The sequence below is a fragment of the Alosa sapidissima genome, chromosome 17 (genome assembly GCF_018492685.1).
Source record: "Alosa sapidissima isolate fAloSap1 chromosome 17, fAloSap1.pri, whole genome shotgun sequence".
Classification (NCBI taxonomy): Eukaryota; Metazoa; Chordata; class Actinopteri; order Clupeiformes; family Clupeidae; genus Alosa; species Alosa sapidissima.
Window position 1 is genome coordinate 16206634 of NC_055973.1, and position 123025 is coordinate 16329658.

The following is a 123025-nucleotide window of genomic DNA, read 5'->3' on the forward strand; positions in this document are numbered from 1 at the left end:
TTCATCACAGTTCATCCATTGCAACTGGATTGATGAAAGGTCACTTACACCTGTAGGCTACATTGTATTTGGGAAAAGCAAAAGGTATCAGCATAATGTTATTTATTATTTTTATTTTTTTTATGTATTTATAAACAAAAACATCTCTGTCAGTTCCATGCCGTTTTCAACAGCTATCAAAAACAAAGGTCATTTTAGGATGGATGGATTTTTTGTGAATGTTTCTTCTTCTGCATAAGATTTTAGTCATCTTTAGTTCATGTACTTTATTGTGAATGCACAAATTAAGTAACAGTAGTCTGAAACGTTATAGGGGGGGTGGTCCCCGGAGAGGAAATGAACATTTTCCGTAAAAGTCTAGTGGGGCTACATACCCACCAAATTTCATGTACCCCGGTGGTTCGGTGTCCCGGGTATCGTTGACCAAAAATTCAGGAAGTAGATGACGGGAAAAATTCTTGAATTGTGTGCATGTGTGCGTGTACAAGTTTATGTTTATGTGTGTGTGTGTGTGTATGTGCGTGCTTGTGTGTTTGCCTGCGTATGTGTGTTTGTGCATGTGCATGCATGCGTACATATGTCTACTGTGTGAGTATGTGTCATACGTATGATTACTGTAAATGTATGTGTGTGCGTGTGTATCTGTTTATGCACATGTGTGCACATGGAATGGGTTAACATGACCCCTGGAGGCAAACATACGTAAAAAATTGGTCATCCTAGGCCCTACAGTTCTCAAGATATTCACAGAGAACTGTGTCTGCCCTACCCTCCTTTCGGGGGGTCCAGTCCAGCGGGGGGGCTACAGATCAAAACGAAAAATGACGGTTCCATGCTATCCATGTGGGGGTACATGCCCACCAAGTTTTGTGTACCCCGGTCTTTCAGTGTCCCGGGAATCCTTGTTGGTGTACATCACTAAATGTACACATAAATTATTTTATTGTAAGGCCCCCCATAAACGAAAGTACACAAAACTTACATTTTTGGCATACATTCGGAGGGTGTCATAATGATCCTACACTTTTAATTTCGTGCAGTTTTGACCTTGTCAGCCAGAGATGTTGTGATGAAAACACCTAATTTTTTGCTTTTTAATTTTTAATTAGGTGGCACTATACATGTGGTAATGGGATGGGTTGACATGCCCCCTTAAGACCAACATACATAAAAAAGGTGGACCTCCTAGGCCCTATGGTTCTCGAGATATTCACAGAAAACTGTCTCCGGCCACCTACAGGCCAGTTGGTGTATAGTAACATAAATTAATTTATTGTGTGGCCCCCCATGAACGGAATTCCACAAAACTTGGCGTGCATACAGAGGGTGTCATAATGATCCTACACTTCCAATTTCGTGCAGTTTTGACTATGTTAGGTCACAGATACCTTCAATTACAACACCTCATTTTTACTTTTTTGTGTTTAACTAGGTGGCGCTATACATGAAATGAGTGGTTATGGAATGGGTTGACATGGCCCCTTGAGATCAACAAACAAAAAAAAAATGGTCCACCTAAACCCTACGGTTTTCGAGATATTCACAGAAAACTGTGTCTGCCCTACCCTCCTTTCGGGGGGTCCAGTCCAGCGGGGGGGCTGCAGATCAAAACGAAAAACGATGGTTCCATGCTATCCATGTGGGGTTACATGCCTACCAAGTTTCGTGTACCCCGGTCTTTCAGTGTCCCGGGAATCATTGACGGAAATTTGGGCATGCGAAAAAGAAGAAAAAAGAAAAAAAAATCTGACTTCGCTGCGCGGCGGTCATAATAAGATGTTCTAAATGGAACGCGATCGTATTTAAGACATTAAGATCTCCAGTAGATGTAGCACTACGACACACATTGACATTGAAATGCCGCCGACGTGTGTAAGATCAGATCAAATAAGACAATGGAACGCGAAGCTGTTCAGATCTTTTCCAAGCGTCTTGGAGACGTAGGCATATGTGTGCTGACTGGGCTATGTCTATATAGTTCATACCTGTCAACACTCCTGTTTTTCCTGGGTTTCTCCCGTATTTCTAGGTCATCTCCCAGCACCCTCCCGTTTTGTTATTTCTCCAGGAAAACTCCCGTAATTTACATGGCCATCAAACTTCATTTTAAAATCATTGATCCATTCAGGTTGCCAGATTGTGTATGAAATACCCCACTATACAAACACGATCACTTAGTTTCAATTTCAACCGTTTTGTCATAGGCTAAAACCTGGCAACCCAAAACCCAAATAAGGAAGCGGGTGCCGACTGCGCAGTCTGAGTCTCGTCGTAAGCAAGCGGCCTAGTTTAAGCCTACTACAAAACTAGCTGCTGTGAAATTGTTGGGAATTTAATTGATTAACACATCACATAAACTGTTATTGAGTGTTGTTGATACACTGAACTTGTGCCCTCGGAACCAAATCTGACAGCAAGCAGCTTTGGAGTTTTGGAAGTAGGCTGCAGGCAGGCAGCTGGTGGATACATAACTGGCATGCGTAAGGTAATAGTAAGGTAAAAGCAACGACCAAAATGCAGTGTTGAAACACGTGTATGAAACGTATTAAATATGCAAACACAGATCCGGATCCACTGACCCCCCAACCCCCCACCCGAAAAAAAATCTCCCGTTTTTGGAAAGCTAAATGTTGACAGGTATGATATAGTTGATGACACCTAATTAGTAAGTATCTGATTGGGGAAACGTTTAGCCTATTATTTTTTTCAGTCCGCGGTTCCATTCAATCTTGCTGCAATTTATCAGACGTGTGAAGCACCGGGCATAACTTAATTTCGCGGCTACGTGGACCAGTAGGTTAATTGTTGAGGAGTCCCATAGTTTGAGAAAAGCTGCAGATCATAGACAGAAAAAGCATAATGCTCTGAGAACAGTAGCCAAAGGTCTTTTTGCAGAAACAACAAGTGCCATGGTGCGCGCACCCCCGCTTTCACTTTGACTCCCTGCATTTCTACATTGTGACAAAAACTTTGGTTTAGGCCTACTAAATTGGCATAATTGGCTGGATGACCGTTCAATCAAATCAACAGACCTATTTGTGTCTCTCTGTGTGTGCATTATGGTAGATACGGTTCCAACTCTTTACGGAGCGTTTATTTCCATTATTTTACTTTCATTTTAATCTGACAAAAAGTGTGGGGGATATAATCGTGTTCCAGCAAAAGTCTGTACGCTATAACACCCACATCCCCCACGCTTGCTACGCGCCTGGTTTGCACTTCCGATTGGCTGGGGCTATATCAATCTGGGCAGCACTGCCCTTATGTGGCTATATCGCCTGCACGCCGGGTAGGCTACGCCAAGGATGATAAGCCGTAGATAGGGCTATGCAACGGATATCATTTTTGAGACTCTCTTGGATGCTTTTTCTGTTTTGAAAAATCGTCCTATTTTAACGGTAGGTTAACTAAAGATATCACACACATTCACTTACAGGGTGTAGCCTTCTCAACATTCTAAAAAAAAAAGGAAACGGGAAATTAACCTTTCAACATATTGTTGGTATTCTTGGGAATACTGGATGGATTCGAACAGGATAATTTTGTAGCATAAATCTACAATCTGAAGTAGCCTATTTGGCTTTTGTGCAGACAGTGTTTTTTTCCCATTATAAACTTACTATCAGGGTTGGGTAGTAACGGATTACATGTAATCTGGATTACGTAATCAGATTACAAAAATCAAGTAACTACAATCAGCCCAGATTACAATAAAAAAATTGTGTAATCAGATTACAGTTACATTGTTGGGGATTACCAGATTACATTTTATCATGCAAACAATGCAACTTTTTTATGATAGCCTAGCTATCTTTTAATTTGACAAGCAGTTTATTCGGATGTTCACTTTTTAGACTTTTTAAAGATATAGTTAAGAACAAAATTATTCATACCCCTGGCAAATATTGATTGGGATAAATGCAGAGACCAAATGTCCCTCACGGGATCAAAAGATATACTTACTTACTAACTTACATAGACTACTATTGGGGCAGGTCTCTCGGCACACTGCCTGATCTTTTCCTCCTAATCTTAATGTAGCCTCTTGTTTTAGTGTTACCATTTACTTTGAGAAAGTCACCAGGTCCCCCTGGTTGAAAAACATCCCAAAATAATAATTTTCTCACCCCCACAATTGAAACGGACATGGTGTCATTTGTGTTTAATGCTTCCCTTTTTTATGCCAATCTCAGGCTATGTCCCTGGGTCAAATAAATCCAGCGAAAGCTAAATTATTTGTCCAGGTGTGCCCTTATAAAGGTTAAGCTGAGTTGTGCATGTTTGGAGAAGAGTGGAGAAGAAAAATAGAATGAGAATTCTTTCATCAATTCTGTGGTGGTGTCTTTTACTTAATGGGCATATTTATTGAAGTAATCTAAAAGTAATCCTAAAGTAATCAGATTACGTTACATGTTTTTGGTAATCCAACTGATTACGTTACTGGTTACAAAAATTGCCATGTAATTTGTAGTCAGTAATGGATTACATTTCAAAGTAATCTGACCCAACCCTGCCTACTATCATATGTGACTGCCAGTTACTGTTTCCTGCTTCTTTTATCTATTAAAAGGCTATCATGCATTGAGCCATAAACAATGGGAAATAGCCTACATCTTAATTATTAACCTAGGCCCTACTTATTATGACCGCTGCGCAGCGAAGCGGCGGTCATATAGGTTTAGTCAGATTTTTTTTTTTTTTTTTTGCATGTCCAAATTTCCGTCAAGGATTCCCGGGACACTGAAAGACCGGGGTAGACGAAACTTGGTGGGCATGTAACCCCACATGGATAGCATGGAACCATCGTTTTTCGTTTTGATCTGTCAAAACATAGTCAAAACTGCACGAAATTGGAAGTGTAGGATCATTATGACACCCTCTGAATGCACACCAAGTTTCGTCGAATTCCGTTCATGGGGGGCCACACAATAAATGAATTTATGTTACTATACACCATCTGGCCTGTAGGTGGCCGGAGACAGTTTTCTGTGAATATCTCGAGAACCGTAGGGCCTAGGAGGTCCACCTTTTTTTTGTATGTTGGTCTTAAGGGGGCATGTCAACCCATCCCATTACCACTTATTTCATGTATAGCCCCACCTAGTTAAAAATTAAAAAGCAAAAAATTAGGTGTTTTCACCACAATATCTCTGGCTGACATGGTCAAAACTGCACGAAATTGAAAGTGTAGGATCATTATGACACCCTCCGAATGCATGCCAAGTTTTGTGAACTTTCGTTTATGGGGGGCCTTACAATAAAATAATTTATGTGTACATTTAGTGACCGTACACCAACATGGATTCCCGGGACACTGAAAGACCGGGGTACACGAAACTTGGTGGGCATGTAACCCCACATGGATAGCATGGAACCATCGGTTTTCGTTTTGATCTGTAGCCCCCCCGCTGTACTGGACCCCCCGAAAGGAGGGTAGGGCAGACACAGTTTTCTGTGAATATCTTGAGAACCGTAGGGCCTAGGATGACCAATTTTTTACGTATGTTTGCCTCCAGGGGTCATGTTAACCCATTCCATGTGCACACATGTGCATAAACAGATACACACGCACACACATACATTTACAGTAATCATACGTATGACACATACTCACACAGTAGACATATGTACGCATGCATGCACATGCACAAACACACATACGCAGGCAAACACACAAGCACGCACATACACACACACACACACACATAAACATAAACTTGTACACGCACACATGCACACAATTCAAGAATTTTTCCCGTCATCTACTTCCTGAATTTTTGGTCAACGATACCCGGGACACCGAACCACCGGGGTACATGAAATTTGGTGGGTATGTAGCCCCACTAGACTTTTACGGAAAAATGTAGTTTCGTCCGCGGGGACACACCTTAAGCTACTGTGTAGTGGGTCCCATTTAGAAGTGGCTACTTCATTCGCGCTTTCCTTGACTCATGGAGCTGCGTGAATGTTATTACAACTTTTCGCCACGATATGGCAGTTTAAGTCCGCTTGATACTGTAAGGCGTAAGCCATTGGTTTCCAAAGGAGATTTTATTTGTGTCGCCAGCATAGCCTATTGACAATTTATGTTGTAAATAGGCCTACCTTATAATCCTTAGGGAAGCTAACAGCTTTCTATTAGGATCTAGTTTGTTAGTTACAGTTTTGTCATAACTCCCTGATGCATTTTTGCATTTAGAATAGCCAGAGCGTGTATATCTCAATCGGAAAATTAAACAATATCGGGTGCCTATGGACTTTTTTGATTTCTTAAAAGATTGAGCTTGGTCTAATGAAAGCCAGACTAGCCATGGACCTCAGTTACACAATGCAAGGGAACATGAATCAGCCTATATTTGCACGAACAATAACGGACAAAAGCTCTTCAACTTTGACCCGTTAAAATGTGTATGAACAGTCTAGCGACGCATTTCATCAAGGCCCATTTGGACATGTCAGTTATTTGCACCACTGGTTAGATGTAAAACAGCATTTCGTTTCAGACTACTGTTACTTAATTTGTGCATTAACAATAACGTTTCAGACTACTGTTACTTCATTTGTGCATTGACAATGAAGTATTACATGAACAAAAGATGACTAAAATCTTATGTAGAAGAAGAAACATTCACAAAAAATCCATCCATCCAAAAATGACCTTTGTTTTTGATAGCTGTTGAAAACGGCATGGAACTGACAGATGTTTTTGTTTATAAATACATTAAAAAAATAAAAAATAAATAACATTATGCTGATACCTTTTGCTTTTCCCAAATACAATGTAGCCTACAAGTGTAAGTGACCTTTCATCAATCCAGTTGCAATGGATGAACTGTGATGAACTGCCCTACTTGTGATTGTTTAGAGATTTTAAAGGTTTTATAACAATGCTACATCTTCTTTGGCTATTCTACAATCTATTCACCTTTTCAGCACCAGTAGGCTACTTTCTGTGCAGCCGCACACACACACTCAGGCATGCCAAACAAGCATACACAAAAGTTTCAAGAGTGGGGGATGGAGTAAAATATGGAGACAAATTGAAGTGTGATTTATTTTCGCGTAACGGATGTACAGGACTGAGCGGCGGTCATATTTTGTACCGCTATGCGGTGCATCTAGTTTTGACTGAAACTGTAAAGTAATGTTACAGTGTGATCCTAATAACTTTTTGTTTTAGCACACTTGATTTACGAGGCTCAATGTATCTCCACAATAATTCAGTGGAAATGCATGGATTCCAGTTGCTGCTACTGGAAGAAACTGGAATCCATGCATTTCCACTGAATTATTTTTTGAATCTGATCCCTTATCATACCAGTTCATTCTTACTCGTTGCTCGACTTATCGTGACTAAATTCAAGATGGCTGCAAACGCTAAACTTCGTGAAGATACTGTCTGTATAAATCGTCTTGTAAGTAAACTACCAGTGCTTTTTCAAAGTTCTCAATGTCTCGTTTTAAATGTCAGGGCCCTCGGAAGTCTACCAATGAAGTGTGGAGATACATTGAGCCTCGTAAATGGGTGTAAAACAGTGATTTATTTGCATGGCTAGCCCGATGCCGAAGCACCACTATTGAAAAAGCTGTTGGTAGCATCGGCTAACTAGCGCCAGATTTTGGAGTGCAGGGGACAAGCCGAGATGGGCTATGAGACATACGTTCACACTCGGTATCATGTTTCAATACACTTTAGGTCAATATCACACCGGAATTCTCCTTTAACTGGCAACATTCTAATCACATACATTGTTTCACCTTTAGGCCTATACTGCTATTATGCCTAGATAGATAGATACATAGTGGAATGGTAGATATAGTAAATAATATGATAAAGATAGAGCAATTTAATAAGGAATCCCAGATAGCAGTAGACTCCGGACAGACTCCGCCTTCAAACTGGCAAATCCGTGTAACTGTCACCTCTGTTTTACTGTCGTGATGGAGACATTGACCCGGATCAGACACCAGGGGGCGGGAAGCACAGTCACAACTGATACGGCCAGCCGTCGTGAAACAGAAGCGCGAATTTTTAGTTCTACGAGTTCAACTGCCTTACTGCTGCCAGAGCTGAGTTAGACATTAACGGAAGCGGTTGGTGAACACCAGAGCTAGTGAAAAGAAGAGTTCGTTTGATTTGTTTCAGGTAAGTCTATTTGCTTCAAGTATATTAGAATGAAATACATTATTTTTGCTTTCATATAATGTGAATGGCTCCTTTTGACGTTTACTTTAAACTGGTCTTGGACAATTAGCTAACGTTAGCTTTTGGGGTAAACAAGGGTTAATGAAATGTTCATTTTATCCATGTAGCAGCTACAAATTAATTTAGGAACGCTTTTTATCCGAAGCGACTTAATTTGGTCAATTTACTTGTTACTTCAGGGCTAGTCTCCCTTAGAGCAACTTAGGCTGAGATTTTAACCCACAATTTCCAGGCTAGCATGCTAGCCTGATTCCTTAACCGCTGCCGCATCCTCTGTAAGACAGAAAATAATTTAGATGTGTTCTATGTAGTGAGATACGTGTCTGTATGTTAAAATAATGATTTTATACAGTTAGGCGTGTATCCAAGTATCAAATGAATCATGCCTTCTCCCTCCGCCCCCGTCTCTTCAGCACCAGGACCGAGGCGTTCAAGTGGCGTGACTGGCGTGCCCTGTCTGCAATCCTCCCTTTCAGTAAGGTAAGTGTTAAGTCTTGTAGCACTGTTTAGCCTATGTTTCTGACATTTAAAACTCAAAAACGAAAATATATTACATAAAGGTGTTATCAGGGATTAAACTTCTCGTTTGTACGACGGACAATCGTCATTTGGAAATTCGAATCCCTGGTGGTGCACTCGTAATCAAAGATAACTTCTCTCTAAAAGCTGAATGTGGAAAGCTGGATACGTGCTTCATGGCTTCACTCTAGAATCTTTCGCCCTCAGCGTACGCCATCTTGACTACATAGCGGGAGGGAGCATTTTCAAACTTGTGGTAATCGTGGTTGAGAAAACTGAAGCAGCAGCAATGGATAACACAATTTACAGAGTTACAATATAGTTATAACACAAACAGTGACCGATTCTTTGTAGTGCTGCAGCGATTGGTCGACTTATTCAACGTAATCCACCATGAAAATTTACAGAGCCGTATAGACCGGTTTCAGGTCCCTAACAATGGAACGAATTGGGATGTTGGCGAGTTATCTATGTTGTGAGATACGTGTTTGTATGTTAAAATAATGATTTTATACTGTTAGACGGGTATCTAAGTATCGAATGAATCATGTCTTCTTCCTCCTCCCCCGTCTCTTCAGCCCCAGGACCGAGGCGTTCAGGTGGCGTGAATTCGGCGTCCCTGTCTGCAATCCTGCATTTCAGTAAGGTAAGTGTAAGTCTTGTAACACTGTTTAGCCTATGTTTCTGATATTTAAAACTAAAAAAACAAAATATATTACATAAAGGTGTTATCAGTAGGGCTGTAACGATATACGATTCGGACCCGAAATCGCGACATTCATATCCACGATACTGTGTCGCGGTGTGAAAAGGCAGAATCGCGACACACCCTTTCTAGTGCACTGCTTTGCAGCTTATGCGGCCGCAAAAGCAACCCACATCTCCCGCTTTACTTATCGGTAGCCTACGTTGTCCAAAAACAAATAAATAAATAATAATTTCACACCTCTCCTTGCTTTCATTGTAGACTATGTGTGCAACTTTACCAAACAGTATAGAAGTAAACCCCCTCTCCTTGCCCCGCTCTCTCGCGCTCCCTCCCTCCCTCTCCTGCTCAATGAACACGCGCGACTTAAAACATTCACAATCGTGAAAACAAAGACGCATAGAAGACGACTAGCTAAATTACTATTAAATCCGCTTAGCATCATTAGCTATCATTGCTGCACATATTTGTTTAAAACTCTTGCATTGAAGTTGACTGATCATCTCAATACCAACGTTTCCCAAAAGGGCCTGTCCCAAGGAGAACAAGTATTATCTTGAAACTTAAACACATGGGGAAACTGAACAGTCTAATCAGTAGACTTATGATAGGCTAAGCTAGGCAACTATGCTACTTTGTTTACAACATTTCCAGGCTTCAACCAGACAGCTGAATTGTGTGTAATAATAAATAGTAGGCCTAGGCTATAGGCTAATCTGCATAAAGTGTGCTGTCATAAATATCAGTCATTCAGAAAAATATCAAGTCAAGTCAAGTCAAGTCGGCTTTTATTGTCAATTTCTTTACATGCACTGGTCATACAAAGAATTGAAATTTCGTTTCTTACTTTCCCATGCAGACATAGACATGCTTTAAATACAGACATAGACATACTATGGACATAGCCATAGACAATAAACATTAAATTAAAGTGCAAGACTGAAATATAGAACATGTATGTATCAAAATAGAAATATAGGACATATATATAAAAAAAAAAATAGAGGTAGTTGTGTTGTATATTTCTGTAGTCTTAACAGTTACATGAAGTTTAAACTTGTGCTTGTGTGACCTGTATATTTACATTGATATGCAGTATGCAGTAATTCAAGTATATCAGGCTTGATGTGAAGCAGCAACACGTTTGGCTGCGCAGTCACAGTGCAGTTCCACATGGCGGTGTTGGGGGGGGGGGGGGGGTTTGGTAGACAGGATCCTAGTTTCCTAGGTTCCTGGTTGGCTGGTGGGTGGGGGGGGCTGTCAGTGATGGGAGAGTGGGTAGAGTGTTCAGCATCCTGATTGCTTGGTGGATGAAGCTACTTGCCAGTCTGGTGGTGCGGGAGCGGAGGCTCCTGTACCGCTTTCCAGAGGGCAGGAGGCTGAACAGTTCGTGTGCAGGGTGGGTTGTATCCTTGACAATCATTAGTGCTTTGCGGGTGAGGCGGGTGGTGTAAATGTCCTGCAGGGAGGGGAGTGGTGCTCCAATGATCCTCTTAGCTGTGTTAACAGTGCGCTGGAGGGTCTTCCTGTTCTGATCTGTGCAGCTTCCGCCCCACACTGTGATGCTGCTGGAGACGATGCTCTCGATGGTCCCTCTGTAGAATGTAGTCATGACAGGAGGCGTGGCACTTGCCTTCTTCAATTTGCGCAAGAAGTAGAGGCGCTGCTGGGCTTTCTTCGCCAGTGATGCTGTGTTGGTGGTCCAGGAGAGGTCGTCGCTGATGTGCACCCCCAGAAATTTTGTGCTGCTCACTCTCTCCACAGCATCTCCGTCGATGGACAGTGGTGGCAGTTGTTTGTGGCCTCTCTGAAAGTTGACAACAATCTCCTTGGTCTTGCTGACATTTAGCAGGAGGTTGTTGTCTTTGCACCATTTAGCCAGCAGGTCTACTTCTTCTCTGTAGTGAGCCTCATCGCCCTTAGTGATGAGGCCCACCAGTGTTGTGTCGTCCGCAAACTTCACCAGATGGTTGGAGCTGTGAGTGGTTGTACAGTCATGTGTTAGCAGTGTGAAGAGCAGTGGGCTGAGCACACACCCTTGAGGGGCCCCCGTGCTCAGGGTCAGAGTGCTTGAGGTGTTGTCCCCGACACGTACTGCTTGTGGTCTCTGCAACAGGAAATCCAGCAGCCAGTTGCAGAGGGAGGTACTGAATCCTAGCTTGTCCAGTTTGCTGATGAGTTGTTGTGGTATTATGGTATTGAATGCTGAACTGAAGTCTATGAACAGCATTCTCACATATGAGTCTTTATTGTCTAAGTGGGTGAGGGCTGGATGGAGGGCAGAGCAGATTGCATCCTCCGTGGATCGTTTGGCTCGGTATGCAAACTGGAAGGGGTCCAGGGTGGGGGGTAGGGTGGCTTTGATGTGTGACATGACTAGCCGTTCGAAGCACTTCATGATTATGGGCGTGAGTGCTACAGGACGGTAGTCATTGAAGCATGATGGTGATGATTTCTTTGGCACGGGTATGATGGTGGCAGTTTTGAAAAGTGATGGGATGACTGCTTGCTCCAGAGAGGTGTTGAAAATGTCTGTAAAAACATCCTTCAGCTCTTCTGCACAGTCCTTCAACACTCGTCCTGGTATGTTGTCTGGGCCTGCTGCTTTGCGTGGGTTAATGGTGGCTAGTGTCCTCTTCACGCTGGCAGAGGACAGGTACAGGGGTTGGTCGTGGGGGGGAGGTGGGGTTTTCTGTGGGTGAGTGTCATTTTGTGCTTCAAAACGGGTGAAAAAACTGTTCAGGTCATTTAGCAGAGAGGTGTTGTTCTCACAGCTCCGTGGCGCAGGCTTGTAGTCAGTGATGGCCTGTATGCCCTGCCATAGGCTCTGTGCATCTCTGCTGTCTTTGAAGTGTGTTGTTATTTTGTCTGTGTAATCCTTTTTTGCCTTCCTGATGCCCTTGGACAGGTTAGCCCTCGCTGTTCTTAGGCCAGCTACATCTCCAGCTCTGAAGGCTTTGTCTCTGGCCCTCAGCAGTCTGTGGACGTCTCCTGTCAGCCATGGCTTCTGGTTGGCCCGAGTGGTGATGTGTTTTATTTCTGTAACATCATCGATGCATTTGGTGATGTAGGAGGTCACAGTGTCTGTGTATTCCTCAATGTCAATGTGGTTGTTGTGGGTGGCAGCTGTTTTGAAGATATCCCAGTCTGTTGTTTCAAAGCAGTCCTGAAGTTGTGAGACGGCCCCCTCCGGCCACATTCTCACCTCCTTCAGAACCGGTTTGGTGACTTTTGCTCTTTGTCTGTATCGGGGCATTAGTAGGATGCTAATGTGGTCTGATTGCCCGATATGGGGGAGGGGTTTGGCTTTGTAGGCTTCTTTCTGTGGGGTGTAAACAAGGTCCAGGGTGTTTTGTCCTCTTGTTGGGAAGTTTACATGTTGGTGAAATTTTGGTAGTACAGTTTTGAGATTGGCGTGGTTGAAGTCTCCAGCGATGATTGTGAAGGCATCCGGGTGTTCACTTTGTTGTTCACTGACGGCCCGATACAGCTCATTCAGTGCCATGCTCCTGTCACTGTTTTTGTTGCTGGGGGGGATGTACACCGCGACCAGCAGAATCGCAGTGAATTCCCTGGGGAGGTAGAAGGGTCGGCACTTAATAATCATAAACTCCGCCAGTGGAGAGCAGTGTCTGTGTACTACCGTAGCGTCTCGGCACCAAGCATCATGTGTGTAAACACAAACTCCTCCACCACGTCTTTTGTCTGCTAGGGCTCGGTCTGCTCGATAGCACGTTAGCTGCTCCAGGTGTATAGCAGAGTCGGGGATGTTATCGTTGAGCCATGATTCAGTGATAACAGTCACGCAGCAGTTACTTACTGTCTTGTTTGCTGATCTTAGCAACCGAATGTCGTCCATCTTATTGTCCAGTGATCTTACGTTTGCCAGGAGTATGGATGGTATTGCTGGGCGAGTTGGGTTGGCTGCTAGCCTTGTTCCGACGCCAGCTCGCTTGCCTCTCTTCCTTGTCCTGGCACACCGCTTGCGGTGACGCCGGCCAGGTGAAGCAGACGGGTCCGTTGTTGTGGTAGGCAGGCGAAGTATTCCCAGTTCAGCCAGCGTCTCTGTTTTTATGTCCAAAACATCGATACTGTTGTTTTCCTCCCGTATCTGCAACAGTTGCTGTCAGCTGTACATGCGTTCCGACGTAGTTTCATGCGATAAACATTCCGAAAAACACATTTTAACAACAAAAAAAACACTGCACGTTCAGGAGAAGCAAGGAGTCGCTGCATCTACATGCGCCACTCAACCGGATAAAGGATATAAAATAAAAGATCTTCTGGTGTTATAAGGGAGGCTATTAAATTGTTATTTAATAAAATGTCTAGACCCCCCCCCCCCCCCCCCCAAAAAAAAAAAAAACGGAACGAATTGGGATGTTGGCGAGCTATCTATGTTGTGAGATACGTGTTTATATGTTAAAATAATGATTTTATACTGTTAGACGGGTATCTAAGTATCGAATGAATCATGCCTTCTCCCTCCTCCCCTGTCTCTTCAGCCCCAGGACCGAGGCGTTGAGGTGGCGTGACTGGCGTGAATTCGGCGTGCCCTGTCTGCAATCCTGCCTTTCAGTAAGGTAAGTGTAAGTCTTGTAGCACTGTTTAGCCTATGTTTCTGACATTTAAAACTCAAAAACCAAAATATATTACAAGGTGTTATCAGGATTAAAATTCTCGTTCGTATGACGGACAATCGTCATTTGGAAATTCGAGTCCCCGGTGGTGCACTCATAATCAAAGATAACTGTCTCTCTAAAAGCTGAATGTGGAACGCTGTTTTTTTTTTTTTTTTGCTTAAATTGTTTGAACAGGGATAGAAATAGACATTCCACTTTGTCTTCTAATTTGTACCCTCCATTTTCACATTTTTCAAATTTAAAGACTAAGACTGTGTCTCAAATCGCGTACTTCTGCACTTACAATACCTAATTTGAGTGCATGAGGGTGTTCACACTGAAAATTCCAACGACACGAAGGGCGCTGCAAGTTCCCGGATGGTGCACTCATAACGGTCAAAAAGCTGAGTGTGCAACGCTGGACACTTTTCGCCCTTAACGGACGCCATCTTGGCCAAATAGCGGAAGGGGAGGGAGCGTTTTCAAACTCGTGGTAATTGCGGTTGAGAAAGCTGAAGCAGCAGCTGTGGAAAACCGACTTTACGGAGGTACAAGCAAGTTATAACATAAACGGTTCATGTTTTGACACAGTATGACCATGTCACTGTCGAATTGAGGACGCCAATAAAGTTATATTAAAATGTTTGCGATCGTCATTTCCGTGAAGTGCACGGAGTTAGTGTTTGATATGAGACAATACTATTTTGTTAAAATTTGCGCACTCCGCCAGTAAGCACACAGTGCACATAGTGTACTACACAAAAGTGTACTCACATAAGTACACCAATTGAGACAGACTCTAAGACTTGTCATCTTTCTCAAACAAGATTTTTACATTTCCAATCTAGTGGAAGCATTACACACTGCATCACAAATCATTCATTCTCAAATTCAACTCTAATCATTAACTATCTTGATAATGCTGAGTAATGTAATTTTTGTACAGGAAGCATTAGCCAAGGATTGTCATGTGTGCTGATTGCTTTTCTTGTCTTAACAGGGGCAGTAAGGACAAGATCCACCCACCACCCAGTGGATGCGTGCATATGGGTGATTCTCGCGAAACCCCAAAATCTTATGGTACTAAGGATTTGATGGTCAAATATGCCATAAAACCCACTGATTACACTATTTAACAATATACGTACATGTGCTTTATCTTGCACACAAGGTAATTTCTCCATATTTTATTGTTATTTTGTATTTTTTATGCATTTTATGAGTAAATTATCATTACCGCAATGTGTCCCGGCTCAAATCCCAAGTGTTTGATCATTAAGAAAATCTTTATCTTTTACTTTAAAATAAAATAAAGTTATACATATATCGTTTTAAGTCCATTGCTTCATCAAAATGTGTGTTTCAATAATATTAACATTATAATGGTTATAATATTTAAAAAAAATGTTTTGTCGTCAGTCATAGTTTTCATTACCGCAATACTTTTGAGCACTGCAATAAAACCCTATAGGAATTTCAACATGAAATGGAATTTCCCATCATGCATCAGTAATAACAGAAGATCAAAGATGGCGTCAAGGTAAGCATGTCTTCTTTTGTCTTTGTGTTGAAATTCCATGATTTGTCTCAAAACGGTCTAAATACAACACTAATGATTCTCATTACCGAAATTAGTAATAGTTTTGTGATAAAAAACTATTTTCTTAATTCAAATTTGATTAGTAATAAGGTAATAAAACACACAATGTCATGGAGGTCATTTTTTAGCTAGGTCATGCTAGCTAAATCTAAAATTAGCATTTTTGTGTTCGGTCATCTCATTACCGCAATGCACTTTATCATTACCGCAATAGTTAAAGCCAATTTCGGTGATGATAATTTCAATTTCGGTAATGAAAATATTAAAGGAATTTGCATTTTTCAATGTCGTTCATGACATTAATTACTTTTTAATAAGAGACAACCTCAATGTTTTGGAGGGATATTAATAAGATCAATATCATAAAAGTTTTTTAGGTTGTTACACTGTACTTAATGAAGTAGATACATTGTATCAGAGACCCTGTTACCCTTTTTTCCCCTTTGAATCTCATGAAAGTTGCTAGTGTCATATCATAGTAATAAGTGGCCTACATCACGTGTAGATTACTGCCATAGACTTAAAATGTCACATTACTGAGTCATGGAAAGTGCATGTTTACAATTTAAAGATTGATTACTATGATGTTCCTTATCTGTGTTTTTCTTTCCATGATTGAATTCATATGACCAGGTTGGCAAAAAGTGCACAAAAGAAAGCTGCAGCAAAGGAAAGTTTGAGGAAGCACAGGGAAAAGATATACACCAACCCAGAACTTTTAGAGGAATACAGAAGGAAGGAAAGAGAGAGGTGATGGATAAGGATTAAATGGTTTAGGTGGTGTTCGCAGTCAACGAGTAGTTTTAGAAAATCAGTGTGCAATTTACTCGAGTGTCTCAAAATGCCAAAACCTAAGGCCTTAAAGGAACCATATGTAAGATTGTGGCCAAAACTGGTACTGCAATCACTTTCAAATTACTGTAGAGCGGTGTATCCCCTCCCCCCATACTCGAGGTTGCCAACCCGGATGCCGAAACACTACTGACTTTGTGATTAGTAGATAGGTGGAGGGTGGCGCATCAGGCCAAAACACAACATGACATGACAAAACACAACATAAACATTAGTTGAGGGCTGCTACTTCACTTTTTAAATGACAATATACTGGCCGGACTACAGTTGTCAGTGATTTGAGTATTTGAAATGAACATTGTCTAGTGGCATATCAGGGTCATTTTATGATTAATGGAAATACATGTCTTTGTGAAGTTGCACAAAATGAAATAAGTGAAGACACCATTGAAGTGGGGACATGGGTCTTGGTGCAGTATGATGGGGATTTATTCCCAGGCACTGTCACTCAGGTGTGTAAAATCTGAACCCAGCAAAGGAAGGTATTGTTATATTAGTCCAGCACAATGTAATTTATTAAAATGCACTCTTTTATGCTTTCTCCAGATTTCAAATGGCCAATATGAAGTTGACACAATGACTGCTATTGGAGAGAACAAGTTTTACATTCCAACTGTGAAGTTTCCAGGTGATAAAGTGTGGTACTTCCAAGATGATATCAAGGCCATCATCCCCAAGCCGCTACCAATCACATCTTCTGCTAGGCATTTCTGTGTCTTGCCAGAAATTTGGAATAAACACAGCAAGAAAAGTCCTTCTAAAATATGAAGAAACTGTCAGTTTACTTGCCATAGTCTGTTACACAGTTATGGGATAGGCCTTTCCCTATTTCCCAAGCTCAGTGGTACCGGTGTCACACTGTTTTGATGTTGGTTTGTTTGTTTGTTCTATGAAATTAGTGTGACCTAATGTTTGTTTACGTTAATGGGCACATTTTGGTTATGAATTGATGGAAAATGGGATACCAATGTACTTTAAATTTGTAAAAAGTAAGTGGCTTTAAGCACTGTTTAAAATGTAAAAAAAAAATCTGACTATTAAAGGAATAAGCTATACATTTGGACAAGATTCAGCAGGGTTTTTGTTCTTATTCTCATTTCCGAAATATCAGTCTCATCTCTGAAATATCTGTCTCATTACCGAAATGAATGTTTATTTTTTAAAAAATCAACTGTTAGAAAACAGCATTAATTTCCATTTTCAAAATTAGATTATTCCAAGTATTCTTCCTTCACCTCTGCCACATTTTTCTGTTTAAAGTTGTGAGTTTTTACTTAGATATTGTAAAATACAAGTTGCAAATCACTCATCATATTGCGGTAATGAGACAAATGAGAGAAATTCTAAAAATATGTTATATTTAACAATAACTTTTAAAAATGTTTTATGTTGACCTTGGTATTAATGTTAATGATCCATTTAAAAAAATGCATAAAGAATTATATTTCTATGTTATATTTCATGTAATGATCTATTGCGGTAATGAGAAGTTCTGATGGACTTAGTCTTGAAAATATAAATAAATATATATTAAAAAGCCTAATATTGTGAGAAAAGTAATATTTACAACACCTTTACACTTTAATTCAGATGTCTCAAAAGGAAATTTATTCATACATATCTTTTGAAAAATTCTATGTCAGAAATCTTTCAGTTGACGGTTTCGTGAGAATCACCCATATGTGTGTGTAATAAATTGAGAGGGAAAGTGTGTGTGATAAATGAAATTTAATAAAGTAAGTAAAATTTTGAATTTGTGCTTCTTTTCTGAAATACATTAGTACAAGGTTTTGATTTTTAGATAATTTATTCCAAGATGTTGATCATTTAACACTCAATATACATGATTAAACTACTGGCTACTGAGTTCAACTAGGGGTATTGGATGTTACTGTTTAAAAAGCTTTATTAGTAATCCTTTATACATTTGACAATCTTAACTTTTTAAAGCTTGAAATTCTGAACAAATACTGTAACTCCTTGATTTGTTAGTGACATTGACTATATAGTACAAATGGGTGCCAGACGTAAAATGAGCTGGCCCGCATTTGGCCCAAATAAGGGCCGCAATCGCCACTATCAAACACTCATCTGGTCCGGATCTGGCCCAGATCATTATGATAAAGTGCACATTTGGCCCAAATAAGGGCCGCAATCGCCACTATCGAACACTCATCTGGTCCGGATCTGGCCCAGATCATGACGATAATTTGCACATTTGGCCCAGATCCGCCAAATAAAAAACACATCCGGTTCAGAGCCGTCCCAGAGCTGAGCCAGATCATGAAAACGGATGCGGAACGGTATTGGCCCGTTGTGCCAAAAGACACCGGCCCGGGTCCGTTTTGCGGATCCGGGCCAAATACATTTTGCTATCTGGGAATCCCTTTAAAAAAAATACACAAGTATTTGTCTCAACAATGTTTTCGTTTATTAATGCCATGTCTTTATTGGCTGTGTATGTCCAGGCTAACAGTCTCTTGAGCAAGAGCAAAGATCAGTGCACCTGAGTGCAGCCTTTTTGCACCTGCAACGCATACAGTTGTACACCCTTTTTTGTAGCCACAATGGACCAGTTCATAACAGCCATGGGAGGCCTCTGGAAGAGTGGTCTAGATTAATGGCTGTCATCCTTCACCCATACTTTGGCCTATAGGACACTGACTGGATCTGCTCCCTGTTATCTTAATTCAATTATCAAGATATTATATCCCTAACCACCCACATGCGGTCCTCTGATGAGCATCTGTTGTGTCGACCAGCCATAAACGCTAGGTCAAATTCAAGACTCTTTTCCTCAGTGGTTCCTCGTTGGTGGAACGAGTGCTCTCCATTCCTGTGATGGTTTTGGGTCTTTCAAGAGGGATCTAAAGGCATATCTGTTCAACATGCACTTAGTTTATTAAACCTTTTTTATGCGTTATGGTTTTTATATTAAAGTATTTATTTCTTTTTATTAGGCTATTGATTGAATTGACATTGTTGTATACTATTGCTATTTGCCTCAATGTAGTCTTAAATTGTTTACTGCTACTTTGTATTGTTGTTATGTGTATGCCACTTTGGACAAAAGCGTCTGCTAAATACCATAACCATAATCATAACCCAGCCCCAATCAGAAGGGTTTGGTATCAAGCACTAGCAGATTTTGACTCTTCAAGAAATTGGTTCCCCATCTCCTCAATCGATTCACTGTTATCAGGGACCTAACATGCTTCCTGTGTTGCTCATGATGATGGTTTTCAGGTTGTGGTGACCTTCCATTTTCAAATTCAGTAATTATTCTGGCAATTTCTGGGCCAGCCACCATCCAGCATTGCAGATTCTCTGTTAGTCCAACTGCTCCACCAGATCTTTTGATGAGTGCATTGTTCTGTTCATGACACTGGTCTATTGCCATGGCTGAGAACTTGTTGCATGTCTAATGCACAACGAACCTCCCAGCATAGAATTCTTTCAGGATTGCTGGGTGTTTCTCTGAAATGGTTGTAGTCATGGTGGTCTGTGTTGAGCTTGGTGTTTGATGTTTGCTCCATCAAAGATCATAGACATCAATGCAAAAAGTGATGGTGGGACAGAATCGTTCTGACTACTGGGATGGAATGAGCTGTCAAAGTGAAACTTAGAATCAAAAATCTCTTTGCGCACCACTTGTGCTGCTCTCACCAAATGCATAGCATCACTGTCATGATCATGGTCACAGGCCTTCATGAGAGCATCCCTTAAGTCTGGTTATACATCTTACCTAGATCTATACATCTGTTATAACTTTCTAAATTTGGAAAAATATGCAATAGTATTGCCTCATGTGCTATGTCTTACTATAGGCAACCTTTTTAGGGGTCCGAGCAGCGTAGCTGCAGGACCCCTATTGTTTCTGTACCGTTCATTTTTGGCCAACATTCTGTAAAAGTCATACTGCAGCCTAAACCGTAACTCCAAAACTCTTCAAATTTTCAGGTATGGTTACCAGTACCCTCCTCTGCCCATAACCCAAAATTTGGGGCCTGCACCCAAAGGTGGCGCTGTTGGAAAAAAAAGGTTAATTATGCTAATTTCTCCTTACCAGATTGACCTAGACTCAAAATTCTTTCATTATATTAATCTCTAAACTCAGATGCTTTTTTTTGGCCCTGGTCTTATGGTCTAAAAATGTTTACTTTTGACACAATTTCATGGAAAAGCCAAACATTATAAAAAGTTTCACACTCTTCAAAAATAATCAAATCTTCACCAAAATTCTCACAGACAATGTTTAGACCAAGCCTCACAAAAGTTATCGGTCAGCATTTTTATATTTTGTTCCATTTCAGCAGTGCCGGCCCGAGCCTTTTGGGGGCCCTAAGCAGAATTTGATTTGGGGGCCCCCTCCCACAACGCAGAGTCACCTGTGCTTGGCGATAATTGACAACTTCACACTATAATGTCATATTATAAATTAATACAGTGAGGTTATGTATTAATACAGTGACTGATTATGAACTACTGTCCCCCTGGACACACATGCATAAGGACTCGGTAGGCTCATTCAGTAATCCATCCTTGCTGACATGCCAAAAATGTTTTGGGGCTCCGCTCTACACTTCTGGCCCCATGTGCTTGGTAAACCAATGTATTAGTTGTTATTTACACCAACCCTGTCACCTTTTAATCTTAGAGGGTACTAAAATCACAGATTTATTTGAAACATTCATATTCAAAGTGAAGCACTAAGGGTGGTTTGCTGAAGTTGAATTGACAAATAACAAAATACAACAGCATTTGTATTTGTTGTAAACAAGTACATCCGTTTAATTATTTGTTTTTCAACAGATTTGCAGAACAAATCCGCAAATGTGCATTAAATGATCAATCTTCAACTACAAAATAAAACCAAAATAGACAAACATTAATAATCAAAAATAAAATGTCCCAAAAAATAGATACTTATTCCTACTTCGTTCCTGGCTTTCAGGTATCTGCAGCTCTGCAGTGGACGAACCTGCAATGATTAAATAAATACATAAATAAATAAAACAAAAACTATGTTAAATGTGTCATGTCATATTAACAGGCTATGTAACCATTTGCCATCAAGAAAACCTCACCTTCTGTGTCATCAGCCATGAAGGCAGACACTTGATGAGGTAGAGTTAAGTAGTGGTAGAGATGTGTAGTACTTCAACAGTGTCTCTGAAAAAAAAAAAAATATTGCATAAGTGCATATTTGATCGAGCAGAATGAGTTTATTTTGCTATCATTACTTACACTCATCAACAAGCAATTCCACATGTAACAATTCATATTCTATTGGCAAATGAGGCATAATCAAAAGTAACGCTTAACATGGTGATCTACTGCAGCCTAAATATTAGGGTAGCACCGCTACATCACTTGCCACTATCTTAATCAAATGTAAGTTTATTTCCATCACAGAAGTCTCCCCACCCAACATGGTATATTTTCTCAAACACTACCATCTCTCTCCAAAGATCTTAGAGCAGAGCGCCCGTACTGTTCCATCTTTGCCTATGAAGCTGGAACGTTACCGATGCCCAGAGTCGCGCTAGTCAGTGGGTTGGGACTGGGAGCCTGGGCTTAGCCTGCTGTTGCTATCAGACTTACCACTATGTCACATATTATAGAACAGTAATAAACTATCAACACTTTCAGGTGCGAAATCAGAAACAATCCCTCTGTGGTAAATTTGCCTTCAGCTCCGTTTTCATGTAGCTACTGTAGTGCTAATGTCCACTTCAGTCAGCTAGCTAACTTTAATTTACAACATAAGCCCACCTATGGCTAGGGTACATGCTTGATTGAACATCCAAAACAATCCCAATATCCTTGACATCTGAAATACACCTAGATAAATATATATTAATGGGAGACATTTCTCTGTTGATGGCAGGGATTTAGCTCTGGTGATGGCTTATATTAGATCATGACAGCTAGCTAGCTACCTCAAGCACAAAACATACTGTAAATAATCATGCAAACATACCTGTATCTTGCTCGTTTTTCTCCTCCTCTGTCATTTTCTTCTTTCTGTTTTCGGCACCAGAGGGATACGTCCTTTTTTGTGACTTTTCTTAACATTACCATCTCTTCCGATTTTTGAACTTGATGCAGTGTCTGCACGAATTGTCTATGCACCCGAGGTGTCTAGTTTATGCGCGTGACTCAAAGGCTGGCAGACACGGTAGAGGTAGGCAGACATATTGATCATGAAATCAGAATTTTCTTGTTTTGAATTATTAATTGTTTCATTTATTCATTCATTGATGTCACTTGTTTATGTTATTTATTATGTAAAAAAAGAGAAAGAAACTCGATTGGGGGCCCCCTGGTGGCCAGGGGGCCCCAAGCAGCCGCTTAGTTCGCTTATGCCTCGGGCCGGCCCTGCATTTCAGAGATATAGGCCAATAAAGTTAGACCACTTAGGCCATTTTTCCTAGATCACCTATATTCCTATAAACCGTTAAGTCCTAGAAACTTCACATTTTCAAGTATTGTTACTAGTACCCCCCACTACCCATAACCCAAAATCTGGGGTACTGCACCCAAAGGTGGCGCTCTTGTCAAAAATCCTTATTTCTCCTTACCAGATTTACCTAGACTCAAACTTCTTTCATAATATTAATCCCTAAACTCAGATGCATCTTTTTGGCCCTGGTCTTATGGTCTAAAAATGTTTACTTTTGACACAATTTCATGGAAAAGCCAAACATTATAAAAAGTTTCACACTCTTCAAAAATAATCAAATCTTCACCAAAATTCTCACAGACAATGTTTAGACCAAGCCTCACAAAAGGTATCGCTCAGAATTTTGATATTTTGTTCCATTTCAGATATATAGGCCAATAAAGTTAGACCACTTACAGTAGGCCATTTCTCCTATATCACCTATATTCCCATATGAGTAAATTGTTTTCCTTGGAGAACAACCATACAACCATCATTATGTGGATAACATTAAAAGTGCACATTTTCAGATCTGTACTCTTTTTTTATAAAGCCCTTAGTTCTATTGTCAAATGTATGCTAGGAATTTCACCATGTGAATGTGACTGCCAAATATGTAGGATTGTCAGTGGCTCAGTGGGATAATGCCTAGTGCTGGTGTTTGTTAGGTTGAGAGTTCTAATCCCCGGTAGTGCTTTAGGCTCTAGTTCGAATACTATTGGTTATTGAATATTCACACCATTGAACAGCACCTGAATGACATCAGGCAATCAACATACACAGTCATTAGTTGCCAAGAATCAGAATGCCGAGATACTCTGACATTTAGGGGAACTTCTTTGTTTACTATTTCATCATTAAGTCATATTTATATTTCATCCATTAGTGTTCTTCTCTACAAATGTCTAATTGCCCCAGAATTTCAAAAAGATTTCAGGTGTATCTTTCAGTAAAGCCCTTCATTTTATTGTCAAATGTATGCTTGGAGTTTTTCTTGTGTGTTTACCAACACACATTTTCACCATGTGAATGTGACTGCCCAATGTGTATGATTGTTAGTGGCTCAGTGGGATAATGCCTTGTACTGTTTCTTGGTTGAGTGTTCGAATCCCCGTTAGAGCTTTAGGATTTGTCATTTAAGATTCACACCATTGAACAGCACCTGAATGACATCAGTCAATCAACATTCACACTCATCAGTTACCAAGAATCAGAATGCCGGTACTCTCTATTACATTTAGGGGAACTTCTTTGTTTACTATTTTTCCTTCATCATTACGTCTATCATATTTATATTTCATCCATTAGTGTTCATCTCTACAAATGTCTAATTGCCCCAGAATTTCAAAAAGTTTTCAGGTGTACTCTTTTAGGGAAGCCCTTCATTTTATTGTCAAATGTATGCTTGGAATTGTTCTTGTTGTGTGTTTACCAATACACATTTTCACCATGTGAATGTGACTGGCCAACATGTAGGATTGACAGTGGCTTAGTGGGATAATGCCTTGTACTGGTGATCCTTAGGTTGAGAGTTCAAATCCCACTTGAAGCATTAGTGTTTGAATGCTGTTGGGTTGTGGAGGTTAGCACACTATAACATTACAGCTACTTGTCAATATGGACTTGTAGTGCAAGGCAAGTATAACTGTATACTTATAGGCTCTTTATCTTATTGACTCCAACACAGAACCCACCTACCACCACAAATTCACACAATTCAATTCTCTGGGAAACACTGCCTTCCATTATCAAACCCTTCATCTTATCCACGACAAATAAATAGTCCTGTAGAATCAAGTATTGTTAGAATACTATTGGGTTGTAGAGATTAGCACACTAGAATAGAGTACTGTTAGAATACTGTTGGGTTGTGGTGGTTAGCATACTACAATAGAGTATTGTTAGAATACTGTTGATGAAAAGACTCCCTAAGTTTTTATATATATATATATATATATATATATATATATTATTATTATTATATTGTTTCTAATTTTTCGAATGTACACTTAAATCTGCACAAAGTCCTTGAGGTGAAAGTGCTGTGGAGAAATTGCAGGATTGTTTGGCTCTGCCTAGTGTTAATTTCGTCAGACCAGACGAGAGGAAATATGTTCGTCAACGACCTTTTTTTTCATGACTAAGACGAGACGATGACGAGACGGCAGTAATGTCCTGAAACACTGACTAAGACTATCTTAAGATGCATTATTGTTGACGAAAAAAGACGAGACTAAAATGTTTTGCATGCTCGACTTACCAGTGCATGTAAACATACTGACTGACAAAAAATCAGAATGAGTAATTATAACAGACGAGTAGCCCTGTGGACACACAATATTGTTGGAAAATTGAGATGTGTGAAACACTATTTGACTCAAATGGTAATCAGAAATAATTTGTTAAAAAAAGACTAAAATGTGTTGACTAAAACTGACTAAGACTAAGATACCTTTAGTTTTCTTTTGACTAAAACTAGACTAAAATGACGAGACTTTTAGTCGACTAAAACTTGATTAACAAAAATGATATTTGAATGACTAAATATGACAAAGACTAAAAAGGACATTTTGTCACAAGACTAAGACTAAATTAAAAATAGGTGACAAAATTAACACTAGCTCTGCCACCTAACCACGCCCAGTTTACCTGCTGGAAAACCCTGTAGCTCCAAAGCAGGGGCTCAGACCAGGATAAATGGTTTGCTCGCCCTCAGTTCACTCTTTTGTTCATCTCAACCCAGCACTCCAGTGTGTCCTGCTTTGTGTGCGTCTTTGAGTTAACGTAAGTCATCACTTTATGACCTTCACTATGACTTTTGTGATGTTTATCAGTTTGTAGAGTAGCTCTGCCATCATGTGTAAAGTTAAGGTCTTTGTTTGTTGGTTTGGTGTGTTGGAGTCCCATGTGAGAGATGCATGTGAGAGATGATTAGATGATGTTGGTTGACTTGGGATGTCAAGTATTGTTTAGTAGTACCTATAGCCATATGATTTCAGTTTATTGTTGTGAGTTGGGATCTGTACTGATTTACCCCATTTCACTGATTACTCCATTTTCTGTTTGTTTCCTCTTTGATGCAGCACACATACAAGTAAAGAACAAAAGAACAGATGAATTGAAACTCAAATAAAGTTCACTTGTGTTGCACCGAAACCTGCCATCTCCGTGTCATCACTCCATACCATTGAGCCTTCTGACCGAGGCTCTACCTGCGCTCCACACACTCACTCTACCTCAACCCACATCGCCCCCTTTAGTTCCTTCAGTTTGGTTGTGGAGGTTAGCATACTAGAATAGAATACTGTTATAATACTGTTGGGTTGTGGAGGTTAGCACACTATAACGTTACAGCACAGGGTAATCCTAATTTTATGGATCAAATTTATTCCAATCCAACTCAAAAGTTTTGAACAACACAAAGGTTTTATCCTGATCAAAAACAATAATAGATTATGTGATCTAATCCAATTTCAGGATCCTTGTTTCTCTTTGAACACGGCACGGCCACCACTGCTAAAAAGTCGGCCACCCTGCCTTCCCCTCCAGCCTCTTTCAGTGAAAAAAAAATTTTTGCTGCTATTTTCGATATTAGGAAACTGACTGTATTGGAACATTAATACATTTCAAGAATGTGGCAGCAGCTTGCCCTCAGCTAGCCAGCAGAGGTGGGAGTAAGCCACACATGTTCAAATCACAGGCAAGTCTCAAGTCTTAACCTTCAAGTCACAAGCAAGTCTCAAGTCTTAACCTTCAAGTCTCAAGCAAGTCCAAGTCATTTTTCTGACAATGAAGCAAGTCAAGACAAGTCATAGCTTGGGTCAAGCAAGTCAAGTCAAGTCATAGCCAAATCATACAAATTCATGATGATTTACCCATGTTTTCATTTTAAAATAAGCTACAATAGGCTAGTTATGAACTGCTGGAGTTTTATTTGTAACAAATAGACATTGCATCCATTCAAGCCACATACATCTGAACGGTTTATGGAATAAGATGAAATGTAGACCTATTAGCCTATATTTATTATAATAGCCTATTGTTTCAATATGCCTCAAATATTAGGTAAGCTACATCAAATCATGATATATATTCAGTTCAAGTTACATCATGATAACAGTTCAAGTTACACCTGTCCTGACCTGTCACCAGGGACCCAATAATGTTGAAAAAGTGAACTAATCAATCAATCAAGCGTAATAGATTCAAAGCCAACTCTTAACATGCCTCAGATTTGACATTAGGTTTCAAACACGACTAACTTCTGACAGATGAAAATCAACGTGGTGGTGGTTATGCTGCTAATTTGCGCACTTGCAGACTGTTGTTCATTTCTCCTTTGAGTTGTCAGATACATCATCTGTGAAGCCAAACATTATTATGTTTTGGTATTGTTGCGTTTTGTGTCCACTCTGGTGTCTATGGGGCTCCCGTAACACAGTAGAGATCGCTACTCTTGTAGGTGTGGGTGCGCTCGTCTTTGGACTGTGAGGATTTCACAGGGTAAAAGAGGAGGTACAGTATGCGTTTTGTGACTACTCTGGTGTCTAAAGGGATTCCCTTTAACACAGTTGAGACTGCTACTCCTGCGTGTGTTCGTCTTCGGACTGTGATAATATCACAGGGCAAAAGAGGAAGTATCTTTCAGTGTGTGTGTCTAATGCGAGGGCCCCTTTTCAACGGGTTTAGGATGTACGATAGGGTTGACTTGATTGAGATGTTTTCTCTATCTGAATCATATTCCCTAATTTGGGGTTTGGGGGCTAAGGAAGGTGGACTACTTCAGAGTCACTTTCTATCTCTTAGTCGCTGTTCCCTATTCCCTTGGTTCGTACTTCAAAATGTGGTTAACTTCACTAAAAGAGGAAGAAAATCAGAGCTGTATTTGCAAGAGTTGTTTGTCATCATGATCTGAGAGAGGTCAGAAACTCACTACAGACGTTCGTCTGCCCGTCCAGATTTGAGAGAAAATCAACTACCCTATTATTAGGGGATTCTTGTCAAAATTAAATTAAAGCTCCTTTTTATAACAGTTCTTGTAACATATAAGAACTTCAATTGACCACAACGGATCTATAACCATTTAGGTCCTATCTATAAATAAACTTGTATTTATCAGACAGATTTCCATATCCTCGCTTGGGTGTGTGATGTGCATTTAGACCACAACGGGTCCTAGACCTTAGTTTCACAAACAATTTTTCACAACAAATACATTTGCTAACAAAGCCTATTTGGTTTTTTGTCTGCCCTGGAGCATAGGACTTTCCTTCCTAAATGCCTGGCTGAGTTCACTACTCCTGTGTATGTCAGTGCGTGCGCAGTATATTTTTTGCCCATATATAGTGTCTTAGAAAGTAGCCATCAAACGGACACCTACTTACCCGGAGCGAAGTCAAGTCTTCGGGCGTGGCCCATGTTGCAAGGCGTCCGGGGTTCTCAGCAACACAGGAGAGGCAGAAAAATACGAGAAAACGCTAGACAGTCTTTTTACAAACCCCTAATCAAAGGTTAGGATTTTGACTTTTATTAAATACAAAGAAAGAAAACTGTCTAAGTCTAAAGGCTAAATGCTCAATCTAAAAGGCTAAATGCTCGATCCAGCTGGTGCATTATGTTCTTACATTCTGTCCTTAAATTTTGTTCAAAGCACTTTTCATTTAGCTTAACACACTTTAAATCTAACACAACCTTTTTATATCTAAGCAAACACATTTTATGTTTCAAGTAAATATTCCTTAAGTCTGAGCAAAACACTTTAAGTTTTATAAGCAAACTTTCTTTTATGTTTAAGAAAAACACTCTCTAAATTTAAGCAAAATTATAACAGATTATTCTAGCAAAAACAATTTATGTTAAGAAAACACACTTCAATTCTAAGCTTCTAAGTTTTTAAACATAAGTCTAACTTGTTTCACACTGGTTGTCTATCATTACCTTGCAGCATTTGCATAGTTTTATTTGTTTTAGAGCAAGCTAGATTTAAGCAGTTATATGACTAAAAATCTTTTAATAGTAAATTATGATTCTGATTATAAATTATGATCACATCTTCATATTGTAAGTCAAGCTACAGTATAAACGTAGAGCCTTCCATCAGTGTTTCCCATACATTGACTAATCTGTGGCGGGGCGCCACAAATCAAAACCGACCGCCACACATTAATCTTCTATGTTGTACTATTTAAATTAAAGATAAGATAAATTCCACGGTCCCCGCCGTGTTTCCTACCTACAGTACTCTGGCTGTCTCTGACTGTCACATATGCTTTTGGTTTGCACGTAGCCTGTTGCCCTTTAAAGTGTACGGATCTTGTGGTCTCTGCGTCTTACTCTGGCTGACTCTGACCAAGGTCACGTAGCTTTTGGTTTGCACGTAGCTGAAAGTACATTCACATATGCTTCCTGACAGGTCACGTACACAGAAAATTGGACAGTGTAAATGGTACTCTATAGGAGTACATTTTACACCCTTTTTGGTGTATATATGGGTCCAAGTTTCCAGTGTTCTCCCAACACTGGATACCAGAGTTAAAATATTAACACTATAACAGAGTTAAATTCCTAACACCACAAGTGTTCAAATGCACTCGTTCAGAGGCATCATTTGACACTACTTTGAGTAACTTCAACACCTGTAATAGTAACTTCTGCAACAGTGAAATAATAAAATGAAAACTCCAATTCAGTGTCCTTTCAGCACCTGATAAGGTAAAATGTACCACTTAATAATATTTATCTCCAAAATATAAAGAAATACAGATTTTGAGTACAACATACTCTTATGCAGAAATTATGCAACACTGTTAGGTTTGTACGCTCAAAATAACATTTAACACCTATGACTACAAAACAATATTAACTCATTTAGAAATTATTTTACACCAATAGATTTAGACAACTCACGGTTCAACATATTTTATTTCAGACCTGTCAAGACAGTGTCAAAAATCGTTCGTCAAGCATAATGCATGCCACCAAATATTTTTAATTTTACACCTTCAGTGTTTCTCATACGTTGACTAATCTGTGGTGGGGCGCTACGAAATCAAAACCGGCCTATTTAGATTAAAGATGAGATGAAATCCTTTCATTGAGCTGTGCTTTTTACGCACTCAGCCATTCCTTGCCCTGCCTGCTCTCTCTCGTAACGAGCCTGCTGCCCCTCCTCTGCATGTGCATTTAACAAAATTGTTGAAGGATTGTTGATGCCATATAGACGCATTGCATAGAATACGGCGGGCTAAATTGCTATTAAATCCGCTTAGCATCGTGACCATGCTGCGCAAATTTGTTCAAAACTCCTGCATTAAAGTTAACTCTGCTAAGGTCTTATCACAACATAGTACATTGAGGAGGCTAAACTACAGCAAGTTAAGTTAAGCAATCAAGCAGTATCTCAAAGCTAACGTTAAAATACTGTTTGGATGTTGACTTACAGCTGCTTGTCAATTTCGTTACTCATGCAGGGCTCATTTTATTGACACTCTGACACAAAATCCCGATGTAAATGGAAGAGTGTTTTCCAAGACTCAAAAGTGCTTGTCCCAAGGAGAAGTAGGCTACAAACCGTTATTTGAACTAACTATGTTATGAATTCACACATCAGCAGCCTTTTAACTGTGTTAACTTAGTGCAAACGTCTTAAAGTGACAGGCACTCAATTAGACCTATACACTACTGAACTTTGAATGCTACCTCTTACTAAGAATGCATTACTTTGCACTTGTATAGTCTTTTATTTTGGAATTTTAAGAGCAATAAACATATATTGCAATGTTAAGGAATTCATGTTTTTTCATTTAGATATGTAAATCAACATAATAGCTATTAATCAGCATAAATTGCTATTAATCAATTAATGGGGAAATAATCGAATCGGACTGAAAAAATGAATCGTTAGATTAATCGATGTATCGAAAAAATAATCGCTAGATTAATCGTTTAAAAAATAATCGTTTATCCCAGCCCTAATTACAATGTTTGGATTAAATCCACAATCCAGTTTGAAACAAAGCATGACACACAGGCTGTTTACATTAATTTAAACCCAAACATCGCAGTTGGTGCTAACTGCAGCATCATAATGTGATTGCCTATGTAGTTAGGCTGATAAGCAAAACAATTGTGCATTTCATGACTAAAGCAATACACCCATTACACCCATTTACGAGGCTCAATGTATCTCCACAATAATTCAGTGGAAATGCATGGATTCCAGTTGCTGCTACTGGAAGAAACTGGAATCCATGCATTTCCACTGAATTATTTTTGGAATCTGATCCCTTATCATACCTGTTCATTCTTACTCGTTGCTCGACTTATCGTGACTAAATTCAAGATGGCTGCAACCGTTAAACTTCGTGAAGATACTGTCTGTATAAATCGTCCTGTAAGTAAACTACCAGTGCTTTTTCAAAGTTCTCAATGTCTCGTTTTAAATGTCAGGGCCCTAGGAAGTCTACCAATGAAGTGTGGAGATACATTGAGCCTCGTAAATGGGTGTAAAACAGTGATTTATTTGCATGGCTAGCCCGATGCCGAAGCACCACTACTGAAAAAGTTGTTGGTAGCATCGGCTAACTAGCGCCAGATTTTGGAGTGCAGGGGACAAGTCGAGATGGGCTATGAGACATACGTTCACACTCGGTATCATGTTTCAATACACTTTAGGTCAATATCACACCGGAATTCTCCTTTAATAGATATATAGATATATATCACTCCAGAAAACCTGATTAGACCTGTCCATCCAGCATCTTCCAGTCCACCACTTCTTTCTTGATATCCTTTAAAACAAATAAATAAATAGGAGACGTTAACACATTAAAAAAAGAAACCTTTGTGCAAACGGCAAGTTCCTTGGCTTTGATCATATATATATATATATATGGGCTTTGATATAAGATTGACGGTGAGCTAACTAACGTTATGCTAGCATGCTACCTTAAGTTAAAATAACCTGGAAACTTCACAGTAGGCTAGCTTCGTTAACCCAGTCTCTTACAGAAACGTAGATTCTACAACATGACCAACGTTTATATTCACCAATATTTGATGGCACAAACGCAGTGTTTCCACTAGATTTTTTTTTAACAGTGGCGGCGGCTGCAACCCCCCCCCAAGAAAAAAAAAAGGTTACAGCTGGGGTGTCACTCCTGGGATGTTTTTTTTAATTCTAGTTGTTAATCAGTTGTTAATTGTTTGGGGGCAGCCGTGGCCTACTGGTTAGCACTATAGACCTGTAACCGGAGGGTTGCCGGTTCGAACCCCAACCAGTAGGCACGGCTGAAGTGCCCTTGAGCAAGGCACCTAACCCCTCACTGCTCCTTGAGCGCCGCTGTTGATGCAGGCAGCTCACTGCGCCGGGATTAGTGTGGGCATAGGCTGTATACCAGTCGTTGCTTTTTTACTGTGTCGATGCGCATCTAATGTAACAGCGGTGTCTTCGCGGAGACATCCACTCTCCAGTTCCATTTCTGCTGTTGTTGCGAGCGAGCTAATAGGCTACGATATGGGAAATACTTTCAATACGATCAGCTTCAGAAATTAATGGGTTTTCCTTAGCCTGTGCTACATCTTTCCACCAAGTTGTGCGAAAATGTTAGTTTTTATGATGTTGACAAACATGCGTAGCACATGGAAGCTCTTGATAGCGCATGCCACTAACGTCTATAAAAACAATATATTCATGGAATAAAACTAGACAGGTACCTCGTTTTAGCATTGCTGTTTATTGTTAAACTGCAATTTTCAGCAGCCAGCAGAGTGCATTTAGCTTCCAGACATTATTTTGTGTCTCCCCTAATTCTGAAGCAGTGGCCGCTAAATGAAGAGGAAACACTGAGAAGAAAGTTAATGTTTTAAATAGGCTACATCAATACAATATATAATACGTGAAATTGTTAAATTGCAATGTGAGCGGCAGCCAGCAGGGGAGGATACGTCGGCAGGATTATTTAAAAAGCAACTGTACATTGTGCGTCTGCCCTGATTCTGATACCGTGGGAGTATTAATTAAACTGTGGCGGGCCGCCATGCTGAAATAAACGTAGAGGAAACACTGACGAACGTCAAATTAATTCAATCATGGCGAGCGAATCCCAACATTTATCAGAAAAAGAGTTTGGTCAGATTTGATATGGCGTGCTAAAATTTGCTAGTGCGCTAACGTTAAAGTTAACTTACCATTCAGCTAGTTCTAACGTTAATAACGTTAATGCGGGAATTCCACAACACCTCGTGAACCCAGTACATCCTTAGCACAAACAAACATGCACGAAAGGAACGTTCAAAGAAAGTTACAAATGCTGGGCAAAGAAAACTCTTCAGACAAAATACATCTTACATTTCACCTTACCTTTCGCCGAAGTCAGACAGCCGTTGTCGGGCAGCCATTGTTCTCAGGCGACTTCACTTATCCAGACAGAGACGTCCGACGACGTAATGACGTAATATGCGAACCCGAAGGACTCAATCAGATTATAGACACCCTGGGAGTTCTTGCAGTAAAAAATAAACTCTGGACCAACACTGACGAAAGAATGGACACCGCTAAAACTACAGTATATAAAACACACTGACAAGTGTACAAAATCCTCAATATACTCCACAGTGTAAAAAATTATACTCTTTAACCTCATACTCTAGGAAAATAACACATCATTCTCAGAAACTGTTTAAATGTGAGTACAGTGACATTGTCATCTCTCATATGGCTCTTGTGCTGCTGCCTGTCTAGCCACAACAAAAGCCATGATTTCAGGAAGTGAGATTAGTCCGGCAGCCATGGGGTCAGACCTGGTTTTGTCGGTTAAAGGTTTTTTTTTTTTTTTTGCAGAATCTTGTAGACTAGCTGTATCTCTTTAAGATTTAGGAGGGTGCACCAGTGTACAAAATATATATAAGTATATATACCCTTTTGATCCCGTGAGGGAAATTTGGTCTCTGCATTTATCCCAATCCGTGAATTAGTGAAACACACTCAGTACACAGTGAACACACAGTGAGGTGAAGCACACACTAATCCTGGCGCAGTGAGCTGCCTGCAAAAACAACGGCACTCGGGGAGCAGTGAGGGGTTAGGTGCCTTGCTCAAGGGCAGTTCAGCCCTCAAGCTGTTTTTGGGAGCTTTGTCCTAGTGCCAGCAATCTAGACCATTGTTGATGATTTTTGTACAGCCACAGCATATTCTGTGTTATAGCTATGAACACATACAATCGCTCGATTAAAAGGTGAGACTTTAAGCTCTCGGTGGGTGCAAACCGTGTATTTCTACACGCCTCTGTTCCTGAGATATCCCAAGCTAAACAGTGGCTAGTTTTCATCAAAATCGCTGGGTTTTTTTTTAGAAATGGAGATATAACGTCTTTCGTGAAATATGAAGTGTTGCCTGTTACTTACTTGTGTAAACTTTCCGGGAAGTGATCAGCGAGATCTGGCGAGACTGCCACCTAGTGATAAACCAACGAAAATGGCCTGGTTTTGACCTGACGTGCATGCGTCACTGATTCGACCCAAAGCGACAACCGAGTTACTGTATGATAAAATGTCCAGATAAAATGTTTTCATGAGTTTTCGATCGTCATATATTTCATTTCCATTCATCACAGAGTTCCCAAAATCACATATAAGGTGTGTTAGATTGTCTAGTTTCGTAATTTAAAAAAAAAAAAAGCTAAAAGCGTAATATTAAGTTTTTGGCACTCAACGCATGGGAAGGAAAAACGTAATATTACGTTTTTGGCACTCAATGACTTAATATTTAGGAGGGTGATATCTATTGGGTAATGTCCTATATTAACCATTAAAGCCCTACAGTATGTGCCGAAATCATGGAAAAAAATAGGAAAAGCATATCAAAAGCAAATCAACTCAAATAGAGTTTGCAGTGTGGTAAAATGTTGGGAAAATGTAACCCTTTTGCAAATAATGAAATAATAATTTCAGATATCGCCTGTAATAATTCTGAATATGTACACTTTCCCTCTAGTATTAGGTATTAGGATTTTCACTCTTTGGCAGTATTTTCTGATTTACGAAATAACTAAAAGAGATATCTAAAATTCCCTGTGTAAAAGACTTTTCATCTAATATGTAAACACAATGAAAAAGTAATTTTGAACCTAGCTTCATCCAATGTTGTTTTAGTTTATGCAGATCAGCACATATTTAATTAGATGATGCCTAATTTGCATATTTAAACTTTATATAACAGATAAATTGTAATACATTTTTTTCCACTTTAATGTAAGTAATCAACTGGGGAAGTTTCATAGTGATATCTGTTAGTTATTCTTTTTACCTGTGGTGCCTCGCCTTATATTCAACACATTGGACAAGAAAGGCTTAATATCGAGAACTGCCCAAGGGATATCACTGGGCAAGAAACAGCAAAAAAAAAAACAAGAAACAGCAAAAAAAAACTTTAACCGACAAAACCAGGTTAACCTGAATTATGGCATTTGGCTGCCGGTGTTGGCAACTGGCTCCCATGTTAACTGGCTACGTTGATGACGTTTCATGATTGATGACGAGTCTTTGACATGTGGCTGCTTGCAGATTTGTCACTTTCTGATATAAACTAGAGAAGAAACACAAATATGCATGACATGTTTAAAAGTCAAAATTGTGTGTAGTACTACATGCACTAGACCATGAATATGCCACCTAAAAAACACCTAAATAGCCTAAATTAACTCCACGTGTGTATCGAACCATGAATAAATTGAACTGTGGGCTTGATAATCAGACGTCTACCTGCTTGCGCCACGAACCAGCTGACGGCACTTATAGAAATTAACATAGCTGATCATGTCATCTGGCTACCATGTTATCATGCTACCATTGCCCAAGCCATTTAGTAGGCCTTCAAAAGTATCATGGTTAAGTTTTACAAATGTTTCACTGAGGTTAGGCTGTGGCCCTACCTAAAGTGTCTGAGAGGCACATGAACGCCAGCAAATAAATAAAATAAAAATATGTTGTCTAATTGTATATCATTTTGTCCAGCCTATTCTTTTAAGAATTCAGTTCATGAAACACAGACATTGAAATGCACACTGCAATGGGCAGGAGAAGTCTATAACGTGTCCATATTTTACACAAAATTTGCGCACAGGGAGAGTCAAAACTCTTGGAGCTGTATTTTGCACAATGGCGCATGGCATAATACTCGTTTTCCACCCGGTGCCAAGTTTAATTCGGTATTTTGCACTTTTATTTTTCAAACAATGCGCCCAGGGGTGTGGCAATTAACAACCTAGGGAGTGGCCTGGCGCATTGTCTAAAAATCGCTATTGTAGGCTACACCTGGTCAGAAGTCTATGGCGAGTTGATTTTATTATTTATTATTTTAAGAGCACATTGTCAACAGTCATATTGGCAGGTGCACGCACCATCCTTCTACCATTCATGAACGCACAGCACGTCCATGCAAAACATTACAAATTGCACGATTTCAATGGGAAATATAATTAGAATAACAATATTACGAAATACTGTACATCTCATGATGAGTAGTTATTCACCATCATTTGCAAATTGGTAATGACGGTTAAAAGTGATTAGGGGAGAGGCGAGAGACACGCATGGAGCACAGCTGAAGACCCACTGTCAAAAGATATAAACAACTCCTCTGCAGGATAATCATTTGAGCAATATTAGGGTAAGTGTGGCTTTTTCCAGCCTATGTTTTGGATGGTAACTCATTGTCAGTCAATAGTGAAAGTAACTGCATATAACTGTCTTGTCTTTGACTGACACCATGGTGAAGTTAGTTTCACTTTGCCAATGACTTCAAATAATAGAGGAGTGCAAATGCGTGAAGGCTATGCTAGGTTTTAGTAAAGCATGGTTTAGTGGAATGACTAGGCTATTCCATACATCTCGCAAGCAGCTCCTTCAAATGCGCAGTTGAATGTCAACATACTGATGAATTTATTTGACATCGCGCTTTGCGCCGTTAAAGTGAATGACAGATGTCATTCTCATTGGTTTAAATGAGGTTATACGCCCCAAACACACATGACTGATTAAAAAACTTAGGAACACCTTGTTGCGCCATGCGCTCGACGTTTGATAACGAAAACCCTCCCAATGTGGACTGGACACATCCTACTAAATTTGAATAAGCTTTTGACGAGTGACGATGAGCTTTTGACTGTCATGATAGGGCCCTTAGGCTTATAGGCTATTAACGTTAATGTTGCTGACATGTAAACATGGGGTTGATCGTTTTTTTTTATAGTTTATTTCTCAATCCACAAACTCTCGTGCTTCTCCAGTGGTGCAACAGTTATATAGATTGCTATTTCATGCACTCAACATGGGGTTCAATCCTCCCCCATCAGTTTTTTTTATTTTTATTATTATTCATTTATTTTTAGATCAGCAATGATTCCTCAATTTAGGCAGATAGACTAGGTGGTGTAGAATTCTGGGGTATTGTATTCTGATGTGTTCATATGTTACTTCTGTGTGTAGTATACAACAGGGAGAGGTCCATATTTTTGTACATAACTGTGCCTTAGGCCTGTGTACCAGCAGGAAGGTCATACAGGCCGATGTTTAGGAACATCCGAGGAACATCAGTGATAACATGGGCCGAGAACACGGTAGGTAGCCACATAGGCTACCATGATCAGCCGTGCTACAACTTGCTACAATTATTATACCATATAGCTGACTTCTTTTAATTGTATAGCCTAAGTAAAGTAAATTTCACTGGGATTTGTCAGCTAGTTCGTGGCGCAAGTAGCCTACGTAGATTAATGGTTATCATGTAGGCCAGGGGTCAGGATTTATCTTTTTGTAGCATAATCCGCGGTCTGGTTGATATGTCAATGTAACCAAAATAACACCGTTAGTGTGTTCTAGTTTGGTACTTGGTATGCCAGATTTAACTGATGCATAAAACTTCAAACCTGAACATTTCCCAAAGGCACTGCCCTTTGCAAGTACAAGGTAAAAGTAGGCTATATAGACGTCAGTCAGAGAAGCAGACTCGTTTTCTTTTTGTGTATTTTCTTTTAAAAAATGTAGCTACTGAACACTCAACGGTCACATTGGCATCATATCAGTTGTTACATTGAAGCATTGCTCGTGCTAATAAGTCATTCAGTGAGGAGGAATTTGTGGTCATTCAGTGAGGGGGAATTTTTGATGTGTCAGATATCTTCGTTGCTTGCTACTCATTCCTGAAAATTATCATTTGTAGCTTCTGCCAACTGCCTATTTAAAGTGTAGCCTAGGCCTAAGTCAATGTTGTAGTGTGGGCATCTTTTTTGTTGTGCAGCTCTTTTAAGTTGTGTGGATTTTTTTGGCTCCTGATGCTGGACTGGTTAGCCACCCCTGATGTAGGCCTAGGCTAAGCAGTGTAATTTAGGAGGCAGGTTCAATATTTATTTTTTTGGTGGCATATTCATGGTCCAGTGCATGTAGCATACTACAGACAATTTTGACATTTAAATATGTCATGATGCAAATTTATATTTGTTCATCTCCAGTTTCCATCAGAAAGTGAAAAATCTGCAAGTGGCCACATCTGTCAAAGAAATGTCATCACTCGTGAAACGTCACCAACGCAGCCAGTTAACATGGGTGCCAGTTGCCATGTAACACGGGACTAGATATCTGTCAAAACAAGATAGGCCTACACGCTAGGCTATATACTCACAGTGGCTCTAACGAAATGTGCATTCTCTGTTGGGATAGTGATGACAGACAAACCGAGAGGGATAAATGACAGGAGTTTCCCATTATCTCATAGCCTACTAATCGTGCATTCTTTGTTCATAGTCTAACGTATTATACTGATCTGTCGGATTTGCACTGAGGTGATTCTCAATAATACGGAACAATATGCATTATCAGTTCAATCCGAAACACATCTTTATAATTTCAAATAAGGGACGATTCCGTGTTTTACGGAACGGTTGGCAACCCTAGTCTCCATGCAGGGTAGGCTAGTGTCAAGCAGTGAAGTGATAAGTTAGCCAATCACATCACCTAGCTGAGTTAGACAGAAGACGAGCCCTGCTTGCTCTGTTAAAATCAGTGTTGCCAACTATTTCAAATGGAAAGTAGCTAAAGCCAGCTCCAAAAGTCGCTAAATGTAGCTAGATGACGTCACACAGGTCGTGACCCCCCCCCCCCCCCCCCCCCCCAAAAAAAAAAAAAAAACGGTGATGCCCCTTAATTCCCCTTTACATCTGTTTGCTTTACACCAGAATGAGCATTAAAGGTGCGATTTGTAGGATTGTTACCAAAACGTTCTGTAGGCCAAAATCAAAACACTGGTGAACGTTCTCAAGACTACCAGACGCGAGCCTCTTCTGGGTTGCCAGATGTAATGAAGGCTTAGCTAACGTTCGTTGACCTGCAGCTGCTTTAACGTTTCTCCAACCATGACCCAGCTACACATTACGAAAACAGTGAAAACAAAAAATACCTCTCTAACCAACGTAACATATTTAGCTGAAGTTAGCGATGCAGATGAAGTTTAGCCTAGGCTACCTGTTGTGGAGAAATATGGCCAGCTCTGCGTCAGACTTGATATTCTTCGTTTGATGAAGACGTCACCATCTCAGGAAGCTCCTCCGATGTCCACTTAATGTGTTTCTTGTTTTAATTTTGGAAATTTGCCTGCCTCTCGTAGGCGTTCATGACTACAACTGACAAATGTTGACAGTTGGCCTTTGCTAATTTGGCAACCCAAATAGGAGGATGCGCTAGCCCATTATTAATACGCTATTCTAGAATTAATCGTTCAAAACATAAACGAAAATTCCAAGAGATTCCGCCCCGTAACTCATTTTTTTTCATGGGTTTTACGGGGTTTTACGGGTTAGAGTAATGTTGTCAAATAAGCCATTACTTCAATTCATCGTGTTTCCTTACTCTCTGACAACATATGGTGATAATTTTTGGAATGGTTACAGTTTATTTTCCATTATTTCCTACATACTGGACCTTTAAGTGGCTGAAAATCAATAATTTCCAACCTATTCCCAACTGCTGCATTTGCTTTGCACAGCTTGAAGTCTGATTATAACTTCACCATAGGCCACACACAATTTAACCTTACAACAATGGCTATATTTTGGATTTATTTAGTTACTGTAATGTCACTCGGACAGACCGACAGAATTTTTTTCCCCTTAAGCCCTCCTTACACTGACAGACTTTGGAAAGATTTGCAAAGATTTGGAAAAGATTTTTGAAAGACTACAGTCTCAGACCCTCCCACATCTAAAGACAAGTAGTAGAGTTTTAAATCACAGACTATGATTTAGCAATGACTAGGGATCTTGCAGGGTCACTATTTACAGGACTGCAACTAGATTCTTTTAAATTATTACCCATCGTGCAATAGATAAACAGGAACTGAAATGATTACTACACAAGACTTGCAGTTCTATGTAATATGTCATGTTTCATGTTTTCGTAAGTTTCATACAGTGATGCTGGTCTACTGCTGTGAATAGGCTAAATACAACTGTGATCATGGTTATAGCCTACAACTGTATAGTTAACTTTGGCCTTAGTGCCCTGACATGTGGCCTTTGTGCCCCCCACCAAATATGCCCAACTGAAGGCCAAGTGGTCTTGCCCCTAAAATGGTGAAATTCCAAGCCTGGTTGTGACGAACTGGCGATTACGAGCATGTTGTATTGGGAAATGTCATTTCCTTTGCTGTAGACTATTCCTGATGTATGGGTATGTACTGTATTACCCTTTACCCCTGTGCCCAAATACCCACGCCAGTCTATCAGGAAGTGCCAGTGTGTGTATTGGATACTTATGCGCATTAATAAAGCTGCCAACCAAGTCTGAGACATACTCGAGTCTGCATTCTTTATAAACGCCACAATATGAAAAACAATATTTTATACTGGTTGTTTTATGCTCTATGCTTTATGCTGACATTGTTTTAGATGTGATTGAATCTGTAGCAGTTCCTAATTTCTGCCTCTTTTCTCTAGAAAAAGAAGCCCCTGCCTCAGGCCTCATGATGGGAAAGAAGTCAATGATATGTAATGCTTCATATAACTGTACTATAAAGAAACTAAAATGTGGCATTGTAATCACCTTCGTTGTTGCACTCCTTGGGATTATGTTTATGTTTTCACATATCTGGTCAAGTGGATACTGGTCCTCTGAGTCACAAGGCCAGCATTGGGTAAAGAAAATGAACTGTTCTGTTTCCAATTGTCTTCATACAGTATCAACAGAAACATTTGTTGGTATCCAAGGATGCAAAACATTATATTTTAATGCCTTCTTGGAGCATCGGACTTCTTTTCCAAGTGTCAGAGTCTTAGCTATTGTGTGGCGGGCTGAAGAAACTCCTCATTACTGTGTTTTGTATTGTGAAGATATGTTGTTTGTAGTTTCCGCAAAGAAGACAGTTCACAGCACCCATTATTATTTCCCTTATGGAATGGCTGATTTTCTCTGCACCATTCCAGGGGATTGCAAACCTAAGCATGCATCCCTCACTACTGCTGGGAGTGATTATGTGAACAGCACCTTCATAAGTGTTCTTAATCAGGAGCCAAGAGACAGTGACTTCCCAGTGGACATCACCATCTGTATCAGTACCATGTTTAATGGGTACAACAATGTCCTCCAGTTCATCCAGGCTATGGAGATCTATCGTCTACTAGGAGCCCAGAAGGTGGTGGTTTACAAAAGTAGCTGCAGCCCAGACATGGAAGAAGTGCTGCGCTACTACCAAGATAACATGGGATTTGTGGAAGTCCTCCCTTGGCTAATTGGTGCCCACATCAATGTGTCCTCTCATTGGTTGATCTCAGAGTCCCCTGGTGACCTCCATTACAATGGACAAATCCAAGCACTCCACGACTGTATGTATCGTAACATGTATAGTTCCAAGTATGTGTTTTTACACGATCCGGATGAGATCATTCTTCCATATCTGGATAAAAACTGGAGGGACTTCCTAGAGAGATTGAGGGCCAAGTATGGAGAAGTCATCTACTACTTTGAGAATAATGTCTTCCCTGTTGAGGAGTTTGATGACAGTGGGAGATACTACCTGAAGGAATGGGCTTCCCTTCCGGGTGAGAGCTTCCTACAGCACACTCTTCGAGAGCCACTTCCAATGTTTCCCCCAAGGACAGGGAAACTGATCATCAATCCACGAACTGTGTTTGAGGTGAACGTGCACCTAGTGGAGAGAAGCAGCACTAGTACTGTCAAGGTGCCACCCTCCTTGGGGAGAATGTATCACATCCGGCGCAGGAAAAACACAGCACTGAAAAGGAATGATTTAATTGTGGATGAAGGGTTGTGGAAATGGGCTCCACAAATGATCAGGGAAGTGAATAAAGCGCTCAATCGAATGAACTTGTCTTCTCAGAAGCATCAAATGCATTAAAATATGATGCTTATGAATATGCAGGGCATGGGCTCAAAATCCAAAAAGGGCACATGGAACAATATGTGTTAACAATATAGGTCATCTTTATATGTCTTTATATGTCATGCATTTCTGCTAGTTAATTGGTTTATGTATATTGGTTTACTCTTGAGGAGAGGAGTTACTGCTGTTACCTGTATTCAGGCAACAGGGAACTCAGTCTGCTGGGCAAAAGTTGATGTTAAATGTATTTGTTCATCTTGTCTGTCCACCTGCCGGCAGCTTAAAATAAATATTCTTCTTGTACTGGAACCATCTGGGCAGCCGTGGCCCACTGGTTAGCACTCTGGACTTGTAACCGGAGGGTTGCCGGTTCGAGCCCCCTATAAAAAGTATATATACTTATACTTATATATCTTGTCCAGTGATTACCTCTGCTGCTAACTTCACAGTGCGGTAAACAGCATTAGGGAATGTACGCCTTTATTAGTAATCTCAGTGCATATAATATTAATTGTAAAAATGTAAATACAATACAGAATGACAAATTTACAGCAACATCATCACAAACCTTAAAGTAATATGATTTTTTAAAGTATCTATTAATCTTTAAAACATATTGTAATGTGGACCAAATAACACTCTATTCTACTCTACTGAAAAGAAACCAAAGAGCTGTTGAAATATCATAATAGTATTATGCTGACATCTATTGGTGGAAAATAGCATAATAATTACACCAGTTTGATGATAAATGGTGATTGTTAATTATTATTATAAATATAATATTGGGGAGTTTAGTGCAAAACGTTTAGTACAAAAGTGGCATCTTTCAAGAAAAGTAACTATTTCAAAGTAAAACAAATATTTGTTTATATTGTTTTCTTGTATTGGTCACTTCATCTGACTTGCAGAAGGGAAGTGATGTGCCAGAGCTGTTCTACGGACTCTTCTGAGCCAGCAGAGTTCCCCCTCCACTCATGTGATTCATTCCATCACAGTGAATTCTTCTTTTTGTTTGGACCTCCTGAAAGAGAAAGCCAAGTTTTTACCAGGAAAGTGAAACTAAAGCAAAGCAGAGACGTGGCTTTCAAAAAGAAAATGCCAGGAGAGGTACTACCTCTCCATCTCTATTCCACTGTAAAATACAAATACAATATGAAATGAAAGACTTACTTGGTTAAAGGAGGGTTTGTGGACACAGTGAATGTAGGGCTTGGGTTCTGGCTCGATTTTCCCAAAATAGGTGTTATAGCACGCTACACAATCGATTAGTGGCTAAACAAAACATATGAACAAGCATTATTGAACAATGCAGTTTTTGAAAAAAAAATTAAATAACTGAATGGCACTGCCCACTATACTCACTCTGTTATTTCTGAATGGACACTTAGTGGGATCAGCATTGGCAGTTCCTTTCGCACAGCTAGTCACTTTCAGGTAAAAGTTATGATAAAAGAACCTCACACCAAAACGGATCTAAATACCAAACATATATAAATGATTGTTAGACGTAAAAAAATGAAATTATCACAGTATCAGAATCCTTCTGCTATAGAAGGCAAAAGGATTAAACATAAAATGAAAACTTACATCTATATCTGATGTGTCAAGGCTTTTGAAGAAAAGGAAGTGGTTCTTGATGGCTGAGTGGCTGTTGAGTTGCTGCAAAGCCAGGTCCACTCCATTCCTGTAAAGATCAGGCAGCTTACTGTAGGCCTGCTGAGCTTCAGTGCAGCCCAGCACTCCAGCAGCCAACAGAAGGACAGTCAGGATATATGCCATGTTTCCACCAGACTCGGGACTCGAGTTCCCACTAAGTCTCCCACTGCGCATACTGTATAAAACAAAAGTGCCAAACTAACTCTGTCCCCTGACTGAGAGATCTGCTGTACTGCAGGAGATTGCGCAAATGGTTTTATGGGAATAGAGGAGGACGGTCGATAGCTCACATGTTTTCTTTTGTCGCCACCCCCTGACTCTTTTTTTTTGTTGTTTTGGCGGCGGGTAGCATTCTTTCAACATGAAGTTGCACAAGTCCAGACTTGTGATAGTTGCTGCGCATGATTTGTGGTGAACTCGAATACTACCAAAAAATAAAACAACTACAAATAACAGTTTGAATACATGCTTTTATTAGTCGGACAGAGATTACATAAGTTCCACAGAAGACAAATATTGGCATGTTTCACTGATTTAAAACAGTCAGCTCAACACAGTCGTTGTCAAGCACCTTTAAGCCACTTTTTCGTTTAACTCCTCGTCTTGTGTATTCCATTTGAAATTCTTGACCAAATTAATCAGATACACATGTCTTACAGTCAGTAATGATCAGACAATCAGTCAGCATCTCTGTACAGCAGTATTATATAATCTTCAGTTATTCCTCATTTTGATGTTCAATTCTCTTTCAATACAGCCAAGAGGGTTGGGGATCCATTATTATAGCTCAAAGTGTTGCAATGATCCACTCGTGCTTTCTTCATTTCCTAATAGTCACAGACAAACAAAAAATTAACTCCTGAGCAATTATACCATTCTTTGAAAAGGACACTTTAAGAGTCCTTATTCCTTTAAGTAAAAAATTGGGCTGAGGGATGGGCTGAAGTACCTCTGTCAGTGAAGGCTTGTGTACACAGTGTACATAGGGTTTGGGTTCTGGGTCAATTTCTCCCTCAAAGGTTTTGTAGCAAATGGCACAGTCTATAAGTGGCTAAACAAGCAAAATGCACAGCCAAAGAAAAACAATCATTAGAACAATTTTAGCTTTAATCTAATGTATTAACTGGAACTATTTTTTTCAGCTTGTCACCATCTAAGTTCAAAGACATTTTAACAAACACACTTACTCTGTCATTCCTGAACACACATTTCTTTAGATCAGGATCCACAGTTCCTTTGTTACATTTGGTAGCTTTCAGGTAAAAGTTGTGGTAGTAGAAGTTCACATTAAATCCAGCCTTTTAAAATAGAGTAGCATCAGACTTTACCTCATAACATGAACATTTGCATAAGTTATTTCATTGGTGATACAATTGTATGGTAGGCTTTGATATAAAAAAAGGGAGAATCTGTTTAAAAAAAAGCCAACAGTTCAGTTTGTTGTACAACTTCTTTGGCACTAACAGCGATAACATAGACAGCTTGTTTACAATTGATTCCATTGTTGCGAAGCCTGCTTCCAGGCTCAACCATCGTCCTACTGGTTGTCATAGTTACCATCCATAAGCATGGTGGTGATTAAACTTTTTTTTTACCAGATCTACTTCATAGGTGTCCCATTATTCAGAATGAATAGCCAACCCACCACCAATAAGAAAAGATTATTTCTTCTCTCAGGGTGATAAGTCTAAAAAAATAAAGTATAGCAAATGAAGTTGACTAAATGAAATGCATGTTTTTTTACAAACCCTGGTCAGCTGAGTTCCACTTACATTTATGTCTGACATGACGAGGCTTTTGAAGAAGAAGAAGTGGTGCTGGACGGCTGAGTGGTTGTTGACGTGCTGCAAGGCCAGGTCCACTCCTTTCCTGTAGGGATCAGGTAGCTTACTGTATGCTTCCTGAGCTTCAGTGCAGCTCAATGCTCCAGCAGCCAGCAGAAAGACACTCAGGAGAAACGCCATCTTTCCACCAGACTTTTGACTACTTTAGAGCAAGTAGCACTGTCTCTTGGACTACACGTTGGCTAAACATTAACTTTTAACCTCAAAAATATGTGGAATTCAAGCCCCTTCCCAACCCCTGGGAAGAGTAAACACAGATGTTGACAGTGACACTGACTCTTTACTCTAGTCTACGACTGGAAAAGTTACTGATGACAGATGAGGTGCTCCAGTTTAGTATAAAAAGGACTCTCGCATGGCTTGATGTTATACAATCATTCTCAGGAAAACTTCGGTAACACTTTACTTGACAGTATCGACATAAGAGGGACATGACACTGTCATGAACATATGACACTGTCATGACACATGAAACCCAACCCTAACCCTAACTTGTTATGACAAAAAACGAATTACACTTAATAACAGAAGTGTTATGTCATAAACATTTATGACTTGTTTATTTTATTTTTTTTGTTTTTTGTTTTCCTTGCTTGGGGAATCACATCATTTACATCAGTTATAATTTAAGGTCAGAAAATAACAGTTCTTAAAAAATAACAAGTATTTTGATGGTTGAAGCCGTACATTACATCTCATCAGGTCTCTTGTATAAGTACATTTCTATATGCATTCCCCCGTATATGAATGCATGTGAACATACATTTAGACACGCACACACACCCACACACAAACATACATACATATATACACAGCCAGATATCGATGCAAGCCCATATACGGAAATGCATAGATGTGCAAGTACAATCTTACATTCTTGTATGTTTACGCCAGCACACGCAGTATATACATACATGCATGCATGCATACGGAAATGCATACATACACAAGTGGCTACATACAAATATATATACATAAACACTCATTTACAATATCTCATATATACATACTGTACAGGCCACAAATCTATCTACACATGAATGCATACATACCTAGACTATACTTCTTCTAAAGACATTGATTATATTAACGTAAGATATGGGATGTGTGTTCATCAGATCATTATTACATTTGAAACATAGATCACAGTCAACATTTATCATGTGATCTAACTATAGCATGCAATATTACTATAGATTTGTTTTTTAATTTTGTGCCAAATGTTTGGGGTACCTGTGTATATGGAGTTAGACATTTGTTCTAGACTCAATAATGTTTCAAATGTTTGTAGCCATGTTCTTTCATTAATGTTGATAGTGGTCTTCCAATTGACTGCTATGACACTCATCAGGCCAATAGATACAGTTTTTTTTCTTGAAGGGGGGCCAGTACATATTGTCCATATAATTAAAAATGCATAATTTAGGGTCTAGAGAGATATTTTCTTTAGTAATCATAGATAAGTTTAATATGACATTCTTCCAAAATGTTTGTCATTTAGGGCATTCCCAGATCATGTGGAAGTACGTTCCTTTCACCTTGTTACAGTGCCAACATTTGTCATCGTTATATGAACCCATAAGTGCAAGTTTCCTTGGATAGTATATTCTATTGACAAACTTAAAATTTATAGTTTTATTGCGTGCAGAATTGGATATCTTATGCATTTTCTGCCAGATTGATTGCCAACTGTCTGAATCTATATTTGTCTTTAAATCTTTCTCCCAAATCTTTTCTAACGATGTAACAGCATCACTTTTCCAGTTGTTTATTATCTTATAAATTTTGCTGCTCAAGTGTGTCCCCTTTTTCATTATTACCATACAATGTTTTTCTATATTGGATAGTTCTGGGAGTTGTATGCGTTGTCCAAAACTTTTTGTAAGTTGTGATCTAATTTGAAGGTATAACCAGAAGTCTTTCAGCCAGCCTTTGTTTGTAAGTTCAAAATTGTTTTTCAGTTGTTCAAAGGACATTATGTCTTCAGAAAAAAGGTGACCAAGTGTACAGAGCCCCTTTCTTTCCCACTCCTGATTTTGCAGTGTTTTCTTATCAACTGTAAAGGCACTGTTCTCCCATATCGGGGTATTTGGGGAGAGGTATGGTTCAAATTGTAGCATGTTCTGTAGAAGTTTTATTATTTCACATGAGAATTTTATGATAGGATTATCTATATTCCTCAGATATTTGGTATTGAACCACAATGATTTTAAAGATAATTTGTAGTTGTCTGAAAAAATGTTGAACTCTATGTCCTCTCAAATTGTTGATTCAGTATAGCCTAATTATAAGCCCATTTTAAGGGATATCTAGCGTTTATGGCAATATAGTACTTCTCTAAGTTTGGGAGGCCCATTCCACCTTTGTCGCGGCTGAGATATAGTTTGTGTACACCAATTCTCGCTCTCTTGCCATTCCATATAAAGGAAGATAGAATAGAGTTGATTTTCTTAAAATAAACTTTTTCAAAGGGTAAGGGAAGAGCATTTATGACATACACTAAGCAAGGAAGAACATTCATTTTGATTGTATCTATTTTTCCCCATAGCGAGAGAGGTAAGTACTTCCATCGATCTAAATCATCTTTAATCTTCTTCAGGATGTTGGTCAAGTTTGTCGAAACTATGGTCTCAAAGTCGGGATTTAGAGTAATACCCAAATATTTGATACCCTCTGGGGACCACTTAAAGGGCAGATTTCCAAGACAGTCTTTATGACAGGATTTGTTAAGTGGCAATGCCTCAGATTTACCACAATTAATTTTATAGCCGGATATTGACTGAAATTTTTAATTAATTCTAGAGTGTATGTAAGTGAGGAGGCAGGATTTAGTACAGTTAGTAAGATATCGTCGGCATACAAGAATAGTTTTACAGAAAAATCTCTAATAGGAATTCCATAAATATCTTTATTTTATCGAATTTGGCAAGCAAGTGGTTCTAGAGAAAGAATAAAAAGTAAAGGTGATAAGGGGCAACCTTGTCGAGTGCCTCGATGTAAAGAAAAGCCTTCTGAAAGTATTCCATTTGTGGAAACCTTTGCAATTGGGTTACTATAGAGCAATGAAATGTATTTAATAATATTTTTTATGACTTGTTTATGACATGTTCATGACAGTGTCATGTCACTCTTATGTCGAAACTGTCAAATAAAGTGTAACGGAAACGTCACATTCAAATATAGGTAGAGTCCAATGCTCAGAGATACTGTACACCCTCCTCTGAATCCAACAGAAACATTACTGGGTGATGCACAATTGTATTCAGATCATGACATTGACATTTAAATTGACTTCCACCTCAAAAAGTATTACCCCAAAAATCCCAAGCATTTTAAGTCAGGAACTACCCTACACTGATACTGCTTTGTAGCTGAAGATGGGACTTCAGTCTTAAATAATAAAATAAAAAAACACATCCTTTGTGGACACATCACGTTTATTAAATAATTGCCGGTTACCAATTATATGAGAATAATTGTGCATCATTTTGCAACAGTATGTCATATTCCCATCACTATGCCAATGGTACCTTTGTACCTGCCATTGTTAGTAATTACTGACAGTGTAACTACACTACCCTTCAGAATTATTGGGATCTTTGGTAAAGTTGACTAAAAACAAGTATAAAAAATAATCTTTTGGTGATTTATTGTACTCCCACAATGAAAACAATGAGGAAAAATCCACCCTTGAAGGGAGGCAATTTTATTCTGAGAAAAAGGAAAATGTCATGAAGAAATAAATATATATATTATTTTTTTAAGTATATATTTTTGGGCTTTTTATGCCTTTAATGACAGGACAGTGGAGTGTGACAGGAAGCGAATGGGAGAGAGAGCAGGGGTGCATTTTCCTATCTAATTTCAACTTATTTAAGTTAATCAGAGTGTCTCTGAACTTTCAGAAGTAGTTCATGACTTTCTTTTTTACTATGGTATGAAAATAGTCACAGAGGGTAAATCCTCTAGTCATTTTTCAACCCTTGGGGATCAATAAAGTATCTATCTATTTATCTATCTATCTATCTATCTATCTATCTATCTATCTATCTATCTATATCTAACATCGGAAAGACAACAGAATATACTAAATTTAAATAAAAAGAAAGTGTGTTGTAATTTGTAAGTCAGAGAATGTCTATGAAAACTAGGTACTTGCTTGGTCAAAGACCCATGGTTATCTTGCCCCCACGTACAGTATGGAGGATGGCAAGATAGGCAAAAAAAATCCATAAGAACCACTGTTGGAGAGTTACATACAAAGGTATCATCTTGGGGTCACCAACTCCCCCAAAAAATCTTCAAAAGTGACCTCAGTGCTAATAGATTATTTAGAGGGCATGCCAGGTAGAGGGAGGAGGTCCAACACCTACAGTAACATTGTGGTGCACTGATAACAAGCTGGCTCTCAACACCAAGAAGACCAAAGAGCTCATTGTGGACTTCAGGAAGTCTAAAGCTGGCACACACACACCCATGCTCATCAACGGGACTAAGGTGGAGCGTGTCACCAGCTTCAAGTTTCTGGGTGTCCACATCTCTGAGGACCTCTCTTGGACCCTCAACACCTCTACCCTGATCAAAAAGGCTCACCAGTGTCTCTTCTTTCTGTGGAGACTAAAGAAGGTCCATCTGTCTCCTCAGATCCTGGTGAACTTCTAACGCTGCACCATTGAGACCATCCTCATCAACTGTCACAGTTTGGTATGGCAACTGCTCTGCCCATGACTGGAAAGCACTGCAGAGGGTGGTGAAAACTGCCCAATGCATCACTGGTTCATTTTAGTCCCCTGACCTTAAATCCATAGTAAAACAGTGGGGTGAGCCAAAAAGGGGAATGCACAAGTGTGGACCTAGCCTGGCTAGCGCCACCACTTCTCAATGAGACGTGGTCTGGGAACCAAACGTTCATTTTCTCGTATTTGAAAAAAATGCCCAGATCCGTTTATTGGGTGCCACGGATGTCTATCAAATGCGTCTGTGTATAGCTCATCATCATCTTGCTTTCCCCCCTGTTCTGTGATTGGTTCCCTATCTGAGGCAAAAATTAGGGCGGTAGTTTCCAGGCTGCCTTAGCAGCGTGAATCAAATCGCGCGCAAGGCAGCATGGGAACACCCAGGCTAGTGTGGACCTAGGAATCTGGACGATCTGGGGAGATTTTGTAAAGACAAACGGTCTTAAATCCCTTGCTTTGTATTCTCCAACTTTATGGGGTGTCATAGGAGAATATTACAAGCTGTTTTATTGGCAAATGGAGGCTTAAGAAGGTGGTAGCAAGAGGTGGCAATAATTGTGAGCGACATGTTTTTGTGAAAAATATTTATTTCTTGAGATTTTCATTTTTCTCAAAATAAATTTGCTTCCTTTCAAGGTTGGATTTTTTTCTATTTTTTTCATTGTGTGATTACAATAAATCACCAACAGATACATTTTTTATACCGGCTTTTAGTCAACTTTCACAGCAACTTTCATGGCAATTGGATAAATAAAGGCTGAGATATCAGTTCATTTACTTTGTTACACCGCCCATAGAGGCCAAATTACACCAATGTCATTGTGCGTTCCCACAATCAAGTGCCAAGTCCCTGTACCAAGTTTGCCTTTAGTACATCAAAGTGTTGTTAAGATATTAGCTGTCTTTCTTTATTACAGCACCCCTAGAGGCCAAATGACACAACTTTCCTTGCACGTCCTCACAATCAGCTACCATGTCCCTGTACCAAGTTTGGACTTCATACATCAAAGCGTTGCTGAGATATGAGCCTACTTCCTGTATTGCAGCGCCTCTAGAGGCTAATGATGCAGATTTCCTAGTGCGTCCTCACAATCAGGTACTAAGTCTCTGTACCAAGTTTGGACTTTGTAAATCAAAGTGTTGCTGAGATATGAGCTCACTTCCTGTATTGCAGCGCCCCCTATAGAGGCTGAATGTTGCCAATTTCCTAGTGCATCCTCACAATCAGGTACTAAGTCCCTTCCAGTGCCCTAGCCTGACGTAGTCATACTCAATTCTAGTCAGAATGAGTCTGATACTGCTCCATTGGGACATAATTATGGGGCGTTTCAACCGATACGGGGGGGAATGCCTCTGCACTCAATTGGATAGACCTAACCAATCAGAGCCACGAAATAGCTTAATGTGAGGTGTAGGAAGAAAACACACGAACCATCCTTCTTCTTCACAAATGCCTTAACATTGTTTTCTGGTGTTTTGTAAAAGTTAGTGCTGTCAATAACTCCTAGCCTACAACACTCATTAGCGAATTCTAAGAGATACGTAGTAGGGTAGGCTATTAGGAAAAAACTGATAGCCTATATCCCCTCCATTTTTAAAAATAATTCTGTTGAACACTGATATGCTACAAACATGTTAAACAGCTGGGAAAGGCTGTCGCAAATCCTTAGAACAGGTGGTCAATCAGAGATTTCAAACAAACGAGGGAACATGTCGCAATGCAATAGCGCTGTTTTCCCTTGATGAAAGTGAAACCACAAGTTTTCCCACATCTCAACTTTGGCCAAAGTTTTCAGAAATAATCGTTTTCAGTGATAAAACCTCATTAAATAATATGCATTTTCCATATGGGGTCTTAAAAGCCATGTATCCTTCTAGTCACAGCATTTTTGTTTCAAACATAAGCCTAATCTAAGCGTGCTCAGATGATGTGATAGACCAGGCGCTGTTGCTCACCTGTCCATCATCGCAAAGCCCGATTTGATTGGTCCGCCCGATCTAGGGCGAGCATACTTGCTCCACAATGGAGCAATGCCAGACCGAACTTCCCGACCTCAAATGTTGTGGGCGGGACTAAGTTCGGAAGCCTGGTAGCCTGGTACCAGCTACCAGGCTACCAGCGCCCCCCTATAGAGGCCAAATGATGCCAATTTCCTAGTGCGTCCTCACAATCAGGTACCAAGTCCCTGTACCAAGTTTGGACTTTGCACATGAAAGCCTTACTGAGATATGAGTTCACTTCCTGTTTGGGCGGCTTGACCGCCAAATTTAATGGGCTGTATTGAGTGAACACTACTGAATATCGAAACACCTATAGGTAACTTTTGTGAGGCTTGGTCTAAACATCATCTGTGCCAAGTTTCGTAAAAATCGGAAAAAATGTGTAACCTGTGGAAATTTAGTTTCGCTTTCGATAAAATCCAATATGGCGGAAGGTCCAACATGGTGTTAATTGATGTTGTGGGGTACGTCGAACTGGGCAGGCATCATCCAAGGATTCCAAATATTCCTCAATGTTCAAAATCGGGCATACAGTACAGTTACAAAGTTAATCGCATGGATGTAATGCCAACTTTGACCCATTGGTGGTGCTAGAGCAGTTGAAGTGCTGACATGAAACTTGGTGAAATGAATCATGGGACTGTCCCCAATCAGTGTGCTGAATTTCACAACTTTTTACCTTCGGTGCTAGACCCCCAATTTGTATTCCAATGTCCAATGACTATCCCTGCCTCTCCTTAATAAGTTTGTATTATTAAACTATGGTGAGGTTTATACTATAAAAAGGGCATAATATTATCAGAAAATGGCAATTAAATAGTCAATTGTAATCATAGACTGTATATATAGAACTGTCTATGATTCTATATATACAGTCTATGATTGTAATGATTAGCATGGTAATTGTCAACGGAAATTTCATGACCGCCCTACAGGTGATTGAGACCAAGGAGTAGTAGACCTGATTCTTCAGGATGTTTCGCAACAGACTCTTTAAGCCTCTTTAAGTCTTTGCTGGCATGTCTGCTACTCACATCAGTCTCAACAGTAGCACAGGTCTCTCTGTGTCGGTCTCTCTTGTTCACGCTCACACACACACACACACACACACATACATGCACGCACGCATCTTCATTCTTGGAAATTTGCAAAAAATGGGGTGACACAAATGCAGGGAATTAATACAAAATTACTTTATTTTATATCCATGACCTACACACATGTGCACAGATAAGGTAAGCCAAAAAAAGATAAATGTTTGATTGAAACAGATACAATATGCATACAGTTCCACACAGGACTTCTGTAAGAGGTTCGAGATTTCTGTTGTAGGTTTAGAACGAATGTGTCGGACATCAAAAATGCCTTATTTTGACTTTCTTGAGATAATGCACATGTAGACACAAACTTGTGCAGACTGTGCAAAAAAAAAAACATGATCACATCACCAACACATCTTTCCCATACATGATACTAGCAGTTCACAAAAAAAGTGAATGAAAGAGTTCAGACAATGCAAAGAACAGTTACATGGCACTCTCAAAACACTTTCAGTAAAGACAATACAGTCAAAGCTGGTAATACAAACAACAGCAATAAAGGCTTTGTGGAGGAGTGCAGACACTGCCAGAGCAGGGGAAGGCAAACCATAAAAAGAACTTGGCCTACAAAGGAATCCAGTTGTATGTCTGAAGATAAAAATCTGTAGTTTATAAAATTATATGTATAGCTCTTCATTAATAATTTACTCAAAAAATATAACCTCACAAAGAGTCCAACTGATCCTCAGATAAGAAAAGGATACATGATATTTTAATGTACTGTGATTAGTTAAGAGCAGCGTTTCTTCCTATGATTGTGCAGTCAGTTATGTTTATTATATTACTTTAAAATCATCAAGTAAGCAAAACTAAGTTATATGTGGAATGTTAAGAGCACTTTCTGACCAGCTGAAGCACTTGGAAGAATTCAGAGAAAGTAAGCCTTGATATAACTTGTTCTGAAAACATTCAAATATATATACAGAGGTTTGTCTAAAATACATGGGAAAACTAAAAAGAGGACACAACAGACTGACAAGAAAGCAAGAAAATGAGTTAAGCTTACTTCAATATGTAGCCCGTAACAGCCAACAGCAACCACCCCACCCTCCCCTCCCATCTATGGGCCATGTCACCCTAAATCAAGGGGATGCTGAGGAAACCCATACCACCATTACAATTTAATTTTGTGACATCATTCCTATGACTAAGAAGCCCAGCACATCATCTGAAAACAAAAATTCCCACAGACCTGGTTGAATTGGCACTTAAATGTGTTACGGGATAATACACGATGATTTAAGAGAATTACAACAAGCTGCAAGAAGTCTTGTCAAGATGACGTCTAGTTCCACCATTTCTAAAAGTGTGAGACACCAGCAATGCTCCCAAACATAATATGAATGATTTTATACCCAAACTGAAATACACCAATACACCAGTGAGTGTGTGTCAAACTGGTCTCAACTGGATGCTCATAGAGTCCTGCTCATAAAGCAGGACAGGAGAAACAGGGTTAGGCAGCATTAAGCCTGTGGTTGCTACTACACTGTAAGTGCAGTTATTAAATCTCTCTGACAGTTAGAGTTATTTAGGGGCTCAGTAACTGCCACACAGGTAAACCAATTAGCTGGCATCCACTAAAGCTACTGAGATACTGAGAAGTGATGGCCGATTCAGATAGAGAGAGGTGGATGTGACCACTTACCGGTCCACAAAGCCAGTTGTTCACTGTTCATGTTCACTGGAACACAATGTAGCGTTGCATGAACTGAGTGAGCCTGAAAACCAATTACTGCAGTGACATTACTGCAGTTATGCTGCAGGCATAGATTGGCAACACTGAAATATTCAGCACAGTGATAGTCAGGGATCATACAAACATAGTAATACCCATGTGATCAAGATACATATACCTACAGTACAGCATTCTCCCTGGTACAATAACAATATCAGACAACAGAAACGAGCGGGGGAAAGCACACCTACTTTCGTTCCTATGTGTATGTGGCTAAATGGAACACTAGTGAAGCACAGATGTTCCAATGCAGCAGCTTCACATTTTCTGAAATGTGTAGTGACGTATACAAAAATAAATATTACAAAACATCTGAAATCATTGACCTCTGAGTCACGTTACGTCGCAGGACGAGGGGGGGAATGTCCAGTTACGATTATATAAAATTTCCACCATAGGGAACACTAGTTTTTCTTCTAATAGGAAGAATATTCTCTGAGCCCAGTGGAAGACACTGTTGCCATAGACAACCTCCCATGTGAAAGTCATCACCATAAAGGCATCCTTCATTTGGAAAGTGGAGAAAATGGACGGATGCTTTCTAAAAGACCAGAAGCAGAACAGGCTTTGGTAAGGGAGAGTCTACTTCATGTGTGTCTGCCTTCTGGTGTCTGGAAATGTTCAAGGAGAGATACAAAGGTGATTACCCATGAACGAGAGAGGGTGAAGGTGGGTGGTGCGTGTGCATATATGTGTGTGTGTATATGTGTTCTGTGCGTCAGTTCAGATTGGCTACAGAAAAAGCTCCCTAAGGCACTTCACATTGGCCATTGGAACGGAGTGGCGGTTGGACACATTTGATGTGGGGAGCTGGCGTTGGGCGTGGCTCACACAGGCATGTGCATCTCTGTGTACTCGTCCTGGCCCTCCCGCTCATCAAAAGTGGGCTCAGCATCATCAGCATCCAGCTGAGGGTTACACAGACACAAACAGACATTCTTAGCATTGTCAACAAAATATCTATACATGCTGTATGTTATATACAGTTCTGGAAGAAGATAAGAGACCACTGCACATTTTTCTGATGTCATCCTACGGTTGCTAAGTGACATTTGAATGAGTTGACAGTCATCATTCAAATTTGCAGTGGTCTCTAAATTTTGAATATGACTGTCAACTAATTTGAATGTCACTCACCAACCGTAGGATGACAGACAAATGTGCAGTGGTCTCTAATTTTTTTATATATATATATATATATATATATATATATATACACACACGTATATACAGTATATATACACACAGTATACACACACACACACACACACACACACTGTTCTATGCTCTATGACTGTTGTTGATAAACTCATCCTCTCACCACCTGGGATATTTTTAAACCCATTCAGCCGTCATTTGGTGTACAAGTGCCATTTGTATAAGCAGTGGTATATGTGTGCGGTCAACTCACACACTGCATCTCTCTGGCAGTGAAGATTCGTGGAAGGAGGAACATCTTGACGGGGACGGTGAGGATGAGGACAAAAGGGAAGGCCAGCGACGCAGCAGTGGACATGACTGCCCACAGCACAGCCAGACACACCACCTGCACTGCTGTGAACAGGTGCATGCGTAGCGTTCTCACCTGCGGGAGCAGAGAAGGTGATGATTACACAGTCAGATCACATAGTTAGTTATTCCTCTACCACAGCCTCAGTGAAAGGGTAACACTGTGTTCTACAGCTTGTCCAAACAGAAAGTGAACATTAACGAAAAAATCAATTTAGTTACACTGTTTTGAACTGGAATGTCCTGAACAGTACGCAACATGAAGCAGTGCTGTGCAACGCAGCGTTTTGTGAGAACTTTTGTCAGACTCTCCGTTTTTATTTTCTTTCTGTCGCTCATGTTGCTCTGCTATTTTAAATGTGAAATATGACGCAATAGAAGGGAATATTTAACAGATTCAGTGTAGACAGATAACATCGAATGCTACCAGACAGTCGCTCGCTTGGATCCTGTTAGGGCACACTGTTACAGTGGTCCATGCTGGTGCTTACTATCATATGAAGAGCTCAGGTATGTTATTATGCTTTCACCCTTTGCCTCTACTGTGTGTGTGTGTGTGTGTGTGTGTGTGTGTGTGTGTGTGTGTGTGTGTGTGTGTGTGTGTGTGTGTCTGTGTGTCTGTCTGTCTGTCTGTCTGTCTGTCTGTCTGTCTGTCTGTCTGTCTGTCACGACTCAAGGAATTGTCCGTGCTGTGCCGAGTTCTCACCTTGCGCACATACATGTGGTCAGGATGGTACTTAGGAGGCATGAGTAGCAGCTGGATGCGTTCAGTCAGCTGGATGCCATTGAGAGACATCACGCCCATGTAGAGGAAGATCCCAAACAGAACAGCAATGGGGATCTTACGCAGGAGGTCCCCAATCACAATTGACAGACCTGAGTAACGGGGAGGGGTGAGAGGAGGGATAAAAAGTTAAAAATAAAAAAAGGTAAAAAAAAAAAAGGTAAAATCATCATACCAACAAATTTTGTTGTTCAAAGTTCAATATACTTGCTTATACACAGCACAATATATACCCTTTCAACTGCATAAACAAACATGTGTGTTCCTAAGGCATTTCCGGTGGCACAGCAAACAAAATTGAGCTAGTGGTAACGTCGGAACAAACAAAAATAAAAAAAGTTGTAACGTCAACATTCTGTAGAGCATTACGGTAACGTTTTAATTTCAGTATTTAATTTATGTATTTTCATATCAAAGTATCTGCATTGGTTTTGAACGTTTCAACCAGAAACCCTCCAGGAGCTGATTGAAAGGGTCTATATGCTTTAAGCTAGGTCCTGTGCTGCAGCACGCTGAAGTAGTGTTACTCACCCACTAGAATGGCCACCAGAAGCCCAGTCACCCTCTGCTCTTTCACCTCCTGGATGCGTGGCTTGTCTCCAGGGGCCACTGCCTTGCTCATGACGGTGAGTGCGTTGACGTGGGTGACGGAGCGGACAGTGGCGGCGGCCATCCACGGCAGGCCGAACAGGGCACAAGTACCCCCTAGAGCCACAATCACCAGCAGGTCCAAGTGAAAGCCGGAGCCCTTCACCAGCATCCGCTCCTTTTTACTGACTATCAGGCTGTAACATGGGAGAGAATGGAAGACAGAGAGAGAGAGAGAGAGAGAGATGGAGAGAGATCAAGCCAGAGTGAGATCGATGGTTTCATATTAAAATGACTTGAGAGTATGAGGTATACAAAGATACAGTATTGTTTAATAATTCACATGCCTGACCACATGACAACACATCCTGCAATGTTGCAGAATAAAAAGCTTGCTTGGTTCTCAAGCTGTTACTTCAGTTACTGTGTTCACTGGTTATGTCAACCATGCGTCATCTTGGTGCTATGTAGAGAAAGAATGGCTTTGACTCAGAGCATTAATCCTAACTTATCACCCGGAGAGAAGAAATAATCTTTTTGATTGGCTGGTAGGGTGGCTATTAATTCTGAATAACAGGACACCTATGAAGTAGATCTGGTAAAAAAAGTTTAATTACGAATGGAAACTATAACAACTATAGTAGGACAACGGTTGAGCCTGGAAGCAGGCTTCACAACAATGGAATCAACTGTAAACAAGCTAACTGTCCATGCTATCGCTGTTAGGGCCAAAGAAAGTTGTACAACAAAAAAGTCGGCTTCTTTTTAAATGAAGCCGCTTGTTTCCTTTGCGTGCTATAAAGGCATGACTATTGCCTATAGTGGCAACCGGGTGATAAGTGGGATAACAGCCTTCGAGGTGTCCTGTTATACGGAATTAATAGACATGGGCGGAGGCTCCACTGCACATCGGGGAGTTCTTTGCCCTCGTCCATTAATCCTGTAACACGACACCGCTGCGCCAGTTATCCCTTGCATAACATCATTAAGTCATTAACATTACGTGGTGATCTGTGTCTCCATGAAAATGAGGATGAAGACTAGCAGAGCAGGAAGGATGCTGGCGGCCATCATCCAGATGGGGAAAGGGTCATTCATGCCAAGAGGATTCACAAACCAGCCACGCTTGGATGGGCTGGTCACAGATAACCCATTGGGCACACTCAGTTTCTGTGAAAGGATGAAAACCATTTAATGTTTAAAAGGACAAGCATTTTAAAAATCTGTAGGCTTTTTATGTTATATTCACAACTTTTTATTTGGCTATTTGCATCTTTCAATCTTGCATTGTTTTAAAAGATACTACACTGTATCTGTATCCGCTTAATTGGGAAGTATGCGGTGTGTAAGCCTCACCTGTGTAAAAGTGTCCTGAATGCTGTAGTCCACCAGCACCATGATGAGGATGGCAATTGGGACACCAAAATCTCCAATCACCCTGCGAAGCTGTGAAGAGGCACACAAAAGGGGTAATCATCAAACCTCCACGTCTGAACAGGTTCAATGGAACTCCACTGTGTTAGGACACATCATTATGGGGCCTAATGTGAATGTTTATAAGTGTGCATATGACCTCATATTAGCATATGATCTTAGACCTTTGCCCCCAATCATTCACATTAGGGCCCTTAATGTTTTGCTTATATGGCCTTACCCTGCCAGGAAAAAATGCGCTGTTCTTAAACTTGCGCAGGTAGAAGGCGATGAAGAATGTTCCCGACATGAGCACCAGGGAGAGCAGGGCTGTGTTGGGCTCTCCGCGGTTACTGGGGGTGAGGGTGGTGGTGTTGTTGTCTGGCAGCACACTCATAGTGATATTCTCTGATGTGCTGTTGCCATCGGTGCTATTGATGATAGTGCATCGCTTCAGTGGATGGTGCAGGAATATCTGAAATATGGGAGGATCAGGCTTACATTTTACACTTAACCATAGTGGAGGTTTTCTCCCATTTCTCAGTAATCAACCAAAGACAAACAGCTACTCAACAACTAGTCAAACCCAGTGTCCAGTCTGACCTTTCCCAGTTTGGAGAATGTCTCATAGATGAAGATGAGGGAGATGAGGATGGAGAAAATCTCCTGAGTGAATCGCGACACAAAGCGGACCAGGAAGCTCCCCTCAAAGGCCACCATAAGCACGACTATGATGATGAGCCAGAAGCCGATCCAAACGCGGCCTGTGAGGTACTCCACGTTGTTCGCCTTACAAAACTGCAAAGGGGGACAAACAAGAAGGACTTTCTAAAACTGATAATTCCGGTCCTTGATTGTGATTGGCTGAATCGCGTTCGATGCCGTTGTAAAATGCAGCATAAACATACACCTTGACCGCATTTCTTTCTATATTACTGCGATACCATAACTTGATACAAAAGTTAAAGTAGCTGAGTCTCGACGTTGCTTGACAACCATTCAGATAGAGGAAATATATTTCTTGGCGGAAGAGTGATTATCTATGAATAAATCGGTTCCATTTCTAGTTGCTGTGCCTTTACTTTATGAAACTTAGTATTTATAGTAACAGTTTTAGAAAAGCAATAAGCCACTCGAGTGCGTAAGTTACACCGAGCGTCGTGCCTAACAACGGCCCTTAGCTGTTGTAGAATCAGTGTAACCTACGGCCTCTCGGGGGTTATTGCTTAAATAAGATGACCTCACCTCATCTTCCCATTTAACTCAAGTTGAAGGTGCCCCCCACCAGTACAGTTTCCAGCACTACCAATGCTTATTACACTAACTGAACGTCATGAATACGCAAGGGGAAAAAAAATGCACATGGAAGAAAAAAACTGAACCTAACCAACCCAGGGAGAGAGGTCAGCGGCACTCACCGAGAAGAAGGCCTCCTCAAACACCAGAAGGGGCCCGGAGAAGCCCACCACCAGCAGTGGCTGGGCTCCCAGCAGGCAGAAGAGCACGCCCTGGATGGCCGTGGACACGATGAGCTCCGACACGCCGATCAGGCCCTCCGTCTTCTCCCCCAGCAGCCCGCCGAAGGTGATGGCGGGCGAGAGCGCCGCAAAGTAGATGAAGATGACGGCGGCCATGCACTGTGCGTTCAGCGCATCCTTGAAGTCACTGATATACTTGGGGTAGCGGCGGCGGGCGTCGCGGATTAGGCCCCCGAACGGCCTGCCCGAGCGTTGGAGAGGGTCGTCGCTGGGCTTGCCAGCAGCCAGGAGGGATTCTGGGAAGAACGACAAGGTAGGGGGATAAGTACAATCACAGAAAGCCATGATATGATTTGTTTTCACAATTAAATGTTATTTCTCTCACACTTTGATATGTCAAGACAAACTGGAAAGTTAACATACAGTATACCAGAGACCCAGAAACCAGGGGCGGGCTTTATGTGATGACAGATAGAGCAGTGCAATCAAAACAACCAATGGCTGCACAGATGGCGACAGGGTTAAACAGATACAGACGTGTATTCAACTGCTACAACTGCATTTAAAAACTTTGTTTACAAGATCTTTGTTTACTTCCGAAACAATATGGTAAGAGTTTAATGGACCAATTTAAGTTTAATTTCACTGCTAGTTATACACCTGGTAGTCACAAGTCAATGAACCCTTTCCTGACCCACTCTCAATCTAAACTGAGATGCGGTCTGGTGTCAACGAGGCGAGGCTACTGTCCCACCCCGGCATGCGCACCTTTCTCCTCCGGGCTCTTGAGCTCTTTTGCCAGTAGTTTCTCCTCCTGTTCCTCGCGCTTGCGCAGCATCTCCCGCTGGAAGCGCGCCACTGAGCGCAGCAGCTCTTCGCCCCCCACCTCCGAGGGCGGCAGCACGATGCTGCAGTCCAGGAAGCTGTTGATGGCGTTCAGGAGGTCGTGTCTGTCGTCCGCCAGGTAGGCCGCCTCGTGAAAATGCTGCGGAGAGGATAACAGTATCAGTAACAGTACAGTACAGTAACAGTATCAGTTTCATTTAATTTGTGCTTAAAAAATACAATCCTATCAACACGAGTATTTACACACAACAATACTGAGAGATGTGAGCACAATGCTATTGTGTCCTTGGACCATGGGTTCATGTATCTACACATCATGCACCTTGTCAGACATGAGTGTTGAAATGGAGCGACCGATCTGATGGTAATCCATGCTGGTGCTGGGCGGCCCGAGCAGGACGAAGAGGAAGCGGACCGGCACCGGCACCTCCAGCACCGAGTCCAGCTCCTGCGCCTCCTGCAGACGCACAAACGCCATGGTGGGCTGCTCCAGGAAGTCCACCGCACCTAGGGGGAGAGAGACAGAGAAACACTGTCAATCTGGAGGTGTCAGGCTTGATCTAAAGATTTCTCAATGCTTGCCTTGCAGGACAGTAAAAGTACCTAAAGACAGCTTCCTAAATACATCATAAAAGGGCGTGACCATAAAGCAACAGAGCTTTTTAGTTAAGTGGGAACATGTTATTTGGGCCATATCTAATAAGATCCACTGCATTATGGAAGAAACTCACCAACTAGTACAACTGTAGCCTCAGCATTTTCAGGAATTTTCTCCAAGAGTTTCAGTTCATGCTTTGACTTGGACCTATGCATTCCAATAACTGGGATGGAGTCCCTCTGTATGGGTTATAACCATAAGAAAACTCAGCCACAGTTTTGAGACAAAGCAAAAATTAATCAAAACACATGACAGCAATGCAGGCTCTGACCTGGGCGTGCACCTCGTGCTTGTCCATGTCGATGCGCAGCTCCCCCTCGAGGCCGGCACCGGTCATCAGGGGCTCGGTGGCGGAGGGCTCTGCCTGGGAGAGGTGGTTGCTGCTGCTGCCGTGGTGGTGGTGGTGGGTGCTGATGAGCGAGCCCAGGCTGGCCGCCGAGATGTTGCGGGGGAAGGAGGCGTGCTCCTTCTCGTCGCTCGGGTGGCTGGGGGAGAGGGGGAAGAGCATTAAGCGGGTGAGCTCATGCACTAGCGTCTGCATAGGGTGCTGCTCGGGTCTACGGGAGGGGTGAGCCATGAGGGGGGGGGGAAGACAGCGATGGCAAAAAAAGGAAAGGACCAGGAGGGAGGGTGAGAGCACAAGGTGAGCAACAAATACAACACTAAGACATTTCACTCATTTATTCTTGGAGCTGAACCAACCTTTTTGCCTCATTTAAGCAAATGACTAGTGAGAGCATGCTGTTCTGAGAGTCGACACTCCATGGCCTGTATCTCTTACATAACACGGCAAAGTTACCACAAACTCCCGTCCTGATCACATCGGTAGAGTGCCAAATGCTTTTGGCTTCTACTTTTGAAATTTTGGCTAGAGTTAAGTTCTGTTTCCGTTCCCCTAACAGCCCATCTTCTCCATTACTCTCCATAACTAATCCATAATTAATGAGGCAGCCGTGCCGTGTTGTACCGAGTGTGACGGCATGGTGTGGCGCAATGTGGCACGGCTCACCTGTGCTTGAGCAGGAGGGCCCTGAGAACGTTGGCGCGGTCCTCTGCCTTGATCTGATCCGAGATGATCATCTGCTCCACCACCTGGTGAGCGATGCCAGGGAGGGTCTTCTGGTCCAGATCAAGGAGCACGGCACCTGGGAGGTCACACAGAGGCAATGTCACACGGTCGTTCGGTTATCGGTGACTACTACATTAGTAATGATGAGGGAAACGCATACGTACAGTATAGCTAGTTGAGGTACAGATCACTTGGGGAGAGTGAGAAAAGGCACAGTCGTTATAAGGGCTGGTCAAGTGTCTCACCGTGAGAGATAGTTTTGCGGAGCTCCAGGAGACTGCGAAAGGACAGGGAAGCCACATGGGGTTTGCCCCAGCGGTCCGTCTCCTCCTCCACGTCCTCCTCAAACTTGATCCAGCGAGCAGTCTCCCTCCACTGCATCTCCTGGTTCTTGTCCATGATCAGTTCATTCAGCTCCACAAACACCTGGAGGACACAACACACACCGAAACACACACAAACACACAAACACACACACACACACACAATGTCAATCTCTGTAAGGACAATACAGAGCAAAGGTGGGGATTTGCCTCAAGATCTCACTTAAAGGCACTGAAACCAGAGCTTGAGGGAACTGTGGCATAAGCATATGCAGCGGCCATGCCACATTTGGATCCAAGTGCCCACAGGGACCTGGGTTTGAATCCAACCCATCGTTATTTCCCGAACCCACCACATCTCTCTCTCCCAGTCACTTCCTGTCACTGTTCACTGTCCTATTTTTAGGCAAAAATATACAATGCTAATAACTTACTAAAGAAAGCTTATAAATCACACACATTTCACATGTCTTTGAAATAAAACCAAAAGAAAACCAAGCCATGCACATATTACAAATTGGATGTAAATTAGTTTGAACTCCTTAGACTCAAGATTCATTCTTTAGTAAATATTAACCATTTACAAAAAGGCAAACCACATTAAACATGCAGCGCAGCATGTTTGCACACCATCCTTTCCATCAGCATTCTAAGCACAGGTGTAGGATCTGCAACACTGCACACCGTTACCGCCACCGACTTACATTTCTGCACGACCCTTGATGCTAACGGTCAAGATCATCGCACGCACATAAAGGCACACTGGATATTTCCTCTTAAACACTTCACAATAAAAGGACCAGTTCCACATGCCACAGCACACACACACACACATCCTGACCAGCATTAGTGTCCTCAAAAACTCAAAACGCAGACAAGCACAGGCACATCCTCTAACTAACTGCTAACCTTCTGGTGGCGGGTCAACTGACTGGAGAAGTCCAGCAGGACCATGCCGTCGGGTCGAGACTCGGAGCGGTACAGAACCGATGGGAAATGGAGGTGTGAGCTTCTGAGCTTCAGGGTCCGCACACTGTCCCTCGTCTGCTGTCAAGGGGGGCCATAGACCTCTACACACACACACACACACACACACACGCTCACACACACGCTCACGCTCACACACTCCCACTCTATGGTGCACATTCTCTGACGAGACCCTGTTGTTTACCTGGCCGCTGGGGGGTCTCGTTAATAAAACATCTCCGCTTCTCACAAGCTTGTGGTGTCGGGTTACCTGAGCTGATCTCGGTTTCTTTGAGCGTGTGTGAAAGGAAAGAAGTTCATTCTTTCATTTTTAATTGCACCTTCCCCCGTCTATTCGTCCGCTCAAGAGCCATGAGGGGCTTTGCCGAGAGTTTGGCCAGAGTTTTTTTTTTGAAATGTCAGAAAACAAGAGAACACTCTATAAAATGAACCTCAGATCTGACAGGACGAATGATCCAAGATCCACTTCTAAGAACCCTACCAATCACATGATGGGAAGGCCACACGGTGCCCTGAACAACATGTTGCTGAGAGAGATTAGATCCAAATATATCATAATACAAAAATGAAACCATATCCCCAGTAACAGAGACAAATATCAGGTAAAATGTAGAAGCATGTGTGACGTGTTGAGTAACTCACCTCATGTGGGGTGCGGTCCAGTTTCCGTGTGCGGGTGCTGGCCTCTTTGTGATCCTTGCTGATGTGCACCACCTGGCCCTTTGCACTTTTCCGCACCAGGTGTCTCCGCATGCCAGGTACATCTTCAAATCGGTGACCTGAGGGAGGGACAGGGAGTGGGACAGGGAGAGGGAGGGGATGAATGGTGTGAGCTTGTGACCACAAGTGTATTAGTTAGGGAAGAAGCTTCATGCAAACTTGACATTTGGAATAGTCCATAGCATATTAGCTCCATCATGTCCACACATGACCACATTTAATTTCAAAGCACCGCAGGATGGTTTAGTGAGGAACGCTATGAAAGAGGCCTATAAGCCTGCCTACACACACACACACACACACACACACACACACACACACAGAGGCACAACACCAAGCCTGATAAACCAGTCTTAAACTTGACCACAGTCAGGTGAGAAAACTGACCGTCTACGGGGCATAAGGAAACACAGATTGTAGTGGGAGATAGCAGTATGAAGAACTACAGAGCAATGGCTGCACAGGGCTGCCTCCACAGGAGCTGATTGTGGACATCACGGAGAGAATAAAGGGTGACTTCCATCATGGGAGCCCGGCGAGGATTTTCTCAATGCACTCTGGACAGCGTGTCCCTGCACCAATCCTGCTACTGTTAGGATGACCTCACCCAGTAGATCAAATCTCAGCCTGCTGAATTAAGGGAGCCCTGTTCCCTTTTGTTCTGTTTCCCCTGCCTCGAAGAATCCAGTTTCAAGACTGGCCCAGTACCAAGTATACACGGGGTGTTATTGTGTGTGTGTGTGTGTGTGTGTGTGTGTGTGTGTGTGTGTGTGTGTGTGTGTGTGTATTTTTGTGTGCGCATGTGTGTGATGGGGTGGCTGTGGGACATTACCTGATTGGAGTGTGGGGTACTGAAGGTGAGAAACATCTAATCAGTACTAACAGCACGAGGGACAAAGGAACATTGGTATGCAAGAGGATTTGACGGCTGCATGGACAGCCAAAGAAAAGCTGCCATCTTTGGTTCTTTTCCCACAATATGTGTTATATTATGTTTCACTCACCAATGGACTTAATGTGGGAACGGCTTAGGAGCCGATTTTGTTAACTCATTTTGGTCAGCAATTTGGTCAGCTAATTAGCATTGATTTAAAAAAGAAACACACAAGCTCACTAGTATGGCTGAAGTTTGCTGGGTTATTTGTAGGGTAAAGGGTAACGTCAAACAGCATCTTTTAAAAAAAAAACTGGTTTATAATAACCAACAGACATCTAATATTTCCACGTTTTGACTTCTGTTGCTTTCTGTCCTACCTTTGCCATTGGTGAGGTCATAAAGACAGCAGTCCTTCTGTTTCTTCATGAGTAACCTGCTTTATCCAACAGGTCCACAGGTGAGACTTTATGAAGTCCGCAGTCTCCTCTGATGATTATGTTTCAGGACGATGAGATATCAGTAGAAAACAGAGGACTCCCGTCATCCTGTCTACGTGTCTACATCAAAGTCCATCAACCAACAAAAAACCCAAGCTCCTAGATTGCTCTCCATTTCATTAGACAAAATTCATCTTCAAACAAAAAGCAAAGTATATCTGAGATAGTTTCAAGCAGATTTAAGCACATCCCAGTGTCTTCAGACAAGAGGAGGATCCAGGAGGGTGTGGCATTACTGTAATTCTGATTTGATAGGGACATGACCCCCTGATCTGTTGGTGGTTCGCCAACGTTCATCCATGGCACTAAAGAGGGACGTGACCAGCAGCAACTGACCGCCGGCCGAACCTAACAGGATCATCCCATCCAGGCCTATTAGGACGTTGAGGTGCTGATACGCCTGGGTCGGACAAAAGGGTAGAGATCAATTTTAATGATTCCTGCTGTTGAGCACCGGCCAGGAGAGATGAGAGGGCCGAGATTCCCAGGCTAATTACAGTAGCACAATCGCTAACAATGGCGCAGAGAGAAGGCCTATGAATCAGTGGACACTACAGCCATATGGTCACTCCTGGACCACACACTAAAGGCACATGTGTGGTTTGAGGTTCAGGGAGCAGGACAGCAGGTTCTCTGTGACCATCATGTATGTAGCCTGTGGCTGCACATTCTGACTGGTCCAGGGTCAGTGTGGGGCGATTAACCTCAGCGCTAGTGAGGTAAGAGCAGGCCTCCCATTTCTGCAGGAGGTTAACTCCTGTCCATTCAGCTGAAAGACAGGTCGGAGGGGTAATCTGATCACTGACCCTCACTGGCGAACAAAATTTTTTACCCTGAGGTAAAGTGCGGCATTGTGCAAACAAGCGTGGAGCCACCATCTCTGGCCAGAGCAGAGACTGGCTGCTGGGAGGGGCGGAGGCCCATGTGTGCCCACCCCCCTCCCCCCTCCGGGTGCTGACCTTCAACAGAGCTGAGGCTCCAGGTGCCTGAGACCACATTTAATTTCAAAGCACCGCAGGATGGTTTAGTGAGGAACGCTATGAAAGAGGCCTATACGCCTGCCTACACACACAGTCACACATACACACACTCACACACTCACACACACACACACACACACACACACACACACACACACACACACACACACACACACACCTATCTGAGGCCCGGGAAGCAGGAGAGCAACCTTAAGCTTGATGAAGTGAAATTTAAAAGGACAGCTGAGAATGCCGCACTGGCACAGCAGCCAGTGAAAACATCCCCAGGTCACGGAGAGTTTAGATCCTCAACACAGGCCCTCTCATTAAAATGTCATGATGGAGTAAAAACAAAATAGAGCCCGAAGGGCTCAGCGTAAGGAGACCTCGTCATGATGGAAAATTGTAGGCTTAAATGGATTGAGAAACAGTAGCTAATAGTGAGGAGATTATTGCTGTGTCCTGAGTTAAAAGGAGTCGGATGACACCCTATGCTCTGATGACTACATTTATTGTGTGTGTGTGTGTGTGTGTGTGTGTGTGTGTGTGTGTGTGTGTGTGTGTGTGTGTGTGTAAATACAAGATATTACATAAGTACAAGGCATTTACCAGACATTGCTATAGTTTCATTAAGATAACTTTAACTGTAAATGACCCCATAGAAGGACACCTGAGTGACTCACTTTTTATTCCGTCCAGGTCAGCGGAGGCCAGTGTCTGTGCCTCGCTCTCGTCGGTGGGGATGCGCTCGTACTTGGCCTGCTCAGCGCCCGTCATGTTGCCAGTGCGTCGTCGCTCCTGCAGGTCGTAACTTCGGCTCGACACTCTCGCCAGAGGGACGGCAGTGGGGGCTCCAGCAAGTGACCTAGGTAACCATATAGACTTACATTAAATGAGATCGCTGAGTAATCTATGGGAAAATGCAGAAATGTAAAGAGCAGCTAAGTATCAGTGAAATGTATAAAACAGAAACAATACCACTGAAATAAAAATATTTTTTTAACACAAACTACTTAAATATTTTCGAACACAAGTATTTCAGACCACTCTCTCCAGATCACATTCTTAATTCAATTCAACTGAAATTGAACACAACATAGTAATATCAAAGTATCTCATTGACTATCAGTCAAAAACAGTTTAACTATATTAACAACACTTACCTGCAATGAACTAGTCCGAATAGAATGAAATAAAATACAGGCAAAAATAATTCTTGACCTTTAGAATAAATCAGGATCCAAGCTTCACATTCCCCTGAAACTCTTTAGTCCTGGATATCTGCACTATTCTGCCTGCTCCAATAGAGCTATTCCTTTACACTAGAAAATGAGAAGTTATCTGAAGAGGTCTACAAAAGAAAATAAGGGAAGTGTATTCCACAGAGGGCTTAAGCGTGTAGTTGGACTGGCTGACAGGTACAAAAGGTACATCGGCCAGTAGCCATGGAAGTGGGTTGAAATATGGGCTTTGGGGTGACGTGGGCTTTGCGGGAACGAATTTCCCTCCTGCTGGCTTCCTGAATAGCTGTGACTTGGTAACGTACACGTTGTCCTGTCCATGACCATCTCCTGACCTTACCACAAAGCCCCATCAGGCCCAGCCTCACACAAGAGACAGTAAACGGCTCAGGCTGCTGCAGTCAATAAAGGACAGAGACACAGAGAGGAGGAGGCCTTTCTCACAACATCAGTGCAGCAAACTCATGACTAAATTAGTTATAATGTGTTAATAATTATAATGTGTTACCGAAATGCTAAAAAAAAAACATAAATGAAAAGCTATGCAATTCAGTGTGTGAGAGCTGGAAAAGGCTGCATTTTCCAAAACCATGAAAATGCCAAATGTTATTCGACATCTTCCGACATGTGATCTCAAAATGGGCAGTTTGAGGGAGAGGATATACTGAGAAAAGGAAACCATTGATGAAGGTGGTACAATGAATATCACTTTTCTGAGTACAGTTTGCTCATCTGAATGGACGGGTTGACTCACTCAGTTGGTGTGGCATCTTCGGGGCCCATGCCCCCAGCTGAAAAGGGGACCACGGAGACATCTCTGGCCGGGTGAGGGCTCTCGGACCCCTCAATGGAGGCCACGTGCTCAGGATCCTCACGGGACACAAAGAACTGGATGGGAGGGACACAATGCGGCGGAAGAAAAGTCTCCTTAGAAAATACAACGTCCTCGGTCACCTAAGCAACCTAATGTTCAGACTGATTTATAAATGAACTTTTGAATATACCATAGCAGACAAAAATTAGTGTAATACTAAAAAATAGAATGTAACTACTGTCTACCACTACATTATATGAACTACTCATGGCCCATGCTCTAAAACCAGCAAGTAATCTGAATAATAATTATAAGATCCACATGAAAAGCTACATGACTCTAGAAAAAAAGAGTTAGTATCATTGCAGTGGGTATTTATCAATTCTGTGACTCTAAAAGAGGCGCTGAAAACCAAAAGGTCTAGTCAAGATAATCTGTGTTTTTGGCATGAAACAAAAGGTTTCAAATGTCATATTGATGAAACACATCCCCATTAAATAAACTAGGTGGCGCTATACATGAAATTAGTGGTTATGGGATGGGTTGACATGGCCCCTTAAGACGAACATACAAAAAAAAGGTGGTCCTCCTAGGCCCTACAATTCTCGAGATATTCACAGAAAACTGTGTCCGCCCTACTCTCCTTTCGGGGGTCCAGTCCGGCGGGGGGGCGACGGATCAAAACAACGGTTCCATGCCATCCATGTGGGGCTACATGCCCACCAAGTTTCACCCTGGTCTTTCAGTGTCCCAGGAATTCTTGACAGACAATTACACATGCGGGGAAAAAAAAAAAAAAAAAAAACAGAAGAAAAAAACTCTGACTAAACCTATATGACCGCCGCTTCGCTGCGTGGCGGTCATAATTATAGAAACCTTCTTGAAAATTGAACAAGGGGAGAGGAAGTGATGTGCAGTGCTGTGTTGGGGTGGCCACATGCGGTGGACAAGGCCATCCTCTGGGAACACAAACAGCTCCAAAAATCGACACATTCTTGTCAAGGATGAATTTGTCCATTTGGTCCATTCAGTCTCACAATCAGGCGCTGATCGTAACTGAGGACAGTACCTACAGTTTGTACTAAATATTCAGCAAAGCAACACGGGTAAACAAGAAATTCTAACTTCTCAGCACCACTGCCATCTAGAGGTTCAACACTTCATTGATTAGTTCTTAACTATTAAATTAATCACCAACGATTTTGATAATCAATTAAAAATGTAATTATCTTGTCTATGATGACAAACTGAACATCTTGGTATGGACAAAAAAAGGCATTTAAGGGCATCATCTTGGGCTTTGGGAAACACAGACTGACATTTTATAGACAAAATAAGGAATCACTTCCTCAATAAATTAGTCAACAAATTAACCAACAAAGAATATATTATATATTATATATATATTAGTTGCATCAAGTCATATTGTGTCATTCAGGGACTAAAACCTGTGGTTTAACTGTGGTCTTTACCTGCACATCTTGGCTGGCGTCTGTTTCTTCACCGTGTAGTGTGGCACTGCTTTTGACCTCTGCCGCCTCCTCCTCTTCCTCATCCTCCTCATCCTCTCCCTCCTCTACAGGGGGTGCTCCGCCAGGCCCGGGGCTGCCACGGTGATCGCGGCCCTTCCTCTTCTTCTTGTTGGTCTTCTTCCTCTTGCTGTCTCCAGGAAGCTTGGACAGAGGCCGGTGGATGTGGTGGGAAGAGCTGCGATGATCTGCAATGATCAATTTTACATCAGACCAGGATATACAATAAATTACCACCAGCCTTCCTGATGATCATTGTTGCAACAAAAATACATGCTATGTGTTTCCTTTCGCTTGTCTCTGCATGCAAATCTGAAAATAGTCACCTACAAAGAATTTTTTAATAAATGCTGCCTGCAAATGTATGCCCCATTAAAAAATCCTAAGTAATTCTAGCTGTCAATGTGCTGTGAATTTTAATTGTGGTGTCTCAGCAACATGTAAACAATCATCTAAATTATTTTAATCTGTCTGTCAGAAGGTGTCACAGCTGCGCCGTGTGGTTTTCCATCGTGCCCATGCTGAGGGTGCTCACTCACACTCGATGTCCTCTTCATGGCAGGTGCGATGCTGCTCGTCGGGCACGCTTGGCGTGGGGCTGAGGATCTGCTGGAAGCGCTGTACACCCAGGGCCTTATTCAGGTCCCCGTCATCCTCCTCCTGCTGCTGCTGCTGCTGTTGCTGCTGCCTACCTCCACCATGCAATGATGAGGCTGTTGGCTCCGGCTGCAGATGAGAGTGGACAGATACATAAGCGAGCACCTAAGGGGAGTTGTCTCTTTGTCTGTATCTCAGTCACTGCATACTGTGATCATCGTGAAATGCTCAATTTGTTTTGATATGTTGATATGATTACCGTAATTTCCTAACTATTAGCCGCGGCTTATACATTGATTTTGCAAAATTTCTTCAGCTATGAGGTTAACCCTTTGAACCCTAAGCTGTTTTTAGGGCATTTTCACTACCTTTATTCATAAGGATTTATTCTGGTCATTTTAAGTGCCACACCCACATATTATATATTGTTTTTTTCAGTAGAGTCTAGGCTATCCAGATCTGAATACATTTCATGTATTAGTACTAGCACTGATTTTATTTTGATTTTTAAAGAATTAAAATATAAAAAGCATATTATAAAAATTCTTATATTTCGACATGTATCTCACCACAGCAAGCTCATAGCTCTACATGCATTTCATGTGTGTGTAGGGCAGACTGTCCTGAATCGAGCAATATAATTGCCATGTTGAAGGGATACTCTGGGGCTGAGCAATTTACAGAAATATGTGGTGTGTGATTTACGGAAATAAATGCCATTTTTTATTTAGTGATGAAAAATGACCTTTCTGCACTCCATATCTGTGACATGAACTGATCTGACCTGACTTGACCCGAGGTTGCGTGTTAGCCTGCGTGCCTATGGTGTATCCACTCATAATGATTCTCAACTTTTTACTGCATTGCCATGAACAAAGTAAAGGCAAAAAAGGTGTTTCTTTGTTGAACAAATTGGGATGCAGTGTGAGCCTTGAATTGGATGCCATGCAGGAGTTTGCTAGGATCTCAATGAACATTGAGATCCGAGAACATATAGGATTATGAACATGTTTTGCCATAGAGAAACACACAATAGCGTTGGATTATAAACATGCGTTGCCACAAGAACAGACAAAAACGTGGGGTAAGTCCAGCTATATGAAGTTATTATTTTGCGGTCACTCCGTCTGTTTTATTACCCAGAAGGATGTACCAATGGATAACCCTGTATCCCCTCTTTCATCTGAAATGCGTGCCATATCGATGCGATCACGGGTTCGCGAGTAATTCAAACAAGAGTAATGGGTGCGCAGGTGAACGCCGAGAAGTATAGACTGTAAATATGATGCAATTTGATTTAATTTCATGATTTTTTTTATTTTCATACTTGATCGTACAGACAAGTGTGTAGTCTCTTTGGAAAGCCCCACTTCTGCTCTGTCATGCAATAAAGGTTTCATCTCGGCAGCGATGAACAGTTCCGGAGCAATGTAACAGAGAAGAAAGGGTGTGTTTTTTGACGCACTTTGTGTCAATCATTCTAAGGGTTAATACACGGGGGCAGTTAATATGGCATTAATATAGTTTTGTTTCTTTTCACTTGCATAAAGCACTGTCCTGCGGCTTATACACAAGGCCACTAATCGACAGGAAATTACTGTAATGGCTGCACTGTAAGCAACCAGTGTTGATATTCTAAGGAATAGAATATACTGTATGGCCTTAAGACTTAGTGAGAGACTCGAGGCATTTAGACGAGATGCTGCTAAAGGTGTGTTTTCCTCATTCTCCACTAGAGGGACACATTAGCAAAGTAAGAACAGCTTTAACCTCCCCATGTTCACATTGGGCAGCATTTGTACAAGGAAAAAAAAGACGATGACAGAATGTCAAAAACATTATAAAAACAATTAAATAAATGGTTATCAAATAAATGTCTGTACCACACAGCAATGGTAATTCACATGTATTAAACCCCTCTAAAGAGAGTGGTTAAATTGATTCTACCATGCTGGTTATTCTTTCAGGATGCCAGGGACAATCGTACAGTCCAGCGCATTAGAGTGGAAAATAACAACCAGCCCAGTGCGAGGGAAAGCATCCAGCGCTTGTGGTCCCTCTCCTCAACACAGAGATCCTCCCGTACCCTGACATTAATGAAGGGCTCTATGACGTCATGATGAGATTAGTGCCCCCCCTAGGGTCCGAGACCCCGAGGGTGGGATCTCTCCAGCTGACAGTGAACTAATGAGCTGCTGCCCAGTCCAGTGGCCCTTTAATCTCCCCAACCTCTGCCCCCTCAGAAGCATTAGTCAAATGCCACAAGCATTGCAACCCAAACCAAGTGAGATGCTGCCACCAGTGCCTCTTCTCCAGCAAATAAGAGTTGTTTCAAGGGAACCTTGTCATGCGAAGAATGTGTACTATGCCCCCAGACCAGGAAGAGAGCTCCTGGGGTCCATACTAGAGACTAAAGGGACAAGTCCTTTTACCGGGGTAAAATTAACTGCATCTTTCATGTTTGATTTAACTGTAACCATGTCTGGAATGCCAAGCAGTTTTATAAGCAGTACACTACCAGCTTTTATTAGGAGAAAATACCCCAAGATTTCAAGCTCAATTACAGATATGATATTCAGGTCAAGCCATTACGGAATGTACAGACATGACCCTGTGCAACAATCCACTGCCTTTCCCCCAGTTTAGTAAAACTATATTGTGCATTACTACTCAAGGGCATGATTCCACATTTCCATAGACATTCACAGACGAAGATGCCTCAGCAGATAGCAGCAGTAAGAACAGTAGGAAGCCCAATTATAGACAACATGACATTAATCACTGAACAAAGCAACCAAAATTAGAAGGAAAAAGGAAAACATCACTGGTAAGGAAACTCCAAAGTGTATAATTACTGTCAATTACTTTTTACAATACAATACTACCAACAATACTTGACTAGATTTGGAAAGAAATGGGGAGGGGATGTTTAGCGCAACACAATACAGCTTGTTTATCCTAAAATAACAGCTTGAAACTTTTTTCGATTGTATAGATGTAATTTTGTGTATTACACGTCTGTGTCATTGCCAAGGAGACACCCAGTATTGCACAAGGCCACTTTGTTCTTCCATGCAGGATCATGACCCTTTTTTGATCAGTTTTTGGTGCATTGGGCACCCCGTACGTTAAACATTTTATGACAAGGGGTATAAATACAGATTCTTACATCATATTGCTTTAAGTTAATGTTGGAGATCAGGCCTTGGTGGGTAGGTGCAGGGCCTGAGGATCTCCATGTAGCATACCACATGCATTCGAGAACATATAGGAGCCAGCACATAGTATTGATAAATCTCTCTGAACACAGAGGAAAAGGGTCAATGTTGACCCAAGGAGCAGCCCTCCTGTAACCTTGCAGATCTGCCCTGGGAAAGTTTACTAACCCACTCTGCTACACTCCAAACTACTCACCAATATGCAGTTAGTGGCATTCATTGTATTGACAAGAGCTTGTGCAGTCTTATTTCAACTTTCTATCAAAGTCATACTTCCTACATGCAGAAGGCTATTTTTATTTGCCTGGCAGCGCTGTCAGGATGTAAGACAAATAAGAAACTACAAACTACAAATTACAAATATGCCTTGCTTCAATATTCAAAGAGAAAAAAATATATAAATCAAATTAGTTGCAAATGTGTTTCACATCAAAAAATAAAACCACAAGGCATAACTTTCTGTGTAAACATTTTTGTAGTACGGCCAGCAGGAGAGGTTTGGAGTTGTCTTGCACCAGAATGAATGACTTTTTTCCATCTCTGAACACTTCACAGTAAATCCCCAGAGCTAGTGAGGGAGTGTGAAGGCTTGCCGTAGAGGTGAAAGAAAACCTGATGACCAGCAGAAGCCAACTTAAGACAATCTCAGAAAAAGCGCAGCCTCACAATTGGGTGGGCTGTAGTGTTGGTCTTGGTACATACACACTTCCTTTGCCCATTGCTTCCCCTGGTGCCAAAAAAAAATCATTAAAATTATTCAGTTTAATTTAATCTAAGACTAGATCCTGGTCCAGACTAATTCTTCAGTATAAAAAATGGCAATGCAAACACTTTATTATTTGCATTTGGAGGACAGAAACAACATATGGCTTACTTACACCAGCTAGCTTTGTGCGTACTAGATGCATTCTGTGTAACATTTAGTCCCCTGCCTCCAATGACTATGTCTCTGCGACTATTGCAGACTAATGCAGAATATTAATTTCATGTTCCCCAGACCTCTGGAAATGCCAAGTGTTTAATTAGAAATGGGGATCCTCTGCTAATTAAAGTTACCTGGCAAATATAGAGCACCCAAGCACACTTCTTTGCTTGGGGTAGAATTCCCAGTAGTTGGAAGAAGGTGAGAAAAATCTGACGTGTATAAATCCTGATCGAATCTGTCTACAAGCAATGTAAAAAAAAACAGAAAATCAAAACAGAAAAATCTGTTTTCTCTCTAACAGAAAGTCTGAGAAGTCAGTTGAGAAACTAAGTTCAATACTAAAAGTACTTGCACTATATGAAACATTCTGTACCAAGGTAACATGGGGTTCCTGTGTTTAAAAAGCAACAAGGTTCCCAAAGCAGGCAGGAATCCTCTCTGCACTATAAATAAACCCCCAGCATCCTCCCACAGTGACAGGGCTTACCAGACTCAAGGTCCAGTGTATGCAGCGTGTGCAGTAGTGGTGAGATCTGAGACGGCCTTGAGAGGTGTCTAGTGGCAGAGTCTATGTCAAATCTGCGGGGCGTCACGTCATGACACCACTTTAATAAAAACAGACTCATTCTATCCCCCACCTGCCAATGCCCCCTACCCCCATTTCCCTCCCATCCACTCTCTGTTCGTGTGACATTTGCACAGCAACTGGTGTCCTGACCTGGCGTGCGTATTTGGCTGTATTCACAATGTGATTAAAACAAACATTGTCCATTTTCCATGTGGAGGACAAACACTTTCATAAGGGCACATGATTGTTTGACTTGGTCGGAAACACTACCACTCATTTAATCTTATACTTTTAACATTGCCATGTATAAATATTGACCATGGCACATTGGCCCTTAAAGTCTGTAGCCCGGTCATGGACATTAGCACCAGGTTATGCTTCAAGCTCTTTGATCTAACCTTGTGCTCAGAAAAGTCAAACATGTAACAAAAAGGAAAAGGACAGGCCACACTTAACATAACACTTTAACAGATGGGGTAGGTGCCTAAAAGATTATGCACAAATGTTGCCATCATATTAACATTTTATAACATATAGGAAACAACATTGCATCCCAATATTGCCCCTTCGCCGTTTTTAAAATCATTGTAAACTATGGTCTCTTGGGGCTTATTGCATGAATATTTAAGGCAAAGGCAAAATTCTCATAAGCCACATTGGATCTCTACTGGTCTTAAAGATCTGAGGCATGCAGAGTATTGTGATATGATTCAATGTTCTGCACCTTTTACACTGCACATCACTGTCTTGGAAATTATTTTATTTGTAATGACTGCAGAAACAGAGAGAAGCTTAAGAAAATGGTCCATACCTATGAAGTTCCATTAGTTAAAGATGAACCCTAACTCTAATCTCCAGAGTGTGATGAACCCCTCTTTACAGTTACACTTTAAATAACAGGCATTATCATTAAGATGATGTGTGCAGGCTGCAGGTGCACTCAGCTGGGCAGGGATTAGCTGTGGCAAGTGCCTAATATCCCACTGAGTCAGCAACAGCCGCTACTCATGGTATCGACATGGACAGACAAGGAGAATGACAAAGAGATCAGCCAGGGAGAGTAAACTGCAAGTGAAGTAAGTCTTGTGTTATTTTCCAAGTACTGTCTACAAATTGCATCTGAACACTAACAGACAGAAATAAAATCGCTGAGGAACAGCGAAACCTCAATCTTGCATGAAGACAACTACATTTAGATCCCCCTTGATGACATCCCAGGGTTTACAAACAATTAGACTACCCTTCAAAAGAACATGACTCATCCCTTACCTCTTGCCACCTTCTCACACGTGAAGGTATTATAGAGAGAGTAACGGATTATCACTCTCAATCATTTAAACGGCAGATTTTACTTGTGCCACTATATATCAGCCTCTTCCAGGACCTTAAGTCTACAGTAACTAAAAACTTAGGTTGGCTGGCCATTCTTGGGTATGATTGACTGAAGGCAGCCTCATAAAGCCTAAGCCCACTCCTGTTCCTGTGGTTGATGGGAACCTCAAGGTGTAATTATTCATTGGAAACAAGGTGTGATCATTTATTGGAAACAATGATCTGAACGGTCTAAAAGTTACCACTTGTCCAACTTAGTCACTAAAACAAAAGTCTTGGGTAAATGCCAAGTGACCCAAGAAGGTAAGATGCACTCCAGCAATCAATTTAAAAATTACAATTCACCTGGCATCTGGTTATGTCTTATTTGGGTCATTCTTTGTCAAATCAGACAGAATCCAGAAAAATGGTTGGTGTGCCATCTCAGATTTTGCTCAAAGTGTTTCCTTCATAGATAAATGAACTAGAAACTAGGAATGCCATTGTTTGGCAGAGGTTAAATATTTACACAAAAAAAACAACTTGTAGATATGTGAGTGACAAGATAATTCTTAAAGAGAAAATAAAAGCAACCATGAGGGTAATGGTTGGATCAGAGTGAATAACAGGATCAGTAGTACTCCTCATGTCAGTTTAAAATGCATATATGGACCTGTAACAATATAAACAAAATTATAATATTTAAGGCAAAAAACCCAAACAGTTGCAATAATGATTTGATTCCCATGCCACATGTAGACACACATCCGTTTAGGGACAACTGTTGACAAGTGTGACTCTTATCAAAATCAAATATTAACTAGAACTCATGATGGCCAATACTAACCTAAATATATAAAAAAAGATTTATCTAAGCAGTGTGCCTGATTTCTTCAGAAAGAGGGCTGAAAACGGAACAGAACTAATATTAGGTTCCAGCTGACACAATGACTTCGCCTCCATTAAGCTACGTAACCATATGGTGTTAAATATTGGTTAAGTGCTGTCGTTTTCAACATTTCAACATGTACCCTGACCTCTAAGAGTGAGTGAGAAGAATTTGTGACTGTGGAGCGATATAACTCTCAGGATTCTCCCATGACTTATTCAAACTGACCTTTGTGTAAAGGAAATCCATCAAACTGTTGTTCCGTCTAGTCCAGGACAACGTTGTCAACGGAGTGGTAGCTCCTTTGCCTTCTTAAGGCAGTTCTGGTCATTTAGGAAACTCTCCCTCATGTCACTATTCACATGACTAACCAAGCGACAGGAAGTGGATATAGACTAGTTTCACAATGACCGCCCCTATTTCAAAATCCAATTACTGATTGTCTTGACAATCCTGACAACCAAAAATGTACATTCAAACATAGTCATTGGTTCTAGATTAATCATTAACCCCAAAGAGCAACTGCTGCTGCTTCATGGACGTTAGCCAATTACAGCTAAGATGCAGTCACACAGCAAATACACTTATCGGTCAAAGAAAGGCTTGCTGTATCATTGTGCCTGGATTGTAAACGCAACTGCTTGTATACATAGTAGACTATACTATAGACTTTACGTTTGCAAGTAAATAAAGTCAGGTTTCCATGTAGAATGCATTTCAGGCTTTGTTGCCTGCAAAGGTCCATTTATGGCTTGTTTAGAGTGCTGGACCAACAATCACTGGTTTGAGGGAGGACCCAACTGACTCAGAAAAAAAAATCCACAGTATATAACTTAGTATACCATAAAACCATGATTAGCCGAGTCCCAATTAGACACAGGCCCCAGGTTTACAAATAAAGGCAGGTGTCAATTAGTAGCCTGGTCTGTTTTTATGGAAGTTTTTTGGTTGTATAAAACCTCTTAAAACTCACCAGATCGCCTGCTTGAACTAGGTCTATGCTGCTTAGATCATGTACACAAAATCATTACTCATTATAATAATATATATATATATATAATTATCACTCATTTTTTACTGATGAAAGGCAGTGTTAGCCAGAGTTCCTAAATGTTTAATAGAAATACTTTGTAAATACTTTAGAATAGAAATACTTTGTAATGAAACTCCATACATTATATGATTACTGAATTCTCATCCATTAGTAGTGCAAGCAAACAACTAAGTTTACACTAGTACAAACCACTGGTTTGTTGAGCACTTGTATAATCTTAGTTCTGCATCTACTATATGTGCTGCATTAACAAAGCATTGATAGGCTTTTCTCCAAGTTTCAAGGTGAGGGCAAAGCAATGCAAATACCTTCTCTCAGATAATCTGCAACCACATCTATGTTCTGAATGCAAAAGCATGGTCTGGGTTGGGCAAAGATATTAAAGGCAGTATCCATAGCAAAGGGCCTTTTTAGAAAAAGTCATCTTGTTTCCATGAGAAGGCCCCACTTCCAAATGTATCTAATCAGGGTTCACATTTTTCACCCTGGAAAGGGCATGGTTGTGAATAATTGACAACTGCTGTGTGGGACACCTTCTGCTCAGTGGTATTCAAATTTGATCCCACAGGTGTTCAATCAGTGCTCAGAGGGAGTTCTTTTGAGTTCAATCTGTATGAGATCCCATCCTGTGACCTTAATCTGAAATCACCGATTTCACTAAAAAAAGAAAAAAACACGGATGCCGGAGATGTCAAATGAAAGGAAAATCTTGAAAAGAACATTTCTGACCTACAATATCCTTTTATCTTGCCTCACAGTACACACTGAGGCTTGTCATGCTTGCTGAACAAGAAGAAGATACTCCATTGAAGTGGGCAAAATGGCAGTAACTTTAACTGTGTTGTAACTGGATCATAGTAAGTTTTAATATGAACCAAAGATTCTAGAACAGAGCTCTGTTCTAGAATCTTTGATATGAACTATGAACGGTGATCTTTTCAAAAGAGCAAAGGGAGGAAACCCCAGTGATACAGCTGGTCCAGTGAAGAGGAGAGATGCCCGCAGGGAAAAAAACTATGTTGGGATCAATATTTTTATGGGGAAAAAAGTATTCAACAATGAAAACAATGATTGTGCCTTAATGCTAAAATTGATCCATGTGCCTCTGGAAATGGCCCTTCACTGACCAAACTTGGCTTCAGCCCTCTGTAATAATAGTGTACTTAGCCAGCTGGCTCTCTCTCTCTGGTGAACTGTTTTCTCATACATAAAAATTATCATAAGGTAAAACATGGTGCAGTGTTCTCTGTTGTAATAGCTTCCTTCAGTACTCTTAAAACAGATACAGTCTGCAAGCCCACTGTGGGTGTGCTCAACTTGATTTTAAGGTTCATCTCAGAAGGACACCAACTAGCCCAGTGTAGAGAATGTTATTCAGTGTTATTCACTATATAACGACCCCGGAATCACAACACACTGAGGCAGAGAAAGAGGAAAAACTCCCTGTAAGCCAGACTGTAGAGTAGTACTACTGGGGTAGACAGCTCACGCAAAAAAACTAAACTCGGAGTTGACTTTTGAAACTCTAAAGGCACTGAAAGGGCTGACAAGGCATAATGCAAGGTCAGAAAGGATGTGCAGCTGGGCTGGAGAAACATTTGGCAAGCCTGACTGGCACTGTCCTCTGCAGCAATACTGTTGACTTCACAAAAACAGTGAACACAGGACATGGAACACAGACATATAGAGCCTGGTTGTGATGAACGTCTGACTGGGGAAGAATCAAAGCAAGAAGGGGAAGCCAGCTCCATATGTAGAACTGCTGATAAAGACAGCAGGGCTTAAAGCAAAGAAAATGTCTGTGCCTGAAGTCAATTCTAAAACAACCCAGCCCGTGCCTATAAAATTTAAGCCCTGAAGACAGGCATTCATAGGGTTTGTTGGAAGATGAAAGATGCTGGTGGTACTGTATCAAGCACAAATTATCTGCACATTGTTAAAAAAAAAAAGTTAGACTTCAATTATACTGCAAGGAGCAGTGTTGACTGTCTTACAATTAGTAAAGAACCCCACCTTAATCCTTGTTAATCCCAACCATTTAGACTTTAGATGCATATCCATATGAGCTAGAATGAATTCATTTATGAGGAAAAGAACCTACTGTTAAACAGCTGACATCATTTTTCCCATTACGAAAAAAACACTTTTAAAATCACTAATAATGAACAATACAAGGGGACAGAAATAAGATTAATGAAAGCATAGAAAAACTAATTAGGTTAACATTCTTCTATGTCGTTCCCATCAGTTGGATCAAAAGAGACTGAAGATGCACTCACTGTGTAGCTGATGGAGGTCACCGTGTCCGTGACCTGGCCAGGGTTCTGGGGGTCGCTCATGGCTCCTGGTCTGGGGTGCACCTGTGGGCTAAAGGCTGTGCTGGAGCTCTGCAGAGCTGAGTGCTTCACACCTGGGTCTGGCTTTAGCCCTTCTCTTTCTCACTGGGACTCAGACAGGAACTTATGGGCAGCATAACCTGTGGGCAGAACGAAGGAGGAGATGCATGATTGGATGACTGGACTGGTGTGTTGGGCGCTCCTCCGTTGGCTTTGTACGTCAGAGTAGGGGGGTCCTGTCTGGACATACAAGCAAACACAACTTACTTTTTCCATCACTTACACTTTTTTTGTGAGTTTGGTTTGTTGATTTGTCACAGGCATAATCTAATAGATTAATGGTGAATCTAATAGAGGATGACGTTGATGTTTGTGATGTGGCATTTCGCTGAAGGAGAAATAGCAGAACCACCGTACAACAATGATCCCGCCCTAAAGGCACTTCCAAGTGATTACTGTAAGCATTGAGTGACTGATAAAAGTCAGATAAGCCGTAGCTACTGTGGAACTCTAATAAAGATAAAGAGTGGCACGTGGCTCTCAACACAACAGCTACAGCAGAGGTAGAAACACGACTGAGCAAATCCAAGAAGAAATGGGAATGTCACATGCAGCATTTCCCCCTTCATCTGCACAAGACTGATGGGTTTAATGGAATGCACTGGATATGGTAGGTATATGTAGCTGTGAATGCCATGTTATTCCACGGTCAAGAAGTGAGCAGCTTTTACAGATTGTTAGAAGAGTATGTGGGAGATATTTGGTTGGCTTGGGTCTGACCTCTAAATGAATTGCATGAGCGGCAGTAGAGGCAAGACACACATCAGAGAGTTACCATCTACACTAACCCTGACCCAACTGAGTGGCATTCAATTAGAATACATAAAATTAGCAATATTGCCAAATACCATGAAACACCTGTCATGTCCCTATCAGTTGGCTAGTTTTATGTATCCTCAAACAAGGTCACTGATATAACTATATCTAAAAGTCAGATTGAGAGAGCCATAGACCCAAACTGGTACTCACTGTGATAACAACTTAAAACACAGATGCAATATGAAACAATTTCTCTGAACTGACATTTGACTTGGTAATTGACTGAACTGACATTTGACTTGGACATGTATTTATCAAAATGATACTCATTAGAGGGCATTTAATGAATGGAAATACTATGGAGGAATGGCCTATGTACAGTACAAAAAGAGGTCAAATGTATGTAAGATACAATGGAATGCATGCTTGAGTTATGACCCAAGAGCAATTTACTCAAAAGCATTTTGATATGACCGATACCATTTTACAATTCATCCGAGATACAGTTTTAAAATTAGAGTCTCCACTGGGAATTTAAGAGATATAAAAAGATAAAGAACAAACACTGTACAAAAACAAATAAATGCTCCATGCAACAACTGTTAAGAACAACTGATGCATATAACTGGTTTAAAAGCTTCTTGTCTACCACAGCATACTTTCTACAAAAGTGACATGCTAGACTCCTGGAATCACAAACTCATACAGGAATTTCAACTGCAGGAACATAAAAACTGACAAATAATGATAGTTTGACCTCTAATCATGTCATTGCTTTAGCTGCATAGAGCATGAGAATAATCAAACATTTATTTAATTTAAAACGTGATTTAATACATTTGAACAAAAAAAACAAGAGTGCCCTGTAATAACACAGAGTCATGTCACCCTGTAGTAATGGGGCCCTGTTTGCTAGAAGGCGTCCAGACCCTCCTCCACAGCAGGACTCCTCTGGCCCTACTGCCAGAGAGCCAGATCTGATGTCACTGTACCACACAAGTCCTCACCCACTCTGCATGCAGTCTGCCTACCTACTGGTCACAAAGAAATACAAAACGCCCCCCCCAGCTGTGCTTTTGCAGTGCTGTGATGTTGTTTCGAGAGAAGCACAGCTCTACAGTATGTTGGAAACGTAATGGTTGGGTTTCCATTACACCTGACTAAATCACCTTCTTCAATAACTTTGGTGGTGGGGCACAGTTTATCTGTCTAGCAGATTAAGACTTCCCAGGGAGGGTTTTAGAACAGATATAAAACAAGAAAGAATATTATTTTTCTTCTTAAAACACTGACATTTAAAGCCTACTATATCTGCATACATGCAGTATGTCAAACAGTGTTATTACATTTTGCACTAACCTCTCAGATGTCTGCTCTTCTGACAGCTCAATAGTGGGCGTGATGTATTACAAAATATTTTGCCGTGTCACATTCTACAACCTCACTGGCCGATACCTGGCAAAACTTGCACCTCCTCTGTCTTGGGGTGTGTACATTTCTACTGTTGTGCTGGTGGGCTTTGCTACAGGGAGAACAATCAGCGTTAATCATGATGCAATGTTAGCAGAAATGCCAGATCCACACAAACATTTCCTCAAGTTTAAGGGATGTTCTCCAGGACCATACAATAGATTGGGCCAACAGAAGTTCCCCAAACACACACACAGAATGTGTGTGTGTGTGTGTGGGGGGGGGGGGGGGTCAACTAGATGTGCAATGTAACTAAAAAACACAATGAGCTTGTCTGTGCAACTGAAATAATCAGCATTACAGTTTTGGAACAACCACTAGAAAGGAAACTGTTAAAAGGCAGGAGGTATGTTTCTCCAAACTAGGCTAGAAGCACATGACCTGATGCATGAAAAGCAGCAGGAAGCTAGGTAATTTGTCACTCTCAGCTGATGAGCAAGGCGCTTTTTTGTAGTGTCTCAGCAAACTGGTAACTATTTTCTGTACACTGGTTTAAGATTTGCTGAAATCACACAACTTCATTCTGTGAACATTCTGTCCATATTGTTTTCATACTTTAGCCTTTTTGTACATGAAAATCACTAGTTTGTATTCTAGTTTAATGATAACAAGCAATTCTAAATAACAGTCCTGTGAATAGATTAACTAAACTTATTCTGCTTAATGATTATATGATTCATGAAATTAAACATTACATTTCATACACTGAAAATAGGAATGGATTGATTGATTTTAAGATGTGTTAATGACCAGTGCATGTAGGTTAATGATTTAAAAATAGGTTTCCTTTGAGAAGTTGTGGTCAAGATGTGGGCAAGGACACAGAATCAATAGATTCTGAACTTCCTCTGAGAGTGGGTGTCAATTTAGTTCAGAAAATACCCCAGACAGAAAGTACTCAAGGGTCATGATTAAATTACTTGAAAGTGAAAAACTAGACATGCATGCACGGGCAACTAAACATGTTACTTGTAATCTGTAACGGTACTCAGGAAAGGCTTTCTGCTATTTATCCAACTCTCAAGATGACGCCAAATTACAGACATGGATATAGTTTTATGACATGTCCTTTCCCATTTGGCAAATACAAAGGGGTGTGTGGGTTGCATTTTGAATAGACATCAAAAGAAGTTATTCCAGACGTAAAAATTGGAGAGACACTGTAAATGCCAATCCTGAAATACACACGGAATCACAATGTGCAAACCCTCACAGAGGAATAGATTTCTTATAGCAAGAGGACAATAACAGAGTATTGCAAGCAAGTACTAGTTTGCCTTGCAAGTTTTATGGACGGGGAAGAGCTTTATCCAGCTTACCCACATCTTTACAACATGTTGTTTTCAGTCGTCGTCTGTCCAGCTGGAAAGGCACACCACCACTGAATGACAGTTCCTAGCTGATTTAAGAGTCGGCAGACACACGCTTACGGGTGTCTGTGTATGTGGGCCAGCAGGAAACTAGGAATTAAATAGGTCTCAATGTTTCATTACAGACATGATTTCATATCCAGGTTCACACTGGTATAATTATATCATTCGCACATTTAGAAATTATGCATGGCCCTTCAAGGCCACCGTACAGACACTCAGAGACAGAGAGGGAAAGACAGAGAGTGTGTATGTGTTTACAGAGGAGCAGTGGAACTCCAGTGGAACGGTGGGAAAGCTGGATGTTCTAATTGTCTTATCAAACTCACAAGACAGGACGCATGTCTCCAACCTCTGATTGCCAGATCTCTGCAGTGCAGCATCACTCCTTTTACTGACTAAGTAAGAAGCAGAAGAGCTCCTTTAATATGATCTGTTTCTAGAGAAGAAGCCTTTCTCTGTAATCCGCCATCCCGCTAACTCTAACAATTAGTGTTGGTTAAATAACACAGACTTCTTAGCAGAGATGCCACCCAGTCTATAATGAGCCTGGCTTGTAATGCAGAAACACCCTTGCTTAGTGGACATCAAAGAAAACACAAATCAAAATCCCTCAGGAGCTGCTAACTGAGAACATGCCTTTGTGCAAGGTAATGTTATTCCCGAGATGACTTCCAACCAAACCTTCCAACAAACACTTCTACTGTAAGTATGTGTAGGTTTATTTTCAGGTTTAATGTCCAGCTTGTCTAAAGTGAGAGAATAACACAATGCACTATACATCTCTGTAAACCTCAAAGTGTCTTTAGAGAGCAATCCTGTCCTTGCTGCACTCTACTTCATTTTCAACTGACACAAAAGTAGCAGTAGAAAACAGTCACTAAACTGTAATCTTTTATTTTCTCATCCTTGAAGTGTAAGCGTGATAAGGGCTGAAGAAAAAAAAAAGTGTGAACAAACAATACAAGAAAGATAGAAAGACAAAAAAGCTGGACAAACAACAAATGGGTTTAGAGATGGATAGAGAATGGGAGAGAGTATGAGTGAGTGAAAGACCATCTTACCTTAGTGTGCTTACTGCTGTGGGGCTACCACTGACATCGTAGTGTTGAGCCAGGACACTGTGGAGGAATAGCAGTGAAAGAGGGAGGGAGAGAGGTAGAAAAGCGAGTGAGAAGACTTGTGAGATTTTCGTTCAGGCAGAGGCTCTGCGGCTCACACAGCAGACTGATGGCTCAATCCTTCCTCCTCTGGATTATGTTTCCTCCGCTCAGACTTCTGACACGCGGCCATGTGACCAGGGGGACAGCTCAATAATGACTCAGCTCTGACACACACGCCCACATGAACACACACACAAACAAACACACACACACACACACACACACACACACAGGTGTGGAAGATTTTTCATTTTGGAATGGAGTTGATTCAATGCCTTTTTTAAAAAATCCAAATTGGCGAGACTATCTTGGCTTAAATGAGTCAACCTAACCACCTCACCTTTGAAAGCCACAAACTGTGGAGGAGGAAGTTATCAGCAACTCTGCGCACGCAACATCACATCCCGACCTCAACTCAGATTATGTGACTTGATAGATAGATACTTTATTGATCCCTAGGGGAAATTCAAGATGAACTTGATGTCCCTACTCTTACAGTACATTGAAGGTGGAGAGTTGCAGATCAACTGTCTTACACTCAGCCTGCCCCTAGAGGGTAAAGGGAACACTGCCCTCTATGCCATTCTTGCTCAAAGACTGATGTGGCAAAGGAGGTTAACCACAGGATAACATTGCTATATCACATACAATGCTTCAATCACATATAATACTAGAAAATACTACTGCTCTAGTCTAGGGCTATCTTCTCTGGCCTTAGACTGAGGAAACTCTTAACCTAAAGCACTCTCTGATCACAAACAATTACCGTCAATGACTAAGACAACACAGGAGTGGCTTAGGGACGCTGGAGTGACTTGAAAGAACCAGACTAATTAAGCCAGAGACTTAAGGAGACACAGCACTCAAAAAATCCTCCACAGAAATGCATGGGGTTAGTTTGTAACGTCAATATGGCCGTTGTCTACACATATCCCACCCCTTCCTCGGCAAAACGTCGACATGTGAATACATTGAACCAATCATGTGGTGTGATGTGAATACATTGAGTCAATCATATGGTGTGTTGTGAAGACATCGTGCCAATCATGTGTTGTGAACTCGCCGCTGGAGCAAGATTGGTGTTGTGAAGCCTTGCGCACGCGCATTTCTGCTGAATAGGATGCCCGATGAGTGCCCAAAAAGCATTGCAATATGGCTGCCGAGTGAAGGGACTTGCCTAAAAGGACTTTGATTAAGCCCAATTGAACTTTGGAGAGATCTAAATGTTTGTCCACTGATAGTCCCTATCAAACTTGACAAAGTTTAAGAGGATTTGCAGAGAAGAAAGGCAGAAAATCCCCAAATCCAGGTGTCCAAGCTTTATGTATTAATCACTGCCAAAGGGGGCGGGGCCACAACTAATTACTGAAATTGGTTGGAATGATTATATCAACGTAATACTTTAGTTTTTTTTCTCACAAAACACAAACATATTAAAGGCCCCTATATGCACCATAGCATCTTGCCAGCTAGCATCATGTTTAAAAGTGACTATGATTTCCGTTAATTTTCCTATCATGCAGCACCTGAAAATAGTCCCCGTATAGCTAACTTCCAGCAACAATACAAGGTTGAGCTGCAGCAGACGAATTGGTTAGTGACTGGATTATTATGCCTGAATGAAAGTATAGTTCCACGTCAAATCAGCCTAGAAAATCGCCACATTTCATTTTCCTTTGGTCTTTGGCCACTTTCTAACTCGAGAGGAGACAAGTTTTAAATAGGAAAATTACCGAATATCTTAGTCACTTTTAAACGTGCTGCTAGCAAGCGAGATGCTAATGGTCTAATCTGATTCAATGATCTATGCTAGGCTGGAGCTAAAAGTGGCATCACCAGACTCAGAGAATGGTTGGATGAACTGGAGAAAGGTAAAAATCCTCAACTCAAGGTGAGGTGGAATCAAATGTGGAGCGCATGGTGCAACAAGGTGTTCCTAGGTTTTTTAATAGTCATATTAAAAAAATCATTATTAGTCATATGGGTGTGTTTGGGGCGTAACATCATTTAAACCAATGAGAATGACATCGGTCATTTCCTTTAATGGCGAAAGGCGCGATGTCAAATAAATGCATCGGTATTTTGACATTCAACGACGCTTTTGAAGGAGGCTGCTTGCGAGACCGTATGGAATAGTCCTTCCACTAAACCATGCTTTACTAAAACCTAGCATAGCCTTCACACATTTGCACTCGTCTATTATTTGAACTTATTGGCAAAGTGAAACTAACTTGACCAAGGTGTCAGTCAACGACAAGGCAGTTATAATCAGTTACTTTCACTATTGACTGACAATGGGTTACCATCCAAAACATAGCCTGAAAAAAGCAACACTTACCCAAATATTGCTCAAATGACTGAACAAAACAACATTTATCCTGCAGAGGAGTTGCATCTTGTGACAGTGCGTCTTCAGCTGTGCTCCATACGTGTCTCTCGCCTCTCCCCTAATCACTTTTAACCATCATTACCAATTTGCAAATGATGGTTAATAACTACTCATCATGAGATGTACAGTATTTTGTAATATCTTTATTCTAATTATGTTTCCCATTGTAATCGTGCAATTTGTAATGTTTTTCTATCATGAATGATAGAAGGATGGTGCGTGCACCTGCCAATATGACTGTTGACAATGCGCTCTTAAAATAACATATAAACAACTCGCCATAGACTTCTGACCAGGTGTACAATAGCGATTTTTAGACAATGCGCCAGGCCACTCCCTAGGTTGTTAATTGCCACACCCCTGGGCGCATTGTTTAAAAAATAAACGTGCAAAATACCAAATTAAACTTTGCGCGGGTGGAAAATGAGTTTTATGCCATGCGCCAGTGTGCAAAATACAGCCCTAAGTGGTGGACCATGTCAGTTTAGTCTATTAACGTCAAAAACATGACACCTTTTCAAAATACTATTACCGTTGGGCATCAGCAATATTGTCAGTGAATATTAGTCTTGCAGTACCTACAGGATTACTGTACTGAAAATTAACTGAGCTGTGACATAAAAACCGAGGTACACACAGAACTGTGATTTTTGTGTACTGTTAACCGTACCCCTAATTTAAATTGCAAATGCAACATAAACTGTGAAAAAAGTGAGATCTGAAACCTTTCTGTGAATAGAATAATAGCTCAAACAAATCTGAATATTAGCCAGATGGAAATGAGACACTGTTCTGAATACTAGCCTAGAGTTCTGAATAGGCTACTAGCCTCAGGAAAAACCCATCACCTCCTTTAAATTAATAGTATTATGTTAATAAATAGGTTGAATTAATCTTCCTAAGAAACATTCATTTGACTGGGACCAACCCTAAATGAGTGCTTATCTCAACTGCAGATTTTTGTCAGTATATGAAACATACTATAGCTGATTACAATAAATCCTAATGTGACACAACTATGAGCATGTTGCACGCGCACAACTGTCCATAAAAGGATGGAGAAATATCTTCACCCAACAACTGCCCATCCAATTAAATATCAGCAACATGAGATTTTTTTGTATAGCATAAAAATAAAAATAGTATATTTTTGGGGCTTTTTTTCCTTTATTTTTGATAGGACAGTGAGAGAATAGGAAATGACTGAAAGAGCGAGACAGGGTGGTATTGGGAAATGACCCGGGTCAGACTTGAAACTGGGTCCCCGTGGGCACTTGGACCCATATATGGTATGGGCACTGTAACCAGCTGTGCCACTCGCCCCCAACAAACGTGGGATTTTGACAGAAGTTTTTGTAGTTTAAGACCATGAAAATATGAGGCAGTAAGTCTCTCAGAAGCATATTTTGAACACATCCTATAAAAATATTAGATTTTTATGTGCCAAAATGCTATGATCTGATGTGTGAGCCTGGTAGCATTTCAACATGTGCATGAGAGTGAGTGTCTGCTCGTGAGCATGTGTCAGTGAGCTTAAAAAGCACAAACCAAGAAGTCACATGACGGCCACGGTCCGAAGTATGCCTGAGGTAAAAACCCACTATGCTATAACTGGCCATTGCTTCAAACCCTGAGGTATGTCTCTCTGCCAAAATTCCAGGAATAGAAGAGGTGCATAGTGAGCTGTGGTTGGCCATCAGAAACAGCCTATTCACAACAGGTATACAGTTCTGGGTGAGAGCTCTTTGTGAGCAAACTGGATCATACTGGCTTCTGGTTTCTATACATGTCTTTGGTGCCAATGAAAAATAAACAGCAAGGAATGAACCCAATAATGGGTGGCATTCTATAATCTTGTTTCTGAGGGTCATTTGAGTAGGTATAAAATCGCCAAGTGATTTCAATCTATTAAAGATTTTTAAAGAATTGGTGGTCAATCCAATGGTGGTCAAATCATTAAAATTATTAAAATGCAGGCAAAAATACTACAGTTGCTACACTTTGGTAATGAGTACTCAACATTTTAACACTCAAGTTTTATACTGGAAACTGCATGGTTCTTTTCATTCCTTTTAGCAGAGTCCAACTCAATTTCCCTAAAATTTCATGTCTTTGTTTATGAGGTCAACCAGTTTGGAATCATAGTAAAAAAATTGTACATGTGGTTTTCTGTGGAATTTTTGGTTACTGGTTGGAAATCATTTGAATTCAAACTGGACTGTTAAACTTAAAACACTAAGACATAATCCAGAATCCAGAAAAGGCCCCTATTGGCATGCATTGGAATCCAAAGCCTGATATGGTGTATTGATTCTACTGTAGACAGAAGTATTTTAAAAAGGATTTTCATTGTGCTCTGCTCCTGTCTGTTCAGAGGAATCTGAAAACATACAGTTATTATATAACAAAACAAAACAACTTCATGGTGGTGTAGACTATTCCACTACATCATTCCATTATGTGGATCAGTATGTGATATGAAACATGGACATTTCTGTAGGCTGTATGTCTCTCACTATCTAAGATACTCTGCTGGCCTATCAGGGCCATAACAAACACCCAGGTCTCCAGGGGGACTTAGCAGCAATGCGTATTAATATCTTGGCTGCTTCTCTCCTCAGAAAGCCACTAAGCGGGACTCATGCTGGGATCCCTTGTCTAGCAAATACTGCCACTAGCAACTGGAGCGTTTCACGCACTGGTGTCCAAGCTTCACAGGACCCTGCCACTTGGCGAGTCTGATGATGTTTGGACACCCTTGCTAAGATATGCACCTACTGTGATTGGAGTTTCTCCAGAGCCACAAGTGGCCCACAAGAATTGTCTCTTTCTGTCTTCAATTAGCCCATTTCATTTCCTCATTTCACATCGTTATCGTCTTTCTCCTGTGCCTGTTAAATGATCAGTTCAGCTGGAAGTTTGGGGCTGGCCGTTTGCTGAGTCACTCTATCTCAGCATGCTGAATAACAGCTGCCAGTGGGAGCTGGGGTATGACAAGAGGACATTAGGGCACACCAGGGCAGCCGTGGCCTACTGGTTAGCGCTTCAGACTTGTAACCGGAGGGTTGCTGGTTCGAACCCCTTGAGCAGCTGTTGTTGCAGGCAGCTCACTGCGACAGGATTAGTATGTGCTTCACCTCACTGTGTTCACTGTGTGCTGAGTGTGTTTCACTAATTCACGGATTGGGATAAATGCAGAGACCACAATTTCCCTCACTGGATCAAAAGAGTATATATACTTATACTTACTTATACACTGCATCTGTTGGGGGGGGGATCTGTGCCCTCCAGAAATAAAAAGATGACCATCATGCCAACCTGCCCAGCTGAAGAGCATTGACGACAGAAGATTCAACATGTAGGCCTCCTTAAGAAAGCTGCAAAGTGAAGATCAAGCCATCTTCAGAGTGCTTGGTTCAAACGATTCTCTTTGTGTACAGACAAGAAAATAAGGAAGGAAATCCACAAGCCGATGAAATTGACAATTGTTACAACAGCAAGAATGGTCTGCTGCAATTAATTGACCGTCTGTTCATTCATACCCATAGGTATGCAGCCATATCCTGTTTGGCCCAGCCTGCATGTGCTCCCATGCCTCTCATCAAAGCCAGAGACTCACCGCCAAAAACAAACCATTCACATTCCCATGGGCTATACATGGGGTCAGAGTCAATGCGCATGCTTCATATATTAAACTAGCAGAGATGTGATACAGAAGAGTCACTTGACTCAGTAGGATACTGCCCTTCGCCTGTATTCATTTTAAAAATGTAAACAGCCCTCAGGATGTTAGAGGGTTGTTTAGGTAAAAAGAGCGTAAAGTAATACCAACAAGGCCTACAATAATGAAATTATCATTGCATCTCACCTACATCCACAATTATAACCATGAGGAGCTGCTAACAACAGGTTGTGTCAAAAGGGGAGTTGCATACATAACTAGGCCTACAGCTGGGGCCTTCTCGGGTTTCTAAACAAAGGGTTGGTGACATTTCTCACAACCCAGCATGTTTTACTTGGAGCTATAACCCAAGGATGTGTAACATGACGACACCAACTAGGCCAAACACTGAGAGGGGAAGAGAGCTGAGAAAGGACCAATAGCACCCAGAGTCTCCATAAAACACAAAACAATAGACCTGAAATCTCAAACTTTCATCAAGAAAGCACTGGGCTGGCAAGATATTTGCAGGGAAATGGAGCGGTATGGGTGCCAACAGAGTGGAAATGGGACCTCTGGGAGCAAAAAGTGTTTAGGGCTTCGGCATTCAGTCTAATCTCTAACTGTGGGTACGTTTTATGGCCACCTTACACCGAACAACTTTGACAAGATTTGGGAAAGATTCTTGAAAGATTGTAGTCTTTTAACTATGCCCCCCATTCAAGCTTTACTTAAAAGACTCTAATCTTTCAAAAATCTTTCCCGAATCTTGTCAAAGTTGTTTGGTGTAAGGAGGCCATTGGGTGCTATTAATTGAAATTCAAACATTGAAATAGAGAAGAAGTTGAAAATGAGCAAATGAATTGTAGAAAACAAGTTCAGATATTACCTTAATCTGCTGAGAGAGACAGTTTTTGAGTGCATGACCTCAAGATCTCAACTTTTGTATATGAACAAATATGTCTGTGTGTTCAGGGCTACATCAAAGAACTCAAATGAAAAGAGCTATCCTTGTTCAAATCAAATTCTGCATCAAACGATCACCTTTCATAATCTACAAAACATCACTGTTTTTCCCCTCTAATCCAAACACAAAGAAATGAATGTGCTGCCAACTTGGCTTTCCTCTCTACGAGTTTACAAAAGACATTATCAAACAGACCACAATGCAGACATTTTTCAACAACTATTGTAAAGAAAACATTCACCAAGAATAACGTGGATATTACAAAGACACAAAATGTATGTTTTGACTTCTTCGACCGTATTGCTTTTCAATCTCACCTCTATTTTCAGGGGAGAAAAAAATGCATGTCCATGATCTGTTATTCACTACATTGATTGCATGGGTCAGCCTAAAAATTGGTCTAGTGCAACAATAGGAGCTGATAGAACTGAGCCCAGATCTCAGCTACAGACGTGCTCTGGATCCATGCTTGGCAAACAAAGGCCATGCTCTAACACTCCTCCCTATTAAAAACAATGGGAACAATGGTATGGAGACGTGGGAAGCCGAGATGAAACATAATAACATAATAATAATAATAATAGTTCCTTTCATGAATGTAATGTCATAATTCTGTTGGGTTTGTATCATAAAGCATTTCCACAAAGCATAAACCTATTGTAAAGCGTGGGGAACAGAAATATTTTATATATATATATATATATATATATATATATATATATATATATTTTATCGTGCTTAATAAACATACCATACCACATCCCTTCATGAGGTATTTTACCTACAGGAAAAGGCCTGGCCAAGCTGATAAAGAACTAAAGTAAGTCATGTGTAAAGATATAATAAAGTAAAGGAAAAAAAGCAAAAGGAAATGCTGATGAAACACTCAACAGATGGAAATAATGCGTGTGATGTGTCACAACACTTCATAACACCCACTTCTACTTTATTGAGATATTGCTGAGAAGTGAGCCAGCCAAGACAAGCTCACTTCTCAGCAACACATACCAGATTTGAACTGAAGATCAAAACTGAAGATTGAAGCATGAAGGAGAGTGACAACCTTTAGGATTTCTATCCTTGTCTACACCTGCTATAGACATGCTTGGAGTGAACTTAGTAATGTAAAGTAACTAAACTTAGTAATCTCCAATGTCAAAATTCACATGACTCAAAACCCTAAACAATTGACAGCAAATTGATTCGACTTTTTCACAGTTCTTCATTTTGTGAAGAACAGTCCCGTGAGTGACGCCCTTAACATGTTGACTTACAAGCTTACAAGTGTTTTGCAGTGAACCCTAACATGCTATATTACAGTATGGGAAAGAAATGTTGGCACATCTGAAATCTGGCAGTGGACCTTATGTACAAGAGAAGGTCCTGACTAAGGATGAGTAAGTGGTGAACGCAGCTGTGCTGGTACTGGATAACATGGAGAGAGTGAAATTCCAAGACAGTAGATTAGTCCAGCAACAGCAAGCTTTAGAACTTATGGAGTTGGAGATACTCATGAGCAAAGGAAAACGGCTTCAAACTTCACTGCAAATAGACCCTTTCAACAATAAAAACAAAAACAATGCTTGAACATTCTATTTGGGCCCCAATCTACTTCCTCTGCATTAAGATAACATATGGAATGTTAAAAAGGAAGTCTTGTGGGGCCAACTATGATGCTGAGAATGGAACTCTCTTGAAAGGGTCTATAGGCATGTGAAATCAGCAGAGTGAAGGAAATGCAACCCAATGCAAAGCAGGATAGCCAATTGGAGTTGTAGCATAACCACAATTTCAAGAGAAATCTTGTGCAATTAATTTGGTGTTCATCTGTGTTTGCAACTCAATTGGATGTTAACTTGGCTTATGTTATGGTCTGAAAACCCCACTGAGCAAGTTACACTTATTAGGCAACTACCGGTGTGTATGGGAGTATTTTTTATAGAAACAGCAGCCCACAGACTCTGTTAAGATCATCAACACTGCCCAATCCTGGGAAAACCCTATAATATTGGGCTAACCACTAAGACCAAACGATACTTTCGACACATGCACGCATCAGTTCAGGCACAGCTGTCAAACGGCACAAAGAGAAGAGCTCATCAGCACTACGGCAACACAGAATTGGCCTTTCAGTCAAGAGACTGAAAGTGATAATTGAAGTGAAAAGTGATGAGGATGGACGATACACAAACAATAGAAATTTTCTCTGAGCTCCAGACTGATTGTGCACACTCCTCCTCTATCCAGGCACGCTTGGACTCTCAACTATACAAGCTAGTAGGGATATCTAGAGATTCAGTCTTCCAGATTATGGTCTCCATTTTACACTATAGGATTACACTATTTTTGTGGATCCTTGATGCAGATAGCAGGTATCACTGGATTTAGGATGTGCAACCTACTCAACCATTGTACACCTGAGACTCGAATCTGCAATAATTTTCCATGATGATTTCTAGTGTATTACATGACAAACTCTAATGAATATTCTTATTTGACTACTAGTTAAACACCCATGCATTTATGGAGACCATGTGTTTCCAACTTTTGCTATTTCTGGGCACATCTTCAAGACACTCTTGCAGATATGAACAGGCCACACTGAAAATACTATAAAAAATTACAACATTGTGGCAAGCCAAACAAGTGTGGGTTCATGGAAAGAGTAATATACCAAAATAACTACTTGATTATTGTTCAGAATTAATCAGTTATTATTAAGGCTTGCAGCACCATAAAGGTGTTACATAAGACCAAACCAAATTCACAAAGACAGCAGATGTGCAAATGTGCACAAAATAATTTGTCTGAAAGAGGACTAACTTCCTCACCCCATCCTGTCATATGGCCTGACAGATTTAGTATGAGCTAAGCACATAGAACAAACTGATCAACAGGTCGAGTCTGTGCAAAGCACTGAACTGGAGCCTTTGCTGGAGCCTTTGCTCAAGTTGCAATTTTGTCATCACTTCAACTGGATTCACCAGTTGTAGACCTGTGAAATTAACCTGTCCTTAATTGTTTAATTTCATAAGGATAATAAACAGTACGCCTACAGATAATTATTGTTCTTGATTTATTCACACAAATGATACTACACTTACCAGGAAAATAACCCCCTGGAACAATTAATGTGGATACTCAAATATGATTTCCCAGGTCTGACAACAGCCAGCAGGGCATTAGTCTCAGATGCAAAACCATCTCAGATTTTGCTCAAGAAGTTGTGGACACTGTCCACATAGCCTACTCCAGCTGCAGCAATGACTGCAGTGTAAATCAGGTGGCCAATTGTAGCCAAACATGTGAGTTGGATTTATAAATGCCATCTTTTCAATTATCTTTCATTTTTCCCAATATGTTGATATTGTTATGCTATGAATTCTTATTAAGTTGGGCCTGACTGTTTTGGGAATGAATGGAGCTCTGCTTCCCCATGCTTCATCAGCAATTAAACCACACCCCCAATTGATGCATCACAGCTAGCTCAACTTAGCTCAGATTTATTATGGTAGGAGTAGGCTAAGAAAAATGACAGTTTTACCTCTTAATTCTAAACATAATACTGATATGAACAGAGGCATTACGGCAGATAAAATTATGTCATGGCTCTTGTGACTCCACAAACTGCAAGCAGTAGGCTAGGCTAGGATGCTACCGAAGAAGACTACTGACTATGAGAGAACGTGGCCAGCTAGTTAGCGATTATCATTAGCCAACTTTAGCTATTTATCGGTGACTTACATTGAGAAAATGTGAACACGACACATACTAACATAAAGTGCTCGCAAGTCAGTTAGAACGACAAACTCTCACGAATTATACATTGCATGTCCTGTGGACAAAACGGAGATCCCATATCAGGTTCCAACAAGCTGTCATTTCATTTCGACCAGTCATTTTCACCGGATTCATCCAACACGTTTATCATCTTATTTCCTTCCAGATTTAGGATGTCAAGTGACTTTTTTCTAACGCTACATAGGCAACATCAATCAACTTTAACCAAGACAAATAGGGATAACGTTAACTTGGCCCCTATGGTCGCCTGCACCACCGCACATTATTAACGTTATGTCGGGTGTAAAGTCTCTCGGCAAGCAGCGTGTATTAATTTGGCAACATTATTAACTACTTTCAGCGTAAGATACAATGTTTCTTTTGCTGATTAACTGAATCATAAAGTAACAATTGTCATGGGTAACATTACCTCATATTGTGCGTGCCCCCTCCCGCTTTACAACCGTACTCATCAAATCCATCGTGCGCGTGCGTGAGAGTGAGATACATATTTCGGAGTGTCTCCAGAGAATTCCCAGTGTTTGATTCGACATGTAGGTTAGACTATGGTCCAACATTGACAGCGTCGCAGTGTCATAAGAGGTTAGCTTTATTCAATTACGTTGGGCTATTATAATTTCTCAAATGCCATGTCTCTTCAAAGTAAAATTGTTCAAATAAAACGCCCCCAAGTCTTAGCCTGATACGGCTACGTGTTTCTGATAGCCTATTTGTGCCATGCCCTAGGCCTAATTGTATGATTTTTTTTTAACCTTGATGATAGGCAAATTGATATTAATATTGGTAATCTGTGATGGGTTTTAAAATAGCCTATTGTCTGGATAAATTACATCTTTAATATTCTGTGTTTATTTGACTTCTGTTTAAGATGAAGACAATTTCACATGCAAACTAAATAGTCTATCATTATCAAATTGCATGGTTGAATTTAAACAGTAGGGGTCGCACTTAGCCAATTGTATAAACGGCTCTGATATTGACCGTACAGGCCTATTATATTAGTCAGGGCCATGACTTCAAAATTCTATAACCCTGTTGGCATTTTGAGGAAAAGTTGTCATACATGATATTTTGAAAGTTCAGTCGCAAGCCATTGAAAATAATGGGTTTCATAGATAGATAGATAGATAGATAGATAGATAGATAGATACTTTATTGATCCCCTAGGGGAAATTCAAGGGCAATTCAAATATGCATAGCACAGCGGCGCTGCGCATACAATGTGAACCTGGCTTAAGCCTGTGCATTTTCACAACCACTTTTACAATGACAACTGTTACTCATGACGCCCCCACATGCAGCTCACACAGCCCATTTGGATATTTCTTGCCTTTGCCTGCAGTCCATAATGCTCTGGCAAGCACACACCTTTGCACACCCCCACACCTCACTACTTACCTCAGCAATTGGTGAACATGCACAATCATAGGTACTCCAAATGATTGCAAACGGCTACAGTTAATTCACCATACCTTCCACAATAATTCTACCCACGGTAGTGGCTCCTCATTACGCTCCTATTCTGAGACAGGAAATAATGAAACACACCACATTGAAGCATGCCATCCACCCAATTCCTGCACAAGACAGACTGAGGGTGTTTTACAGCTTTATTGTGGCAGAATATGGCAGCATCAAAGAATGCCAGCAGGAGTCTCTATGCCCCTCTCATGCTCCAGCAACCAAATAATTTCTACCAACCTAAAGTGTGGACCTCACCCTTTAGCAGTCATTGAGCTGCCTGCCTTCTGTCGCTCTTGGCTGGCTCACTTCTCAGCAGTCAGGACCAGCTGTGGCTACACACTTTATGCTTGGAGAGAACCGTTTTCTGTTTCGGGTCAAGCAGAGGGCCATAAACTGTCAAAGCCCACTGACTTATGGAGGCTATCATTTTAGCATAAAAGGCATCAGGCTACAGGCCTGCAGCATCTTGGATTGAACATCTGTCTAAGTGCAAGCTGGGCTTTCTGTGATACCTTTGCCCACATTTATAGCCCGCATTGGTAGCCTGATTTGTGCTTTCAACTTCACACATGTGACTGGCACCCACCCAGCATGTGTGTGTCACATCTTGTCTCAGTCTCTACTGTAATGTCAAGTGTGCTCAATGTGGGCTACGGGAGCCTGTCAGCTCACACTGACCACTCTGTGTTGTCGGCCTCAAGCCAGCACGTGTCTACCATGTTGCTGCTGCAGTTCTAGGTCAGACGTGCCTAAGACAGCCTAAGAGCTCGCCAGGACCCTGCCTGCTTTGTGTTGTTGGCACTTACAGCAAGTAATCTAGACTCTAGAAACATGTCAGTGTTCAAATTCTGCTTGTGTTCATGACTCTGATGGCAGTTTAGTAGGCTACAAGACTTGGTTGTCCGTTATCGCTATTGAGGCCCAGTAGGCTATATGTGTTGCCAGTGGTTAACATAGAGTGAACTCACCTAAAAGATATTTAACTTTACATTAACATTTAACATTTAACATCACATGATCTGGTCTCATGTTCTCCTTTATTAAAGAACTATAGATATATTCATAACTTACATTTTGCAACATTTGCTGTTTGAAGACCTATAAATGTACAATATTGTTTTGATCAACTTAAGTCTCTGCTGCAGCCAGTTTCTGGAGTCTAGTGAGTAAAATACAAAACATTGCAAAATAAATAGATAAATAAATAAATAAACAGTCAAGTTGTAACTGATAAAAGCTTGCTAGCACTGAGGTATCTTTGTTGACTATGCACAGCCAGACTGTAGGCCTAAAAGCTTGTAGGTTCATACCTAGGCTACTGTATTTTGGTTTGGCTGTGCTTGCAGTCAAATAGATGATGAATAGTGTAGTCTGCATTTACACACACTTTTCTTTTCTTGAGTTTAAGAATGAGTGACAGTTATTTCTTTCTTCAGTAGGGTAACATTACAGTGGAGCTCAGTGAGTTCAGGAGATACGTAAGTACCGTGTCAGGGGCGTGTCCTACACAGTCAATCATAACTACTGGATTCAGTGGTCACGCGAAGTGGACGAAACTTGCAAATGTTGACTGGCAAGGCAAATTGATGCTTGAACTAGCTTTTGAGCTAGTAAGCAAATAGCCATAATACAATCAACGCAGCAAGTTGCCATATTTACCTTCTCCTTAAACATTAGAGGAAACCGAGTGTAGTACGCATGGATTCCTCTCCGGTGAGATTAAACCAGATAACGTTAAAACCCACTAGAATGTGCCTTTCATCCATGTAATGTTATGCTAACTAGCAAAACAAATTAAAATGACATTTCTTCTTGCAAACAGGGGTAGGTGACGTCATCGAAATGGCTTAGTTATGGAAATAACGTTGTTGCTAAATCCAACTTCAAAGTCTGTCAAGTAACAGTCTGAACATCGTTTTAGCTAATGTTAACTAACCGATGTCTGCCTGCCTGCTATCATAGCTAACGTTGAGATGCTACTTTGTATTGGTTATAACAGCTAACGTTAGCTAGTGATATAGAACACGTTAAGTAAGGTCTTGTTAGCTAACTGTAACGTTAACATTGTCGTATTTACCAGATTTGCACTTTAATTGCAGTGACTAGGATGACTGAAACTGAAACTATATATTTAGCTAACTCATTTGATAGCTAGCAAACGTTAGCGACGTTCTTACTAGCTACTAGCTAGCTAACATTAGCAGGTATCTCTGAACGTTTCTCAACTTATAGCCATTCAGCTGGATAATGTCTACCTAACGTTAACATGTTAAAGTTAATTAACAAATTACTGTCAATGTTTCATGGAGGCTCTGATGGTGTTGTCTCAGCATCAGCTGGATCATACATGTTAACGTTTGTGTTAGCTGATTTTAACGACATTCAACGTTATGGTAACGTTTATCCATTTGTATACCTTATCAAGAGAAAGCCACTTGAGTTAAACATTGCTTTCAAAGTATGGTAACGTTAATGAACCAGACCACCAAACTGTCTGGCTCGCCACTGTCAGGTAGTGAAGTGATGTTTATGTTAATGTTTACATTAGCCAACAGCCATGTAAGTCAACCACTAGCTAACTTTCTGGCTAACACTGTTATGAAGATAATAGATAGACAGTTGTTAGGGACTTCAGCAATCTCCCATTTAATTAGAGTTTAATCATCAATGTCAACACTGTTGATTAGCTGATCCCTTAATTGTAGATATCTGTAATGTCACCCTAGCCTGTGAATACCCATACAAACTTTTGACAAATTTGCATTTGTTCTGCCATCTCAATTGAGATGCAGTCTGGTGTAAATGAGGCTAATGCCACTCTGTCAGAGGAACATTGACCACTACCTTTGAGTAGCAAGCTGCTGTTGATCTTGAGGAACAATGATTGTCACATACGCCTGTCTGTCTCTGTGTGTTGATGCATTGTGTGTCTGTGTGAAGTATTTATTCAGCCCTCTCCATTGTGTGTCTGTGAAGTATTTGTTAACATATTTGTTATTCAGCCCTCTCCATTTCCCCCTCCCAAGTTTTCATTTAAGCAGTTGTGTCCTCCATTTCTCATTGTGTCCACGGCTGTAGACTATCGGGGAGTTTTTCCGCACCCTTAATGAGATGGGCTTCAGTGAAGACCAGATTCAGGCAGCGGTTCGAGCAGGACACTTTTCAGTGCCAGAGGCTGCAGAATGGTGAGCTGGGATTAATATAAACTAGAGCCCTTACAATAGATGTGATGCTGAATTACCTATACAAATTCACTATAGATATTTAGATAGTTACTGCAAGGTGTAGTATGGCCTGAAGTGTCAGCCTCCTAATTTTTTTTGACAAAAGCTAGTACCTATTGACCAGGCCTGTTGTGTGTAGCCACGGTAATTGCATTGGCTCTTGTTCTCTCCAGGTTGTTGCAAGCTGGAAGTCCCAGACACAAACTGGTGAAACAGCCCAGCCAGCCCACAGGCACAGCTTTCTCTGCTTTCAATCCACCCAAAGAGAACCCCTCACTTCAGGATACCACAAAAGACAGTCCAGAGAGAACAGGTTGGTGTGTTTGTATGATAATCATTTTAAATGATTTACTTTTAAATTTTTACTCCTAATCAGTTTGTGTTATTTTGGAGGCTTTTTAAAATGCGTTTCTCAAAGGCTGGTCTTTTTTTATTATTCGTTCTTGTTTAATTACTGGAGATTTTATTTCCATTGCAGGACACAAAAAACTGAGCCTAGCAAATTAATCCTCTAAAAGTTTGTAATCCCTCCAGGAATCTAATTAAATGCAAGCATTGTAAGAGCTTTCTTGCTCGAAGTTGCTTGTTCAATGCAATACTTCAACTGGAAATCTACACTGAGAAAGTAGTATTTTTTTCTCCAAAATAGTGGCTTCCTTGTTACCTTTCTATGCCTACAGCCCTTGTCCTGTTTCCTTCTGATAGTACACCAATAAACACTGACATTAGACAGTGCAAGAGAACACTAGTTGTCATATTGTATATAATACTTTAGCCACAGATTGTCATGTCATATTACATACCTGATTTTAATTACACCCTAGAAATAATGAGTTTTCCCATAAAGCCATTTGAAGTTGATCATCTTTGTTTCAGTCCCACAATCCCCCAGAACCTTACATAACCAAACATAACCAACAACTCATGGCAAACACTCAAGTGCAACCTTTTCCACACTCTGCTCTTAACCCTTAAAGGTGTAGGTTTTTGAACATTCTAAGTTCCGCAACAATTGAAGGTTCTAAAATTCTATGTTGAATTCAATGAACCCAGATATTCTTTAGAATGTTAATTTCCCAACATTCCCGTCACACCGGTGTGACGGTACTCCCTCTGGACATCTCCACAGGTGCCTCCCTGACGCTGTGCCCCCTGCGAGCTCCGGGCTCGTCCGCTGAGCCTCCGCCACTGGACCTGCGCATCAGGCAAGACCGCAGCAACTTTGAGGAGCAGCAGAGGCTGCGAGGAGCCGAGGAGGCGCGGGCAGAGAAGAAGCAGAAGAAACAGGTGAGGAACCACAGTGGTCAGTATAGAGTAGAGTACAACTCTAACCTTGCCAGAGCCACTGTGGAGATGTGGAAGATGCAAGCTTGAAGAACAATTTTACTGCAAATGTAACTGCAATACTGCAATGCAAATTACTGCAAATGTTTCAATCTTTTCAATTTAATTTGTGATTAAAAACATATGCAGACATCCCAAGTCTCCCGGAAGTTCCGGGAGTCTCCCGCATATTGATAGCGGCTCCCTGACGCCCGCAAATTAGATAAAATCTCCCGGAATCTAGAGTGAGCGATCAAGAGCGCGCATGCGAGACCGCGTGTGCATCTGAGTGTAGCGCGCACACGAGGGGAGAGAGAGAGAGAGAGAGAGAGAGGTGGTGCGTGTGTGTCTGAGCGCATCAAAGACAGAGAGCATCCTGATTGGCCTGTTTCGCTAAATCAACCAATCAGTTTTCAGTGTAGGCGGGCTTTTATGTCTTTTCTCCCGAACTTAATTAATCAGTTCAGTAGAAACAGGAGCGTCATGGTAGAGTCAGTGCCTCAAAAAAAGGAAAATGTAACACCCATTTCAAAGTGTAGGCTACCCTTGTCTCATAAGAGTAAAACATAATGATGGACCTAGTCTTGCACGCTGCACTGTTTGTAAACAGTGACTTGTTAGCATTGCTCACAGCGGGTTAAATGATTGCAAAAGACATGTTGAGGTGAGTTTAACAAGTGTCAATTCATGTGCATATTATTCAGGCCTATAGCCTACTAGATGGCTAGTTGCCAAGGCTACATGAAAAGACTAAACTACCAAAATCTACATATTTTATTTTCACAATTTCTATCTATAGGCCTTCCTTATTTGTTGTACTGACATTATTGTATAGGTTAAAGTTTTTTATTTATTTATTATTATTTTTTTTGGAAGTTGGGATGTCTGCATATGATCTGAAAACTAAAGTATCTGCATTGCAAACACATTTACAGTTACATTTACATTACTTTGTGATCACAGACTTAAGTTGTTTTTACTGAATTAGGCCTCTGCTTGTGGTCTAAAAATGTTTACTTGCTAAGTAGTCCTCTTTATTTTATGAGTCCAGTTTTGTTAACAAGTTGAACTGAACTTAATGGGCGGGATCTACTCAGAGGATCAGAGAAGAGTTATTGATTGGTTTGACTCAGATCGACAGCTTGAGTCTACCCATAATTCCCTTTTTCGCAGAGCACTCTCTAAAAGAGTGGACCTTGTACTGCAGTGTCAAAACTAACCTTATTAGATTTAAGATGTCAACGTCAGCTAAGTGAACCCAGCTTGTATACCAACTGAACTGACTGCAGCCTGTCATATCTTTTCTCTCTGAAATTGTCTGCAAAGCAGCTTTTAACTCAAATGAATTTACCCTCTTGTAAAAATGTGTTGCTAGATAAAGGCTAAGCCTACAAAACATGACACATTGCATTAAAATGGCAATTGTAGTTGTGCAGTGTGTTGAGCCTAATTTACACCAAAACAGCTTTTGAAATATGAAGATATTGTAAGTGAAGTGTACACATACAAAACCACATTATAAAACTCAATGAGGACGTTTACATGGACATTCATATTCCGATATCAACCCAATTTAGATAATGTCCTGAATTAGACACTGCCATATAAACAGCTTCTGATTGCCTTCATCTGAGTATTCTGATCTTAGTTGGATTATTGAGATGTGTTGTATGCTTGTATTCACCTTATTCGCATTAGAACGCCCTATTTGAATTTCCGGTGCAAAAACGTTTACAGAATCATCCGTTTTTGCTAGTAATAATCTATGCTATGACTACATGTTAATGGGAATATGGATGGAATATTCTATCAAACTCCAAGTAAACCCCATAATCTATCTATAATAATATATAATCTAAAAGAGTAAAGTATATAAAAGTTTTGTATCTATTTGTAGAGTTTTATATCAATCTATCTGAATAAGGTCAATTGTCGATTATTGGTTTGCATGTAAACATAGTCATTGTGACATCACGGTTACATCAGAGATGGAGGCGGTGTAAAATGTTTGCCATTCATTCATTTCATAATAAGAAGCCACAGAATAATGAAGATATTGATACCACCTTGAATAATGAAGATATTGATACCACTTTGTGTGCTTTCTCCAGGAGCGTGAGTTGGTGCTGAAGCGGATTGCTGAGGACCGGCGTATCCTGCACGAGAAGAGTCAGCCCGATGCCCCTGAGGCGCCCGGTGCCGGTGTCCAGGGCCAGAAGCTGGGGGGCCGCGTCCAGACCAGCGTGGATAACCACTGCATTCTGATGGTGAGGTCAAAGCCAAAGACATGGTTTATGCAGACTTCTTCTGCAGATGTTCTTAGAGGCCAGGACTCCCGTTCTGTCCACCTTGCTATGTTCAATCCATGTTATTTATAGATGTAAATGTGATCCATATAAGTAGGACGGAGTGACTGTCTTTTTAATAGCTGCTTCATTGACTGCTGTGCAGTTCTTTAGTCAGCTATGAAGTAGCCTACCAGCTGGTGACTTATACTGTAGGTATGGCCACGCAAGCTTATTGTTGCTTTATGATGTTTTTCAACCTTTCAGTTAATGGCTCTGTTTAAATGTAGTCCTTGTCTTCTGTCTTCTGTCTTCTGTCTTCTGTTTATGGTCCTGTGCTGAGATAGATCCGCTTGCCTTCTGGGGAGTCCATGCGGGAGCGCTTCCCAGCCGATGCCCCCCTTCGCCACGTGGTGGAGCACATTGCCGGACGCCACCCTTCCCTGCCCACCTTTTCCTTGCTCCAGGGATTCCCACGTAAACGCTTTGGCGAGGCCGAGCTCGCCTGCTCCCTGCACTCCCTGGGTCTCACGCCCAACGCTGCCCTCTGCATCCAGACCACTCCCCCGGAGACGCCCGCCGACCCACCCAGCCCTGCGCCCCGACTCGCCCCGAGGCAGCCCCAGGAGGAGCCTATGCCACACGCTGCCCCTGCCCCTGTACCCGTCCCCATCCCTGCCCCTGACCACCAACCAGCCCCTCTGCCCGGGGAGGTGCCAGCTGCGGAGGAGGAGGAACAGGAGGCGCACCCGGGCCTTCCTCCTCTACTGCCACACCAGGTGTGGGAGGAGGCGCTGGGCTACGCCGGCATCCCGGGTGTGGGGCTGCCGCTCTCAGGCCCGTCACACTTCTGGGGTGAGAGGACGCATGTAGCCTGGAGTGAAGGTTTGACAGGGGCGGGGGCGTTCGCAATGCGTAAAAATTGTTTAAAATAGACTGGTCTATTTTTTTTTCCAAAGGTATACTGTACGTTGATCAGCGAGCGGAATGTTTCAGTTACCTGCCCAGTGTAGGTATTTGTGAAATAGTGATAACACATTATTAATAATTAATTACACAAGATTAATCAGATCACAGGGTGCGTTCGCCTATGTTTTCGAATTTGAACGCACCTCAGGTTCTTGCTCTCTACATATAATGGCTTGAACATTTTAAGTATTAAACACGAGCAGGTTGTGTTTTTCAGTCATTTTCAGAGGATTAAAATAGTATGTGGGGTAGCTAGTAAAATCTATGTGGCAATAGCAGTCTATGAGCATGTAATGTACAAAGTGCCAATGTTGTACAATAAGTAAATAGAATCAAAGTCATTGTTTTACCTCAGGGACAAGAATGAAAGTGCATTGGTATACAATGTAACCAAGTAAGTGTATTGATCTATGAATGACATCATCATTGGCACTTTGTACATGAAATGACTATAAACCAAGCTATTCCCACTTTGATTTTCATGTTACAACTAGCTACCCCACATACCGTTTTAGTCCTATGAAAATGACCAAAACATGCAAAAAATGCAATCACACATCTTTTTATCCTTAATATCTTTGTGTATTTGTTGCGGAGACCTCAAATATTGGCTCAACATTAATAAAATATTGTATTTGCAGACAAAATACTGATTGATCAATTGCCAATTTGGGTAAAAAAAATGAGCTTACAATACCCCCAATATTTTATTATATACCCCCAACAGTTTTGCATTTTGTCCCAAATCTAGGGCCTGCAGTACAGACTTGTAATGGCCAAGTCATACTGAAATCATGTTTGTCTCTCATCCTACAGACTCTGGGCAGGCTTGGAATAAAGCTTTTTAAGATATTAATGTCCAAACATGGCCTCCATGATGAGACATTTTTGAGAGTGTAAAATGTATGGAAAATCAAGGTGAAAAAATGTGCGGATACGTTGGAATGGAACAAAAATATTTTACAGGTCTATGGTTTGGGACTTAACATCATGTAGACAAACTGAGACGGTGCAGCAACCATTTTCCTGCATTCTGTCTGATTTGACACGGAATGACCCATACTTTAACACACTCAAATCGGACCAGTGCGAGGAGGCTCTAATGATGGATCACCTTTTTATCTTTTAGGTCGAGGCCACAAGTTGGTGCCAGGTGACGTCGAGGGCGCCGGAAGCTCTGAGGATGAGGAGCGTCCAGAGGAGGAGCCTGACCCCCAATACCTGCTCAATGGTAAACTGCTCATCCAGTTGTGCTGTCCTGGGAATATTTCATTGACATGGGGCCACTAGACAACTGCTTTTAGGTAGCGCAGAGGAAGGCTCAACCCAGAGGCACATGACCTCATGTTTCAAAATCTCCTGGCATGTGTGGTCACTACATTATGAAGCGACCTGGTAGAATGCCCCTGAGGAAGAGGGGGCAGAAAAGGTAGAGGTTGAGAAAGAGGTGAATGGCCGGGGTTGTCCTAGTTTTACCCTGATCCAGAGTCCGTGCAGAGTCCACTTCTATCCACAGAGTGTCTATCCTCACGCCCTTACGGCTTACGTGTTGGAGTTATCTGTGTGAAGGAGCTTTTTACAGGGTGCAGAGAGGAGGAAAGCAGAATGTTACTAAAAGGCATGTGTTATATTACGTGTGTGTGTGTGTGTGTGTGTGTGTGTGTGTGTGTGTTTTGTTTTGTGTGTATAGGGGTTGGTTGAACTTTACTGTCAGGTTGGAATTGAGACTATTATAGAATGTAACAGGTCCTCTCCTTCCTGGCAACTGCAGGTCTCCCGCGGTTGCCCTTCTTCCCTGAGAACCGTGGCAGAGGGCCCCTGGAGCCACGACATCGATGGCCTGATCACGGAAATCGCCTCAGGTGAGCACTAATTCTTGCAATTGCCGCACAAAAATACGTCTTAAGCTGGAAATACAAGTTCAGAAATATGTGGGGGTTTTTTATATTCATTATGCAGGTTTGTTAGTACACATGAGGGTGTGTCACATGAGGGTGTGTGTTGTTGGTTTGAACTTCCTTATACCACAACCCTGTTGTTTTTCTTGCTTTAAAGTAATGCATTGTAGGATTTTCCCCTTTTCAATTTTCAATGTCCCATTTACCATTAAGGGGTACCCAAATCATCAAAAAAGACAACAATATTTCATAGTGCAATCCCAGGCATTTGGGTCGCACATCAGCAGTGTAAGAGACTCTATTCTCCGTAGTCAGGGTGTCATCAAAATGAGTTTGAAAATGTTAAGGTAGAAGAACTACATTGAAGAACTACATATGAAGAGTTCAGATGCAAAACCCTCTAAATCCGTCTGACCACTTTTCTTTTAAATGAGCATTTAAATTCAGGCTCCTATAGGTTTTTGCCTATAAATCGATATTTCAGACCAGGAAGAGAGTGGTATTTAGTGTGTTTAGAAGTTAAATTATTTGATTAGCGTATACTATGTGTGGAGAGCATCCCCTCACCATCTTTATCTCATTTTTGACATAGGTGGCATTTAGAGGCTTTTGCATCTGAACCCTTCATATGTTCTCCTCCCCTGACTGCAGGGCTCCAACACTGCAATGTTGTTGTTTTTTTACTGGTAGTTCACTTGCCTATTTGGATTAATGCCAAGAAAAGGAGATCTACTCAGTATACTGTAGCATTACCCAGCTTCAGGGTACTTATTTGGATAAAATCCAGATTGAAACTGACAGTGATCCTAAAATGTATTCGTACTTGCGAATACATCTGTGTGTGTTTAGGGAAGCTGAAGCTGATGACCCTGCAGACCCAGAGGAGCCCCAGGTGTTGCCAGGTGCCGCAGGGCAGGCGGCAGTGCAGCGCCTTGAGAGGGCAGCGCACCAGGAGGACCCGCTGGCACCCCAGGGGCACCCCTCCCCCCCGAAGAAGGCCTTTAGGACGCCCTCAGTGCCATCCCTCTGTGTCATGGCTACACGTGCAACTGTCACGCTCATGACCGGTGAGCGTGTCCAAAAAAATGTCTCTGGAGTCTGAATAAGATTAGGGCACTCCCTGCCCGATGCCGATCCTTAATTACGCGTGACACATGAAAGGGAAAACAGCCTGTTTGTTGACTTCTGTCTGTTCCCTTCTCTCTAATTTAGTCTACTTAATTGTGACCTTTTTATATTTGCCTCATCAGTTATCTGAGTCATAATCTCATAACCAACTTCCTTCATTCTCTCCATCCAAACTCAATATTAATGGGAAGTTGATTTCTTTTTAACTTTAGGTTATTTCCTGCATAATTTCATTATGAAGCATAAGATCTGCTCTTTTGTTTACTTTGTGAGTTATTAACAACTTTGTGAGTGATTCAAAGTATTGAGTATTTAGTCTACTTAATTGTGACCTATTTGTATTTGGCTTATCAGTTATCTGGGTCATAATCTCATAACCAACTTCCTTCATTCTTTCCATCCGAACTCATTATTAATGGGAAGTTGATTTCTTTTTAACTTTAGGTTATTTTCTGCATAATTTCTTTATGAAGCATAATATCTGCTCTTTTGTTTACTTTGTGAGTTATTCACAACTATGTGAGTAATAAGTAAAGTAAAAAGTATTGAGTATTGAGTCTATGAAGATAGATAGATGGCAGTAATGGAAGCAATTCATCACAGCAGAAGTCTCATGTCCTATCAAAACCAGGAAAGGTTAGTCAAAGGGCTAGTCTTTTGAACACAGGCTGGGTCTGTTGTGTGCTGTTGGTGTCTCATTATTATTCAGTTATTGTTTTTCAATTGCATGGGAATCTCATATAAAATAACTATATAAAAATATAACTATAAAAAAATGTCTCTTCCTGCAGAACACAATTTCTTTTGGTGCATAGAAAGCTAATATTCATTTCTCCCTCTCTCTCTCTCTCTCATATGCCCCTTCCACTCCCCTCAGCTCCCAGTATGCAGTACAGCAGCAGTCTGGCCGGCCTGACCCCGGAGCTGGCTGAGCTGCTGCTGGGCCACATGGCCCGCGAGAGGCTGTTGCGGCCGCGCACTCTCGAACTCTTCTTCGGCTGCCCGCTGCAGAAGCTCGTGCTCAACAGCTACTCGTACTCCACCAACGAGCTGCTGAGGCAGCTGCGAGCCTTCACCGCCCTCAAGCACCTCAGCCTGGTCAACTCCCCACTCATCACAGGCAAGCCGGGGGGTCCGGTCGGAGGGACAGGTCCTCTGACTGAGGTCGGAGAGATTGGTATTGGGGTTGTGTCTAAGGGTCAACACATGCTATGCGGAAGCGAACGGAACACAAGTGCAAATGCTGTGTCAATGTTTCAGATAAGGGTGAATAGTCTGTATAGTTTGTGTCGATTATGAAAGGGCTCTAAATCATCTGCCTGAGCGTTGCGTCTAGCACAGCATCTGCATAGCTTGTGTAGACTATAAAACAGCCAGTTTTAAAACAGGTTTCAGTGGTGCTCAGCTCACTGTGTGTGTGTGTGTGTGTGTGTGTGTGTGTGTGTGTGTGTGTGTGTGTGTGTGTGTGTGTTTCTGCCCTAGACTCTGGGCTCTCGGTCCTATCCAGCTTGTTGAAACTCCAGCACCTTAACTTGTCTTCCTGCACCAAGTTGACTGACTGCTGCCTGCAACATATCACAGGTACTGTGGTTAGGCTACGGTTCACAGCTAAGAATGCAGCCATAATGCTAATGGTTATTCTATCAAAGTCAATACTCTTAACTCTCCTGTTCGTACCTACTGTGTTGTTTGTGGACAGGTCTGAAGTGTCTGTCATTCCTGGCGCTGGATCAGACCAAAGTAAGCGATTGCGGCATGGTGCTGTACCTGCGCTCGGCCCCGTCCTCCCTCGTCCAGCTCAGTCTGAACCAGACAGCCATTACCGAGGCAACGCTCGCCGAGATGCCCTCCTGCACGCCTCAGCTGCGTCTGCTCAGCATCAAGCACACCAAGGTTAACACACACTTCAGACAGACGTGATCACACATTTGCACATACAAACCATTGTTTTTCTGGCACTTATGAACAGGTGTATCTGGCCAGAATGAGCAAACTACATTACACAGTTCCTGTTTTACTTCGGAAACCCCATTCACTCGGTTGACTTGACTCTATGCAACGCAAGCTATTTATGTGAACACAACTGTATGTATCCATTCATATGAAAAAAAACATACAAGGTGCTGTCCCATTCCTAGTTATTCCTTGTGACGAAACTTCGTTAAAGCCGTCATCTCTCCATGTGCTTTATACAGTCCAGATACTGTATGTTTGCGCCGAACATGTCATATTTCCTAGTGTGGCCGCTTTGAGGGCATCCTTCATCAGGACGCTAAAATGCAGGTCAGCAGCTCAGCTGTGCTGTGTTTCTCAGGTAGCAGATGTGTCGGCCCTGGCTGAGCTGCGCTGTCTGCAGACGCTCCACTTAGACGGCACAGGCGTGAGGGAGGATTCTCTGCAGCACCTGGCAACCCATTCCACCCTGTCTGCCCTCAGTCTGGCTGGCATCCCCATCACCGATGGTAACCGCACACTGGAGCTCATCTCAGGTGTGTGTACAGTACGTGTCTGTCTGTGTGAGTGTTTTACGACACCATAAATTGGTACAAGTACCCATTCCATTTGAGGCTGTGTCAGTTGCTTTGAGATGACATTTGGCCTTCTGACTGTTGTGTTTGTGTGTTTCTCTGTAATAAACATAGCATAACTTAAGGATACTCTGTTTCTGAAGGATACACGTGTGTGTGTGTGTGTGTGTGTCCTTTCTTTCTTTCTGTCAACCTGCCCTCTATGTGTACATGTAGGTCTCAGGCTAACTCAGCTGACTCTGCCGGGCAGACACTCTGTGACGGACAGCGGGCTGGTCTTCCTCTCACGGCTCGCCATGCTGTCAGAGCTGGACCTGACTGACTACACCCACGTCACTGACCAAGGGGTCACACAGCTGGCTGCCATGACCAGGTCTGGTGACACACTGTCAGAACGCATACACCCCCTGATGCACATACACACACACTTTATATATTTATATATTTATATATATACACACACACACACACACACACACACACGAACACATTTGTACAGGGCATCAGCAAATCAGGTGTTTCCCGTTTATCTCTCTCTGTCTCTTCCTCTCTCTCAGGCATGTACACAAACACATACACAGACACAAAAAAACACACACACACAAGCTAGTGACCACCGTTGGGCTAAAGTGAATCTCTCCTCTGCCATGTCCTTGTTTGTGTCCTCAGGCTGAAGAAGCTGTCGCTGTGCAATACGCAGGTGACTGATGCGGGGCTGCCGTCTCTGGCCAGCCTGCAGGAGCTGCTGGAGCTGTGTCTGGACCGCTGTGCCGTCACCAGCCGAGGCGTGGCCGCCCTCATCACACGCCTACCACATCTGCAGGTACAGCCCCCCCCCCGACCCCCAGATTCCAATCCAAAGGTCAAATCCAAATGTCTGACCACTCTCTCACCATATTCTAATAATCAATATTGCTGTATTCACTGATGTGTCTGTTGCAGGTCCTGGGCCTTGCCAGTACTCAAGTGGGAGACACGGTGGTAAGGAGAGGCCTGATCCACTGCTCAGAGCTGGTGAAGCTCAACCTCAGCAGAACGCGCATCACAGACCATGGTGAGCACTCGACCTGCAGTCTCACAGGCCAGGTGGGCATCAGTACAACAGCCCAGTCCAGCCCCTAAACTTCTCCCCCTTCGTCCCGCAGGGCTGAAGTCCCTGCGTCAGACCCAGCTCAGCCAGATCAACCTGGACAGCTCAGGGGTCACCTTGGTGGGCGTGGCCAACCTCATCTCCTCCTGCCCGCTGCTGACCAGCGTCCGTGCCAGCCACACGCGCGTCATCCCTATGGACCAGGTGTCTGATGATGACGACGGCGACGGGGCCATTAACTGAGGTGCCGAGGCCCCAGCACTCTCTCCGCCCTGCCTAAGCGAAACCTGTCCGATCTCAGCCACTCAGAGCTGAGGCGGCTTGAGTGTATGGGCCCCCGCATGGTAATGGGGCCCGAGGCTTGGGTAGACATGAGCAGGCTGATGGTGACAGGCCTTCAGGGATCAGACTGTGTTGGATTCGTCTGGAGTTGTTTGACTGGTTCCCACCACTGGAAGTTGATGAGACACACACACACACACACAGCCTCCTTCCCATAGGAAAACAGCTTAGTAATGTGGTATTTATAGTGTGTATTTTCCCTGTTGGCCATGATGGCTTTTGACTGGATGTCTAGAAATCCAGTGAGGAATAGGGGTTTGTCTACTCTGCTGCCAAGTAGTCGTACCTTCTAGTTTGAGAGCAACGTCAGTCCTGTGTAGCTGCACCTTACTATTTGTGATGACCACAGCTAAATGTTTTGAAACTGTTTTGGCCCAGTATCTCAGTGTTCTCCCTGCTTTTTTTTGTTTTGTTTGACTGTTCTCTTAAGAAACGCTGCCCAGGATAGAAGCCAAAGAAATGTTCCTTTTGTTGGCACTGTTTAAATATTACAATCAAATTTGTATCCGTTTTTAGAGAGGAAACTGTAATTGGTGTGTTTAAGCAAACATATGGTTGGTTTGTGTGGAAATCAACTAATTTTGCATGAATGTGCTTTCTGACTAGAGCAAATACTGTGCTCAGGATTCACTTTAGGCTATTTGTCACTGATAAGGGGTCATTTAGTCCCATATCATTAGGCCTCACACCTGTAAACCTCTGAACCAGAGGAGACTAATATGCATGCTGGAAATACTCCAGAGACAAACATGCCCTGTAAGAACATGTCCGTTCACTCTGTAATGCCTGAACTATATGTGCAAATATATGTAAATTCATGCACAACAAATGCACGTCTGTTGTTCACCACCTATATCCCCACAGACTATGTGCTGTCTGAGAAGCTTATAATGGCAACCGTATTCTTCAGCAAGTATAGTCAGTTCGTCTCAAACGCAGTTCCTCTTTTTAAACTAGTCCAGAGAATCACACAACCCTGAAATGTTTTCTTGGTCACTGGGTTTTTAGGCTTTGCCTTATTTGTCCAGTTTTTATATAGTTTACCCCAAGATATACCAATACCTTTTTCCTCACAAGCTTGCTTTTTCCTGTGATTCATTGTGCACAATGTTACCCATAACTACCAGATGCATTGCAGTTATTTCTGAGAGTTTCAGCAGGCATTGGTCATGTTTAAGGAATGTTGTCCATCATTCATCATAGCCAACCCTTTGGTCTTGGGAATTTTTTAAGTGAGGATGCCCTGATTAATGTTATAAGTTCCTGTTGTGCTGTTGAACCTTTACTGTACTCGCGATTACCTGCTTTTTCTGTGATTTCCTGTTTGAATTCTTTTTAAACCAAGATGTGCTTTGTCATTATCCACAAGCAACAACAAACGTGCGTGAACGTCACCTTTTTTTCCATGTAATCTGTGCAAAGATATAGGCTACACAGCATGAAATCTGTAGGTCTGGAAGCTGCTAAGTAACAGACCAGTGCCATAATATAAGCCGTGAGGACTGACCTCACAAAATGTCACCTGTCTTTTATTTCATGTTCTGTTAACGACCGGTCATTCTTTACTCTGGCACTGTTTAAACATCTCACCTGTTGACTACCATTACACCTAATCTTGGATATAAAATAATTAAATCAGTCACTGTCCACCCTACCCAGTGATAGCCTGGAAGGCATATGTGGACAGGGATAAAAAAGAATCACTGTTTTAGCACACTTACTTAGTTAGTTACTTAGTTTAAAGGGTAATAAGCATCTGGATTCCGGCTCATTTGTTTGATATACTGTTAACTTAATACTTCACTACCATGTCGCAAGGGTTGCAATTTGTTAACGTGTGTTTTTTTTTTTTCCAAGACTGCAAACTGGAATGCTCTCAGAGCATTTTGTAACCTGTAAATCAGAGTTGAATTAAATGCATTAATAGAGGTTTCACTCGGATTCATTTTTTCCCTTCGTGGCATGCAATCACCAACACAGTATTGACTCACTTTGGCACTGAAATGCTTCAGAATGATATCACAATAATATATTCAAAAATGTTTGCATTTTAAAAAGAGAGACGGTGTTCTGAAGAGGATCTTAATCTTTGCATACACGCCTTTCACTGGAAGCTTGTAAGTCCCACAGAAGTTGTCCAGAGTCATTTCCTTAAGTGAGGGCTGGATCATTTGTGTTCTTAAAAAAAGAAAAAAGTAGTGTAAGTTATGTTGGAAAATTAATGAATGCTATAGAGGATGGTAATAAACAAGCCTTGTAGTACAGGGGTCTGTTATAACCATAGGGTTATAATCCACACAAATATATTTGTATAGCATCATTAAAAAAAAAATCTCTTCTTGAAAACAGGGCTTAAGGTAGTTCAAAAAAGTAGCCAAGCCTACTTTCCAGGAAGAGTCTGTGACATTTTGCATTGCTAATGCAGAGGGCAAGTTACTGGTTGTCTTACATTCCTTCAAGAAAGATAAATTGCCTTCGTGCTGTCATTCAGTGTCACTTGTTCTCGTGCTTCTAGGAGGATCAACACTGAAATGTCTTCAAGGCGCTCCTCTGTCACATCTGGGGGGCGCTCCTCTGTCACATCTGGGGGGCACTCCTCTGTCACATCTGGGAGGCACTCCTCTGTCTCATCTGGGAGAGCCAGCACTCCCTGTAATACTCATCAACGGCCATTGATTGTCTTCTGCCAACAGTGTGGAAAGCCACTGTGCGACAGCTGCTTGTCCAGTGGCGAACACCGCAACCATGAGTTATCACGTCTTCCAGACGCATGCAAGAAAGAAATGGTGAGATCAACTTTTCTCAGCTTCGAAACAAACAGGAAAATAACATAAAATAGTGTTGCTCAAAGTAATTACATTGACATATCGCTAAGCAGACATTATGGATTGTATTTCATTTTAGCAAGTGCAATTATTATTTTGTTGATTTTTTTTTAGGACGAACTTATGAAGAACAGCAAAGAACTGACAAAGAATATCAGAAAGCAAGGCAATTTTACTACACAAGCATCAATCAACCACAGACTTAAACTTATAGAGGTAAGAAATATTGTCTGGATATGAGCTGAAAATGAGCCACACTGAAAAAATATATTGAAATGTATTTTTACAATGTTGTGTATGGGATGACACCTGAATAGCAACATTATTCAAATGATTCTACCCTTGTCAGCTAGTGAATTCTATTCAGCCTCTCGTTTCTCTTCATATAGGACAACTTTAATAAATCCAAAGAGAACATAGAAGCTCAGTTCATGGACCTGAAAGACCTTCTGGAGGCAAACAGAAGGCATGTCTTCAAACTCTTAAACGCACAGAAGGACCACACGAAGGCACAACTCCGTGAGATCAAGCAATATGGAGAGAATGAGATAGCAGACATCCATGAGAAACTGGAACAGTTTCGCATCCAGATAGGACAGGACCCGAACAGTGTGCTGTGTTCTGCTGTGCTGGTAGGCCTAAATGTCAATTGTTACTACCACTCAGGTGTTAAGTCAGCAAAAGTAAAAGTTTTGTTACTCAGGACCCTAATTTATTTGGTGGCCCACTGTGTGCGCGCTTGTGTTTTATTTTTTAATCAGTTAGTATCAATATTGTCTACTACTAAATACATTTAGCTACCTTCATAATAATTTTCGGAAACACTTTAGATTAGGGAACACACGTTAACCATAATATGTGTATGTATTAGTGCTCAACAAGGTATGTATTGTCACATGCATATAGTTACTGGAAGTATGTATGTATTATGTCTGGTGTCAGCCTATTTGTGCATTAATGGGGGGGGGGTAAAGAGTGCAGTAGAAGAGGGGTTTAGTAGATTAAGTGGCAAGGGCTGCATAAAAAAGGTGGGGGAGGATTGGGATTGGGTGGGGGGCACCAACAAGGAGCACCCAAGAGCAACAGGGGCAAGGAAAAACTCCCTTACCAAGGAAGAAACCTTGGGCAGATCCACGGCTCAAGGGGCTAACCCAACTGCCATGGGTCTTGGTGTGTGTGTTGGGGGGATGACAGGGGAGATGGGATAGTGTGCTGTGTATGTGGGGAGAGGGCAGTGTGCAATATGTGTGTTGGGGAAGCTTCCTCATGAGACAATGTGCTGTGTATTGGGGGGGGGGGGGCAGGGACTTACTATTGCAAGCAGAGTACTGTATGTATGATGTATGTGAGTGATGACAGTGAAGATGTGTGTGTGGGCGGGAGGGGAGTGGAGCAGTGACTGTGTGTGTGTGTGTGTGTGTGTAGTGTGTGTGTGGGCAGGAAGGCTAGGCAATGAAGGACATGGGTAGATGGAGGAGAAATCAAAAATAATAAATAAAAAGTTCTATGGAGATGTGCAAAAGTTGGAGAAAGTCAGATATGTGTGTGTGTGTGTGTGTTTTGACTTGTGATGAAATAAGAAAATAAATAAAAGGTCTGTAGCATAGGGAGAGGGATGTAAAAGTGCTAAAAGTCTTGTAGGTGTGTGTGTGTGTGGTGGTGGGGGGGGGGGGGGGGGAGTCATGAGTGCTGAGTAGTGAATGAGTGCAAAGTCAGTATAGTGTGAGTTCAGAGTTGGGAAATGTTTGAGAGTGCTGAGGAGTGAATGTGTGCAAAGTCAGTATAGTGTGAGTTCAGAGTTCGGATGGCCTGGGGATAAAAATTTCTCCTGAGTCTCTCAGTTCTGGCTTTGTGACTACATAGGCGTCTTCTTGATTTCAGCGGTAGGAATAATCCATTGTTAGGATGAGAAGAGTCCTTCAGAATCTTTTGGACCTAATAAATGTGTAATGACAGTTCTTAGGCACTAATACTTACACATATTACCTATATATAACATGTGTTACCTAAAATAAAGTGTTCCTTAATTATATATATACATATACATACATATGATGTACCTGCTGGAACATAAAAAGGGTAATGGGCAATTCTTCTCCTAATGCACTTTTTCTCTTCATAGAAAGAATGCATGGAACAGGAAAAAAGGTCAGCACAACTTAATATGTAATTTAGACTTGGGGAAAGCATTGACTTACATTGAGTAAATGTCTATTGTCTGTGGCAGTTATCAGGTTTTTGAAGTCAAATCAGAATATTGTTGTCACTACTGTGACTAATATCTGTGCATTGATTAATTTTAGAATTGAAATCATTGGAAAGAGTTTAGTTGACTGGGAGGAGCCTAAGTACGATGATCTCAGACTGAAATCATTGGAGAAGTCTGTCGATGCAATTGTGAAGAAGAGCAAGGCTTGTCTCCAATACCCATGGGAATGTAAGCATAATTAAATCTATAATAAATATATGGGGTTATTTGTTTATGTAGCCTATTGCCTTGTGGTGGGAACTATTAATAAATAAAACCACTTAAGTGAACTTGCTACCTACTCTATAATGAACTGAAATACATTCTAGCCTATATAAAGCAACCTTTCATGGAATATCTCTATTTCTAACAACTCTATCATCATATACAACTAATAAACATAAAACATAAACATAAAACTGATATCCTGCTGACAAGTTAATCACCATCTCTTTTTGAGCAGTTGCTGACTTCATCACATTTGACAAAGCTACAGCACATGAAAAGCTGAGAGTATCTGAGAATAATAGACAGGTGACTGTCTTTGCCAAGGATCTGCGGAGTAAAAGTCAACCAAACCAACTTCCGGATCCCCTATTGCATGTCCTGGCTGAACAGTCTTTCACAGCTGGTCAGCACTACTGGGAGGTGGACGTGCGAGGGTGTCGGAGCTGGGCGGTGGGTGTGGAGGGAGAGGAGGAAGAGGAAGGCAGGCAGGCTGGGACGTCCCCACTGGGACACAAGAAGCTGTCCTGGATGCTGGAGTCGGATGCAGGCATGCTGTCAGCGCTGCAAAACGATGTTTCCACCCCGGTGAGAGAGCAGGATCTCTCCTTCATCGGCTTGTTCCTTGACTATGATAAGGAGCGCCTGACGTTCTACAACGTTGCCACTGATACTGTGATGCACAACTTTGTGTTCCGCCGTGGCACGAAGATGCGGCCTGCGTTCAACATCACCCCCGAGGGAGACGAGTCATCCTTTCTGGTCCTGTGTGACCTTTGTGAGGAGGACAGGCCTGAAAGTCCAGCAGATATGGTTGACTCCAGTGTGGAATCGCCAAACCAGAGGGGTGAGGAGGACAGGCCCGAAAGTACGGCAAGTACCGGTGTAACTGAATCCAGTGTGGGCTCAGCAAATGCCACCAATGATCCTCCAGGGCCCACCCTCACCTGAGTCCTGCAGTTTTTATCTTCTGACTACCGGAGAACAAACTTAGTCTTTTTAACTTTTAAATGATTAATTTCCAATTTAAGTAGCCTATATGTATATAGTATATATGTCTCTGTAAAGCACTTTGAGCTGTCCATATAAATTAAATAAACTAAATAATTGTGCCTACTCTGCCTTGAATTTAGTCTTTTTTTAAATTGGCTTCAGAGCAACTGATTAACACGGAAAAGCCAACCAACAACTAACCTCCTCTACAGGTTAATTTGATTATGGTGGCACAATGGTGTTATGAAAATCATAAATGCATTTGAAGAATGAAGAAGTTCCTCTTCACTAACATTGGCACTAGTCAAAGTATTTCCCAGTAATAGGTACATTTATTGCACTTCTGCTCGAGATCTGAACATACACAACACATTATACAGCACACAATTAGACAAGGGCACATGATAGTAGTACATTTGTGTATCTGATACAGTAATTTCCTGTGTATAAGCCACATTGTGTATAAGCTGCAGGACAGTGTTTAATGCAAATTAAAAAAACAAAACCATATTAATACCATATGAACTGCCCCCCTGTATTAACCTCTTAGCTGAAGAAATATTGCAAAATCAATGTATAAGCCGCGGCTAATAGTTGGGAAGTTACGGTAATTACATGACCTGTTTTCCAGAAGAAATGTAATAAGGTTTACTGTTTTTGTTTTACTATGTTATAGTGTTTTATAATTTTGTCACAATATATTCCATGACCTTTATCCTGACCCTAAGAAAAAGCTCAATTACAAAGATGGACAAATACCGGCCTTTAGGATGTGGGGTCGGTGCATTTTTCACTTTTTGTCAGAGAAGATCAGAGATATAAATTATATATTAAAATTATGAATAATACTGCTCAAACAGTACATTAAATGATAAACATCTTTATAGCCAAAAACAATTGATAAATGTGTCTATGACTACAGATTCATTCAAAAGATGTGCTTATTTTAGACAGAATGATTGACAATGCAGAAGTCATGTATATTTTCATTTGAAGACAGCTCGTCAGTTTCCAACACATGAGGAAGCTCCTTAATTAAAGATAGGGGATTTCTGCTCTGACACTGACGGCTAACAACATTCCACAGATGAGAAGACAGCTTAGCAACTGTATATTGTTGTTGAGTGCTTGAGCCAGTGTTTGTTGTTCGGTGACGTTACTCTCCATTTTATATAGGCTTACACACATGATTTCACACTTGTGGTTCACAGTCAATTTTCTTTCGAAATATAGGTCATATGACCGTGGCTGGCTGGCCGACCAGTTAAAAGAAACGAATCATTCTAGCAAGCACAATTTACCTTACACGTTAAGGGAAGGGTTGGATTTGGGTAAACACTGTTTCAAGGTGCGCCCCGTGCGTAAAATTGCGCGCCACAGTCAAATATTTTTTGGTATAGCCGTGCAGTGCAAACATGGAAATGCATACATATTGATAGCGCCTCCCTGGCCCCCGCAAATGAGATACAATCTCCCGGAATCTAGAACAAGCAAGAACACGCACGCGAGACCGAAACTTCAAATGGCGTGTACATCTACTCACAGATGATGGAGAGTAGCGCACAGATGATGGAGAGGGACAGAGAGAGGGGTGGTGCGTATGTGCTTGCAACGCATCTAAGACGCATCTTGACGCAGGTTGGGATGTCTGTTATATCACAAAACGTTTGTGCAGCAATACGCTTTTAAGAAAGGCTGATCTCGAATAATGGCAACGAGGAAAGACATTTCACGTCCAATTGATTATTATGTTCACGTAGCGTTTCAAACAAACTGTAGGCTAGGTAACGTTACAATTATAGATGTATGGACATTTGCGTAAAAAAGGTAATCTACAGTACATGCGAAATTCCCTGAATATTAGTGAAAATTCCCTCTTGTTCAGATATTAAGAATGAAATTGCACAAAATGATAAATCGCCTCATTAAACCTCTCCCCGTGTCAGTATATCTATGACTCCTCCTATGGCGTGTGATTGTAGGCCTGATTTTTAAGCTAAGAAGCAGCGATGGTCGTGGCCGCTAAGTGGAAGAGAGACCTACGGTTAAACCATAGCGATCTTGCTACTCAATGTTTTTCTAAGGTTGATATCACTATGTTACAAAGGCAGTGAAATATTAGACAAATGTATGTGTGGGATAATTTTTATTTTTCTCATTGAATGTTTAGTATACCTTATATACATGTAGTGAAATCTAATTGCCATCTCCTTACTC

General features: G+C 41.3%; 4 protein-coding genes and 1 long non-coding RNA gene across 15 annotated transcripts; 4 read left to right on the forward strand and 1 right to left on the reverse strand.

The window, feature by feature from the left end:
* Nucleotides 1-36504: 36504 nt before the first annotated feature.
* LOC121688627 lies at nt 36505-42562 on the forward strand. The gene is made up of 2 exons (XM_042068339.1): nt 36505-36616; nt 40935-42562. The coding sequence occupies exon 2, from the start codon at nt 40961-40963 to the stop codon at nt 42350-42352; it is 1392 nt and encodes a 463-aa protein (XP_041924273.1). The 5' UTR covers nt 36505-36616; nt 40935-40960; the 3' UTR covers nt 42353-42562.
* An 11186-nt stretch (nt 42563-53748) lies between these two features.
* On the reverse strand, nt 53749-98753 carry slc4a2b (solute carrier family 4 member 2b). Of its 7 annotated transcripts, none has more exons than XM_042068412.1 (24): nt 98676-98753; nt 87350-87406; nt 86239-86375; nt 82570-82766; nt 72268-72454; nt 71672-71916; nt 70140-70273; nt 68828-69009; nt 65713-65849; nt 64006-64186; nt 63701-63836; nt 62963-63176; nt 62765-62870; nt 62356-62540; nt 61956-62172; nt 61128-61483; nt 60313-60507; nt 59951-60184; nt 59653-59742; nt 59300-59466; nt 58240-58493; nt 57631-57800; nt 56827-57000; nt 53749-56323 (listed from the first exon to the last, which is right to left on the reverse strand). In XM_042068412.1, the coding sequence occupies exons 4-24, from the start codon at nt 82627-82629 to the stop codon at nt 56243-56245; spliced, it is 3705 nt and encodes a 1234-aa protein (XP_041924346.1). In that variant the 5' UTR covers nt 82630-82766; nt 86239-86375; nt 87350-87406; nt 98676-98753; the 3' UTR covers nt 53749-56242. The 7 variants fall into 7 exon arrangements, with proteins under 7 accessions (XP_041924346.1, XP_041924345.1, XP_041924350.1 ...); XM_042068411.1 differs by having other exon boundaries at nt 86235-86375; XM_042068416.1 differs by lacking the exon at nt 98676-98753 and adding an exon at nt 64993-65065 and having other exon boundaries at nt 65714-65849; nt 86235-86375; nt 87350-87527.
* LOC121688681 lies at nt 57190-71916 on the forward strand. The gene is made up of 3 exons (XR_006024656.1): nt 57190-57434; nt 68844-69013; nt 71782-71916. It is a non-coding gene; the product is annotated as an uncharacterized LOC121688681 (long non-coding RNA).
* A 2493-nt stretch (nt 98754-101246) lies between the features above and the next one.
* si:ch73-173p19.1 lies at nt 101247-116446 on the forward strand. Of its 5 annotated transcripts, XM_042068419.1 has the most exons (18): nt 101793-101934; nt 102040-102123; nt 102809-102915; nt 103128-103267; nt 104084-104241; nt 106389-106544; nt 106910-107417; nt 108661-108762; nt 109303-109393; nt 110279-110496; nt 111435-111677; nt 112040-112138; nt 112257-112450; nt 112872-113046; nt 113302-113458; nt 113755-113908; nt 114028-114139; nt 114231-116446. In XM_042068419.1, the coding sequence occupies exons 2-18, from the start codon at nt 102121-102123 to the stop codon at nt 114416-114418; spliced, it is 2805 nt and encodes a 934-aa protein (XP_041924353.1). In that variant the 5' UTR covers nt 101793-101934; nt 102040-102120; the 3' UTR covers nt 114419-116446. The 5 variants fall into 5 exon arrangements, with proteins under 5 accessions (XP_041924352.1, XP_041924355.1, XP_041924356.1 ...); XM_042068418.1 differs by lacking the exons at nt 101793-101934; nt 102040-102123 and adding an exon at nt 101247-101443; XM_042068421.1 differs by lacking the exons at nt 101793-101934; nt 102040-102123 and adding an exon at nt 101466-101554.
* A 548-nt stretch (nt 116447-116994) lies between these two features.
* LOC121688678 (tripartite motif-containing protein 75-like) lies at nt 116995-121694 on the forward strand. The gene is made up of 6 exons (XM_042068425.1): nt 116995-117303; nt 117457-117558; nt 117732-117974; nt 119465-119490; nt 119646-119779; nt 120054-121694. The coding sequence occupies exons 1-6, from the start codon at nt 117049-117051 to the stop codon at nt 120764-120766; spliced, it is 1473 nt and encodes a 490-aa protein (XP_041924359.1). The 5' UTR covers nt 116995-117048; the 3' UTR covers nt 120767-121694.
* Nucleotides 121695-123025: the final 1331 nt, after the last annotated feature.

Coding starts and splice junctions, on each gene's coding strand:
- slc4a2b (XM_042068416.1), bottom strand. CDS start 82,629: ATGAGCGACCCCCAGAACCCTGGCCAGGTCACGGACACGGTGACCTCC. Junction 62,541..62,764: donor GGCTACAGTTGTACTAGTTG/GTGAGTTTCTTC, acceptor CTCTCCCCCTAG/GTGCGGTGGACTTCCTGGAG. Junction 58,494..59,299: donor ATGGAGACACAGATCACCAC/GTAATGTTAATG, acceptor CCCATGTTACAG/CCTGATAGTCAGTAAAAAGG.
- LOC121688678 (XM_042068425.1), top strand. CDS start 117,049: ATGTCTTCAAGGCGCTCCTCTGTCACATCTGGGGGGCGCTCCTCTGTC. Junction 117,304..117,456: donor ACGCATGCAAGAAAGAAATG/GTGAGATCAACT, acceptor ATTTTTTTTTAG/GACGAACTTATGAAGAACAG. Junction 117,975..119,464: donor TGCTGTGTTCTGCTGTGCTG/GTAGGCCTAAAT, acceptor TTCTCTTCATAG/AAAGAATGCATGGAACAGGA.
- LOC121688627 (XM_042068339.1), top strand. CDS start 40,961: ATGATGGGAAAGAAGTCAATGATATGTAATGCTTCATATAACTGTACT.
- si:ch73-173p19.1 (XM_042068418.1), top strand. Junction 104,242..106,388: donor AGAAGAAGCAGAAGAAACAG/GTGAGGAACCAC, acceptor TGCTTTCTCCAG/GAGCGTGAGTTGGTGCTGAA. Junction 112,451..112,871: donor TCAGCATCAAGCACACCAAG/GTTAACACACAC, acceptor TGTGTTTCTCAG/GTAGCAGATGTGTCGGCCCT.